We start from the raw sequence: 144179 nt of genomic DNA on the forward strand, positions 1-144179 counted from the left end.
AGCACAGTAAAAAATGTGTTCACGTCTGTCTTATTCACAGGAGCAACTAGAAAGAGACGGGGAACCCCGCGGAAATTGCATATTCCTTGTGCAAGTTCCACTCTTTAGTCACGGTAATGTAAACTATCCTGAGGTAGTTCTGTATAGTTATTTAAATTGAAGTGTACACACACTGTGTATACACATTCGACTTCACTACATAACTGGCATGAACCATCCACTTTCTGAAGCACAGCCTGTGACTTGGGAAGACAAAAGAACACTAAATGAGTTCAAATGATTCATGCCTTTCTATCAAATCTATTCTAAAATGATTCTACCTGTTGCATAATATTGCAGTGTTTACATTCTTGCAATGGACACTGTAGACAATCACATAAAGGGGAGTGCAACAGTGATCGGACTAGTCAATATTCATCAAAAACAAAACAGTGATGATCTTTTTGTGCCAGGCACCTACAGTGCGTTCCACTGACGGCTCAGCAGTACAGATTGCCTTCATCAGGACAAGCTGACCTGAAGCAGTAATTCTGTTTTTTATTCCACGGATTCTGCCTGGCCTGCTCATTATTTCCAGCGTAATTCTTTTTTGGACACTTCAGATTTCCAGTATTTGCAATTTTTCCACCTTTTGTGGATCGTAGATTAGGGTCTACCACATAATCTCAGCCTCTTCCTAATCCTCTATATCAAGTGGCTACAAATGTCTCAGGATTGTTATCTGTATCTTGTGCTTACTTAGAAAAGAAAAGCTTGGACCACAACTCTTGAGAAACTGATCAGTTCTACATCCTACTTTCTAACTGATTTCTTATTCCACAGGCCTTAGCTTTTATCTGATACATCACAGTAAGTTCCACATTCTGTAGCTAGATTCCCAACAGGATTTGAACCTATCTGTGTGTTACCTCCTCCAAGAGGACCACAACCTTGTCATAGGGTTTGGAGGTCGGTGTGCCTCAATGACCCAGAGAGCTACATTGGCTTTATGCTTTGGTTCTTGGTAGGGTCACCCACGCCAAACAGGTCAACGGGTAGAAGCCAGACTAAGAGTGGTCCACCAGTCCTCCAGGTCGGAGGCTCAGCTCAGGGCTAACAAACTCTGTCTGGTCAAACAAACCCATTATGGAAACAGCAATGAAGAACCCTTCTACATCTGAGTGTGCCAGTAATTCTGAGTCTCCACCCGGGGATTTGCACGACTGACGGGAGTGAAAACCGACAGGAAGTTACTGACGTGATGAAGAAAGTCCTGAACACCACCAGCGTAATGGGCGGTAGGTGTGTGTTACCTAGATCCTATTTGGCCTTCTACGTCCACTCATGTTCATGGCCAATAATGCAAGCTGCCCAAAGTTATTTCACCTCGAATCTTTAAAAGCAATAAAAACCCTATCAAACCATCTTAGCCGCATTCAACCCATCATATGTTGAAATAAGAGGGAATACATTTGTAGGGGGTTCTACTATGAATGGATACATAGAGACTGCTTTGCCTGGTAGAATATTAGAAGGGGAAAGTATTAGTCCACTGCGAATCAACATTGAGGTTCCTTCCCTTACAGCAGTAGTTCCCATACTTTTTTTAGGCCATGATCCAATATCACTGTGGACTCCAGGGTAGGAACCCCTGACTTAGAGCAATGTCACCATCTACAACTCTCTGCCTGAGCACTATGGATCATTGAGGCCAGCCAGGTCAGATCAGATCTATGAGGTTTCTGCTCACTTAGATAATCTATGAATAAGGGGAAATGGAATTGAGGTAAAGGCTCAGCAATTGGCTTGATCAGTAGGCCACAGTCATCCAACAAGCCAAATATCAAACGAAGAATCATGGGATTGTACAGTGGGATCCTCAATGCTTCGACTCTTTAAGGAGCAACAGAATTGAATATTTCAAATCTAAAATATATGCAGGAGCTATTATTTCCTCCTAATAGGCAACAATTGAGAAGATTAAGGAATTTTAAACATGAGGCAATCAACTAATGAAATACAGTCCCAACTTGATTTTATACTCATCGCTTTTCAAATTTGGTATTTAGCTAAACTTTCACTTGAAACTTAAAATCAGTCAGCTTGCAGGAGACTGGAAATCTGATGAATTGTGTTTGATACAGAAGTTGGGGGGTGGGGATTGACAATAAATCATTTCCCATTTACTCCCCATTCATTAACATCGGACATCCCAAGCTGTTGCACTCCCAGTAAAAGCCACTGGACACAGTGAGATCAACATTATTATTAAACATGGTCATTAATCACTTCTTATAAATCACCAGACAGGCATAGAAAAATGTCTGGTCTGAAAGACTATCAAAAAACTACCATCATACAAAAAAAATATTGAGAGGTAGATCAAAGGTAATATCAGAATTGTACCATTGCAGTTTGATTATGCATCAAAACACTACACTACCAAAATGAAATAGCTTCATACAGTCCCTGAGTAGAGCTTTTCATCCTGAGTTAGTTGATTGCAGTTATACATTACAATATATAAAAATACAGAAATAATATATTAAAACACAGCCTGCAAGCACTGTATGAGAACATACTGTTATCTGCATTCAGACCTTACACATTACTTAAAAAAAGAAATCAATTTCAGCAGAGCTAGTTAATTTGGATCAAAGAAATTTTCCAGTTATCACAGTGTTGGCTCCATACTCCCCAGCCTTTCTCAGCCTCAACTAACCGGCCTGTCCGTGATAGTCTGCAGAATTTCAGATGCCGAGAATCAGGGTCTTCGATTATGAGTTTGTGCTGTTCCATGTTTTCTTTTGCCTTGCTTAGCACTGATGTTGTCAGCAGTTTGGAAAGTAGGAGAGGTAATGCAGCATTCTCAGGCCCTCATTCCTTCCCTGGTGTCAAACCATAAATCGGAGAAAGGAATCAGCAGGTTTTGACTTCATTACTGATTTTAACAGTTCTGAAGTTTCCATTTGATAGTGTGGCACGGGGTTCCATGGGCACAAAAGAAATCACTGATCTTTCGTATTGTGTTCTATTGCTGCTGGCATTGTATTGTGGAAACATCACCCACTGATATCACATTCCATCGGTACAGTATTGCTATCGTCTTTCGTTGGCCAGAGTTCAATAAGGACGCTGGCAAAGCTGGCCACTCCTTTGGTAAGGAGCCTCTTGCTGCATGAGGTAGCCACGAGGTTGAGATGGTCTGGGTGAGATGGATATTTTATTGGGTTTGGGTAGAATTAATCGAGTGGAAAGGAAGGGTGAGAGTTTGTCAGGCTGGGCACTGGCCAGAAATCATTGTTGAGTGTGTCATGATGCACTTTCTGTCCAGTGTGGGTCTACATTCATTCTTCTCAACAAATCCCACCTTTAAACTGAAGAGCTCTATACTGTATAGGCAAGATAGAGGGGTGGGGTGGGGTGGGGTGGGGGGGGGAAGCGTCCATTTATAATTTTGCATTAGGTATCAAGGGAGATTTGAGCAACAAAATGATATGCTGGTTGTGATTCCACTATTCTGTCCAAGTTTAAAGTAGAACTTAACACAGACTGACGATTGGAGTCCTTCATTCATGACTGTTTCCAACCGTCTGTACTTTGTAAACTTTTCTTTGCCAGTGTTACTGAATACTTCCCAGTGATATGCTAAATCTCTTTACTCACAATCGTTTACTTGAAAAAAAAATACAAATATCGACCCGGTTCAAAATATCTTGCAACTGAACAACGCTTCCACAGTGCAGATTTCACTCGCAGAAGGGCGTACCTCCGAGTGTCAACACTCCGATGAGCTGTCAGTTGTCTCAGGTGCAGATCGAGCAAGACGTTCTTGAGTTTAGACAAACCCGAAAGATGGGTGAAAGCTTCTCAGAGATGGTGTGCAAAGGAATGAGATGCACCAACCAGCATTCTTGGGTTAAAGGTAGACTTGCGTTCAGTAGCTGACAGTCGGCAGACACTATGAGCGATAAAATACTTTTAAGATCAGGAAAAATACCTTGCATCCTCCCAAACATGTCAGTGAGCTACTGACCCCTTATCTCTGGAAATGGTACCCTCAGTGTTGCTCTCGTAAGGCCATTTCAAATCTAGTCATTTGCTCAGTGATTGCTAAAAATACCTGAGATCAACATTTCTTTAGTAAGAGTGAGGCAGCATGAAGCTGATTTAAATTGCCCTCCAAATCATAGATGTAGAGATAAAGTTCGAGCGCCTCATTGAAACTTACTCAGAAGAGAGCAAGTAGAATCACAGTGTCAAGGGGAGCTCTCGTGAGATTTAGAAATGGAAATGGCCAAAACTGGGAACAAGATCTGTGGTGTTATCCATGTCTCTAAGAGTATCAGTAAGGTACAGCAATGCATCAAAGGCTGGATGAATCTCTGGCTTGCTGTCAGTCTCTCCTGGATACTCTCCAAAATCAGCAGCTTCCAATGATGGAATCTGTAGGACCATTGGTATCAAAGGAGATGGAAATGTGAGTGGGCAAGAACCTCCCTACTCCAGCAGTTTCTGCAGTCTGATACAGAGCTTGGTGTGTGTTCTGGACCACAAAAAAGCCCAAGTGGCAGAAAAATGAGGTAGAGGGTTGAGCAGGGAAACAGAATTCCACATGATGACTGAGGTCCAAACCGAGAGGAAAGGAATCTCTGAGTAGTGGGACCTAGACTCATCTCCCTTGATATCCCAATGATGTAGAAGCACCTTTGGGACCTCCAATCCTTTGGGACAGAAGCGGACTGGAAACTAACCCCAAAATGCCTTGCATGCTCTAATCTCTATAAATCAATGACCCCACAATCCCCCAAAGGGTCAACAAAGAAGGGCACAACCTCAAGCTGGTTCCTGGAATCTTGGCCCCTGGATCTGCAGAGTATTTCTCTTCTTGCGCTATGTTTAAGTAATGATGGGGATTGGATCCATCATCTCACTATCTTGCAAAACTCCAAGAAGCAGAAATCTCCCAAAGAACTAATTCTGTCTGGAATTAAGTGATAGCAGGAATTTCCCCTTCATCATTCAGGCCATCGATTAGTTGAGGCACCAATTATGCTTCGGGCAAGCTGTCCGATCAAATCCCAGTATGAGATTTTGATTTCAATCAAACTTTTTTTTTTAAAAGCTGCTATTGGAAAAGTGGCCTTGAAGTTGTTGGATTGTCATTTTAAAAAGCAAGGTGGTAAACTAACGTCCATCTCGATGATGGGAAACCACCCATCATCGTACAGTTTTGACCCTGACAACACCCATCATCTTGCTCAATTCAACCACCCTCCGAAACTGCCCCAGATGGTCACCGCCAGGGGAGCTGGAGATAGACGACAGACGTCAGCCTCAACAGCACTGAGTGAATGGGATAAATAACTAAATGTGAGACATCCGCAATCCTGTCAATTGATGGTTGCAAGTGATCAGCACAGGGTGGGGATTCATTTTACAACTTATGGAGCCATAATATTAAGCACGCTGATTAAATTCATCGTTCGGTCAGAACAATCTGTCATTCACTGCTGGAACCAACAGTAAAAAAAGGAATTCAGTTATTAAAAAAGTTACAATAAACAAGACTGAAATAACGCTGCAGTATGGAGAACTGGGCAGTCTTCTCCTGGGTCTGCATGAAAATTCTCTCTCTGCCACTAAACACTCCTAGTAAAAGCCCTGTAACAACACCATCACACATCTCACTGCGTGATAGGAATCAAAGTTTGGGAATATGGAAAAATTGCTTTCTTGTTGCTTACTGGCCAATCAACTGACTACGAGTGAAATTTCAGCCCACACTGCACCACTGACCACCCCAGCAGTGAGCAGCAGGTAAGTGTATCCCTGCTTGCTCTGTAACAGGCCATTCACCAGAGCCCCCTCTGCACTGATCTTCTCATCTCACATAGCCTTGCTTGCTTATGGGGAGCACGAGGAGAGGAGGAGTGAAGTTGAATGCATGCGTGGTGGGGAGGGGAAGAGAGGAGAGAGAAAGAAAAATGCACAAGGGAGCTCAGTTCATAGCTCAGCCAGTTCAAGGGAGGTTCAATGGGCAAACAGCTTCAAAGTGACATGGGGCAAATACTTCAAAAAGCATTATGCTACTGGTTACAATTACTCAAAAGAATCTCACAGCCTCATCCCCGGCTTTGAGATGTTCTGTATTCCCGTGTAAAGGTAACCCAGCACTGAACGCAGTTGCAGATCCACGGACTCAGAAAACCTGAGAAACATGGATGAGAAATTATCCAAATCCATCATGGTCTGGTCTATAAGTACTGGTATTTCATTACCATCTTGTGCTCCTGGGGGCTTCGCTTTATGTTGTTACCCTGTTCACCTGCCAGTGGTTTAAAGTGAGATCTTCTAGATGTGGAGCACATCATAACTTGCCCGCCTAAGAAGAAGGGAAAACTTCCATTTAAATCAAAAATTCACCACTCCAGGCAATGAGGACTGAGAGTCATCTGGGTGTACGTCCTTGTGTATTCAAAGTCCTTACGGGCAGATCAGTTATCTTCATGGTGATATTGTGTTTGGTGAAGCCAAGTCTGATGCTGTGTCGTGGGAGAATGGCTATAGGGCTGGGGTGAAGGAACCATTGCTGGATTGTCAATAGTCAGAATCCTATGCCTGCTGGCCTCAAAAGGGTGAATAAAATGATCAGCTAGTCCGACCATTATTGATAAAACTTAAGAGAAAGTGAAAAACTGTAAAATGGATGAAGAAAAAAGAAAATGAGCCTCTCACTCTTGAAAAATGGACATAAAATAAGATCTCAACATAAAGTGAATCTCCAGAAATACCTGTGGTGTGGGATAGCATGAGAGTGGAATTGGTGAGGGGAAGGGGTGGGATGGAATAGGGACTACTGAGGAATGATGTCTAAAAAGGTTTCGTTTAGGAGAATATCTATCCAAATCCTATTCATGGTCACAATGAGTAGAAGTTGGATTCATGATCAAGTCTTTAGATTGTTTTGGAGATCTGCTGGGTTTAGGACTCAGCAGAGGAGGTGAACCTGAGGTAGTTTTAAGATCCTGAAGTGGTTCCCAGCACTGACGGTATGTCAGGTCTTTTTCCTTTTCTGTAAACATGAGCCTTGCCTGCTCGGCTCCTCGGCAGATTCTTGCAGGGCACTCTCTGCACATTCAGGAAGTAGCTTCTCCAAGTGCTTGCCCGTCTCCTCCAGAAGCAGGGCAGTGCTGTACTCCCCTCCCGTCTCCTGTGGGGTGGTAGGCGAGGGGGAGGATGTTAACGGCCCTGTCATTGGTTTGTTTTCCTGCCTTCCCTGAGAACTGACAGATTGCTGTTGCTGCGCTGCTTTCACTGTGCAATTGGCCACCATGTGGCCAATACTTTGGCAATAATGGCATTTCTTGGGCTGGGGAGCAAGCTTACATTCCTTTGCATGGTGATCCAAACCTCCACAATTGTAGCATCTAAAGAAAATCAAAAAGCACAAGAATTAATACACTTCATCCAGGGATCACCATTGTTCTACACCACTACACCTCAACACAATTTGTCCAAGATTACCCAAGCAATCAAAGAATTTCAAATTATAACCTTTGTCACCCAAGTTTACATGATCTTTCGTGCAAGTTTACAAACCATGGTGGAGCTCTGCATAAAACCAACCATGTCTCCACCAAGCTGGGATTCTTTTTATTGTCCTAGGCAGCAGAACTTAAGAGTAGGTTCTTAAAACTAAACCACAATACTCCTTTTCACCAAGATATACTATAACTAATAAATCAGCTTGTATTGTTTTAGAAGCCAGACTTCTTGCACAGAACTTCTCCTTTCACTTGTGTACAGGAAATGACATTAAACAACTTTGAAGCTTCTTGAGTGAAACCGATTGAGAAAGTTTACATAAGTGAGAAGCAAAATTTGAATTGTACCAATCAAACTATATAGTTTTAAATGTCCTGAGGAATATTCTCAAAGCAATTTGTCCATCACAGATAAGCCCTCCCCTCCACTGAGCACATCTACATGTAACACCGTCACAGGAAAATATCCATCCTCAGGGACCGCCAACCCCCAGGGCATGTTCTCTTCTCGCTGCTGCCATCAGCAAAAAGGCACAGGAGCCTCAGGACTCACGCCACCAGGTTCAGGAACAGTTACTACCCCTCAAACATCAGGCCCTTGAACCAAAGAGGATAACTTCACTTAGCATCACTTGACCCATTATTGAAATGTTCCCACAATCAATAATAGACGCACTTTCAAGAACTCATCATACCCTGTTCTTAATTTTTTTTTTAATTTGCTCGGTTTGTTGTTTTTTACACGCTAATTGAACATCCAAGTTGGGCCGTCTTTCACTGATTCTGTTATGGTTATTACTCTATAGAGTTATTGAGTATGCCCACTTCAAAGGAAACCACTTCAGGGTTGCATATTGTGACAGATACGTATTTTGATAATAGATTTACTTTGAACTTTAGGATGTTTTGCTGCTTTATGGCAGATTTTCCTATTCTTGGTAATAACGGACATGGTGGGAATGCAGAAGCATCTTGACCTGAGAAGGTAAGTGAGCTTCTGGTTTAATGACAAACAAGAGAAAGTCTGCAGAGGCAGGGAATCAAAGCAACACACACACACACACACACAAAATGCTGGAGGAATTCAGCAGGCCAGGCAGCATTAGTGGAAAAGAGTAAACAGTCGATGTTTCAAGGCTGAGACCTTTCATCAGGACTCTCGGCTTAATATCCCTCTCCAACAGAGCTCACCATCGGCACTGTCCTTTTGCTTAGAATTCCAGCGAGCACAGCCCCATCTGCCTGTTCAGCACCCTCTCAGTAAAGCTGATAGTACAATGACCACAGCTCCCTGCTGCAGGGGCATGATGTTAATGGTCATATCACTGCTTCATTTTCCTGTCTTCCCCGACAACCGTCGGGGAAATATTACAGCCACCAGTTTCTAATGAGTTTCCAACAATACTCTCAGTCCTTCATTTAAAACTCTAATTTTTAGAATAAAAGATACTTTACAGCAGGGGTGGACAGCCTTTTGCATTCCATGCATCAATTTTTTCACGCACGAGTTTTATATTAACATAATTTTACAAGAACTGAATGGGGGTACAAGAGTTGTATGGCGCATCTGAACTCGTGAGTGAAAAAATTGATGCATGGAATGTAAAAGGTTGGCCAACCCTGCTTTACTGACATATAAATCTAATTACAAACAAGACATGTTAATTCAGCTGGTGGTGAATGCAGCAGGCCAGGCAGCATCTCTAGGAAGAGGTACAGTCGACATTTCAGGCCGAGACCCTTCGTCAGGACTAACTGAAGGAAGAGTGAGTAAGGGATTTGAAAGTTGGAGAGGGAGGGGGAGATCCAAAATGATAGGAGAAGACAGGAGGGGGAGGGATAGAGCCAAGAGCTGGACAGGTGATAGGCAAAAGGGATACGAGAGGATCATGGGACAGGAGGTCCAGGAAGAAAGACAAGGGGGTGGGGGGACCCAGAGAATGGGCAAGGGGTATATTCAGAGGGACAGAGGGAGAAAAAGGAGAGTGAGAGAAAGAATGTAGTAAAAATAAGTAACAGATGGGGTACGAGGGGGAGGTGGGGCCTTAGCGGAAGTTAGAGAAGTAGATGTTCATGCCATCAGGTTGGAGGCTACCCAGACGGAATATAAGGTGTTGTTCCTCCAACCTGAGTGTGGCTTCATCTTTACAGTAGAGGAGGCCGTGGATAGACATGTCAGAATGGGAATGGGATGTGGAATTAAAATGTGTGGCCACTGGGAGATCCTGCTTTCTCTGGCGGACAGAGCGTAGATGTTCAGCAAAGCGGTTTCCCAGTCTGCGTCGGGTCTCGCCAATATATACAAGGCCACATCGGGAGCACCGGATGCAGTATATCACCCCAGCCGACTCACAGGTGAAGTGTTGCCTCACCTGGAAGGACTGTTTGGGGCCCTGAATGGTGGTAAGGGAGGAAGTGTAAGGGCATGTGTAGCACTTGTTCCGCTTACACGGATAAGTGCCAGGAGGGAGATCAGTGGGGAGGGATGGGGGGGACGAATGGACAAAGGAGTTGCGTAGGGAGCGATCCCTGCGGAATGCGGGGGGGGGGGAGGGAAAGATGTGCTTAGTGGTGGGATCCCGTTGGAGGTGGCGGAAGTTACGGAGAATAATATGTTGGACCCAGAGGCTGGTGGGGTGGTAGGTGAGGACCAGGGGAACCCTATTCCTAGTGGGGTGGCGGGAGGATGGAGTGAGAGCAGATATACGTGAAATGGGGGAGATGCGTTTAAGAGCAGAGTTGATAGTGGAGGAAGGGAAGCCCCTTTCTTTAAAAAAGGAAGACATCTCCCTGATCCTAGAATGAAAAGCCTCATCCTGAGAGCAGATGCGGCGGAGACGGAGGATTTGCAAGAAGGGGATGGCGTTTTTGCAAGAGACAGGGTGAGAAGAGGAATAGTCCAGATAGCTGTGAGAGTCAGTAGGCTTATAGTAGACATCAGTGGATAGGCTGTCTCCAGAGACAGAGACAGAAAGATCTAGAAAGGGGAGGGAGGTGTCGGAAATGGACCAGGTAAACTTGAGGGCAGAGTGAAAGTTGGAGGCAAAGTTAATAAAGTCAATGAGTTCTGCATGCGTGCAGGAAGCAGCGCCAATGCAGTCGTCGATGTAGCGAAGGAAAAGTGGGGGACAGATACCAGAACAGGCACGGAACATAGATTGTTCCACAAACCCAACAAAAAGGCAGGCATAGCTAGGACCCATACGGGTGCCCATAGCTACACCTTTAGTTTGGAGGAAGTGGGGGGAGCCAAAGGAGAAATTATTAAGAGTAAGGACTAATTCCGCTAGACGGAGCAGAGTGGTGGTAGAGGGGAACTGATTAGGTCTGGAATCCAAAAAGAAGCTTAGAGCTTTGAGACCTTCCTGATGGGGGATGGAAGTATATAAGGACTGGACATCCATGGTGAAAATAAAGCGGTGGGGGCCAGGGAACTTAAAATCATCGAAAAGTTTAAGAGCGTGAGAAGTGCCACGAACATAGGTCGGAAGGGATTGAACAAGGGGTGATAAAACCGTGTCGAGGTATGCAGAAACGAGTTCGGTGGGGCAGGAGCAAGCTGAGACAATAGGTCGGCCAGGACAGGCAGGTTTGTGGACCTTGGGTAGGAGGTAGAAACGGGAAGTGCGGGGTGTGGGAACTATAAGATTGGTAGCAGTGGATGGGAGATCCCCTGAGCGGATAAAGTCAGTGATGGTGTGGGAGACAATGGCCTGGTGCTCCTTAGTGGGGTCACGATCGAGGGGTAAATAAGAGGAGGTATCCGCGAGTTGTCGCTGTGCCTCGGCAAGGTAGAGGTCAGTACGCCAGACTACAACAGCACCCCCCTTATCGGCGGGTTTAATAATAAGGTTAGGATTAGTGCGGAGGGAGTGGAGAGCAGAGCGTTCCGAAGGAGTAAGGTTGGAATGGGGACAAGGTGCGGTGAAGTCGAGACGGTTGATGTCCCGTCAGCAATTAGCGATAAAGAGATCCAGAGCAGGCAGAAGACCAGAGCGGGGACACATTCGAAGTGATTGCACAACCACCAACTGCGACGCCAGCCTTGAACTCCAGGCTGGGTCTTTATGTGCTGCTGTTGTGACTCCAGTCTCCCCTTCCCCCACCACTACTCCGCAGCCCCATCTTCCTCAGATCCCACCGTCAACTCCTGGGCCCTCAGAGGCTTCATCTTCCTCTCACCCCAACCCACCCCTCTCCACTGACACCCCCAGCCTCCCCCCTCACCCCTTTGATCCCAGCTCTCATCCATGCCGGGTCTTTACCATCCCCTCCGACCTTCAACTGTCGGAGGCAGAACGCTCTGTCCTCAGTAAGAGCCTCACGTTTGTCCCCCTTCGCCCACACCTCAGCAAGTTCCGTGTGTTCGCCATGATGTGGAACTTTTCTTCCGCCGTCTCCGTCTCCGAGCCTACTTCTTCGGCAAGGACTCTTCCACCCCCACCGATGACCCCTTCTCCCGTCTTCAACCCTCCTCTTCTTCATGGACACCCCACTCTGGTCTTCTGCCTGCTCTGGATCTCTTTATCGCTAATTGCCGACGGGACATCAACCGCCTCAACTTCACCGCACCTTGTCCCCATTCCAACCTCACTCCTTCGGAACGCTCTACTCTCCACTCCCTCCGCACTAATCCTAACCTTATTATTAAACCCGCCGATAAAGGGGGTGCTGTTGTAGTCTGGCGTACTGACCTCTACCTTGCCGAGGCACAGCGACAACTCGCGGATACCTCCTCTTACTTACCCCTCGATCGTGACCCCACTAAGGAGCACCAGGCCATTGTCTCCCACACCATCACCGACTTTATCCGCTCAAGGGATCTCCCATCCACTGCTACCAACCTTATAGTTCCCACACCCCGCACTTCCCGTTTCTACCTCCCACCCAAGATCCACAAACCTGCCTGTTCTGGCCGACCTATTGTCTCAGCTTGCTCCTGCCCCACCGAACTCGTTTCTGCATACCTCGACACTGTTTTATCACCCCTTGTTCAATCCCTTCCGACCTATGTTCGTGACACTTCTCACGCTCTTAAACCTTTCGATGATTTTAAGTTCCCTGGCCCCCACCGCTTTATTTTCACCATGGATGTCTAGTCCTTATATACTTCAATCCCCCATCAGGAAGGTCTTAAAGCTCTACACTTCTTTTTGGATTCCAGACCTAATCAGTTCCCCTCTACCACCACTCTGCTCCGTCTAGCGGAATTAGTCCTTACTCTTAATAATTTCTGCTTTGGCTCCTCCCACTTCCTCCAAACTAAAGGTGTAACTATGGGCACCCGTGTGGGTCCTAGCTATGCCTGTCTTTTTGTTGGGTTTGTGGAACAATCTATGTTCCGTGCCTGTTCTGGTATCTGTCCCCCACTTTTCCTTCGCTACATCGACGACTGCATTGGCGCTGCTTCCTGCACGCATGCAGAACTCATTGACTTTATTAACTTTGCCTCCAACTTTCACTCTGCCCTCAAGTTTACCTGGTCCATTTCCGACACCTCCCTCCCCTTTCTAGATCTTTCTGTCTCTGTCTCTGGAGACAGCTTATCCACTGATGTCTACTATAAGCCTACTTACTCTCACAGCTATCTGGACTATTCCTCTTCTCACCCTGGCTCTTGCAAAAATGCCATCCCCTTCTCGCAATTCCTCCGTCTCCGCCGCATCTGCTCTCAGGATGAGGCTTTTCATTCTAGGACGAGGGAGATGTCTTCCTTTTTTAAAGAAAGGGGCTTCCCTTCCTCCACTATCAACTCTGCTCTTAAATGCATCTCCCCCATTTCACGTGCATCTGCTCTCACTCCATCCTCCCGCAACCCCACTAGGAATAGGGTTCCCCTGGTCCTCACCTACCACCCCACCAGCCTCTGGGTCCAACATATTATTCTCCGTAACTTCCGCCACCTCCAACGGGATCCCACCACTAAGCACATCTTTCCCTCCCCCCTCTCTCTGCATTCCGCAGGGATCGCTCCCTACGCAACTCCCTTGTCCATTCGTCCCCCCCCATCCCTCTCCACTGATCTCCCTCCTGGCACTTATCCGTGTAAGCGGAACAAGTGCTACACATGCCCTTACACTTCCTCCCTTACCACCATTCAGGGCCCCAAACAGTCCTTCCAGGTGAGGCAACACTTCACCTGTGAGTCGGCTGGGGTGATATGCTGCGTCCGGTACTCCCGATGTGGCCTTGTATATATTGGCAAGACCCGACGCAGACTGGGAGACCGCTTTGCTGAACATCTACGCTCTGTCCGCCAGAGAAAGCAGGATCTCCCAGTGGCCACGCATTTTAATTCCACATCCCATTCCCATTCTGACATGTCTATCCACGGCCTCCTCTACCATAAAGATGAAGCCACACTCAGGTTGGAGGAACAACACCTTATATTCCGTCTGGGTAGCCTCCAACCTGATGGCATGAACATCGACTTCTCTAACTTCCGCTAAGGCCCCACCTCCCCCTCGTACCCCATCTGTTACTTATTTTTATGCACACATTCTTTCTCTCACTCTCCTTTTTCTCCCTCTGTCCCTCTGAATATACCCCTTGCCCATCCTCCACCCTTGTCTTTCCCCGAACCCCCCCCACCCTTGTCTTTCTTCCCGGACCTCCTGTCCCATGATCCTCTCATATCCCTTTTGCCTATCACCTGTCCAGCTCTTGGCTCCATCCCTCCCCCTCCTGTCTTCTCCTATCATTTTGGATCTCCCCCTCCCCCTCCCACTTTCAAATCTCTTACTAACTCTTCCTTCAGTTAGTCCTGACGAAGGGTCTCGGCCTGAAACGTCGACTGTACCTCCTCCTAGAGATGCTGCCTGGCCTGCTGCGCTCACCAGCAACTTTGATGTGTGTTGCTTGAATTTCCAGCATCTGCAGAATTCCTGTTGTTTTAATTCAGCTGGCATTTACGCCAGCTTCTTTGGATACAAACAGTAGGGGGCAGTGTCACACCATTAAAACAGCAGGGCACCATCATGCCGTAAAATAGTAAAGTGTTCAAGTTAACATTTGCCCAAAAACCTATCTCATGCATCTACTTGGTCTTAGTACCAATATCTGTGGCTACTTCTGCCACTGACAAGAGTGTTGTAATTAATTTATAACATAAGATTCAAGATTGTTTGTTATTTCCTGTACATAAGTGTAAGAATGAAATAATTGTTACTCCACAAACAACAGGAATTCTGCAGATGCTGGAAATTCAAGCAACACACATCAAAGTTGCTGGTGAACGCAGCAGGCCAGGCAGCATCTCTAGGAAGAGGTGCAGTCGACGTTTCAGGCCGAGACCCTTCGTCAGGACTAACTGAAGGAAGAGTGAGTAAGGGATTTGAAAGTTGGAGGGGGAGGGGGAGATCCAAAATGATAGGAGAAGACAGGAGGGGAAGGGATGGAGCCAAGAGCTGGACAGGTGATTGGCAAAAGGGATACGAGAGGATCATGGGACAGGAGGTCCGGGAAGAAAGACAAGGGGGGGGGGAACCCAGAGGATGGGATGAAACACAAAAGATAAAGTAAATTGTCCCGTGATTAGGCGAGGATTGAATCGGGGGGTTGCTGGGTGTCACGGCTCGAAGGGTTGGGAGGACCTATTCTGCCCTGTATCACAATAAATTATTAAACTAATTTCTTATCACTTTACTCCTAGACAAACTAGTCTGTTCTGAAACTGTGGGCCCTAGTCCTAAATTCTTTCCCTGCATCCACCTTGTTGTGCGTGTTTTGGTGGGATCTAGCACCAGTCTACTCAGTACAGCAACCCACCATCTCTCACCTAGTAAACTTTTGCTGGCAAGCCTCTGTAGTTGCATCTTGCCTAAGCAGCCTAGAACTTTACTTCACACCAAGGCCCAATGTGCTCAAGACAGACTTCCTGACACCTGATTTCAAACTGTTTCTTAATAAAGGTTAACACAAAATTTGCCCTCATCACAGGCCCTCAGCAACATCTTGGCCTTGAAGCACACCTCGATAAGTTCGAACATCAACACCATCTACCAAATACTCCACACCTTGGTTATGTGCACCAAGGTGAATGACTGCATGTTTTTCTATTCCCCATTCTCTTCTTCTCACCTGCCTATCATCTCCCTCCTCCTTCCCTTTCTCCCATGGTCCACTCTCCTCTCCTATCAGATTCCTTCTTCTTCAGTCCTTTACCTTTTCATCAAGCATCTGACACACAAAACAAGGACAAATCGTGCAAACAGCAAAAGCAAACAAATAATACACAGAATATTAAACATCGAACTGCGGAGTCACCGATACAGTCCAGGAGTGACAGCCGTTCAGTCGGTTCAGTTTGGTGCTGTGTAGGCCTCAGCCACAGAGACTGTTTGGCTCTGAAGCGCCTTGATTGACTTGCACAAATGGCAGAAAAAGAGTAACATGGAACATGAATCACAGAGTCCTCCAAAAAAAAAACCGAGTCCACAAGGAATTCCAGCAGATTCAAACTCATTAATTTATCTGGCATGATTTTTTGACAAACATTTAGTTCTTCAGTTTCTCATTCTCTCTGGACGCTTGATTCTTTAATATGCTCCACAAGTTTTCGATTTGTTTCAATGAAGATGGATCCAACATTTTCATCTATTTCCTCTATAATTTCCTTATTCCAAATCCTGTCAGATCTTGCGTTGTTATCAGAGCACTTTTATCCTCACTAGTCTTTTTCCTTTTAGGTACCTACAAAGGTTCTTAGTCCATTTTTATGTCTTATTGTCATTTTCTATCCTGCCTTTATCAGTTTCTTGTTCCTCCTTTGCCAAGTTCTAATATTGTCCTAGTCTTCATGGCTACTGCAGGCAAGTGCACAGATGGGGCAGGTATAGGTTTATCTACTCTCACAAATCAGAGTCTGTTTCCACATCATGAGATTTGGCTGAGGCATCGTAAATGCAGGTTAATACAGAGGAACAGAAGGCCATTCGTCCCATTGAGCCTGTTCTTCCATTCAAATAGATTACAAGACCATAAGACATAGGAGCAGAATTAGGCCATTTGGCCCATTGAGTCTGCACTGCCATTTCATCATGGCTGATCCATTTTACCCTCTCGGCCCCAATCTCCTGTCTTCTCCCTGTATTGTTTCATGCCCTGTCTAATCAAGAATCTATCAACCTCCTCAATACCCATATACATATCTAATGACTTAGCCTCCACACCCACCTGTGGCAATGAATTCTAGAGATTCACCAATCTCTGGCAAAATAAATCCTTCTTCATCTCTGTTCTAAATGGATGCCCCTCTATTCTGAGGCTGTGTCCTCTAGTCTTAGACTCCTCCACCATAGGAAGCATCCTCTCACATCCACTCTTATCAAGCCCTTTCAACATTCGATCGGTTTCAAAGAGGTCAGCCCTCATCCTTCTGAATTCCGGTGAGTAGAGGCCCAGAGCCATACACTCCTCATACGATAACCTTTTCAATCCCGTATCATTTTCGTGAACCTCCTTTGAACCCTCCCCAATGTCAGAACATAAATTTCATTTCATACTTCATTTACCTACCTTTTTTTTTTGCTTATCCCTTAATCCTGTATGCAAAATAAAATCTCATAAACTTATTCTTAACAGATCCCATTGAAACCCAGGATCTACCGTTTTGGAGAGAAATTTCCAGTTTTCCATCTTATAGAAAATTGCTTTCAGATTTCACCTTGAATGGTTTGGTTCTAATTGAGATGATATCTGATCGAACTTTACTTCTCCAATGTAGCTTCTCCATTCTCAACCAAACCTTGATCATATAAGTATCTCCTTCAGCTCGCCCTTCAAACCTGAGCATAATTTCAAGCCTGGCATTTTGATATTGGGAAGTGCTTCCTACTTTCACCTAAGAACTATAAGGTAAGTTTGCAGGGGATTTAGCAGCACATGATAAAATAGGCCAAAATCAGCATGGTTTCTTTGAGGGGAAATCTAGCCTGATAAGTCTGTTGGAATTCTTTGAGCAAATAATAGGCGAGATGGACGAAGAAAAGACAGTAGAAGTTATTTATTTGGAATTTCAGAAGGCGTTTGACAAGGTGCTGCACGTGAGGCTGCTGAACGAGATAGTGGCCATGGTATTACAGGAAAGATACTAGCATGGACAGAGCATTGGCTAATTGACCAGTGGGAAAGATTGGGAATAAAAGGGCATTTTCTGGTTGGCTGCTGGTGTCTAGTGATGTTACACAGGTTCCACAACTTTGCACGATATATGCTAATGACCTTAATGATAGAATTGATGGCTTTGTAGCCAAGTTTGCAGGTGATGCATAGATAAGTGGAGGGGCAGGTAGTGTTGAGAAAGCATAGTGTCTACACATGGACTTGGACAGATTAGGAGGATGAGCAAAGTGTCAAATGGAATATAGTGTCGGGAATTGCATGGTCATGCACTTTGGTAGAAGGAATAATGGCAAAGACTATTTTCTAAACACGGGGTAAATTCAAAGCTGCAATGGGACTTGGGAGTCCTCGTGCAAGATTCCATAAAGCTTATCTTGCAGCTTGAGTCAGTGGTGAGGAAGGTAAATGCAATGTCAGCATTCATTTTGAGAGGACTAGAATATAGAAGCAAGAATGCAATGTGAATGTTTTATAGGGCATTGGTTAGACCACATTTGAAACATCGTGAGCAGTTCTGGGCCCCATATTTGAGGAAGGATGTGCTGGTGTTGGAGAAGGATCCAGGTGGAGTTTTGAGATTTATCCCAGAATGGAAGGGTTAATGTATGAGGAGCATTTGATAGCTCTGGGCCTGGGCGGGGTTCTCACTGAAAATTACCGAATAGAGTAGATGTGGAGAGGATGTTTCCGTTTGTGGGAGACTAGGAGAGAATAGGACATCCCTTTAGGACAAAGATTAAGATCTCTTTTAGCCAGAGGGTTGAGAGTTTATACAACTCATTGCAGCAGACACAAGTCATTTAAAATGGAGATTGATGGGTTCTTTATTAGTAAGGGCGTCAAAATTTATGGAGAGTAGACAAGAAGAATGGGGTTGAGAGGGAAAATAAATCAGCCGTGATCATACAGCGGAGCAAACTTGATGGGCTAGTTCTACCACTATGTCTTATGGTCTTATGACAACCCATTATTGTTAGTCCAAAGGATCTCAGTAATTACAAATTAACCTGGGCAACGCTACAAGCAAATCGGAATAAGTCATTGGGGCATTTTGATAGTAAAAAATCTTTGGAATATTTCCTATTGCTATTCTGGCCCAGCTAAAAAAAACATCAAGGCAATTATGTTCCCAGTGTGGAGTATTGACCATCAACATACACATTTTGATAAAATTAAATGTAGGACTGAGTAAACTTCTGCAAATCGTTGCTGCCCAACAATGCCTTGGGAATACCCTCACCAAGAAGGACTGCAGAGATTCAAGCAGTCAGCTCACCCTGAGAGCCATTTGCAATAGACAGTCCACCCAGGACGTTCCCTCTTCTCATTGCTATTGTCAGGGAGGAGGTACAGGAGCCTGAAGGCACACACTCAGCGATTCAGAACAGCTCCTTCCCCTCTGCCATCTGATTTCTAAATGCACACCCAACCCAAAGCACTTCCCTTCCTCTAATACCCTGATCGTGAACCTCAGTATGATTTGTTTTAAATCTCCAATGTATTACCAAGGAAATGCATCATACTTAGAGATCCATCTGTCAAGCCCCATTCAACTTAGAAGATGGATGTCAAAGATATCTGCACTATTTCAGAAAAGATCAGAATCAGGATCAGGTTTAATATCACTGGCATATGTTGTGAAATTCACTGCCTTTGTGGCAGCAGTACAATGTAATACATAATAATAACTGTAAATTACAGCAAGTATATGTAAAAGTTAAATCAGTAGTGCATAAAAAGAGAAAAAGAAGTAGAGAGGTAATGTTCACGGGTTCATTGTCCATTCAGAAATCGGATGGCAGAGGGGAAGAAGCTGTTCCTGAGTCACTGGGTGTGTGCCTTCAGGCTCCTGGTGGCAGCAATGAGCGGGGGGCATGTCCTGAGTGATGGGGGTCTTTAATGATGGATGCCGCCTTTTTGAGGCATCGCCCCTTGAGCGTCCTGGATGCTGGGGAGGCTGGTGCCCAGGACAGAGAGTTCAAACTTTCTGCAGCTACTTTGATCCTTTGTAGAGCCACCACCCCACTCCCCCACCCCCACCACCCCCATAACAGCCAGTCATGCAGTCGGCCCGAACGCTCTCCACAGCAATGACCCGCTCTCGCCCAAAGTTGATCCACTAACGAACGTCAGCAGATTATGTGATCATCCTCAGATTATAACTGGCTGCTACGTTTCCTGCTTTACAACAGTGAGTACACTTCAAAGAACCACTCTGGCACTAAAGTGCTTTAGGGTGCCTTGAAATTCCCTTTGCATTTCCATGATGATCGACAGGTCAAGGAGTGTATGCCCTGAGGCAGGGGAGGGCAACTGGAGTGGGAGGTCTGAGTACAGAGTCTCTAATGATGGCTGTTGGTACATCAAGGCCGGAACACCAGGAATTAGCAACTTTCCCGGAAGTGATCGGAAATCAGGCAGGAAAATTTCCTTCTCCATTAAGTTCAGCGATGGCATCACTTCAGTTGCATAAAACTCAGGGAAAATTGGAAATTAGAACGAAGCTCAGGGCAGACCGCAAGGTATTGGAGAGCTGACATCCCCAAACGGGCATCCTACTTTAATCATCGCCTCTTGACCTTTGAAGGCAACTAAATAAGTGATGCAAAATAAATAATTCATGAGATTCAATTGGTAAATAAACACAAAGGAGACTGGGGGCTCAATTAATCAATGACATCAGTCTCAGTCGCCATGGAAATATTAAATGAAAATCAATCACATTGATAAGAGGGGGGGATTAAGGTCACGAGGGCACTTCCCAAACAAACTACATACCCTCAGGGAGTTAACCATCCTCACCAGTCCCTACCCTATTTTTCATCCTCTCAAACAATTGAAAGCCCTCCAAGTCCAACTGTATGAGTATTACATGGAGTTCTGGTGTCCCCACTATACGATGGATGTTGAGGCTTTGGAGAGGGTGCAGAAGATGTTTACCAGGATGCTGCCTGGTTTAGAGAGTATGTGCTATCATGAGAGGCTGGACAAACTTGGGTTGTTTTCTCTGGAGAGTCAGAAGCTGAGGGGAGATCTGATAGAGGTTTACAAGATTATCAGAGGCATAGATAGAGTAAACAAGGAGTATCTGTTTCCCAGGGTCGAGATATCTAATACCAGAGGGAATGCATTGAAGGTGAGAGGGGGTGGGTTCAAGGGGAACGTGAGGGGTTAAGTTTTTTACTTCAGAGAGTCATTGATGCCTGGAATGTGCTGCCTGGTATGGTGGTAGAGGCAAATACATTAAAGGCTTTTAAGAGACATTTGGATAGGCACATGGGTATAAGGAAGATGGAGGGATATGGACATGGTGTAGGTAGGAGGGATTAGTGTTTGGGTGTTTTTGATTTGCTTTTTAGCTGGTTCAGCACAACAATGTGGGCCGAATGGCCTGTTCCTGTGCTATACAGCTCTAGGTTCCATGTTCTATGTTCCGACTAGCGCCAGAGTAGCGTTGCAGTTAGCGCGACACTATTCCGTCTCAGGGTGCAGAGTTTTCAGTTCAATTCTGACGTCATCTGCAAGGAGGTCCGTACAACCTCCCCTTGGAATGCATGGGTTTTCTCCGGGTGTGCCGGTTTCCTCTCACAGTCCAAAGACATACGGGTTGGTAGGTTAATTGGTCATTGTAAGTTACTCCATGATTAGGCTGTGGTTAAATCAGGGGTTGCTGGATGACGCAGCTCGAAGGGCCGCAAGAGCCTATTCTGTGCTGTATCTCAATAAATAAATAAATGACAAACTTTCCCATCACACTCTCTATATCATTTCCCTCTTACTTTCCCTCCTTTTAATCCCCTACCTCTGTCCCATTCTGTACTTCTGCGTCTCATTGTCAAAAGTCGTTAGCAGTATGACACCCAGCGCATGAAAACAGGGCTTTTTGAAATCAAAAAATATTTGACTCCAAGCTACCAAAAATGATAATAGGCATATTATTGAGGACAGTGGTTTTAAAGTGCATCCTAGAGGTTAAAAGGGAGGTAGAGGGGCATAGGAGGTAAACACTGCTCCTGATGGTGAAACAATTAAACTGGAGATGCACAGGAGGCCTGCATGTAATGCAGGGTCGAGAGCGCGTTACACTGGTAGAAATGAATGAGATTTTCTTTTTATTTTAAATTGGTGCTCTGTTAAATCAGGGAGCACAGTGGTCAGGGGAGAATGGGATGATGCGAGTTAAGATTCAGGCAACAAAGTAGTTTAATAGTAAAAGATTGGAGACTTACCATTAGTGTGAGGTTACAACAGTGGTAACAAAAGCAGAGCATAAAGTTTTCTGTAGCAGACGAACTGGGCCAGGGGACAAGCCCATAAAGGCACTAAGTGGAAATAATCATGGTGAGAATGTGCCTGGGTGCAGGTGATGGCTGGGGATTTTTCTTCAGACAGCAATTACAGAAATTGGATTTAGATTTTCCTATTTTAGAAACATACACAATACAGGCCCCTTCAGCCCACAAAGTTGTGCCAAACATGTCCCTACCTTAGAAGTTACTAGGCTTACCCACAGCCCTCTATTTTTCTAAGCTCCATGTACCTATCCAAAAGTCTCTTAAAAGACCCTAACGTATCCACCTCTGTTGAGGCAGCCCATTCCACGCACTCATCACTCTGTGCGTAAAAAACATCTCCTCTGTACCTACTCCCCAGCACCTTAAACCTGTGTCCTCTTGTGGCAGCCATTTCAGCCCCGGGGAAAAAGCCTCTGACTATCCACACGACCAACGCCTCTCATCATCTTATGCACCTCTATCAGGTCACCTCTCATCCTCCGTCGCTCCAAGGAAAAAAGGCCAAGTTCACTCAACCTATTCTCATAAGGCATGCTCCCCAATCCAGGCAACATCCTCGTAAATCTCCTCTGCACCCTTTCTATGGTTTGCACATCCTTCCTGTAGTAGGGCAACCAGAACTGAGCACAGTACTCCAAGTGGGGTCTGACCAGGGTCCTATATAGCTGCAACATTACCTCTCGGCTCCTAAATTCAATTCCAAGATTGATGAGGGCCAATACACCGTACGCCATCTTAACCACAGCGTCAACCTGCACAGCTGCTTTGAGCGTCCTGTGGACTCGGACCCCAAGATCCCACTGATCCTCCACACTGCCAAGAGTCTTACCATTAATACTATATCCTGCCATCATACTTGACCTACCAAAATGAACCACTTCACACTTATCTGGGTTGAACTCCATCTGCCACTTCGCAGCCCAGTTTTGCACCCTATCGATGTCCCGCTGTAACCTCTGACAGCCCTCCACACTATCCACAACACCTCCAACCTCCATGTCTGCCCGTTTTTTTTTCTCTCTCTCTCTATCTCTCTACTGCTATCGCTGTCCCTTTCTGCCTCAGTTGGTTTTCTTCTCTAGTCGTTCCAATTCGCACTTGCCTATCCAGACATTTCTATATAAAGAAGGTGAACATCTGGTTTCACTGCTGAAACAATGGCTGGATCATTGCTGTCTAGCCTGTTCTTCACACTCGCACTCCTCTGCCTCGGCTAGACCCCAAAACCGCACTAACGTCTGGTAACCCCTTAGCGCAGGAGTTCCCAACCTGGGGTCTTCAGACCACTTGCTTAATGTTCTTGGTCCATGATATAAAAAAGGTTGGGACCCCCTGACTTAGAGGCTTCCTTCAGCTTGGGCCTCAATCCTATCCCCTGATTTCAGGCAGCAGAACCCCAAAATGCTCAAAAGGTCTCATAAATTAACTCATAAAAGTAGTTTTTAAAAAAACTTTTATATATCTTTTCTTACACTTACCTCTCTGACAAGCTCAGCAACCCATGAGATGGAGCAGAAACAAGTACACCAGTCACGTCCGACGTGAGGGACATGGCGTGGGCAGGCGGCAGATATAAAATGCGACATGTCCCCCCAGCTCAGCTGCTAAGCAGGAGCCCAGACAAAGTGCAGTACAGCAGGGGACAGGCTCCTTGTCCCACAGTGCTGTGCCAGACTAATTAAACTAGTAATTAAATGCCTCGCTACACTATTCCCTTCTGCCTACCCAGATTCAGTTCCATTCTCTGCATTCACATGCCCAAGGGCCTCTTGGAGGGAAGGAGGATGAGAGGAGACATGATAGAGGTGTACAAGATAATAAGAGGAATAGATAGAGTGGATAGCCAGCGGCTCTTCCCCAGGGCACCACTGCTCAATACGAGGGGACATGGCTTTAAGGTAAGGGGTGGGAAGTTCAAGGGGGATATTAGAGGAAGATTTTTTTACTCAGAGAGTGGTTGGTGCGTGGAATACACTGCCTGAGTCAGTGGTGGAGGCAGATACACTAGTGAAGTTTAAAAGACTACTAGACAGGTATATGGAGGAATTTAAGGTGGGGGATTATATGGGAGGCAGGGTTTGAAGGTCAGCACAACAATGTGGGCCGAAGAGCCTGTACTGTGCTGTACTGTTCTATGTTCTATGTTTCTAACTACATCTATCGTGCCTGCCTCCACTGCCACTTCGCATTCTAGATGGCCACCATCTTGTGAAAAGGACCCACGGGATGCCCCCAGCACATCCCTAGGTGTGTTGGTTGTTCATGTAAAAGATAGTTTCGATGTAAGAAATTGTAATCTAAACCTGCGCCACACATTTCTTTTCAACTTGCCGCCTCTCACCTTAAATTAGACTCTTTCCTGGGTTAAAGATACCAGCTGTCTACCAAACCTCTTATAAACTTTTACCAGGTCTCCCCTCAAACTCTGTTGCTCCAGAGAAAACAAGCCAAGTTTGTCCTACTTCTCCTTATAGGTCATACCCTCTAATCCAGGCAGCATGCTGGTAAGCCCCTTCCACGCCCTCTCCAATGGCTCCACTTCCTTCCTATAATGGAGCAACCAGAACTGAATACAACACTCCAGAGGTGGTCTAACAACAGTTTTAATAAGCTACAACATACCTTCCTGACTCTAGAACACAATGCCTCAACCAGTAATCACAACCATGCCCCCAAGTGACATTTAGGTGTGTTCTGTACGTCTTGTTTTCCGGTGCGGGCCACGAACCTGCTCGGCACCTCACCAGTGGTTCTCCTCAGGCCGCCAGTGAAAGGTTAAGTACATTTCAGCTCATTAACTGCCGCTTCATGAAAGCTCACTGACTCAAACCTGACTCACTGCTTGACATCATTACAGCTCCCCAGTGTCTTAATCGCAAACCTGCCCAATGCTCTGCGTCTAACTCAGTAACACCCTCCCACCCATTTCTTTCTGAGTGCAATAGGAACCAAACCTTAGAATACTGTGCTTCTGAGCCATTGTTCTCACTTCAGGTGGATTTATTTATTTACTGAGATACAGGGCCTTCCGAGCCCTTTGAGCCACACTGCCTAACAATCCCCTAATTTAACCCTAGCCTAATCACAGGAAAATTTACAATGACCAAATAACCTACCAACCGGTACGTCTTTGGACTGTGGGAGGAAACCGGAGCACCCGGAGGAAACCCACACGGTCATGGGGAGAACGTACAAACTCCTGACAGGCAGCAGCGGGAAATGCACCGCGAAGCGTCGTGCTAGCCACTATGCCACCTTGCAGAAGCTTGAAACCACATCACCTCAGGTGAAGCTGGATGACTCCAGCATCCTTGGGAGGTAGAGTTTTGCCGTACCGCAGTGATGACAAATTTATCTTCACTTCACACCTCATCTCCCCCTCCCTGTTTCCTCCCATTCTGTATTTGGGGATGCAACGATGCACAAGCCGCTGGCTCTGACACAAGGCTTTACGAGGACTGGGATCGCACGCTGCTCGGACAGCTCTGCCCACTACCCCCCTCACCACCTCACCTGTCCCCCTTGGGTCTTCGCTTTTGCATATTCTTCCCTTTAGGCCTCCTTTCACTCCCGATGCAGGAGGTGCCGCCTGGACCTGTTACCCGTATCGATTCCAAACCCTTGGACGATTTCTTGAATGTAAACTCCACTGGCTCTCCTTCTTTCAGACTGCGGAAGCCTTCCATGTGCAGCTTGCTCTGAAATAAAACAGCACTCAGTGGTAAGGGAATTGATACTGCTGAGAATTGACTCAAAATGTAATAAGTCTTTCCAAAAGAATTTCCCAAATCACCTCGAACAAACGAAATAAGGAAAGCAATTCAGGTCAAAGTGTAACATAGCCATCACAAGCCCAGTGTCACTTGGTCATTAGAATTCAAAGTTTCACCAAAGACTCTAGCAAACTTCCACAGCTGTACTATGGAGAGCTAAGTTCAAAGCTAAATTATCAAAATATTTATATGGCACCATAATCATTCTGTTGCAGGCATTTACAGGTAAGCAGAACATAGAACACAAAATAGTACAGCACATTACAGGCCCTTCGGCCCACAAAGTTGTGCCAACCCTCAAACCCTGCCTCCCATATAAGCCCCCACCTTAAATTCCTCCATATACCTGTCTAGTAGCCTCTTAAACTTCACTAGTGTATCTGCCTCCACCATTGACTCAGGCAGTGCACTCCACGCACCAACCACTCTCTGAGTAAAAAACCTTCCTCTAATATCCCCCTTGAACTTCCCACCCCTTACCTTAAAGCCATGTCCTCTTGTATTGATCAGTGGTACCCTGGGGAAGAGGCGCTGGCTATCCACTCTATCTATTCCTCTTATTATCTTGTACACCTCTATCATGTCTCCTCTCATTCTCCTTCTCTCTAAAGAGTAAAGCCCTAGCTCCCTTAATCTCTGATCATAATGCATACTCTCTAAACCAGGCAGCATCCAGGTAAATCTCCTCTGTACCCTTTCCAATGCTTCCACATCCTTCCTATAGTGAGGTGACCAGAACTGGACATGGTACTCAAAGTGCGGCCTAACCAGAGTTTTATAGATCTCCCCCTCCCCCTCCCACTTTTAAATCTCTCACTAGCTCTTTCTTCAGTTAGTCTTGACAAAGGGTCTCGGCCTGAAACGTCGACTGTACCTCTTCCTAGAGATGCTGCCTGGCCTGCTGCGTTCACCAGCAACTTTGATGTGTGTTGCTTGAATTTCCAGCATCTGCAGAATTCCTCGTGTTTGCGTTTTGTAGAGCTGCATCATTACATTGCAATTCTTAAACTCTATCCCTCGACTTATGAAAGCTAACACCCCATAAGCTTTCTTAACTACCCTATCTACCTGTGAGGCAACTTTCAGGGATCTGTGGACATGTACCCCCAGATCCCTCTGCTCCTCCACACTACCAAGTATCCTGCCATTTACTTTGCACTCTGCCTGGAGTTTGTCCTTCCAAAGTGTACCGCCTCACACTTCTCCAGGTTGAACTCCATTTGCCACTTCTCAGCCCACTTCTGCATCCTATCAATGACTCTCTGCAATCTTCGACAACCCTCTACACCATCCACAACACCACCAACCTTTGTGTTGTCTGCAAACTTGCCAACCCACCCTTCTACCCCCACATCCAGGTCATTAATAAAAATCACGAAATAAAGAAATAAATTATGAAAAACCATGCATAATACTAACAAACACTGTGCAAAAGACAAATAAGCAAACAATAAATATAATTTACTATTACAATGGGATAAGCGTCCTTTGTCTAAGATTAAACAGGATTGGGAAAAGGAACTTAATTTGACTTTTATTACAGAGGATTGGATGCGGATATTGAAGTTGGTTAACTCTTCTTCAATTTGTGCTAGCCATTCATTGATTCAATTTAAAATTGTACATCGTTATCATTTGACAAAGGAGAGACTTTCTAAAATCTTTCCTAATGTTGATAGTCATTGTGATAGATGTAAAACTGAGATAGCTACACTGACACATATGCTTTGGTCTTGTTCTATATTGAAACAGTTCTGGAAGTCGGTTTTCTCAACAATTTCTAAAGCACTTAAAATTAATTTACAACCTAATAAATTAACTGTGCTTTTTGGAATAGTTCCTCAAAATATTCATGATATTTCTGTGCCTGACCAACATGTTATTGCATTTGTTACATTAATAGCTAGGAGGGCCATTTTGTTGAAGTGGAAGGATACATCAGCTCCCACTTTGTCACAATGGTTCTCTCAAGTGATGCTATGTCTTAGTTTGGAGAAAATTAGAAGTCTAACCTTTGAACCTTTGATTTTGAGAAAAGATGGGGCTCATTTGCTCGATATTATCATTTGAGTTAATTGATATAATTTTTCCACGATCTAATTGTAAATTCTTTTAGTATATTTTCTTTTCTTGTTGGCGGTTTGATGTTTATTTTTAGAAGCTTTTTATATGACGCCTGACTCCGGGGTTGTACACCTAATGGGTTCTCTTTTTTTTCTCACTTTTTTGCTCAGTAGGTTTTTTTTGTTATCACAAAATTTTGTTTTCAATCTTTAAGATGATGAGTTTTTTTGAGGCATTGTAAGTGTTGTTACTTCGATGTAATCATGTTATTTTTCCTATATATACAACAAAAAGATTTGAAAAGAAAAAAAAGAATGTCAGAGCAGACTTGATGGGCCAAATGGCCTAATTCTGCTCCTATGTCTTATGGTCTAAGTCATCTCTCATCTTTCTCCACTCCAAAGAGAAAAGCCCTAGCTCACTCAACCTTTCCTGATAAGACACGCTCTCTAATCCAGGCAGCATCCTGGTAAATCTCCTCTGCACCCTGTCTAAAGCATCCACATTCTTCCTATAATGAGTTGACCAGAACTGAACTCCAAGTAAATGGAGCATTTACTGGCTTTATGTACAATTTTAAAACTTATTAATTTATTTATCGAGATACAGAGCGGAATAGGCCCTTCCTGCCCTTTGAGCCACGCCACCCAGCAATCTCCCAATTTAATCCTAGGGCAATTTACAATGACCAATTAACCTACCCACCGGCGTGTCTTTAGATTGAGAGAGGAAACCGGAGCACCCAGAGGAAACCCACGTGGGGAGAACGGACAAATTCCTTACAGGCAGCGGTGGGAATTGAACCTGGGTCACCTGTGCTGTGAAGTGCTGTGCTAACCTAGTCCTTGTGCATCAGTACAGAAGAAGCTGGAATTCAACCGTCACAACTTTGTCAGGTTAGCCATCATGTACTCAGACTGATACTGAACAATGGAAAGTCAGATAACCTGCTCAGCCAGGCACACCTATGCAGCTAGCATCTGTCCCAGCTACCGAATAACCAAACAGGTCAGCCTAATCACTCTGAAGTGTTCGCCTTTTTTGCAGACCTGCCAAAATACAGGTTTGTTGAGAGGAATTTATCACAACTTTCCCTGCTGGGCATCAGACCCGAGGGATTCCCAGCACAAATTGACTGCTTTAATGTTACGCTTCACCCGAGCTATCGTCCCAACCCCCCACACTCTCTGCCAACGCAGGCAAATCTGGGACATTCCAGAGCCACTGATACTGCAGGAGGTGAGTTAGTGCTGTAAATAATAGGCTGGTAATGATGGTGGGGCCCACTTTGAAAAGTCAGAAGAGGCCAGTGTGTCCGATCCTCTAATCACAGGAGCCTGTTGAAGTGAGGGGCATGCTGGGAAATACAGGACATCCTACCCATACACATTGCACAAGGCCTTCTCGAGCTCCCTACAGGCCTGTCCACTACATTTACCTCTCTCTCTCTCTCTCTCCCTTCAAAACAATAAAAGCAAAGCAATGGTATTCCAAAAGACTGATGAATTTTACAGCAAAAATGCTCTTTATCTTGTGTCAAGTGTAAATTGCCTCTTCTCTAATCCACCCTGTCTCAGCCTACAACAATCGGCAATCACCGCAGAAGAAAGAATAAACAAAAAAACAAAGGGGCAGCCTTGCGGAGCCACCAGAAGCTGCAACTTCTCAACGTCTTAACCCCTGGGGACATGTCTATTATACAGTGCCTTGAAAAAGTATTCGGCCCCCAACCCTTTGTTCACATAGGTAAGTATAACAACTGGGGACTTCCATCAATTTAACTGTAAATTTCCATCCGGGAATCACATGTCCCCAGAGTACAGCCCAAAAAGACAATGAAAATTGAAAAGCCTAGAAAACTAAAAATTCAGAAACTGGAATGCCAGCAGTTCAGAGTATCCAGCCCCCTTCGTTCAGTACTTAGTTGAACCACCTCTCGCAGCTAGTAGCCTTTTTGGATAAGTCTCTATTAGCTCTGCACAATCTGATGGAGCAAGATTTGCCAATTTCTTCTTAGGTATGTTCATTGCCTTTGAGATGGTCTAGTATATTTCCCCAGATATTTGCTTCTCTATAATCATTTCCCTGACTTATCTTGAATGCTTTTTTCGTCTTCATTTGGTTTGGTCTGTTGAAAATCTACCATACTGTTCGACCTTAGAGAGAGGGGGTAATTATTGAAAACAGGTGATCCTCTAATTTTCTACATCCAAAAACTGGGCGAGTTGGTAAAGTAATATACAGTATTGCACCTGAGGAAAGATAGCATAGTCTTTACAAAGGCCTATTCAGCCTCACAATTTTGTTTTTTTTAATTTTTAGTAAACTTAACAAATTTAGAATTTTTCTTTTGATTTGACATGAGGCACAATATTTTCTAGATTAGCTCAAAAATCCTACTTCAATCCATTTTAAATTTAGAAAATGAGACAGTAAAATGTGAAAATAGTTGTGAGTGCTGAATACTTTTTCAAGGCACTGTATACATATCACATGTCCACACATAGCTCTCCACCTGCCTACTGCCCACAACAAACCCCACCCTACAAATTCAGGAATTTTTCTGACTTTAACAAAAAAATTGCCAATTCTGTGGGCAATCAGGGTGAGATTCAAAGTATATTTATTACCAAAGAATGTAGGAATTATACAACCTTGAGATTTGTTTGCTTACAGGCAGCTGCAAAGCAAGGAACCCGAAAGAACGTAATTTTTAAAAAATAAGACCAACCCCCAATACGCACAGAGAAAGAGAAGGGAAAAAAAAACATGCAAAGAATAGAAGCGAGCAACAACAGCAGCATTCCAAGCCAAATTGAATCCTTAGATCCAAATCCCTGGAACAGCCCGGAGTAGGCCTCAAGCCTCGGTATTCAGTCTATATTAGCGGGGCAAATCACCACAAAGCTCACAGACACAGAGCACAGCAGCCAGGGGCAGTCACACAGCCTTAGAGTCGCAGAGAGGGGAGCCCCAGTCTATGTAGGCTGGTGTTTAAATTGTCCGAACAGAGGATCACAACTCACACTAGGACCTGGATTTTGCTGCCAAAGGAGCCATACTCGACCTCTCCAAATCAGCTTGGCACTTAAGAGTGACCCACTCTCATACCCGGGCCTGCTGGACGGGCACCAAAAAAGCAGCAATCAGGTAACGACTATTGTGGAATAAATATTGCCCTGTACTCCATGATAAAGGTTCTGGTCTTGTCCAGTATAAATGTGATTGATCCCACTGCCCCCTCCCAGGGCCATGTGCAGATGTGAGTTCCCTTGTCAGAAGTGACTGACCCTGTGACTTCACCCAGATGTGATTGGCTCCAATGCTGAACACAGATAAGTGACCCTCAGACTCTGTTCAGCTATGATAGAGTCCAGGTCTGATAGGAATGATCACAGGTCTTCATCGTTCACAATCCACACTTAGGAGGGAGGATGATGTGAAAGGGCAGGGGAGGTGTAGATGCAAGAGTAACACACACAAAATGCTGTAGGGTCTCAGCAGGACAGGCAGCATCTATGGATGTGAACAAACAGTCGATGTTTCGGGCCGAGAGCCTTTGTCGGGACTGGAAAGGAAGGCGAAAGATGCCAGAATAAAAATGTGGAGGGAGGGGAGAGGAGGGCAAACCAGAAGGGAAGTCGAGTGGGTGGGATTGGAAAAGGGCTGGAGAAGAAGGAATCTGATAGGATTAGGATGTAATTATGTGGGCTGTGGGAAAATTATCCCTCTTGTGTTTCTTGATCCCGTTACTGGAGATTCAGGGTTGCTTGACCTTGCCAATTTTATCTGCTCCATGCAGAGAGAAATTAAATTGGGGGATTGCTGTTTTTTGAAGGGCCAGAAGAGCCTGTTCCTCACTGTATCTTAATGAAATAAACTGGATTCACACAAGGAAACTGAAATTTAGTCATTTCATATCAGTAAGGTTGGCAGCATTAACATTAGCTTACTTCTTATTTAAATAGTTTCAGCACAGCAGCATAGCAGTTCGCACAATGCTACGTTTACAGCACAAAGGGTCAGCAGTGTCAAGGACCTGTGAGTCAATATCTCTGAGGATCTAACCTGGTCCCAACATATCAATGCAGCTACAAAGGCAGCACGACAGCGGCTATGTTTCATTAGGAGCTTGAGGAGATTTGGTGTGTCACCAAAAACACTCCTAAATTTATGCAGATATCCTGTAGAGAGCATTCTAACTGGCTGCATCACCGTCTGGTGGGTGGGGGGGAGGCAGGCTACCAACAGGATCGAAATAAGCTTCAGAGAGTCGTAAACTCAGTCGGCTCCATCATGGACACCAGCCTTCATAGTATCCAGGACATCTTCATGGAGCAATGCCTTAAAAAGATGGTGTGTGCGCATGTGTGTATACATGCACACATATATACACAGACCGTGTATATTTCTATATACAGTGTGTATGTATATATTTAAATACTTAATATAATTCACATTCTTTTCTTCTCAATTATTATATATTGCATTGTACTGCTGCTGCAAACACAACAAATTTCACGACATATGCCGGTGATAATTAAACCTGATTCTGATCTGTAAGGGCTTTGTACGTTCTCCCCGTGACCGCATGGGTTTCCTCAACGTGCTCTAGTTTCCTGCCGCATTCCAAAGACGTGCGGGTTAAGGTTGCAGGCAGTCTCCGTTGATACCAGCATCATGGTGATTTGATTGACGCACGTGACACATTTCACTGTATGTTTCGATGTACGTGTGACAACTAAAGCTAATCTTTTCTTTAAAAAGCTAGTTTGCTAAGCCATTTGGGGGGTTGGGGGGGGGGTGTTGGCAATTAAGCCACACCGCTGGATCCAATGTCACATACAGGACAGACTGGGTAATAATGTTCGATTTCCTTCCTGAAGGAAATGGTGGAGCACTAAACTTTACAATCAGCACTTATGATTACTTTCAATGATACTAGCTTTTTATTCCAGATAAATTACTTGAATTTAAATTTTGTGGCTTAATAAAGACAATATAGTCAGTTTTGGACTACACACCAATTTTAATCATAAAATAGAAATGTGTTGCTCAGCCCACCGCATCCATAAAATCATAAGATAGCAGTGCTGGATCGTTCGGCCCATCGATTGCTCCACCATTCCATCATGGCTGATTTATTTTCCCTCTCAACCCCATTCTCTTGCCTTCTCCCTGTAACCTTTGACACCATTACTAATCAAGAACCTATCAATCTCTGCTTTAAAAATACCCAATGACTTGGCCTCCACAGCCATCTGTGGCAATGAATTCCTCTAGCTAAAGAGATTTCTCTTCATCCCTATCCTAAAAGGATGTCCTTCTATTCTGAGGCGGTGCCCTCTGGTCCTAGACTCCCCTATTATAGAAAACATCGGCTTCATGTCCTCTCTGTCCAGGCTTTTCAATATTTGGTAGTTTTAATGAGATTCCCCCCTCATTCTTCTAAACTCCAGTGAGTAAAGGCCCAGTGCCATCAAATGGTCCTCATACATTAACACTTTCATTCCTGGATCATTCTTGTAAACCTCCTCTGGACCCTCTCCAATGCCAGCACATCCTTCCTTAGATAAGGGGCCCAAAACTGCTCACAACGTTCCAAGCGAGGCCTCATCAGTGCTTTATAAAGCTTCAGCATTACATCTTTGCTTTTATATTTCAGTCCTCTCACTATGAATGCTAACATTGCATCTGCCTTTCTCAGTACCGACTCAACTTGCAAGCTGCCCTTTTGGTAATCCTGCACTTCAAATACAAGAGCAACACACACAAAATGCTGGAGGAACTCAGCAGGTCAGGTAGCATTTATGGAAATGAATAAATAGTCGAGGTTTCGTACCAAGATTCTTTTTCAAGGCGGGACTCCCAATTCCCTTTGCACCTCTGATTTCTGAATTCGGTCCTCATTTAGAAGACAGTCAGCACCTTCATTTCTTCTAACGAAGTGCAGGACCATACACTTTCCTGCACCCTTTTCCATCTGCTACCTCATTCCTTATTCTCCCAATGGAAGTCCTTCTGTGGACTCCCAGCTTCCTCAATATTATCTGCCCCTCCAGCTATCTTTGTATTATCCACAAGCTTTGCCACAAAGCCATCAATGAACCTATCCAGTAGACATTTCGGACTGTGTGAAGAAACCAGAGGACCCGGAAAAAAACCCCACGCATTTCATGGGGAGGACGTACAGGGTCTCTTTACAGAAAGGCACAGGATTTGAACTCCAAACTCTGGAACGCCCTGAGCTGTAAAAGCATTGCGGTAATCACTACCCTAGCATTAAAATACTCAGATCTTGCCAGCCATAGTTTTGTAGCCCATAACTGGATTGACAAGCATTGTCATTATAATGTACCGAGGAACCAATTAAATTGTTTAATCAAGTTAACAAAAACTAGATTTGATGACATTAAATAGTAAAGTTTAGTAAAGCACAAAGGGATCAAGTAGGAATAGACTTATAACATTTTTTACAGAGCAGAGCAATCAACATCACATCAGCTTTGTAATATTAAAAACATAATGTATAGGAGCATTGACATACCCACCTTTATAGTGAACCACAGCAAAGAAGTATGAATTTATTATGATATCACCTTTCACTAGTTTTATACAAAGACAATAAGGGATAGGAGCAGAATTGGGCCATTTGGCCCATCGAGTCTGCTCCACCATTTCATCATGGATGATCTACTTCCCCACAGCCCCAGTCTCCTGCCTTCTCCCTTCATGCCCTAACTAATCAAAAACCCATCAACCTCTGCCTTAAATATGACTTGGCCTCCACAGCTGCCTGTGGCAATGAATTCCACAGATTCACCACTCTCTGGCTAAAGAAATTCCTCCTAATCTCCGTTCTAAATGGATGCCTCTCTATTCTGAGGCTGTGCCCTCTGGTCCTAGACTCCCCCACCATAGTTAATATCTTCTCCACAACCATTCTATTGAGGGCTTTCAACATTGGATGGGCTCAATAAGATCCACCCTCATTCTTCTGAATTCCAGTGAGTACAGGCCCAGAGCCCTCAACCAGTCTTCATATGGTAACCCTTTCATTCCCGGAACAATTCTTGAGAACCTCCTCCAAACTCTCACACTTCTATTTCTTCTTTTCTATGCTTTTATATAATGTACAACTTGTCAACATATTTACCATTACACTCACATCGACAGCCCAGTTTTATTGTAAACTGGAAGAACAACACATCACAGGTCCGTAATGTACAGAGGGATCAATATATTCAACCGAGCAACCGGCAGAAGCCTACAAAGGTGCAGGGAGAATGTGCAAACTCCTTGCAGACAGTGGCAGGAATTGAACCCAGGTCTCTGGTGTTGTAATAGCAATACGCTAACATGCTGCCAAATACCAGCCTTAAATTGTACTGGCAATCAACACGCAGTAAGGCTGATAAACACCTCCACCCCTACAACTCACACCACCACCCTCACTACCATTACTTTATCATGAGTCACCTTATGTCCAGGTATCCCTGCACCAAGCATCACTTTATGCACAGACTATAGAAGCCAATCATGTATTTGTGGATATTGCTTCTTTAATTGTGTTTTTCACAAGAACATAGGAAATAGGCGCAGGAGTCAGCTATCTGGCCCGTCCAGCCTGCTCCACCATTCAATAAGATCATGGCTGATCTGGCCATGGACTCATCTCTACCTACTTGTCTTTTCCCCATAACCCGTAATTCTCTGTCTATGCAATTAGTAGAGCTACTAGGACTTGATGTTTCAATCCCTATGGTAAATTGGCACTCTCGATGTTGGCAGTGGGTTTGGGGTGGTGACAAGGAGGGAGGGTAGGTACATCATCGGGGTCATCAGGTGGGCACCCTCCTTCTTTGACGTTTCGTTGATAAGCCCACGACGTCTCCAGAGGGCTCAACGGTGCTACCTGGCGTCCCAGATACACCCCCCTCAGTTCCATACCCTCCTGTCTTATCTAATATGTTCCAGAGTAACAATCATTTTGTTCTCCTTTACACTCGTCTACTGACATGATAATACACAATCTTGCATACAAGAAGGTGGACGTACACCATCTGAAGGGTGGATTAAGTACCAGCTTTGCACTGGGCTAGCCCACACTAACAGCTAGTCAGCAGTCCCATATATAACAAATGCTTAGGAGTCCAGTGGCAGTTACTATTGTAAGGAGCTGAGGGCCAGATGCAATTTAGATCAGGACCTGCAACTTTGCACCAGCTATGGTTTCCACATAAATAGCGACCTGTTTGAATGAGCTCACTGACCTTCATCACAAACACAAGGGAGGATTTTGGTGTTTCCCTCCCTTAATTTATGAGAATGTAGAACAGTAAAGCATAGGAACAGGTCCATCGGACCATGATGTTTTGGTGACTAAACTAACGCCAAAGTAAACGAATCCTTTCTACCAAAACAATAGCTCTCCATCCTCCACCCATTCCTGTGCCTCTTTAACAGACTCTTAAATGCCTCTATTGTTTTTGTCTCCACCACCACTCCTGGCAGTGGATCCCAGGCACCCATTGCTCCCTGTGTGAACTTACCCCTCATCTTAAATGCATGCTCTCTAATATTAAACATTTCAACCCTGGGAAAAGGGTACTGGCTGTCTGAGCCTCTCATAATCCGATAAAGTTCTAACAGGTCAACTTCAACCACTGCAGCTCCTGAGAAGACAACCCAAGTTTGTCCAACTTCCGCTTGTAACACATGAAATCCAGATAACATCCTAGTAAACCTCTTTTGAACCACTCCAAGCCTACACATATATTAACATTCTTTGTTAATATTATTTTATATATATTGGAGGGCGGGAACTGGGCAGGAAAAGTTCAAAAGTAAATTTTGTTATCACAGTACACACTGTATGTCACCATATACAACCAGAAGAATCATTTTCTTGTGGGCATATTCAATTAATCTATGGAACAGTAAACAAATCAATGAAAGACCACCCAACCTGGATGTTCCACCAGAGTGCAGAAGACAAGCTGTGCAAATACAAAAGAAATAATAATAATAATAAATAAATAAGCAATAAATATTGGGAACATGAGATGGAGTCCATCGGTTGTAGGAACATTTCAATGATGGGCAAGTGAAGTCAAGTGAAGTTATCCCTTTGGCTCAAGAGCATGATAGTTGAGGGGTAGTAACTGCCTCTGAACCTGGTGGTCTGAATCCTGAGGCTCTTCTACCCTCTGATGGAGACAGTGAGAAGAGAGCATGTCCTGGGTAGCAGGGGCCCCTGATAATGGATACTGTCTACCTGCAAGTGGAAAGACAAAGACTTATTATCCATCCTTAATCCACCTGAGATGGTGCTGAGCTGCCCCTTGAAATGCATACATTTCTTGGTGAAGATACCAGTGGTGCTGTTCATTAGGAGGTGAATTAGATTCAGCACTCATGGAAAAAACTGTAATATACTTCCAAGTACAGGTGATGTGAGACTAGAAACAGAACCTGCAGATGTTTGGGCTCTTGAATCACTTGTCTCCTTTAGTGTCATGGTTACTACAGATGGGAAGTTCTCAGGGCTGGTAGACTCTGCTGTTTCTAGTGGTTGCAGTCATTTCTTGTTGTCACAGGAAATGAATTGGCTTCTCTTATTTTCTTTTTGGCCTTTTCTTCAGTTCATGTGCTGGGACCCATCAAGGATGGTAATTCTCTTGAAGCTTCCTCCTCCCATTATGTCAGGGGCTCCCAGCCTGGGTTCCACAGGCTCCTTGCTTGATGGTGTTGTTCCGTGGTGGAAAAAGGTTGGGATCTCCTGCATTAGGTAATTATTATTCACCATTATTCACAACTGGGTGTGATATGACTTCAGAGCTCCGATCTTGTCCTTTGACTACGAGATAACCTAGTTCCATCTGTTGCTACCTGACAAATGAAGCTGCGTTGCAGTTTTGTAGGAATGCCAATGCTCCTCTTGACAGAATCAGAATCCGGTCTATAGCCATTGACAGAAGTTGTGGAATTTGTTCTGTTGAGGCAGTAGTATGGTGCAAATCATAAAAATTACTGCAAATTACAAACATACATGGTGCAAAAGACGAATAATGAGATAGTGTTCATGGAAGTTTCAAAAATCTGCTGAAAGAGAGAAAGAGGCTTCCCTTAAAACATTGAATCTGGATCTTTAGACTCCTGAACACCTTCCGCATTGAGTAAACATGAAGAGGGGGATGTCCTCGATGGTGAGGGTCTTTAGTGAGGGATGTGCCTTCTTGAGGCACTACCTTTTAAAGATGTCCTTGATGGTGCGGAGGGTTGCACACATGATGGAACTGACTCTGCAGCCTTTCAATCTTGCACGTTGTAGACTCCATGTCAGACTGCGATGCAACCAGTTAGGATGCTTTCCACTGTACGCCTGTAGATATTTGCAAAAGTCTTTGGTGACAGACCGAATCGCCTCAAATTCACAACAAAGTAGTTGCCTTGCCTTCATGTTGAATGCATCATTATGTTAGGCTCAGGATAGATTCTCTGAGATGCTGACGCCCCTGGTAAACTTGAAGTTGCTTGCCTTTTCCACAGCTGACCCCTCAATAAGGACTGGAATATGTCTTCCTTCCTAAAATCTACAATGAATTCCTTGGTCTTGCTGACAGAATGTCGTTGCAACCAACCGATCTATCTCACTTCTGCCCGCTTCTTCATTGCCACCTGAGATTCTGCCAGCAACAGTGTTGTCATTGGGAAGTTTATAGATGGTGTTTAAGCTATGCCTAACCACACTGTTGTGCGTGTAGAGTACAGCGGTGACCTAAGCCTGCATCCTTGAGTTGTACCTGTGATTAGGGTTGCCAACTTTGTCACTCCCAAATAAGGGACAAAAGTAGCAGTTAAATACGGGACACTTGTGTTTACCCCGAGAAAGACTATCATGACCACGAAGCCTTGCGCGGGCACCTGTGTGCGCATACATGTACGTGCCAATTTTTTTTCTACAAATCGGTTTTGGCTTAATCTTCCCCATTCTGATACACTGTACATACATTATTTCTACTTTATATGGGCTGTGTATTTATCATATCATTCCTGCTTTCACTATATGTTAGTGTTATTTTAGGTTTTATGTGTTATTGGTATGATTTGGTAGGTTATTTTTTGGGTCTGGTACGTTCAAAAATTTTTCCCATATAAATTAATGGTAATTGCTTCTGCACTTTACGACATTCCGGCTTACCAAATGTTTCATAGGAACGCTCTATCTTATCGGGGGAAATACGGGACAAGGGCGGTCCCATATGGTACAAACCAATTTAGCCCAATATATGGGATGTCCCGGCTAATACGGGACAGTTGGCAACCCTACCTGTGATGACTGTCAGCGAAGAGGAGATGTTAAGAGGCATCTGCACAGCCGGTTGTCTCCCATGTGGAAGATGAGAATCCAGTTGCAGAGGCTCTGGCTTTAAAGCTTTTTGATTAATAGTTTGACAAAGATAGTTAAAAACTAAGCTGCAGTTGATAAACAGCAAGCTGATATATGTTCTGCTGTTGTCTAGGTGCTCCAAAGCCACGTAAAGAGCTAGTGAGATTGCACCTGCTCTATACCTGTTGTGGCGGTAGACGAATTGTAGCACGTCAAAGTCCTTGCTCTTCTTAAGCCCGTCACCCCTACTGGGTCGCCAAAAGCAGCTCGTCAGAGGCCTCTGTCCTGGGCCAGTCTTTCAAGTTGTCCCCAGGTGTAGCCCATCTTCGAATATCCTGCTTCTTCCAGGGATGAGGTCTTTGGAGCTTCTGGTGCCAGTTCAGTAGCACCAGGGTTTTATGGGACGGGTGAGGTTGCCAGCTACAGTCCCAAACCTCCTCCTTTCACAGCCAGGTTTGGGACGTCCATGGCAGAGTTAAGTAGATGGAGTTAATTCATTCTGCACTCTTCATTGAGCAATGGTTGACAGCCTGACCAAATAGAGGAGCAGGCTGGATGGGCTGAATGCCTCAATTCTGCTCCCTTCTTTAATGGTTTTACATGTTTCTTGTGCTTCTTATTTCTAGATGCAAATTAGTCAGGTTTGGTGTTTATTTTTACAATCCATTAAATATTCTTTGACAAAATAAAGACACTGTAAGCAAAAACAGTCCACTTATTTATTGGTGATTAGAGCACAAACCACTCGGTATTAATTTTACACTGAAACATAACAACTAATACTTTTACATAGGAGGCATCTCTGTAAGAGGCAAAAATACTGAAGAGCATCATGGGTAATACCAGGTAAGGCTTATCAGAGAAACATATGAAGAAATGCAACATTGGAAGCCACCCTTTCAGTTGAAAGAAACAGAACCCTTTCTTGCAAAGACTTTGAATTACAGGCCAGGCATGGCGCAGCCGCAGAAGGGTAGTGACGTCACCACAGCATGCCGGAATGGCCAGCCAGCCTGATGCTCGCCCAATCAGTACAGCTGTTGGCGGAAATGAAAACTACAGAATTAGAATCTCAGGTGCTAAATGAAGTGAAAGCTCTGGTAAGGGAAGAACGACACATATGAACTTGGTTACATAAAGGAGAGCTGTGACTATATTAGAGTGAGCAAACAGACCCCTTCATGGGATGACTGGCAATGTTGAGGCAGCAGCAAGAGTTCTGTCACACGTGCATCGGCCTTATTGCAGGTATGGGGCGGGGGGATTACAACACTGCAAAGATGGTGAGCAACAAAAAGCAGCATCACCTTTGACGGCATCTCTGAGATTCACCATGATCAGACCATAAGGATCCTATTTCCTTTCCACAGAATGATAAGAGGAACATTATCACCAAGTTGAAAACAGAGCGACGTTGTGATCTCTCTCTGTGCCAGATTTGCTCAGGCATGTTTAACACATCGACATACAGAATCTAAAACAGAACTAAAGTTGTGGAACACACACGAAGTGCTGGAGGAACTCAGCAGGCCAGGCAGCATTTATGGAAAAGAGTACAGTCGACATTTCGGGCTGAGACCCTTCCTCAGAATAGGTCCTCCCAGTGGCACCACCCAGCAACCCCCGATATAACCCCAGCTTAATCACGGGACAATTTACAATGACCAATTAATCTACCAACTGGTACGTCTTTGGACTATGAAAGGAAACTGGAGCACCCGGAGGAAACACACTTCGGTCACGGAGAGAACGTCCAAACTCCTTACAGGCAGCGTTGGGGATTGAACCTGAGTTACCGGCGTTGTACTAACGCTACCACGCTGTCCTATTTTAATTTTAATTTTGCTGTGCATGTTGACAATGTACCTTATCGACTGAAATTTTCATTCTGTAATAATAAATAGCCCAGGTTTGTCAAACACTAAAATCTATGTTCGAAACATGCCCAAAAATGAACCAAAAAAACTTAAATATATGACGAATACAACCTTGAGATTTGTCTCCTAACAGGCAGCCATAAAACAAAGAAATCCAAACGAACCCATTAAGACCATCAAACACCCCAATGTGCAGAAAAAAAAAATTACAAGGCAATAGCATTCTGAACTGAAGTCCACAAAGAGTTTGTCCATGGACACTTAGTTCAGTGCAGATTGGAGCAGCGTGCTGAACTGGCCCAACTCGAAACCCTGAGCTTTTCAATCCCGCCCGGCGCCTAAATCATTGTCCAAACGTCAGGTTCCATCTATTGGAACCCTCTGGGGCTTGGGCCCTGCTGCCACAATTCAGCTTGTACACAACCTTTCCAATTCAGCAACGTACTTAAATCGATTGAACCTTGGTTCTGCGACATCGAATTGTCTCCAAGAGCAAAGGGAAATTACAGACTATTGCTTGCGATGATCATTTACCAGAAAAGAGTGATTAGCAAAAAATTTAGTTGTTTTCCTTCCTTGTTTCATCGGCCACCAGCGCCATCTTAAACCGAAAAAGTATCATGTACAGGAGATTGGATGGAAACTAAATTTACAGAACACAGGAAAATTGATTTGCATCACATTTATAATTTATAGGAACGTCCATGAAATAACTCTGCGATGAACATAACCACTCCCCCACAGCAGCTCTGTAAACTGCTCTACTAAGCTCATCCATTAGTTTTATAATGCCCAGGTATGTAAACCCACATCAGCAATCTAATGTCAAATGTTGCAGTGCACTGAGATTCCACTGAAGTATTCCAAAAACTCATATTCATACGAGCATACTTAGTCTCCAATTTTATAATTAAGGCTATCGATAATAAACCCAATGATCCTCATGTACAGGGATATATGCATCACTGGCCAGCCAGTGTTTACTGAACATCTCTCATTTCCCCTTGTTCTGGGTGACTCAATGATGCATTACATTGTATACATCGTTAACCACCCCGTTAGGTCTGTAGTTACATACAGGCCAGATTTCTTTTGTTAAAAGGATATTAGTGAACCAAATGAACCAATACAACATAAACAAGATGCTGCCTGGCCTGCTGAGTGCCTCCAGCACTTTGAGAGTGTAACTTGAACCAATCCAACAAGTCACTTCTTCTGATAAAACTCTTTTATTCAAGCTTCATTTAGCCTTACTTGAATCTACACTGCTCAGCTCCCTCATGAAACTCAAACTGTTATTTATTTATTGAGATACAGTGCAGAATAGGCCCTTCCCGTGCCCAGCAGCCCCTGATTTAAAGGTTCAAATGTTCAGTTTATTGTCAAAGTATGCACACCCAATTCAACTCTGATATTTGTCTTATCCAGATAGCCATGAAATACAGAAAGACCACGGAAGTTGTTGGAAAAAAAAACATCAACCAACTCCCCTCCTTCTTCCTATTACAGGAAGATTGAGAAATAGATTTTCATGTCATCAGTTTGGAGGCTGCCCAGACGAAATATGAGGTGTTGTTCCTCTAACCTGAGTGTGGCCTCATTACGACAGTAGAGGAGGCCATGGATTGACATGTCGGAATGGGTTTGGGAGGTGAATTAAAATAGGTGACCTATGGGAGATCCCGCTTTATCTGGCAGACAGAGTGTAGATGCTCGGAGAAGCAGTCTCCCAATGTGCGAAGGGTCTCACCAATATACAGGAAGGGTCATCTACTGTATCCGGCGCTCCCAGTGTGACCTCCAGTAGTGCCCCCCCCCCACTTTCACCATTCCCATTTCCCTCTCTCACCTCATCTCCTTATCTGCCCATCACCTCCCTCTGGTGCCTAACCCTAATCCTTTTCTTTCTTCCATGGCCTTCTGTCCTCTCCTGACAGTTTCCCTTCTCCAGGCATGTATCTCTTTCACCAATCAACTTCCCAGCACTTCACTTCACCTCCCGGTTTCACCTATCACCCGATGGTTCTTCCTTTCCTCCCCCCCACCTTCTGAGTCCTCAATGATTCCTCATCTTTTTTCCCGGTCCTGATTAAGGGTCTCAGCCCGAAACGTCAACTATACTCTACTCCATAGATGCTGCCTGGCCTGCTGAGTTTCTCCAGCATTTTGTGTGTTGCTTGGATTTCCAGCATCTGCAGATTTTCTCTTGCTTGTGATTCGATTCTTTAGTAAACCACTAGCAAAACAAACAATCTAGAAGTGACAAAACTAATGAAACTAAAACTAGCAATATTAAATGTAACTCAGCAAAATTAAGTGGAATTAAGCATACTTAAGGATGTAATTTTGAGGCTTTATAAAACACCAGTGAGGCCTCACTTGGGAGTATCGTGAGCAGATTTGGGCCCTCATCTTAGAAAGGTTGTGCTGACACTGGAGGGGGTTCAAGGGAGGTTCACGAAAATGATTCCAGGATTGAAAGGCTTGTCATATGAAGAGTGTTTGATGGCTCTGGGCCTCTACTCACTGGAATTCAGAAGACTGAGAGGGTTCTCATTGAAATCTATTGAATGTTGAAAGGGCTCAATAAAATGGATATGGAGAGCATGTTTCCTATGGTGAGGGACTCTAGGACCAGGGGACACAGCTTCAGAATAGAGGGGCATCCATTTAGAATGGAGATGAAGAGGAATTTCTTTAGCCACAGTGGTCAATCTGTGGATTTCATTACCACAGATGGCAGTGGAAGCCAAGTCATTGGGTATATTTAAGGTTGCACCAGATGAAAGTCAGCGTAGTAATTACAAATGCAAATGCTTTTTCCAGCTTACAATTTTGGGTTTTAACTTTCAGTAAATTGTTGACAGGTTTTGGAATCCTTCTCATGATTTGACATGATGCACAATGTTTTGAATATTAGCTCAAAGAATCCTACTTCAATATATATTAAATTTATAAAATGAGGTTGTAAATGTGAAAATAGTTGTGAGGTTGAATACTTTTTCAAGGCATTGTACAACAGCTGATTCTGATACATTACTGAGTATAGGAATAGATCAGATGAAGTTGAGGGAAAGGGCTTGTTTCTGGAGCAGGTAGTTCCTGTACAAGCAGGACAGGTTGCACCTGGACTAGAATGGGTCTAATATCCTTGCTGAGAGATTTGTTTGTGCTATTGGAGGGGTTTTCAACTAACTGAGCATGGATGGGACATAGAGGAAGTGAGATTGGGGTGAGTTTCAGTCAGGAAGAAGGTACAGGAGCCTCAGGACCCACACCTCCAAGTTCAGGAACAGTTATTATCCCTCAAATATCAGGCTCTTAAAGCAAAAAGGTTGATTTCACTCAACTTCGCTTAGCCCATCATTAAAATGTTCCCACATCGTAAGGACTCACTTTCAAAGACTCTTCCTCTCATATTTTTGATATTTATTGCTTATTCATTTATTATTATTACTTCTTTTTTTCCTCTTTGTTTGTATTTGCAGGTTGTTATCTTTTGACCATAGGTTGTCTGTCTGTTCTGTTGGGTGCAGTCTTTCCTTGATTCTATTGTGTTTCTTGTATTTACTGTAAATGCCTGCAAGAAAATGAATCTCAAGATTGTATACGGTGACATATATGGACGTTGATAATAAACTTAATTTGAAATTTGAGAGAGAGAAAATAAATTAAGTCAGTCTAGTAGGAAGTACTGATGTAGTCATGACAAGGGACTTGGGAGAAGTACAAGGCTAAAAATGAGTGTGTTTTCATGCAAATAGCCTGACTGCTAAGGCAGATGAACTCGAAGTACTGAACAACACATGGCATTGTCATATTGTTGCAATCACCAAGAGATGGAGGAAAGGAGGGCCATACTGGCCTTCAGACATGAAAGGGTGGAATGTAAAAGAGGAAGGGGCATTGCATCATTAATCAAATCAAGGGTAGTAATGAGGGAAAAGTATCTCAGAAAGCTCTTCAAATGAGGCTGAGCATGTAATAAATCGGGGCAATCGCATTGTTGAGAAGCTTTCCAATAAATAGCCAAAGACAGAAAAGCAGATTGGTGCTTGAGGAATAAAGTTAAACGAGTCAGACATTTCCACTTCCAGTGATGAGGGAAGTTTAAGGCTACAGAATATTAATTAAATGATAAATGGTGGATGGAATTTAATCCTGATTAAGTGCAAGGGGACATATTTTTGTTTTTGGGCAGAGCCCATATCAGATATATACCATGAGAGACGGGGCCCTCTGAGGAACAAAGCGAACTTGGTGTTCAAGTCCAGCGAGCTCCTGAAGGTAAACAGCACAGGTTGACAGAACGGAGGGAAAAGGATTGCCTTCATTAACCGGGAAAAGAGCAGCAAAATCTTGGCACAATTTCATAAGACACCGCCTAGGCCACAGCTGGAATACTGAGTGCATTTCCAATCACCACACTTCAGGAAGGACATCATTGCACTGACGTCATTGAGGATTTATCAGGAGTGGAACATTTCAGTTATGGGGTCATTGTTTCTTGGAGAGAGGCTAAGGAGGGTCCCGTATGAGGTGTATAAAATTACGAGAGGCATAGGTAGAGTAAGTTTATCCATGGCACAGGTGTTCGAAATCAGAGAGAACAGGGTCTAGGGAGAGGAAGGAGAGATTAAGAAAGGAACATTGAATTTTATCACCCAGAGAGTGATCTTCAGTGTGGGCGCAGATACGTCTCTACCGAAGGAGCTGTAAGGTGCTCCTTCCCTCCGCTAGCCTGCAGGTCACCCTTGGGTAACATGTAGCCCCTGTTTAGCACCCCTGATCAGGGTCATGAGGAGCAGTAGAAACAGGATGGGGATGGTCGTATGAGCAGCTGGTGCATATCACAAGCCCTGGTTATGCCAGGCAGACAATCTCTGAAGAGTATTGATAATGGCTGGGGTCACCAGTCACTGCCCAGAAGAAGGCAGCAGCAAACCACTTCCGCAGAAAAATTTGCCAAAAAGAATCCTGGTCGTGAAAAGACCATGATCACCCACGTCATACGACACGGCACATCACGATGATGAAGAGAGTGGTCCCTATCTGGAATTCACTTCCTGGGAAGGTGGTGGAGTCAGGTACACAGGAGCAACATGACAAGCATTTCAAGCACCAAGGATTAGTCGGTCAAGGGCAAATAAATAGGATCAGAATTGGTCAGCATCTGTATGACCTGGGCCAAAGCAATTGTTTCTATGTTGCATGACTCTATGACTCTAGATAAAATGTCTCACATGGGATACAGTTTGATCCCCATACACCAATTCCACAATGTTTAAGGTCACTTTATAACACACAGACACAGACTCCCATCATACAGGTGACTCTGGAGATATCTGTATTCCAATACCAAGTCTCACAAGTGGTAATGACCATAACACCATAGGATATAGGCACACAGTTAGGCCATTTGGCCCATCGAGTCTGCTCCGCCATTTCATCATGACTGATCCAGTTTCCCTCTCAGCACCAGTCTCCTGCCTTCATGCCCTGACCAATCAGGTGTAAGAGATGCACTTGAGCCTTCGCCACATCAACGACCAGTTTATATCACATACTTTACTACTGTTTATTGCGTATTGAGATACCTGCATCGGGCATTTTCGTGCCTTACAAGGTGCAGATTGGAAGTCTGTGTGAGACGCCACTCCTCGCACAGACACTAGAGCAACGTGTGGTTAAGTGCCTTGCTCAAGGACACAAACGCTGCCACAGCCGAGGCTCGAACTAGCGACCTTCAGATCACTAGACGAACGCCTTAACCACTTGGCCACGTGCCCAACACAATGGTCTGAGTTGACGTTCCCTTGAGATACAGCGCAGAGTAGGCCCTTCTGGCCCTGCGGGCTGTGTCACCCAGCAACCCCCAATTTAACCCTGGCCTAACCACTGGACAGTTTACCCAACCAGCTGGTACACCTTTGGGAGGAAACTGGAACACCCGGAGGAAACCCACGCATTCCACGTACACAGATGACGTTGGGAGCTGAACTCCTAACTCCGTCGCGGGCTGTAATTTAGTGGCGCTAACCACCACACTACCATGGCACCCACTTGAAGTAGCACTATCCCACGGTGCTTGAGAGGAATGTTGTCAAAGGAAAAGCCAGTTCTTCACCATACAAAACTTGGACAAACAGGGTTTAAGCAGTAAAGAGGTGAAGGGGTAGTGGGAGGGACTCCAGAGAAAGCAAATTTTCCAAATGAGCCACAGTAGCATAGTGGTTAGTGTGACACTGTCACAGCTTTGGGTGTCAAGAGTTCAGAGTTCAATTCTGGTGTCCTTTCCAAGACATTTGTACATCCCTCCCGTGAGTGTGTGCATGAGTATGTACGCTTTATTCATCTCCTTACGGGCAGCCACAAAACAAAGAGTAAATAAATCGTGTCACAATTAATTCAATGAAGCCAGAATTGAAGGAGTACAGACATTTGTCCATCAGTAACTACGAAGCGAAAGAGGACCTGTTCAACCCATCCATTTCCCAGCTCTTGCTGTATAACACAGGCTACACCGTGCTTTGGATTCTGACCCAGACATATCTTAAATGTGCTGAGGGTCTCTACCTCCGCTGCCCTGATAAGACGGTTAACTTCAGCCTCCCAACAATCCCGACGCTGCCGTAAGGAGTTTGCATGTTCTCCCCGTGACTGCGCAGGTTCCTCCGGGTGCTCCCACAATCCAAAGATGTACCAGTTTGTAGGCTAATTGGTCATCGTAACTTGTCCTGTTACAAGCTTCCAATTAAATCGGGGGGTTGCTAGGCGGCCAGATGGGCCTATTCCGTGCTGTGTCTCCATAAATAAATAACGTGGTGGAAAGTATACTCGACCCTCTTGTAACCCTTCCGCATTTTGTTTTAAATCCGTGGCCTGGTTATTGGCCTCTCTGCGCAGGAAAATAGCCACTTATCCAAACTTCTCAATTTTATGAACAGTTAATCTCCCCTCAACCTCCAGTGTTACAAAGTAAATGAACCCTGCCTAGCTGATCTTACCTCATAATTAAACCTCTCCTATCCTAGCAACGTCCTCGTAAATTTTCCTTGTACTCTCGCTGGTGTCACCACATCCTTCCTGTAATGTGGTGACCCCCGAACAGTATGCAGTCCTTTCGCTATGGCTTAAGTAGTATTTGACACAGTTGTAGCGTGACCTTTCTGTACCTCAGTCAATAAAAGCCAGCATGTTATTCTTTCCTAATCTACCTGCTCCTGCCACCTTCTGCAGTCTGTGCACATCAAATCAATTTGCTCGTGCTTTTTCAGGTCTCCTGTTCTCTTAATCTACACATGCTTCATTGGATCATCATCCGAGTACCATCTACAATATTTTGCCCGTCTGGCCAGATGGCTGACATAGTTAGTAGGTCAACTGGTCATTGAAGATTGTCCCATGATTAGCTGAGGGGTAAATCGGGGGATCACTGGGAGGCACGACTCAAAGGGCCGGAAGTGCTTATTCCACATGGGTATCTCTAAGTAATAAATAAATGAACAAACAACTGGGCCAGAGGGCACAGCCTCAGAATAGAAGAATATCTCTCTAGAACAGAGATAAGGTGGAATTTCTTTAGCCAGAGTTCAAAGTAAATTTATATCAAAATACACACAAGTCACAATATACAACCCTGGGGTTCATTTTCTTGTGGGCATACTCAATAAATCCATAATCAAATAGTAACCGCAGTAGAATCAATGGAAGACTGTACCAACGTGGGCATTCAACCAGTGTGTAAACGACAACAAACGGTGCAAATACAAAAAGAAAAGAATGTAGTAATAAACAAGTAGGCAATAAATGTCTAGAATATGAGATAAGGAATCCTTGAAAGCGAATCCATAGATTGTAGGAGCATTTCAATGACGGGGCAAGTGAAGTTGAGTGAAGTTATCTTCTTTGGTTCAAGAGCCTGACGGCTGAGGTGTAGTAAAGCCTGATTTATACTTGTGCGTCAACTTGACGCCGTAACCTACACAAGTGGCCTACACGCGTTGTGAGCATTTATACTTGCGCGTCGGTGTGTCTGCGTCGCTCTGCAATTCGGGCACGTCGCGCGTGCACACACACCTGCCCGCGCAAGGCTTCATGGTCATGGTAGTCTTTCTCGGGGTAAACAAGTTTAAAGTGAACGTCTTTTTTTCGTAAAAGTGAAATGTGTCCTCCATAATTTCGGAGGTCTGTAAAGCTTTATGGAAAGCATCGCAGCCAGAGTTCCTTCCCTGTCCTTGGCCAATGGGAAGCTATTGCAGCGTAGGAGGAAATGCGATGCTACCAGGCGGACCAATCACAGTTGTTGCAGTCTGCGTTGCTGTGACGCATAGTTACATTTTGGGAGAGGTGCGCATCAGGCTCTGGCGTAGGGATCCGCAACGGCTCTGTGTAGGGTTTGCGGCGACGCAGTACTTACAGCGTCGAGTTGACGCAGAAGTATAAATTAGGCTTAACTCTTCCTGACCCTGGTGGGAATGAGTCTGTGGACCAAGTCACTGGTACATTTAAAGTGGAAGTTGACAGGTTCTTGATTAGGAAAAGTGTTAAAGGTTACAGGGAAAAGGCAGGAGAATGTGGTTGAGAAGGAAAATAATTCAGCCATAACTCACTTGAGGAGCAGGCTCGATGGGCCAAATGGCCTAATTCTGCTCCTTAGATAATAGTTTTTAAATAGTCGCCACATTTAAAACTTTGTTAAAAGACTGTGACAGCCAGCAGCTAGCTGTGGAGGATTAGTCCTATCTTTCCTTCTGCATCAAGATCAAGTGTCTATTGTAAAGCCTGCACGTGGAGCTCTGCGATTATGCACCTTGTGTGTTGGAAAGTTTTTCATATGTTGCGGATGTTAAACAAAATCAAATTCCCTCCAGCAAGTCTGTCTTTGAGTCAATGACATTATGCCAGCCAGCATTATCCAGTCACTAAAGGGCCACACAAAATGGCTGAGAGAGAATTGATGAAGTGCTGTGGGAAGTCCATCATGTAGTCATGCAACATGAAATTGAGCCCTCCGGCTCATGTCAGGCACTTCAGTACGAAGCAACATCAGTATTCCAATCTCTCTCCACCCTGCCCACATTCAGATGGTAATATCTGATTGGAGGATAAACACTAAACATACCACACTCAGGGGAATCGGCAATATGTTGTAAAATTTGTTAAGCTGGTTTCAAAGCTCTCATTTAGTAATTACGAGTCCGACAGGATGAGCCCTTTGGAAAGTGGTGATGCTGGGCACTGGAGGTCCACAATATGGCAACCTCTGCTGTTTAGTGTCTTGCCCACCACCATCCACTCCCCATCTCATTCTCCATGAATCAATCCCTCTCCCTCTCCCCTGCTCACAAGAATTCTGCCGCCATCTGCTCGTACATTCTCCCCGTGATCGTTGCCTGGGTTTCCTCTGGGTGCTCCAGTTTCCTCTCAAGGTTCAAAAATGTACCAGTTGGTAGGTTAATTGTAAATTGCCCCGGGTTAGGCTGGGGTTAAATTGGGGGATTGCAGGGCAGCATGGTGCTTGAAGGGCCGAAAGGCCAATTCGGCACTATATCTCAATAAATAAATAATAAAAATAAGCAGCTGAGACTTTCAGACTGCCCAATTCAATATCAAGGATCCCTTTGCACTGGGTTTCACTGATGAAGCTGGCTTCTGATGGTGGCAGTAGACCAAAATTCATCCACCTGTTTTTGTATTTTGGTTATGGCGTGAAAACTGGGAAATAATTTACCCTCGCACATCTTTGTGCTACTGCGCTGCAAGCTGATTGCAACCTTCCCTCTACCCTGTAATGACCAGTGCGCGCAAAAATCTTGTGCCGTGCAATTTTTTGCCCAGCGTGCGCGTAATTTTTTATAAGTGGAAGTAAACGCGAAGCCATTCTCAGGATAATAAACTACCAGGGCCGGTTTGTTTAAAAGAAATAAAACAATGCGCCTGAATGAGACTTATCTCTCATACACGGTACAACAGCATGTCATAATATCAAAAGGAAATGTGATTGTGTAGGATCATGAAATATACCTAACATGCCAATGAGTTAGAGGGTGACAATGCTTTGTGCACTAGTAGCAAAAGATGTGTCCCTACGCACACCTCAGAGGGAACGCTGCTGCCCTCTATGACCGGCGACACTGTACAACTGGTAAAACGATCCACGCAGAGCCTTCCAGCCGGTTGCATCACTTGGAGCATCGTTGCTTCTCACACAGGATTGGAAAGTTGTAAACTCACCCGGCTCCACCGTGAGCTCCAGCCTCTCCAGCATCCAGGACATCTTCATAAGACAATGCCTCAGAAAAGGGAGCATCCATCATTGAGGAATCCCCTCCCCCCCACCCCCATCACCACTAAATCACCCAGGATATGCCCTCTTCTCATTGCTACTATTAAGGCAGGAGGTACAGGAGTCTGAAGGCACACACTCAATCTTTCAGTAACAGCATCTTAGTCACAGTCATACTTTATTGATCCCAGGGGAAACTGGTTTTCGTTACAGTTGCACCATAAATAATAAATAGTAATAAAACCATAAATAGTTAAATAGTAATATGTAAATTATGCCAGGAAATAAGTCCAGGACCAGCCTATTGGCTCAGGGTGTCTGACCCTCCAAGGGAGGAGTTGTAAAGTTTGATGGCCACAGGCAGGAATGACTTCCTGTGACGCTCCGTGTTGCATAACGGTGGAATGAGTCTCTGGTTGAATGTACTCCTGTGCCCAACCAGTACATTATGTAGTGGATGGGAGACATTGTCCAAGATGGCATGCAATTTGGACAGCATCCTCTTTTCAGACACCACCATCAGAGAGTCCAGTTCCATCCCCACAACATCACTGGCCTTACGAATGAGTTTGTTGATTCTGTTGGTGTCTGCTACCCTCAGCCTGCTGCCCCAGCACACAACAGCAAACATGATCGCACTGGCCACCACAGACTCGTAGAACATCCTCAGCATCTTCCGGCGGATGTTAAAGGACCTCAGTCTCCTCAGAAAATAGAGATGGCTCTGACCCTTCTTGTAGACAGCCTCAGTGTTCTTTGACCAGCCCAGTTTATTGTCAATTCATATCCCCAAGTATTTGTAATCTTCCCCTCTGCCATCAGATTTCTGAATGGGCAATAAACCCACAAACTCTTCCTCAGTAGTGTAACCCTCTCTTGTTTAATTTAATTGTTTATATATACTTCTAATTGTAATTTACAGTTTTTATTGTGTATTGTGATGTACTGCTGTTGCAAAACAGCAAATTTCACAACATATGTCAGTGATATTAAACCTGATTCTGAGTTTCATCAGCAACCCTCCCACACACAAATCTGCCTATATTGTTCCAATTTAAATTTTCCCTTTGCAGCAAAATTATTTCTCACATGTCACTATTCTGCATGGAAAATTTCCCTTCTGCTTCAAAAAGAGTCACCGCTCAACATTTGAGAGTGGTGACAGGGGGTGCTGGATAACAGAATAAAAACACACACTCACAAAAGGCAGCAACAATCCCAACCCAATTAACAAGCTTTAAGCAATCTCACATCTAATTACCAATCATTGAAAAATCCTGCCTCAGGTTGCACATGTTTTTAAAATTGTGGGCGGGGATTTGAACACTCTGAGCCCAAGTTAAGTGTCAGTGAATGGAAGACAGCCAGAGTGATCAGCCTAACTATTATCAATGGGGGCCTCCCATCACCGGGAGTGAAACCCACTGAACACTGCACCTCCCCCAACACGAACCCGCCTTCCCCCACCATTCTCATCCCATTCAAAGTCTGCAAATGCGTTTCCCAGGCCGAGGATGTTCCCCTTTGGATAAATAGGGGTATCCAGTGACCAAGGTGATGGGTGGTCTGGCAGAGGCCACCCTCAGTCAGCTCTGTGTTTGGGCACACAAGATAAGAACAAAGTGGTGGTCAGTCCCTGCTGGTCACTGCTGCCACATTCTTGAAGTGCCTGCACCATCAGGTCAGATTAGAAGTGGGCGATCAGGGAGCCTGGGAACGGAAGACTGAGATAATTAAACTGATGCAAGCTTCCCCAACACTCATTGTATTTTTGTTTTGGGGCCTGGGCCGTTCAAAAGCCTGTGATTTCTAAATACTTGGATGTGGGAAGTGAAAAATCAAAAAAATAAAAATAAAAATTTTTTTTTTTAAAAATAAACCTCGATGAAATAAATGAAGAAAATGGGATTCCAGAGACAGGAGGCCAGTAACTAAAGGCTTAAGGTAATCGCAAGGCACCGGAAAGTACATAAGGAACTGTTTCTTAACAAGGTGAATTATACGCTCAGGAATGTATTGCCTGAAAGGGTGATGAAAACAGACTCAGCACAAACTTGAATAGATAAATAACCAGAGGAAAAAAATGCAGCGTTATGCAAAGAAAAAGGAATTGAAAGTAAACCAGTAATTTTGTTAAAATGTACCAACCAGGACATTAAAGGCTAAATTATATTCCTGTGAAATTTAATGTACCAGGTTTAATCCTGACTCAACAACATCTGTCCACGTACGACAGTCTGACAGGACTCCACATGGAGAAATTTCACTCAGTTGCCTTGCTGGCTAAAATCCATCTCAGTTCACCTGTTCCCCCTCCTCGAAGTACACTTCTGACCCCGTAACAACCAAGAGTATTGCACCTCTTCCCCACGTTACACCTCAGGGAGTATATGGTGCAGAAAATCAAACGCACCAGAATAACTAAATCAATATAGGTAACGCTGAAATAGCCGGTAGATCAGGCAGTATCTGTGAAGGAGGAGAGATGGTTAACGTTTCAGTTTGCTAACCAATCAAACTCAAAAGGCCGGAATATTTTAATTTGAAGGGAAGGTGGGGGGAAGAGTAGGTTAGAAAGCAAACATGAACTAATTTTCAGGGAATAGTGAGAGGGGGGATGTGAAGAAAATCAAACGGAACACATTAGAGTAAGTTCCAAGAGAAGCTGAATGACGGTGGTGCCGGTCGAGAGATGGTGCTGAAGGTTTGGCAGCTGAACTGTCTGAAGTTAAATGAAACGGGGGGGGGGGGGGGGGTGGAGGGAACAAATAGATATGATTCTGAGGTAGAAAACAATGCGGTTGATAGAAATCTGAAATAAGACAGTGCTGGGAATGTTCTGCAAGTCAGGCAGTAGAGGATGTTTCTAGAAATGAAAGGGTTAACATATGAGGGTTTCTTTGAAGGCTCTAGGCCTGTACTCGCTGGAGTTTAGAAGAATGGGGGGGGGGGGAGAGAATCTCACTGAAAATGATCAAATATTGAAAGGCACAGAGGGGGTGTGGAGAGGATGTTTCCTATAGTCTAGGACCAGAGGGCACTACCTCAGAATAGAGTGACACCCATTTAGAACAGAGTTGAGGAAGGGTTTCTTTAGCCAGAGGGTGATGAATCTGTGGAATTCACTGCACAGATGGCGGTGAAGGTCAAGTCACTGGACATATTTAAAGCGGAGGTTTGATAGGTTCTTGATTAGTCAGGGTTTCAAAGCTTACAGGGAAAAGACAGGAGAATGAGGTTGAGATGCATAACAAATCAGCTATGATAGAACGGTGGAGCAGACTCAAAGGGTTGAGTGGCCTAATCCTACTCCTACTCCTACTCCTAAAACGTCTGGTTTTATGGCAAAAAAGGTGAACGTTCCAGGATGGTGGCATTTCGCTGGAACACGATGCATACTGGAAAGGCTGAGACTTCAGTGTTAAAGTTCTATGGTCAACATCTTGTTGGAAGATCATCTGAACATGATCCAGTGTAAAGCCCAAGAATACAAAGTCAATATTGGGGTGGGAAGGTGATTTACAGTGACAGGCAACTGGAAGCTCAAGGTCACCCTTACAGACTGGACAGAAGTGTTCCCCAGTGTTGAGGAGACCCACACTGTGAGCACAGAACGCAGCAAATCAAACTGCCAAAGCTAGCTTTCAAATAGCCCCTCAGTTTGTTGGGGTCAGCCATGGGGTTAGCTGGGGGCCAGTACGAAAGCCTGGGCAGGACACTATGGAGAGCAGGCTGTTGCCCCTGCAGCAGGCTCCCTACCCCCCCACCCCCGCAGAGTTGATGAATCCAGAGGGACGGCAGAGACTGAGACAGTTTGGCGCCAGTCAGATTTGAACACAATACGGGACTGCCTTCGGGACAGGACGAAGGTGAGGGACAGTTGCAGTGTGGCATGCATGGACCGAATTGAGGTAGCCAGGCCCTGGCTCGAGGATGGGAAATGAGCCAATGTCTGGCCAATCCTGGAAGGGTCTTGGAGGTGATTCTAAACGACAGAATCTGGGCAAGGCAAAGTCGAAGCAGCAAGTCCAAGCCCAAGAGCAAGGAACAACCCACTTTTTGGTTGATTTAAGTGCTGGGCCAGATCGTTAAGGTCGAGTATGGGCCGAATCAAAGCGGCAGGTCCCAGTGGTTAAAGTGTATCAAAGTGATAGGGCACAGGTCCGAAAATGAGCAACAACCCACTTTTTGGCTGATCTAAGCACTGGGCCAGATTGAAAATGTCAAGGTGTTTGCATGATTTGTTTTTTATTATGTGCATTGGGTGTTTGACAGTCTTTTTTTTTAATGGGTTTTGTTGTTTTGTGGCTGTCTGTAAGGAGACAAATTTCAAAATTGTATATAGTATACATACTTCAATTATAAATGTACTTTGAACTTGACTACGGCTCCAGATTTTTCCTTGGGGTTTACTCCCGAAGCCTTCCCCATGAGTTGGTACAGCCACAAGGCAGCAGAGGTTTGAAATCAGAGTTTTTCTTCTCCTAGATGAGCTGCCAACCATGGCTAACGAGCCCCATCTGCCCAAAGTGACTGATTTTTTAGGAGCCAGTAACCCATCTTTGCCTCTTCTGTCAGTAGAAGCAGATCAGCCAGGCTTAGTAGCTAAGCCACACATGAAGGCCAGGAGCTGGACTTGGTTGTCAGAGGCTATTGGGAGCATTTAATAGATAGTGGGAGCTTATCACCTCTACCACCACCGGCTATGAAAACTTTAAGGGACTTTGTCCCAAGTTGTACCAGAACTGAGACCAAGCAGGCTGATGCAATATCATCAACCTTTTTTTTAATTCTTCTCTACAAACTGTGCCTGGCAAACAGAGTATTTGCAGCAAACTCTTTAATTTCAGACTTGTAGCAACTGCAGAATTTTATCTGCCACATTTCTGGCATTCTTCTTGCACTCATTCACAAATCATAGTTGCCTCAGTTACAGACAGATTGGCTCCAATTCAGAGGCCAGAGTCATTTAGTCTCTCTTGCCCTCCACATTATCAAAGACATTTGATGTTATCTCCACCCTTCTCCTTCACTTCCAAAACACTTTTACTTCTCACTTTTCCCAGTTCCAAGACATTGACTTTCTTCCTCCACAGATGCCTGACCCGTTGAGTTCATTTTCTCTTCGGTGGGATAATTCCCTAAGTGGGTACACTTAGGGGAAAAAAAATTCCTGCAGGTCTTGAATATTTAAAGGTGATCTAACTGATAAAGTGGGTGGAACAAAATGAGTTTGTCATGAGGAAGTTGTTAGAGATCTTCTGAATGAGGAGTTAAACCAGGATCCTATGTGGAATACCAAAAACCTAAACCCCATGAACTTTAAGGAACAGCCTCCAAGAACAGTAAAGCCCCGTGCCTCATGAAAGAAGATTTACTATCAGTAATCTCACGACAGTTTGTGGGGCCATATTATATATTAATTAATGTCTTCCCAGAAATATGACAGTGACAATAGTTTACTCAAACAATCAGATTATATGTAACCAAGTGACCGTTGAATATCCTTTTTTTATTGTTAAAGTCTCTTGTGTATTCGCCCTGGTAATGCTAAGATAGCTGCCTGTGCCTTTTAAGAGAAAACAGCGGCATCATTATGCACGTGTGGAGTAGGGAGAAGAGTTACAAGGTTTGCTAGTCATATGGTGAAGAAATGGGAATAATATTTGATAAAATATCCATGTAAATTTGCTCACACTTGTTTGTAAATCTAGAATAACGGTAATTTGACATGTTTTACATGTGGAGGCTTTAGATTTTCGCAAGTGAGATATCAGCGCTGGATAGTGTGGTTTGCGCGAAGTTCCTCATTGGCCCAGTAGGTTAGTCTTTTTTTAGTAATTTAAACTCCAAGGCAATATATTGTCAAAGTTTATATTTGTCTTTCTTTATTGTTTCATGACCGAATCTGAATGTAATGGAATAATATGAATGTATTAATCTCTGTTTACGTAGCGTAAGCAAGGAGAACTCGTTTCAAGGTCTAGCCCATATGTGTTTGGACGTTAAGCACGTGTGTGCCAAAGTGAGTATATCTCCTAGTTAAGATGAGATGTATTTAGTCATATTGTTGATGCTGTGTACAGGGTACAGGGTTGGTGGGATTCTAATGTTGTTTGTGTTTTTTTTACACTTCATTTTGTCATTTTTATTTTGATACCCACTTTCTGCATTAAAACAGCTGAAGAAGATAAAGGAATTACAGACCTGAAAAAGTATTTGTTGTTCTGCTTGTGTGTTTTTCCCCAGGCTACAAAATACAAGTAGCACAAGTATGAAATAGACACTATTCAAATAAACTCAAGCACGAAAAAGTCTGCAGATACTGAAAATCCAAGGAAACACACACACACACACACAGAATGCTGGAGGAACTCAGCAAGTCAGGCAGCATCCACGGAAGTGAACAAGGAGTCAGCATTTCAGGCGAAGACGCTTCTTTCAGGGCAGGAAAGGAAGGGGGGAGATGCCGGGGGGAAGGGGAAGGAGGATAGCTGGAAGGTGATAGGGGAAGCCAGGTGGGTGGGAAAGGTAAAGGGCTGGAGAGGAAGGAATCTGATGAGAGGAGAGTGGACCATAGGAGAAAGAGAAGGAGGAGGGGACCTAGGAGAGGAATTGGGCAGGTGAGAAAAGATAATATGCCAGGGCAGTAGAAGAAGAGGGCCGGGGGGAGGGGGGAATTTTCTTTTACCGGAAGAGATCGATATTCCTGTCACCAGGTTGGAGGCTTCCCAACTGGACTACAAGGTGTTACTTCTTCACCCTGAGGGTTGCCTCATCTTGGCACAATGGACTGACATGTCCGAACAGGAACAGAAACTGGATTTAAAATGTTTGGCCACCGGGAAGTTCCATTTTTGGCAAATGGAGCAGAGGTGCCCGACAAAGCGGTTTCCCAAATTACAATGGGTCTCACCGTTGTAGAGGAGGTCACGTCGGGAGCTCTGGGCTCAACAGATGACCCCAGTAGACTCACAGGTTGCCTCACCTGGAAGGACTGTGAGGGCCCCGGAATGGGGGTGAGAGAAGAGGTGTAGAAATTTGACCGCTTGCAAGGTTAAGCACTGGGAGGGAGATCAGTAGGGATATGTGAACCCACCTGTTGCAACAGAAAGGAGTATGGTGGTATGCCCTGGAATCACTGAAACATGAAACTAATTCATGCATTAGTCTTACCATTTGCATTATAATGTACTTTAACAGAACTCCTCAACAGGCATGTACGTAAGCAAACCCCAAAAGCAACGTCCAGTTGAACATGGAAGCAACTAGACCAGATTTTTCAGACCAATTGTACGCTGGCTACCACTTTGCTGAACAGTCAGTAAAAACAAAGCAACATGCACAAGGGTGGGGGGGGGGCAGAATGTTTAGCCTATGTATCAATATTGACTACACCCTTAATTATAACCCGACAATTTCCTGTACAAGAATTTCTACATCTTATTTTATATAGAAATACAGCCCAGCCACCCACCAATTTAACCCAAAGGTAAGCACAGGACCATTTACAATGACTAATTAACCTACTAACCAGCACATCTTTGGACCGAGTGAGGAAACCAGAGCACCCAGAGCAAACCCACACAGTCACAAAGGACACCAGAACTGAACTCAGTTGCTCTGAGCTGTAATAGTGTCACACTAACTGTTACGCTATCGAGGACACCTATGTAATAGGCTGTACTTCATTTACCATGTGTGACATTCTAAATTGTGTAAAATATAATCATAAATAATATAATTACCCTATAATCTCATTTAAGTTGTACAATTATATAATCTATCAATACATAAAGTATTGCTATCTGTATATTGTATATTCAATATTATCCATAAATATACAATACTTATATTTCCTATATCGAACCAAAACACTTGATTCTACTCAGAGGATTTCAGTGAACAGGCTAAGTAAGTTTTCATTCCTAATACCAGTCTCCCGAAGAGAACACTAGATTTTCAACATGGCAAGGGATTCCCAGGCGGACAGAGGAAATGATGCAGGTTAGAGAACGTCCCTTTCCTCGAGAAAGCACATTTAACATGCCATCAGTTTGTGAGGTTCGCTGGCCCATGAACACTCAAAACGGGGGAGAAGGTACATTCAGCCTGGCTTTGGGAACTACTCATTGGGAGCAGAAAGAATCAGGGTCTGGTTTAATATCGCTGGCGTATGTCATGAAATTTGTTGATCTGCCGCAGCAGTACGTTGCAATATATTTTAATAGCAAACTAATTTACAGTAAAGATATACACATTTTAAAAGTTAAAATTAAATAATTAGTGCAAAAAGAGAGAGAAAAAATGCAGTGAGGTGGTGTTCATGGATTCAATGTCCATTTAGAAACCCGATGGCAGAGGGGAAGAAGGAAGCTATTCCTGAATTGTTGAGTGTGTGCCTTTAGGCTCCTGTACCTCCTCCCTAATGGTAGCAATGAGAAGAGGGCATGTCCTGGGTGATGGGTGTCCTTAATGATGGATGCCACCTTTTTGAGGCATCGCTCCTTGAAGATGTCCCGGATGCTGGCAAGTCTAGTGCTCAAGATGGAGTTCACAACTTTCTGCAGCTTATTACGATCCTGCCCCCACCCCCAGTGCCAGACAGAGAAGCCGTGACTTAGAATGCTCTCCACCGTACATCTGTACAATCCTGCATGTGCTTGGTGACATACAAAATCTCCACAAACTCCTCATGAAATATAGCTGCTGTCATGCTCTCTCTGTAACTGCATTGATATATCGGGGCCAGGACAGATCCTCAGAGAGATTGACACCCAGGAACTTGAATTTGCTCACCCTTTCCACTACTGATCCCATAAATGATCATCCTAAGTGTCAGAAGGAATTCAAACCACCAACCCATCTGCCCCATCATACACATCCTGTCCCACCAACCACCTAAGAACTCAAAAAAAAAACTGGAATTGAAGCAACTCATTTCAAATCTCAAAGTACTGTCTTGAAAATACACTTTACACAAAAGTGTATTATGTGTATTAAATTTATTATGTTCGATGACTTATTATGTCCATAACTCAGATTAGTTTAGGATTGGAACTGAAGGGCCAGACTATTCCCATCAGTACTGTGTGCTTGTCCTCTGGGTGTACACAGGGACATCAAACTGATTCAGTGCTTGGAGTTATTATCACACGTGTATGCTGTTCCTACTGATCAGATCCTTACACAGTGCATTGAGGCATAACGACTATCTTAGAAGTAACAAGTAGATCTGCAGGGAGCCACACTCCACCATCATCAGATGCCAACATCTGACATCAAATGCAAAATGTCTACCATGCATAGAACACTCCAGCAGATCTTAACTGGAGTTCTGAGGTCTGCTCGAGATAGAGATTCCAAAAGTGTCTATTTTTGTCCATCAATGCTTATCACTTGTCTTTGCCCTTCCTACAACTGTCACCAATCATCTGCCCAACTTGGCCACCATTATTCACCCAAAAGCCAGCTCTCAAAATCTGCAAACCTTGATTTCACTCAATCTGATTTCACAAAATCCACAAATCTCCAACACCTTCCCTGCACATTCTCTATAACGGCAGGACGCCGCAGACGAAAGACCCGTTCTACCACCAGACATCATCTTAAACTTTTTCATCTTCTTCATCCCCATCAGTAGGCCCAAAGCAAGGGATGCCACAGGTTAAGGCTTGGGGGTCCCTGCAGTACACACAGTACACCATATTCCATGTATAACTTTGAATATCAAGAGTCAAGATTGTTTTTTGTCATTTCCTATACACAAGTGTAAGGCGAACAAAACAATTGTTACTTTATCATTTGTTATTTAATGTTACACACAATAATACTTAATTATAAATGTAGATTGTTTGTACGTCCATAAAGTGACACCAGGCTATACATAAGATGACTACTGGGAACTAATGAAGTAGTGGTGGAGTTAGTGGATGGAGGTGTTGATCGACCTTACTGCTTGGGGAAATTGTTTTTCAGTCTGGTGGCCATGGTGTCGATGCTAAGTAGCCTCCCTCATGATGGGAGTGGGACGAACAGTCCTTGAGCAGGGTGGATGGGATCCTCAATGATCGTTTTCCAGCATGTCTCTGTATACATGTCTGTGATGGCAGGTAGGCTGGTGCCAGTGATGCGTTGGCCAGTTTTGCCAATATAATCAATAAACCGTTTGAACTATTTGTTACATTGTATCCAGTTCAAAGAGCTAGAGCATCTGATCTGGACTTTCACAGACAAGTTGGTTCAGCACTCCACAACAGAAATCCTCCTTAACTTTTCATTCTCTCTCCTTTCACTTATTTCCCTCAAGTCTCTTCTTTTTTGAGTCTTCCCCGATAACAGATTGAAATATTTCCCCACGCCTTTGAGGGCACAAAGATATTTAACTTTTTTCTAATTATATACTTACATTTATATTTACATCTAACTTTCTTTTCTCATCACTGATAAGCACTGCGTGCTTGACAGTCAGCTTGTCTTTGTGGATCCAAGGTACTGTTCCCCACTCTTTCATTCTACAGGTCTAAGATGCTACAACTTTCCAATGCAATGCCAGCTGCACGTATCAGGAAACTGGACTCGGGCAGCTGCTTTCATAGAGTCAGTCCAAAAGATAGTCTGTGTAATTCAGGCTAATCAAAGTCATGTCTATATGCAGACTTCCGGCTCAGATCCATGTGGTCACTATTTGTGTTCATTCTCATAGAGTCTATCTGTTATAGAAATGTTATATAACTTCAGTCACCCCAACGCAGAATTGATTCCACAACCTATGGATTTACTTTTAAGGACTCTACAGCTCATGTTCTTGATATTTATTGCTTATTATTCTTTTCTTATTGTATTTGCACAGTTTCTTGCCTTTTGCAAATTGGTCACTGTCCATCTCTGTTGTGTGCAATCTTTCATTGATTCTACTTTGTTTCTTTCTACTTACTGTGAATGCCCGCTAGAAAATGAATCTCAGGGTGACATATATGTTCTTGATAATGAACTTGTTTTGAATGTCGAACTTTTTGAAGCTGTTAATGTAAAGTTCTCTGACAGCGGCTGCAGGTAACAATATACATGCAAGCTCCAACCATCTGTTGAGAAGTGGGGATAGTTCCTGTCCTAATTTTGTTGCCATCTTATAAAAGAGGATCTAAATTCCCATGAATGAAGGGGTTAATGTATGAGGAGCATTTGACTGCCTTGGGGCTATACTTACTAGAGTTTAGAAGAATGAGGAGGGGATCCAAATATTAAAAAGCCGAGAGTGGGTGAGTCTAGGGCCAGAGGACACAGCCTCGGAATAAAGGGACTTCAATTTAGAACAGAGATGAGAAGGAATTTCTTTAATCAGAGTGTCGTGAATCTGTGGAATTCATTGCCACAAAGGCTGTGGAGGCCAAGTCATTGGGTATATTTAAAGCAGGGGTTGATAAGATTTTAATTAGTAAAGGTGCCAAAGGTTACGGGGAGAAAGCAGGAGAATGGGGTTGAGAGGGATAATAAATCAGCCATAATGGAATGGGGGAGCACACTCAATGGGCCAAATTGTCTAATTTTGCTCCTACTTTATGGTCTAAATTAATCAATCAAATCAGAAGTTCATGAGTTCATGTCCCACTCCGAAGTCAGGAACACAAACTATACACTGATACGAATAGTAAAGCATGAGAGGGGTACTGTACCAACCACTGTCATTGCTTTTCAAATGAGACATCAGAGGAAAGCTCAATCTGCTATTTCAGTTGGGTATGTTAGGTGTTTCATAGACGAACTCCTGCTGGCTGAACCAATATTGATCCAACAAACATTACTGAATTAGATTAGCTTGCAATTTATAACGTGGAGGTTGCTGTTAATTGCCTGAAAGCACCCTACATTTATCTCTGAGAGTATAGTTGCTGGTCGAGAGTATCTACGTCCTGTTTGGCAAGAACCCTATATGGAACGAGGTCCAAAATAAATCCTGTCCACAAAACAAATGAGAAAACCCACAGTTGCCTTCAAATCCACACCTCAAGCTTGGCCAACTGATAAGACTATCAATTCAAAAACCATTATCAATTTTTAAAAAATTATTATAAATATTTGAACCAATTTGAAAGATTGATTCTTTCAATCGTCTCTCAAAGCTCTAAAAAGAGTGGTCTTACAAATCTATCCCTGGACTAATCTGGTGCACCATCAGCAGGAAGGTCCAACAAGTCAGTGGTCCACCTCTGAAATCCAGCCAGCAAGGTTAACACGTCTAGGTTCATATGGGAGTGAAATTAACCGTAAGACTATAAGATATAGGAGCAGGACCCCATGTAAGTTATTTGCTTACACTTACACTGATTTAAAAAAAAATTTTTGAGATACATGACAGTAACAGATCTTTCTGGCCCAACAGGCCAATGCCTCCCAATTATACCCATGAGACCCATTAAGCTACAATCCCATAACACCATTGGAATGTGGGAGGGAACCAGAGCATCTGGAGGAAACCCACATGTCATGGGGAGAATTGAAAAATTCCTTGCAGAGTGCAGCAGAATTGAATCCAGGTCACTGGGACTGTAATAGGGTAACGTTCACCACTACGCTACTATGCTACCCATAATTCCAACACAATTGTACTCTCCATGACATTGCATGCATTTCTCAGCTGATTCTGCCCCATTATCCACCCATTATTACACTTACCTTTGTAGAGTTTTGTTTTGTCTGAGCTGGTTGCTATGTTTGCAATGCTACAACAGTTCAAAAGGATGTTATTGACTGAAGAATAATTTAGAATGCCTGGAGGCCCTAAAAGCCATTCAATAAAACAACACTTTTTCTAGCCGTTCACTGAAAGATTGTCAGCCCTTATGTCTGTACATTATCCAACATACTCCAATAATATAGAATTATAGATTTTTATAGTACAGGTTTCATTGCATCCACATAAATGTAGACAATTAGATTTTTCCTATTCCTATCATAGTCTTAAAGCTCTTTAAGTGATCATCCCAGTTCTTTTGAAATAAGGAGGGGATTTACATCCATGGCCATTTCATCAGTGAATTCCAGACCCCCAATATACTTTAGATGAAAAGTAATTTGCTGAACTCCCCTTGAATCCTACGACCAATTGAAGTCCACACCCTCTGTAACACCATTTAATCACCCATTGGTTTCTTATGCCCGGAAGAAACCAAGCTGAGGAGTCAGTCTCCTCTCTCTATATTGAAAATTAGTCATATCTCCCCAGAGAAACACCTTCATCGAGTAACCGTCAGCTTGTATGGTCATACAGACGAGAGATTCCACAAATGTCACATTTTGCTCATGATGATCAGTACTGATGACCAAGTTATCCATTTTATAGTATCAATCAACCCAGTGACAAAGGAACATTACTACAAGGAAATCGATCTTGAAAGGCTCAAGGGCCCTGCAGAGACACCTCTACTTCCCCAATGCTCATAGACAATCTTCAGACTCCCCTGATGTTCAAAATTAGCACCTGTGGAGCAGACTTTATTAGTTTGTCTGCCAGGAAGAACTGGGACCATCTTGATGAGATGGACCAGGATATCAAGGATTCATTAAGTACTCACACTAAGATGCTCCTTGATTGGAGTCTCAACTATGACTCAAAGGGAGTAGAAACTGCTCTATTGAGAACTGAAGGCAAAGCTCCAACAGAAAATCCCCAAGACATAAGGCAAGACATGAAAAATTGAGAACTGACTGATAACAATGATGTGCTTGAATTCTCCTGCCATGGTCATCTACAGCTCAAGCACCAAGAGGCTCCAACATCCTGATGCCAAAAATGGAAATAAACTGTTGCTATTTCATGTAGTACCGTGATCGTAAGTAATGGGTCTACAGTGTGTCCAACCTCAGAGCAAACTAGCATCACGTATGCCAGTGGCATCGCCTTAACAACACTGCACCCATAAACTGGACTGAAGCTTTTCCAAGTCTTTAATGGGAAAGAATTCAAACTACTCCCTCTCCAATCGAGAACCAGACTCAACAATCGAACAGCATTTAATGGCATTTCCTACACACAGTATAAGCAACTAAATAATTGTTACTCTGGATCTGATGCAGCACAAAATAACACATAGGATAAAGAATACAATGATAATAAAAAAAAAACACACAATAAGTATAAATACACAATACATCTTATATACAGAGATTGATTTTCTGTCCATAAAATGACACTAGTACATAACCTTCTCCTTGATGTTGATACTTATGTATGTACTTATGTACGTCCAAGCTCCAAGTCATTGTCAAATCATCGATTACTGAATAGGGAGAATGGCCTGCAAATCAACCACAACCTTGTTATGGTTAGGAGTCTTGAATGCTTCAATGATCCAGACAGTTATGTTGACTAAGAGTCAGGGCCTTCTGCTTTGGCTGTTGGTAGGGTCATTCATACCAAACAGGTCAAAGGGTAGAGGCCAGATGAAGAGGGGTCCACCGGTCCTCCAGGTTCAGGGGTTCAGCTCAAGGCAAACAACTCTGACTGGTTTTTAAAAATTGTTACAGAAACAGCAATGATAAATCCTCCTATGTGTGTGTGACAGTACGGACAGACAAAGATGGAGTACCTTCATTGCTGCCCTTAACACCAGTGATGTAATGGGCAGTAAGTGAAGACAGGCTCGACAGTAAGCATCTGGAACACAGAGGTCGTCTAACAACCCCTCCCACCTCCAAAGCTGTACGACATCACCTCCCTGGCAACAAAGGTCCTCAATGAAACACTGGAAAAGTTGAACCTTTTTCATTATCTCAGCTTTCTTAGACGATATCACGGATGATATCTTCACAGTCTTTGGTCATCAGAGGAAGAGGCTTTGAAGATCAAGACCTCAAAATCACCACGAAGCACATGGACTGGTGGGCAGCAGTGATCCCTAACCTCTGAGTTAAGAACGTCAAAACAATGAAGTAACCACCAAGTTTGTCTCCTCGAAATCCATAAACAATGCTGTTAATTGTGCTTAGTCAGGTCTGATGGGCAGAGCACATTACTCACATATCTGGTATCAGATTCACTCTCAGGCTCAGTTACAGCTGGATGATTACAGAAGTAAGAATCCAAAAGATGTTCTCAAAGCCTCCTTGAAACTGTAACATTTCTACTGTCTCCTGGAAATCTAGTCATTGCTGATTCATTCCCTGAAGTATACGAGAGATTTGGCCTTTTGCTAAAGGTCTGACATTCCTCCAACATCACCCTTTACCAATAAAGAATGGTGGCAGGACTCCATGGAACATGAACCACGCAGGATACCACTCAGTATCTCAGCAGCTAGCTCCATATCACTCAAAATTAGACAGGGAGTATTCCAGATGGCACCAAGAACCTGGATTCCATTTGTTGGGACTACAGGAACCCAGAAGCTTGAAAGCTACCCATTGGCAGGATCCACCAAGCTTTCGCTTGAACGAGGAGAGAGTCCATGCTCCATATTGGCTTCATTAGCCTCCTCAGAACCCACCAAAATAGAGTAGAAGAAAATCGCAAATTTGTCCAAGAAGGTCTCAAGACTAAATTTTTTTTCTCTTTCTATCTGGTAACCTTTTTACAGGACAGATTGCCTTTTTGGAGTATCATGTGTTCAGCTTGCAAACATGACCTACCAATTGGTTCCCACTAGGAGAAGACTTTGAGCCACAATGCTAGCTACTGGCACATTGAGTGATAATAAATTTCAACCTCAATACCTCCCTTTGGGTGAAAGGTAGCTCCTGAGATATGAGAAGTGGTTCATATTCCAGGGGGACCTGCCACTATACTTTATTGGTAAACAATGGTGTTGGAGGAGATGGTGGAGGTACGTCATTTTTCAGATCTTTTCTGAAAGGCCAATTCTCTTACATACTTTGGTGAATGAGTTAACAATGTCTAGGAGATGGTCCTCAGAACATATGGGTAAGCAAGCATTAACAGCAGATTACATCTTGATTGAAACAAATTACATACTGTGAGAGAGACGATCCTAATTTAAATGGTTTCTCATTCATTAGTTCCACTCTAGTAGGAAGTTTTTGGAGAAAAAGTGTAGAAATAAAAGAACATAAGATATAGGAGCAGAATTAGGCCCTTTGGCCCATCGAGTTTACTCCACCATTTCATCATGGCTGATCCATTTTCCCTCTCAGCCCCAATCTCCTGCCTTCTCCCCGTATCACTTCATGTCCTGACTAATCAAGAATCTTATCAACCTCTGTCTTAAATATGCCCAGTGACTTGGTCTCCACAGTCACCTGTGGCAATGAATTCCACTCTCTGGCTGAAGAAATTCCTCCTCATCTCTATTTGAAATGGTCATCCCTCCATTTTGAGGCTGTGCTCCCTGGTCTTAGACAACCCACCACAGGAAACATAAGACCTGGGAAATGTGATAGGGGTTGGGACTACCATGCTTGACACAATTTGCACCGGGATTGGGTGCCTTTTGCCGCTACCTATCATGGTACAGAGTTTAAACATCTCTATCATTGCTGCTGCATGCAACCCAAATGATAATTAATTGCCAAAAAAATGGAACCTTGTGAATCTCCACTACTATAGCCCCCCAATCACTAAAACACTATCTGAAAACTTCCCTTCACTTTTTTTCCTGGTGAGTCATTTTATTTTTGACATCCAACTTGTCTCTGCTCTTGAATCCCATGTTCTTCATTTTGTCTTCCTTTTGTCAATTTCTTCATTTTGTCAATTGCAGCTTTGTCAATTACCTTGCTAAAACTGACGTAGATGCATTGATCCTCCTTGTCACCTTCTCACATGATTCAATTCAGCTAGAGTCATACAGTCGAAGAGTATTAGAACACAGAAGCAGATCCTTCAGCCCATCCATGCTGAACTGTTGTTCTGCCCAGTCCCATTAATCAGCACCTGGATTACAGCCCTCCATATACAGTCGGCCCTCCTTATCCACGGGGGATTGGTTCCGGGACCCCCACAGATACCAAAAAACGCAGATGCTCAAGTCCCTTATTTAACTGGTCCAGTGTGGTGGTCTTTAGGACCCAGCAGCACCCCGGACCATATTTAACCAGTCTCAGTGCGGTGGACGTTAGGACCCAGTGCAGCTCTGAATCCACAGTGTTTCTGTTCATGAAAATAATCACGATCACGATTGAAAATAAAGTGGAAGCAATAAAGTGATCGGAAAGAGGTGAAATGCCATGGGTCATTGGAAAAGCGTTAGGCTACAGTCAGTCAACGATCGGAACAATTTTAATGGAGCATGTGAAAGGCCGATGAAAGTTACAATTATTACTAAGCAATGCAGTGGTTTAATTATTGAAATACTGAAGCACCTTCAATTACTCCAAAAGACTGAGGTTTGGTAAAATACTGAAAGGCTTTTATTCGCTGTACAATACGACCTCCACAGTGAGTGTCTGCCCCCGGACTGATGGGGAGGGGCAAGGCGAACACCTTTATACAGGATTCTGTGGGAGGAGCCACAGGGGCAGTCAGCAGAGGGGTGTGTCCAGACAGGTAACCGAGTTACAACATATATACATGGTTTCCCACAAATACATACGTTCCTTAAGTGTTTTATACACATAGAAAGGTAAATACTAAGACAAACGTTTGACTAACTGACGCTAAATAATACCAGATGTACCTGTTCCAACTTCAAATCCGACTTAAAGACAGACTCAGGAACGGAACTCGTTCATAACCCGGGGAATGCCCTTACTTTTAAACCACCTCTAGATTACTTATAATACCTAATACAATGTAAATGCAATGTAAATAGTTGTTATACTGAATTGTTTAGGGAATAATAACAAGAAAAAAATAATCTGTACAAGCTCAAACAACGAGTGCTGGAGAGAAAACTTCCGGGTTTTCCCGATCCACAGTTGGTTGAATCCGCGCATGCGGAACCCGCGGATAAGGAGGGCCGACTGTATGTATACAAATTTCTCTTAAGTGTGGACATCGAACCTCATCCTGCACTTTGGTTGGCAGTTCATTCGACACTCGCACCACATGAGTGAAGAAGTTCCTCAAGTTCCCCTTAAATATTTCAAAGATTCAAAGCATCAAAACACATTTGTTATCAACCCTGTTGTATACAACCCTGAGATTCGTCTTCCCACAAACAACCATGAAACAAAGAAAACCACTGAACCAGTTTAAAGAAAAACATCAAAACCCAACAAGCAAAGAACACAAAATACCAAACATCAAATCGCAAAGAAATAGTAAGAGACCAGGAATATTCAGCTCAGCTCAGCTCAGTTCAGTCCAGAGCCACTCACTCACTATCTGCAGGTCACAGCGTTAGTCCACCCCAATCAAAATCACACAAAACAGCAACAAAAAGAGAAGCAACCCAGAAACTGGAAACACATAACGTGAACTATAGTCTAATCTACAAATTGCGTCGATTAAACCTTGGCCAAAACTCATGGGCTCTGGCACAGAATAACCACCTGCCTTCCACTCTCATCATTATTTATTTCAATCTCCCTCGATGCTTTAATCAATGGGACCAGTGAGAAATGGAGTTGATCAGGAGCTCATGACCTCTCTCCAGGCTTCTTGGCCTCCAGCCCTAAGCTTCGATCAAAACCTCGCTGAATTCCCTCAAAGATAGCAAAGCACCGGGTCATTCAATATGCCCGAAGGCGCACCACCAAAATGTAAATCACAGACTCCAACCACAGCAGAACCACATTTGGAAAAAAAAAAGTTTAAATAAATGAAATGAAGTTGTTTCGTGAAGCTCCTGAAGGACGTCGCCCTTGATTGTATATTGCATCCATCCTTTGAATGAATGAAACTCCTTCATGTCTTGTGTCTCAGTTCATCATCTTTATCTCCAAGCCTCCTTGTATTAGCAACTGAGCAATGCCAAACTGCACAGCTTCCTTTCTCCCCATTCTTCACTGCCTCATCCTTCCATACTCATTTTCACAGTAGTGTAGTGGTTTGCATAAGGCTAATAGTCTGCCAGCGACCAGTTTCAAATCCCGCCACCGTCTGTAAGTTTGTACATTCACCCCCATTATCGCATGTGTTTCTTCTGGGTGCTCTGGTTCACCCCCTCCAGATTCCAAAGGTGTAGAGGTTAGTAGGTTAATTGGTCACGTGGGAGTAATTGGACAGCACAGCCTTGTTGGGCAGAAGGGTCCACACTCAGCTCTCACCTGTGCCTCCAAGTAACTGTTGGCATGCGACTGTGGTCACACCCCAGTACACTGCTTCATCAGGCAGGCTAAACCAGGTCAGTGTTGCCAGTGGGCCTCATACCCCAGTGAGAGAGGAACACACCTGTCCTATCTTGTGAAAGCAGCTCCAGTGGACTGGGCAGTTGAGAGCAATGTGAGATCCAACGGCCAGGAAGGCAGTTCTGCAATGCTTTGTAGGGAGCAAGGGGCATGAAAAGGCACAGAAATAGTTGTGGGCCTCCACGACAACCAAGGAAGACCCCAGTTGCGATGATTACTCGTACCACTGGACTCGAACTTCGGAGGTCAAGAGTGGAAATGCCCCTGTGCAACGATTTTTCCACTTTAAGAACTCTCCCCGCACAGGTCCTTTTGCGCTGTTCATATCATCTACTGTCGTTGTCAGATACAATGGACAACCTAGTCATCAAATCATCTCTAAGTAAAAATTGATACAATCCCTTCTTCCAATTTTGTCTCATTCCTTTGAGAAGGAAGGCTCTCAAGTTGGGGGAACCTGAATAAGCGAGGCAGCAGATGGTAACATCAAAACAGCAAGATGTTGGTCTTTCCCCTCATCTGTTGCAGGAGCGATCTCTCTCTCTCTCTCTCTCTCTCTCTCTCTCAAGAGAGAGAGAGAGAGAGAGAGAGAGAGGGAGAGAGAGAGAGAGAGAGAAAGAGAGGGAGAGAGAGAGAGAGAGAGAAAGAGAGACGCTGTCTGAGATGTCAAAGTGTTGGATAGACAGTAATTTTTGATCATGGTCTACTTCATGGTCTTTGGGGGCTTTGCTACTGCTTGCATGGAGGGTGGTGGTGGTGGGGGGTTCAATGCTTTTTCCTGGACTAAGTGGGTGAAGGGGAGGGGGAGGGTTGATACTTCTGTGCTTATGGCTTTAGGGTTCTATTGTTTTCTGTCAGTTTATTCTTTCAGGTTTTTTTTCTTGTTTCGTGGATGTCTGTGAAGGGTAAGGATCTCAGGTTGCATTCTGATATTAAACTGAACTACTGAACCACTGAATTCAGATCCCATCCCCTTGCCAAATCTCCCCCCAGTGGCACAAGCAAACCTTACCTGAAAGGAATCATGCAAGTTACTGAATCTACAATGCACAATTAAAGTAGAGGAACTAGACCAAAGTTTGTTTACACTTAAAGAGCAACTTCATATAAAATATTACAAAGCACTTCTCGATGGTATTCTGAAAGAAACCTTCCCGTCTGATCATCCAGTTTGGGTAGGCCATTACTATTCCAGGTCCTGGCGTTCATTTCTGTCACAATAATGCAATATAATGTTCTGATTTATGATTCTGATTCCCTTCAGCTGCACTCTGAGTCTACAGACCTATGAAATTATATATCAACAAATCTCACTAGTGGATTAAAGCCTGTGGTCATAGCCAATTAAACCCAGGAGCCTGAAACTAGGTTTTTTCACGCTCACAGTCTGTAAGCCAGGGACTGACACCCAAAAACTACTGTTATAGAATGTGCCTGCTAATTCACTTGCCTGCAATAAAATCCACTCTTTGAAACACCCTATTTTAAAATTCATTATTATCGGTTCTCAGTTATAAAATCTGCACCGTACTGAAACCATTCCTCATGGAACAAAACCATGATAGAACAAGAAGCTTCTCAACCCTCTCGAAATTAAATAAAATCCCTTAAAGACTACCTAGAAAGCTACCTAGGGGCTGCTAAAATATAGGAGCTGTTGCCTACTCAAACCACAGGTGAAACCAACTTGGAGGTTGAATGCCTGGGGGAATTTGAACCAACCAGATTAACAAATTCAAGAAAAAGGGTGGGTGGGTGTGTGTGTGTGTGTGTGTGTGTGTGTGTGTGTGTGTGTGTGTGTGTGTGTGTGTGTGTAAGGGCCTTCATGCATGCACTGATGCTCTGGTATGGCTCCACCTATATGGAGATAATCCCCCTCCCCTTCCTCAAGACAAAGGCTTAAAAGTGGCGGTGAGAGCATGGGAGAGGATGGGGGAGGGATGTTGTAGTGCAGGTTCCCAGGTGAAGTTGATGCCTGATTAAACTGGAAGACTGGGGTCAGGATTCAGTCCGGCTCCGCTCGGGCTGCTGGTTGGGAGGTCAATCTTAATGTAGCTTCATCACGTGACACGTTGTGTCAGGCAAACATAATGAACTCTCTCTCACAGAATATTAGACCAGGCAACCCTAACCCTGCTATTTACAGAGTTCATTAATTATAAAAGTAGTCCCACACCAGAAACACTTCTTTAAAACGCCATCCCATTTACGACATGATTTCTACTGAATCCATGCCTTATAAAACATATTATGTATCTACCTATTATGACCCATTTGTCAATACAGAAACTGCTCCTTAAAAGAACATGCCAATTAAAGTTCCCAGATGTTGGAGAAGTTAATGGATTTAAGATGGGATGAAGTTGTTGCCCATGTGTTTAAAGCATTTCAAAGTAATTTATCTTAATAACTTGATATAAAATTACACACTCAAACAGAAACCAATTGATATATTCACTCACAGATCCGTACATTGATATACATAGATACACTGACACACACTAAAACAGACGACTGACTAGAGCCACAAGAGCCCATACGGTGAAAAGGAACACAACTTCCTAGAAATAGTCAGAATCCCCTATACTCTAAAACACAGCTCAAATCAAGACACTGACAGATAGACTCACATTAACACACACTCACATAGCCACGCTAACACAATCTGATGTACCCTCACTCTTAACAAGCACTCAAACTGATGAATACATTCACACTCACTCACGTACACAGGAACTCTTCCAAGAATACACAAAGATACAGCTCTTTCCTGTAGCATGGCAGGGTCAGAGGTTAAAGACGGGAATTCGATGTGGGGCAGTGCAACATTCTTTCAAAGGAAAGGTCGCAGAAATCACTAAGAAAGCTTTCCGCTCCTGTTCCTCCTCGCGCTACAACTCAGCTTCAGGCTATTGTGAGCAGCTCTGGGGCAGCATTGATGCCAGTGGATCGGCTATCCTGGTTATTTACTCTAATCTGTTCTTAAAGTGACACCACACCCTCTGGGAGTGTGATGAACCAGCAGATTTTTAAAACTTGTTCTGATCAACTGGATTTAACTCCTACCACTCTCCAGAGAACTGAGTCTCATAATCTAAACAGACTCCCCCAAGGCAGCTAATGAGGACATGTTCTACCAGTGAGCCAGTGTTTACCACCTCCTCGTAACATAAACGAGCGTGTGAAACCATGTGAAAGAAAAGCAGGAGCATTCGCTTAATAAGGGTAACATGGGACCATGGGGGGGTGGGGGGTGATAGCATGGTAGCATAATGGTTAGCACGACCCTTTACAATGCCAGCGACTCAGGTTCCATTCCCGCCAACGCCTGTAAGGAGCTGGACCGGTTCTCCCCCGTGACCGCGTGCGGTTTCCTCCAAGTGCTCTGGTTTCCTCCCACATGCTCAACACTTAGGGGTTCGGGTCAGTTGTGGGCGTGATATGCTGCCACCAGAAAGCTGGTGACGCTTGCGGGCTGCTCTTGGACTGTGCTGATCGTTGACTCAAATGAAGAATTTCACTGTACGTTTTGATGTATATGAAGCTAATCTGTAATCTCTACCTCTTAAACCAGGGGTTCTCCAATCTGGTTTTGGGCCAAGGCAGGACCCCTGCCTTAAGCCAACATCACCCTAAGATAATTCTATCGTCATCATGTTGTTGTTTGTGGAACATTCATGGCTCAAAATCTACCTTTCCATTCCTTATGTTATAGCAAGACTTTTTTTTAGTTATCAAGTATTTTGTTACATCTCATGGTTGTGGAAATGATTGAATGCATAACATTCCTATTCATATTTTCGAGCTCACTCCAATCTATCATTCACTTAAGTCGTATGGCTCAGGATTCTTTCTAGCACACGTGCCACAAGACTCCTCAATACAGCCCAACATAAGACCATAGGACGTAGGATCAGAATTATGACAGTTGGCCCATCCCGTTCTCCTGCTTTCTCCCTGTAACCTTTGACACTCTCACTAAGCAAAAAACAATCGATTTTCACTTTAAATATACCCAAAGACTCGGCCTCCATGGCCGTTTGTGCCAATGAATTCCACAGATTCACCATCCTCTGGCTTAAAAAAAATCCTCCACATCCCCAACCTGAAGGAACGTCCTGCTATACTAAGGCTTTGTGCTCTGGTCCAAGACTATAGGAAACATCCTCTCCACATCCACCCTATCTTTCAATAAAATCCCCTTCATTCTTTAAGTTCCAGCAAGTGCAAGCCCAGAGCCATTCAACTCTCCTCGTACATTAACCATTTCATTCCTGGAATCTTTCTCGTGAACCTCCTCTGGACCCTCTCCAATACCAGCACATCCTTTCTCAGATAAGGCCCACCCCCCTCTCAACCCTCGTGACTTCCACCCTTCACCCACTGAAACTCTTATCCCCCTAATTAATTAATACATTCAGACAAATTGTGAAATGCTGCTGTTCTAAATGTGTGTCAGCCACACAGAGGCATCAGCTAACAAGAAATAGAAGTGGGGGATGGAGTAATCCCAGCTCTTCTACAGGATGACTGCTATCACTTCAAGCATTTACATAAACTAATTGTATCAGAGGGAAGTCTCTGATGAGTTTACAACAGGAACAGTTCTGAACGGGCTGAAAGCAGGGGAAGTAGGCAATCATTCTGCTCCCATTCAGTACGGGATTCTCGGCAGATTGCTAAAATAAGCATGCCCTACTTGTGGAGGAGGTTCCAGCACTGTGGCCACAAGCCATTCTGAAAACAACAGCAATATATAGGCACCAAACAGCACAACAAAAAGTTATCCAGCTCCATTTCACAGTCAACCCCACTGGAAGATATGGGGCAGGTGATTAAAACATGGTCAAAGGGGCGAGTTGTAAAGAGAGCTGTGAGAGGGAGAGAGATAGAGAGCAGCAGTTTTGTTCGGGGAGGAAGATTTTACTGCCTAAGCAGCCGAAGGCACAGTTTTATGTATTATTTTGTTTCTTTGAAACAGCCATCTTCTCATTGCTACCATGAACAATGTGGTACAAGGGAACCTGAAGACTCACATTCAATGTTTCAGCAACCACTTCTTCCCCTCTGCCATCAGCTTTCGGAATGGACAATGAACCCACGAACACTACCTCACTGCTTTATCCCCCTCTCATTTTGCACTCTTTAATTTATTTTTAATATACTGTATACTTCGTATTGTAACTTAGCGTTTTTATTATGTATCACATGTACTTCTACTGAAAAACATATGCCAGAGATACTAAACTTGATTCAGATTCAATTAGTCCCACTCCCTGGTAATTTTCCCCATAGCTGCAACATTTTCCTTGTAAGTGTAAGAGTTTATTCAATTCCCTTTAGAAAGCTACTATCAATTTGTACCTCTCCAAGTAATACAAATAACATCACAATTTATTCCATTTTTTTAATCCCAATTGCCTGCTCTTCCCCTGCCCATGACTTTCCATTGGTAATTCTCAAATCTGTCTCGCGTAGTCACCAATGCCTCCTCGCTGAAAATACTTCACAAAAACCCTCAAGAATTTGAACACATTTTGTTCAGCTACTATCTTCACCTGTGCTCATCTCCTCACTACAAGAATCACCAGGCCTGATCGCCCGCAGAAGAATTACATTTATTACAGTTGGTTAGCACTGCCTCAAGGTAACAGTGTGCGACCATGTGCTGTTTTGTAACACACACTGAATACAATAAGTTCGTAACCATCCTGACAGCTACTTTTCATCTCTTTGAAAACAGGATAACGTTTGCCTGTGAAGGGTCCATTCCTGAGGGATATTAATAAAGCCATACCGAATGCGGACAACACCCAAAAAAATTGCCCCAAACCGCCCCCCCCCGGATAAATTATCCACCACTTGGTTCCACTGAACCCATTCAAAAATTAAACAGAAGTTTTCACAAGCAAGACAAATAAAATCTGCTTGTTTAAATACAAGATTTGTTTTAGTTTCTCCTAAGATAAGAAAATAGATTTACACATTTTAATAATTTACTTAAGGTGTAGGATTGATACTGCAATTCAGGATGATTGGTTTATTTCAGATAACCTTTTTAATAGGATTGGTCAAACTTCACCCAGTAACTACTTAAATATATAAAGGAAAACTAATGTATTTAAAGAACAGGATCAGTTCAGACTTTGTATTTGACTGTGTGAAAAGAAGTTTGAGCAGAATCTTGGGAGAAAATCTCATCAAAACCTCACTTTAGATCAGCGGTCCCCAACCACCGGGCCGCAAAGCATGTGCTACCGGGCCGTGAGGAAACAATATGAGTCAGCTGCACCTTTCCTCATTCCCTGTCATGTACTGTTGAACTTGAACATAGGGTTGCCATCTGTCCCGTATTTGCCCGGACATCCCGTATATTGGACTAAATTGGTTTGTCCCATACAGGACCGCCCTTGTCCCGTATTTCCCCTGCTAAGATAGAGCGTTCCTATGAAACATTTCGTACGCCGAAATGGGGTAAAGCAAAGAAGCAATTACCATTGATTTATATGGGAAAAATTTTGAGCGTTCCCAGACCCAGAAAATAACCTACCAAATCATACGAAATAACACATAGAACCTAAAATAACACCAACATATAGTAAAAGCAGGAATGATATGATAAATACACAGCCTATGTAAAGTAGAAATAATGTATGTACAGCGTAGTCGGGAAGATTAAGCCAAAACCGATCTGTGGGAAAAAAAATCGGCACGCATGTGCACACAGGTGCCCGCGCAAGGCTTCATGGTCATGGTAGTCCTTCTCGGGGTAAACACAAGTGTCCCGTCAACACACACAAAAATTGCTGGTGAACGCAGCAGGCCAGGCAGCATATCTATAGGAAGAGGTACAGTCGATGTTTCGGGCCAGGACCCTTTGACAGGATTTGACTGCTACTTTTGTCCCTTATTTGGGAGTGAGGAAGTTGGCAAACCTAACTGTAAAAGACATGCTGAGGTGAGTTTAACCCTACTTGAACACCCCCCCGCCACCCCCGGTCAGCTGGTCCGCAAGAATATTGTCAATATTAAACTGGTCCGCGGTGCAAAAAAGGTTGGGGACCCCGCTTTAGATCATTCCTGTCTGAATCATTAAATGCGGTGGATCAGTTAATACCAGATAAATTCAGTGTGCAATTCAGGAGAAATATCTTCATTCAGCAAATAATGGAATATCACTAAATGAATTAGCACCCAGAACCCTGTACTGATGATGTCTCCTTGTCCACAAAATGTAGGCAAATTCTTTACCAAGATCAGAGAACAACTCAATCCAACCACTGTCGGTCCAGTGAAATGATTTTGAGAAAATTCAGCAGATGTGCAAACTTAAATTAAAGCAACAACAAGACCATAGCTGAATTAGGCCATTTGGCCCATTGAGTCAGCTCCACCATTCCATCATGGCTGATTTATTATCCCTCTTAATTCCATTTACCTGCCTTTGACATCCAGACTATTCAAGAAACTATCAACCTCTGCTTTAAATATACCCAGTCTCTTGGTCTCCACAGCCATCTGTGGCAACGAATTCCACAGATTCACCACTGTCTGGCTAAAGACATTCCCCCTAATCTCTGCAGTAAATGGATGTCCTTCAATGCTGAGTGAGCAATGGTCACCACAAAATTACAAGCTGTTGTCAAAAACCCAATGGTTTCATCAATAATTTTTCAGGAAGGAAATCTGCCTTCCTATCTGGTCTGTCATATTTGTATCTCCAGACCCACCACAGCCAGCCAGCAAGCTGCTCAGTCCAGGTAGCCATTCGGAATGGACAATGAATGTGGGCATTGCCAGCATGTCCGTGTCCTGTGAAGGACAAACTTTAAACAAACATGGAGCTTGCTTCCACAAGCAGCATATCACTCAGATGCATGTAAGGGGAAGCTCGATAGGAAAGAAGTCAGGAAGAAGTTACAACAGCCTTAGGACAGGACCCATACCAACTTCGGGAACAGGTACTACCCCTCAATCGTCAGCTCTTGAACTCAACTTCACTCACCCCATCACTGAACAGTTCCCACAACCTATGGACTCACTTTCAAGGACTCTTCATCTCGTATTCTCAATATTTATTGTTTATTTATTATTATTTTATTTTTTCTCTTACTTTTTGTATTTGCAGTGTGTTGTCTTTTACACTTTGGTCATATGTCAATCCTGTTGGGGGTGATCTTTGATCGATTCTATTGTGTTTCTTGTACTTACTGTGAATGCCCACAAGAAAGTGAATCTCAGGGTTACATGGGGCGGCACGGTAGCGTAGTGATTAGCATAGTGCTTTACAGTACCAGTGACTCAGGTTCAATTCCCGCCACTGCCTGTAAGAGAACGTTTATACATTCTCCCCACGACCACGTGGGTTTCCTCCGGGTGCTCCAGTTTCCTCCCACGTTCCAAAGAATTAGTAGGTTAGTAGGTTAATTGGTCATTGTAAATTGTCCTGGGAATAGGCTAGGATTAAATCGGTGGGGTCGGGGGGGGGGGGGAGTTGAGTTACTGGGCAGCACAGCTCGAAGGGCCCATTCTGCGCTGTATCTCAATAAATAAAAAAGCAAATCTGATGATAAAAATGTACTTTGATAATAAATTACTTTGAACTCCGAGCATGATAAAGTTAAATGGAGAAGACACGTGTGGAACATTAACGCCAGCACGGATCACTTGAAACAACTGTAAACACAGTGTGCTTCCCAGGTCACAGTGCTCCTTTATATCAATTACAGCCATTCCCACTTCCTGGTCCCAAGATACTGGGTGTGAACCCCACTCCCGAGAACCATGCTCGGGAGTTCCCGTCTGGCGCCTAACGGGCACTTCTCCATCACAATTTGAAGTGTGCGAGCCCATAAAACGCTTCAGCTGCATCAGGCAACCTCTTCCACCACCACCGATCATGACGTAGTAGCATGTCAGACTATTAATCAGCCTGTGAATCTGTTCGACGCTTCACACCATACTCCAAAGGGGAAGAGTGTGAAGGTATGAAAACAACTCTAATCTTTCAGGTTAATGAAGGAGCCTGGGGAAAAAAAAGCTTTAAATTTTTAATATCCACAGTTCTCATTCCTCTTTAGTGTGTTGAACACATCCCAGGTGAAATGTGCTGTGAGGATCGTTTGCCCAGTTCGGTGGTGGAGACCTCACTGTCTGATAACAAATCCTTCTCTAGGGTCTCTATTAGTTCCCCTCCCCCAGTGCAAACTGAGCAGGAATTGGGGGAAGGGAATCAAACATGCAATCCTTTCCTTCCCTTATCTTTCTGCAATGTGCCCCTATCCTTTTGTTCAGCTTTTGATCACATTCCATTCTGCATGCTCCTTTCTCTCCCGTTACTCTCACAAACGCTGCGTCCCTCGCAGTTATCTTTTTTTTCCATTCTTCCTTCCCAATTAGCTTCTAATTGTTCACTCATTTCCTGCTATCCCCACAACCTGAGCTAAAGTTACAGCAGGAAGCGACGCAGCCCTCTGCCCCTTTGCTGGGCGCTCACTGCCCAGCAGATTTCTTTCTTTGCTCCAGTCACACCTTGTTGCTTTTTAAAATTGGCTCTCGTGCCTCCTCGGACTCTGCCGCCGCACTCGAGCTGGAGTTGTGCCTGCAGAGAAGAGAGCCCAAGGAAGCTGGCTGACTTCTCTTCGTTGCGTCCTCAAACGCTGCCCAGAGATCATAGAAGCAAAGACTGTTTGTGTGTCTCAACTCTCTGAACTAAACTCATCTGCAAGGAGCCCATATTCTGTCCAGCATCAATAACACCTAATTTCATTTTGTTTGTTTATTTATTTATTTGTTTATTGAGATACAGCATGCAATAGGCCCTTCCAGCCCTTCGAGTCGAGCCACACCACCCAGAAGCCCCCGATTTAACCATTAAGGCTGATTTATACTTGTGCGTCAAATGTACACCGTAAGTATGGCATAGCTGCGCACCCTACACCGTACTCTACGCAAACCCTACGCAAAGCCTAACGCACACCTCTCCCAAAATGCAACTACACGTCGCAGCGACGCAGACGGCAACAACTGTGATTGGTAGCATCACATTTCCTCCTACGCTGCAATAGTTTCCATTTGGGTGACTGAAGGGCAGGGAAGGAACTCCGGCTGCAATGCTTTCCATAAAGCTTTACAGACCTCCGAAATTATGGAGGACCCTGTGCTTGATGCCAGTTTGTAGCTAGCTGCTACAGCCTGTTGACTTCCACCTGCAGCTAAAACTCAAATGGTGATTGCCAGTCTCTGAGTATACTGTGCGTACACTGATGCGATATTAATGGTTGGAGACAATGAACCAAATCGTCAAATCTACCCCCCGACATCTGAAAATTTTTGAAATGCATTTCCTCGTCCATGTCTCTCAGTGGCCGGACAAGCACAGAGAATTCATGCTCCTTCAGTTTCGGTCGCCACTGTTTGAAGTTTGAGTTTCTTCGTGTTGAGTTACAGCACAAGCTAGTACACACAAGTATAAATCAGCCTTTAGCCTAATCACGGGACACTTTACAATGACCAATTAACCTACCACGGAGGAAGAGACCGGAGCACCCGGAGGAAACTCATGCATGCGGTCACGGGGACAATGTACAAACTCCTTACAGACCCTGGTGGGAATTGAACCTGGGCTGCTGGTACGGTAAAGCATTGTGCTAACCATTATGCTACCAATACATGGATGATCATTTGTCCTTTCCCTGCTTTAGAAACCTTCACCCTTGCCTTTGTTACCTCTAAATTCAATTATCCCACTGCTTTGACCTCCTGTCCGTTACCAACCTCATCTGAGCTAAAAACCTGGCACTTGTATCACAGTCCACACATTTCATTTGTACTCATGTACATGTCATGCAGCAGCTTGGCACTACCTCCATGTTACAATTCATTTCCTTATATTTAAATCCTTTTATAGATCATCGTTTCCACTTGCCGGGATCTCCAGTGTTACAGCTCTCCTAGATCTAGATCAAGGATTCCCAACCTGTGGTGCATGGACCCCTTGCATAATGACATTAAAAAGGTTGGGAGCCCCCTTTATTGATTCTAGATCCTCTCTAGGCCTATTGGCAGCTGTGCTTTCAATTTCTACATGTCTCTCACTAAATCTCTCTATATCAAAGCACATGGCCCGTTTATCGAATTAACATACTGAGGTAAACAGCAACACAAGCACTGGTCCCTCTAAGCGGCGCGGGTGCGTTGCCTCGCAGTAACTGAAATCCTCCCGCACACATAGCCATCGTTGCTGCGCAGCTGGACTTTTCTTTTATACAATTCTAATGTTAACACTTAAAGTGCCACGCAGTTCACAGGCTGTGTAAAATTTGATTGGTCCGCAGCTGGAAACAAAATTGGATGGAACGTTGAACAGGGAGTTATGTGATTGTAACCATGATCTTATTTAATGGCAGAACTTTGTGGTTCACTTCTGCTCCTAACATCTATAATTTTCTTTTGAATGCTAAACTATTGAAAAACAAATTATTGTTAAATGTTTGATTTAAAAGACTCCATCCACAGATCCTCCCCTGAACTCCAGAATTTGCTAACAATATTCCCCAATTTTTCAGCCTTAAATTAAATTTAACAAAGCGACGCTTCAAAATGAATGAAAAGATACACAACTACGCATATTGCTCGGTAGCTTTTTCCCTCAGCAGGAGTAGAGCCTGCCTGACGTTCTGATAAAATAAGAGATTTCTGCTGAGGGTTTCAGCATTAAAGGGCAAGCACTAAGGGAATTGTTCCATGGAAGAGTCAGTTCTGATGCAGTGCTAGTTGGCCAATACTAAAAAAAAGCTGCAATGTCAGAGGAGCCGTCATTCGGATGTGACATTAAAATCAAAGCTCCATGTGCTCTCTAAACCACTTGTAACAGGCTAAGTGGTCTCTATTTGAGTACAACACTAGGCTCACGATGACGGGTCTCGGCCTGAAAAGTCAACTGTATACTCCCCCCCCCATAGATGCTGCTTGACCTGCTGAGTTCCTCCAGCAATTTTTGCGTAGTGGATCCCCTCACCCACGATATCCTGGCATATATTTCACAACACCGTTAACTAAATCATCTGTGCATATTCATGGCTGTATCTGGCAGCTTGCTGTACACTGATTGGCTGTCACATTTGATATTAAACAACAGAGATTACATTAAGGACCAGAATCAGGTTTGGCACATGTCATGAAATTTGTGTCGCCTTTCCGGCAGCAGTACAGTGCAATAATCTAAGAAAATAAACTCTGAGTTACACTTAGTAAATGAGTAGTGCTGAAAACAGAAATAAAGAAGTGGCGGGGTAGTGCTCTTGGGTTCAATGTCCATTAAGAAATTGGATGGCAGAGGGGAAGAAGCTGTTCCTGAGAGAATGTGAGTGTGAGTGTGTGTGCACGAGTGTGCGCCTTCAGGATCCTGTACCTCCTTCCTGATGGTAGCAATGAGAACAAGGCATGACTTGGGTGATGGGGATCCTTAATGACGGAAGCCAACTTTCTGAGGCACTGCTCCATGAAGATGTCCCGGATACTATGGAGGCTGGTGCCCATGATGGAGCTGGCTGAGTTTACAACTCTCTGCAGCTTATTTCAATCCTGTTCTGGGGACACCCCCACCCCCATACCAAACAGTGACGCAGCCAGTTAGAATGCTCTCTACGGTACATCTGTACAAAATTGTGAGTGTTTTTGATGACATACTCAAACTCCTAATGAAATATAGCTGCTGTTATGTTGTAACAGGCAAATTTTAGAAGGTATTAAAAACACTTTTGGACCCCCCAATACAAAAACAGGCCCTTGGCTCTGTATTCTTCTGCAGCAAGAGTCGGCGGGGGGGGGGGGGGGAGAAGATAGGACAGAAGAATGGAACTAGATTGACAAGGGGAAACGCTCAGGGCAGATCCAACTTTAGCAAACATCTTCAAAGCTAAACAAATGGGAGCTGGCATGTTAGTGTTGCCGTTTGATGTTATAGACCAGAGCATTTGGAACAATAAATAAACCATTTGGGGCCTTCCTGGGAGAAACATTTGCAATGAAACTGACACCAAATGGTATGTTTAGCAGTGAACAAGACCATGCTGTTAACAAGATGATGACTTTTGTAGAAAAGCTGTTTGTAATTGCTTGAATTCCCCTGATCACCTTTTGATGTTAATGTGTAAAATTGCCAAATCCAGGGCAACATATTCCTGAAGAGTTTGTTGCACGAACATATAAAACACGTTTACTCTGCTTTCATTGCACTCATTCTGCTCTGCCTCCTCTTGCCCACACACAATCCCAACACACACACCTCCAACTTTCTTAGAAGCTAAGAAACCGAAGTATTCACAGAAAATGATGAAAACATTCTAATGATTTTTCAGAGAGTTCTCAATTCTTGGAAATGCTGGGGATCCCTAGGATTTGGCATCCTTATTGGAGGGACAACGCACAGAAATTGTGGAACAAGAAGGCATGACAGCAGCTATATTTCATTAGGAGTTTTTGAGATTTGGTATGTAGTGTGGTGAGCATTCTAACTGGCTGCATCACTGTCTGGTATGGGAGGAGGGTGGGGGGGCTACGGCACAGGATCAAAATAAGCTGCGAGTTATAAACTTCGCCAGCTCGATCATGGGCACTAGCCCCCGTAGTATCCAGGACATCTTCAAGGAGTGATGCCTCAAAAAGGTGGCATCCATCATTAAGTACCCCCATCACCCAGTCACGCCTCGTTCTCATTGCTACCATCAGGAAGGAGCTACAGGAGCCCGAAGGCACACTCTCAACAATTTAGGAACAACTTCTTTCCCTCCACCATGAGACTTCTGAATGGATATCGAACCCATTAACACTACCTTACTACTTTTTTATTTCTATTTTTGCACTACTTATTTAACTATTTTATATATATATATATATTTATATTTACTGTAATTCGCAGGTTTTCTTTCTATTATCATGTTTTGCAATGCGCTGCTGCCACAAAAACAACAAATTGCACGACGTAGGCCGATGATATTAAACCCAATTCTGATTTATTGCCACAAACGGTTGTGGAGGCCAAGTTATTGCAAATAAAGCTGAGCTTGATAGGTTCTTGATTAATAAGGGTGTCATGGAGACGGCAGGAGAATGGGGTTGAGAGGGATAACAGTTCAGCCACGATGGAATGGCGGAGCAGACTCGATGGGCCAAGTGGCCTAATTCTGTTTATATGTCTTATGGTTTTGTAGTCACTGAGACAACATTCCTGTGTTGGAAATAGTTCATTGAGGTCCTAACTTCAACTCTGATAGTGAGGCTAGCACATCCTCTGGAGCAGGGATACCCGGCCTATTTTTATGCCATGGACCCCTTTGGCAGTCTGGTGAAGCCCATGGACCCTTCTCCGAATAATATATTTAAATATATAAAATAAAATACATAGGATTACAAAATAAACCAACTATATTGAAATATACTTATCAAAATATGTGATATGTGCTTCTTTATTAACGCATTAACAAGACTACACATTTAAAGTATAGGCAAGTTAAAATTAAATTTTTTTTTAAAGCAATTGGTGTGAAACTGTTGTTGCTTAGCTTGAATAAGAACGTCAAACTGTGGGGTAGTCTTTGGTAAGTCAATGCACATGATGTTGGACATTTAAACGATTTAGGTTTTTTGTTTTGGTATTTACAAGTGTTGACGATCCTGACTCGCTAAGACATGTTGTTGAAAGTGGAATCAGGTGCTTCTAATACTACTGTAGTTTGTTGCCTACATTCATAAATGAAGAAAATACTGTATTTCAGTTAGAGGTTCATGAAAATAAAGATGCAAATTATTTCCCATCCAAGCTCACGGATCCCCTGGAATCTAGACACACGCCCATGGACCCCAGGTTAAGAACCACTGCTCGAGTATATTCTGTAACTCCAGTGTGCTACCGAAGGAAAGAGAGGATATTTAAACTGGTAGATGGAACACTGATCAGGTAGATGGCTTTATCCCGAATGGTGTCAAAACTCCTAAATAGAGTAATGATTCCTGAGGGCTGCTCCATCCAAGTAAAACAGGAGAGCATTCGTCACAGTCTGGGTTTGTAGCTTCAAGGGAAGCCACTCACATCACAAGCCAAACCCAACACATCCACAACCACATGGAACTGGGACACCATGGTAGCGCAGTGGTTAGCGTGATGCTATTACAGCTCGAGGCATTGGGAATTCAATCCCGGTGTCCTCCCTGTGGAATGTGTGAGTTTTCTCCAAGTGCTCTGGTTTCCTCCCACAATCTAAAGACCTACTGGATAGGTTAATTGGTCATTGTAAACTGTCCTGTGATTGAGTTAGGGTTAAATTGGAGTTTTTGTTGGTTGCTGGGCAGTGTGGCTCAAAGGGCTAGAAGGGCCCATTCTGTGCTGTGTCTCTAAATATATAAATATCGTCATCTGCAAGTCCTCTTCCAAGATGTAAACATCCTACTCAACAAAATACCATTGCTTCCTCTCTGTAAGAGCAACAGCCCACATTTCTACTTTGCCACCCCAATTACAGCAGAGGTCCTGCCATTATCTTCTCAAGGACAAATATGAAACAACTTCAGCTTGCATAAGCAACATTCATAACAAACCGCAAAAGTCAAGAGCAAACAGCAACTTGCTGTACAATCTCTTCAACAAAGTGCCAGCAAGAGTCTTTACAATAATTGAAAGCCATCCTTTGGCAGATGAAAGAAAATCTATTCAGTTTGATTGCACGGTGTCAGTTGTCCCCAAGAGTTCTCCCATAACCAGTCCGATAGTCAGCTCAATTCAGTTCCTCCTTCAAAAACTTCAAATGTTCCAGGCTGACATTCGGACAGCATTAACACAGATTAGAAAAGTGTCAACACTCAGAATAGTACCACATTAGCTGGGAAGTCCTCTGGGACATCTTGAGGATACCATATAAATGCAGGTCTTTCAGTAAAAATACACAGAATGCTGGAGGGACTCAGGAGGTCAGTCAGGCAGCATCTATGAAGGGGAAAAAAAAAGAGTCAACATTTCAGACCAAGACTTCGTCAATACTTATGAAGGTCTCAGACTGAAACATCAGCTGTTATTTCCCTCCAAGGACTCTGCCTGACCTGCTCAGTTCCTCCAGCATTTTGTGCATTGCTTAAGATTTCCAGCATCTGCAGAATCATTTGTGTCTTACAAACCTTTCAGTGTTGGACAATGCCTTTTTTTTAAAAAGATAATTCCTGTTTGCCCTCCCAGTTGCATATCAAAGATCTCACAGTATTAAATCTGGTGACCCTCCCTACTGTGGTGGTCAATGTGATGCTTTGGGGGCTTCTGACATCACGAAGGACATGCTTAAAATGTCGTCCTAATGCACATTTGGTCTCTTTTCACAGGTACAGGCTGAACTGATGTTTAAAGTATTTCTGCTTTTTTAAAAATATATATGCTCTCAGCCCCCCTCCAACCTCAAACATGAATGTCATGCATCCTCTATAAAACTCAGTTTCAACTCCTTATCTGGAGCAAGTGCTCTTGTCATGCCTTCCTTATCACTGTACAGTCTTGCTACTGGTTTCAGAATTGTACATCTTTTTGTAAAACATTAAACCAAACTCTGCAAAGTTCAAAGTAAATTTATTATAACATATATCACCATATACAACCCTGAGATTTAGTTTCCTTGCGGGCATTCACAGTACATGCAAGAAACACCATGGAATCAGTGAATGACCGCAGCCAACAAGACAAACAACCATTGTGCAAAAGACAAACTGTTGCAAATACAAAAAGAAAAAAAATGAAACAACAATAATAAATAAATAAGCAATAAATATCGAGAACATGAGATGAAGAGTCCTTGAAAGTGAGCCAATAGGTTGTGGGAACAGTTCAGTGATGGGGTGAGTGAAGTTGTCCCCATGGGTTCAAGAGCATTAGGTCTCAGTTTTGGAAGTTTCGGTTCCTTCCTCAGCACGAGCAATTGCTTTGGTAGAGTTCGAAACTTCCGTGATCCTTTGTCTAAATGCGTTTCCTGGCATCGCCCCCCGCCCCCTTGCAATAACTTACCAAGTCATCAGCGCTGAACCTTCCACTAAACATCTCCACCTACAACCCCAACCGGAACCAACGTGAAAAAATTGCACCGACAATGTATAAGAAAAAGACCAACTCTTAAATGGTGATTGTTACCATCAAAGTAGATTAAAAACTGCAAACTTATAAAAATCTCATTGGAACGCTTTTTTTTTCCCCAACTGACTTAACGAAGTGAGGTTTCTGGTTATCAATCGAATTACAAAATATTGCTTCCTTTTTGCAGGAACTAACACGGGAGTGCGTCAATGAAACATTCACGATGGCATCAGCACAAGAAAAGGTCCATTTTTCAAAGCGTTCCAAACCCAGTGTTTTAAAGGCGGAAAACAAGTAAACTGAGAATTTCTTAACAAGTAATCATTCACTTTATTCCAGTTGACTTATTTCTGGAATCTCGCTTTACAGAGTCAGGAGATTTTTATGAATTGAGCTGTGACGTCACTGCGCTATTAACACCAGCGGAAGAACCGAAAAGTTTCTTTTAATACTTCCCACTAGACCCCCATCAATCTGTGCGATCCCTGCCTCGAGTTTGGGACTCCTACCTCTCCTTCTCATACATATATATAAAAAAAACCACCAGCAGCAAACAGACCGAGCATCCCCCGATCTCCTCCCGAACCTCCAGCGGAACAAGGGTCAAACAGCTGGAAAACAGGCTCCGGGGAAGAATCAGAGAGCGCGCGACAGAGAGAGAGAGAGAGAGAGCAAGAAAGAGAACGAGAGTGAGAGAGCGGGAGAGAGAGAAGGAAAGAGTCGGGGAGAGAGAGAGAGAGAGAAAGAGAGCGTACACAGAAACTCTTTCAATGTACTCTATTAGATGCGACGCTCAAATTCCTAGAAAAGGAAATTGATATCGATTTGGGGACATTCCCAGCCTGTGTAGCTGATTTAATTCTGAATTAACCCCCTGATAAAAAACGTAGCAATGATCTGGAAAAAAAACCTGAATTGCTCCCACTCGCAAACCCTATCATGAGAGGAGCTACATTCTTCCCATTAAACCAACGTGTGTCCAAGTTATCCTGCTAAATAACGCGAACAACTCCGGCAATTAGGTTCTTCCTCTACCCACGACCCAAGCCATGGTAATTCCAAAACCATCGCTCATTAATTAAAATTTACCCAGCCTTGTTTTATTTACTCCGATCTCCCGATAACACAAGGATATACATATATATTTTTTAAGAACGAGTCCAAATATACCAGATACAGCGAGGCCAGGTGGTTAGAGATCAGATACAAGCAGAACAGGTACAAGGAGGGCAGGTACAGGCAGAGAAGATACAACATAATCAGGCAAAAAGAAAGATCAGGTACAGTGAAACCAAATCTGTGGAAGCCGGGAATTAGGAGACGACGGAGTAAGATTCAGAGAGTTCATCAACCACAACAGACTGCTCAAAGTGAGTAGGCGCGAATCTAAAGATCTGCTATTAGATGTACCTGGTGGACAAAGACATCGATGGGAGATTCCAGTGGGGTTCCGTCCCGGCCGGTCATGGAAAGGAAGCCAAATCCCATCCGAACGTTGAACCATTTACACTGACCAGTCCCGAATGAGACCGCCGCTTTGGGAGAGTCGCCGAGCTCCTGGTCACCGCCTCGCCCGGAACCTGCAAGAGAACGCGAAATAAAGGATAAAAACCTAATCTTCTGATATACATACATACATACATACATACATATATACACACACACACATACACGATCGTTCACAGTCACAATTCTTCACTCGAACACCTTAACGCACACGGCGGCACAATCTCACACACACAGACCCATTTACAAGCATTTGAACAAATTATAAAGGTTGTTTTTTGATAATCGATACAGAACCTCCAAACTGCTGGTTAGAAACGGATCCCATTCCGGTGCCGGGGCCACCACCTCCGCTCCTTGCAAATGGGCTGATTTCTTAATCCCTCCTGCCTCCCTCACTTTTTCCTAGCTCTCCCCCCCCAACCCAACCGCTCGCCTGCTCTCTCCAACAGATCTCCCGTTTTCAGTTGTAAACCATCAGCAAGACAAAACGTGGAATTTGCGGCAGGTCCCAGGAGCTGCTTAAAGCGAAAGGAAAGGAGATGAGCTGGATGGGCGCTTTACAAAACATGGTCCTTTTCAATGAAGGTGGGCGGTGCGTGAGGCTGAAGAATAGGAACCGATAAACAATGGGCAGTGAGTCCGAGCTCCCTCCCCCTCACCACACACACACACACACACACATACACACACATACATAAAAGCAACCATTCGAAAGAGGGCAACAAAATGACCACCCCCTCCCAAAAAAAATAAACCTTCGGCCATTTTGGCAACGGTGTTAATCCCGGGATAACTCCGGTGTGTCCCGTTTGGAAGTGGCTGGCAGCTGACCAGATTCGAGGAAAAGGCGAATTGTAGATACACCCCCTCCCGCCTTTGGGAAGTTTCACACAGAAATCAGTCACTTGCAGGTAACTAGTCTTCCCCCCCCCACCCCACCCCACCCCACCCCAGTTGCTCAGTCCACCTTGTGCCTTTTTGACTCCATTCCATGTGCAAAGAATTCCAAATTAAAACCTTCCCCGGATCGATCACAAATCACCCACTTCGATCCATCCATGTTCTCAAGCAGTAAATATAAAATGTACCGTTGATATATTCGAAACTCGCACCGAACATGTTTACAGAGAATCGGGGGTTGCATTGTAACTAATCTTAAAACTACTTCTGTTTAGTTTTCTCCAGAGGCCAACAGCAAAGTTCTTGATATTCTAAACTGCGAAAAGTTGTAAAAAGCTTGGGGGAAGATCCGCGGAGCCTTCACTAATCGGTCATTTAACCCCGCTACACAACCAGCTCACGGGTTAGATATAACCAGGGAAAATTACCTCGCCTGTCTCGGGTTACAGGCGCACACACATTCCCCCTCACAGACAACAACACGCGTGCACACTTGTACTCAAAACACCCGAGTCACAGACAACTGGCATAAACAAAACTCACAGCCACACACACAAATTCTCAGGGACACAAGTTATTCCTGTTGCCACGATCACATTGTTACACGCGCACAAAACAGACGCACTAAGTCATATGCACTCTCAAATGCATACATATATATTTTTAAAAATCAAAATCGGGTTTGATATCGCCGACATTTGCCGCGAAATTTGTTCTGCGACAGTAGTGCATTGCAGTCCGTAGAAATAAAAACTGTAAATTACAGTAAGACCTTAAATTAAATAAGTGCAAGAGGAGCGGGGAAATTATGAGGTAGTGTACATGGCCCATACAGCACCCAGATAAAACACACACTCCGCTCTCACATCACACAAACACACCCCAGCAAACATCATCGATTGAACTTTTCACTGATAATCTGTGAATCGTGGATACACTGAGTATCATTGCCCATTGATCACTGTCCCCGAAGTTAACTCGGTGCTTTGATGATATTAAGATCTTGAACTAACATTGAATGGATGGGGGTGGGGAGGCAGAGAAAGGTTTAGCATAGCTGTTGTTGACAATGCCTTGAGACCAGATCTCCGCCGATAACCCACACGCCAAACCCAGCCTAACCCAGAGTTTCGTCTCTTTCAAGATGGCGGCGCGTCCAGCTCGGATGGCCGCTCCGGCTCCAACTAATAAACTTGTCAGCCGCCGGCTGCCAGAAACAGCCCGTCATGAAAAACACATGAAGCTGAAGGGTGGGCGGGCAGGGAGATTTTCAAAGCAAATCACACAAAAATGCTGGAGGAACTCAGCAGGCCAGGCAAATCTATGCAAAGGAATAAACAGTCGACGTTTCGAGCCGAGAACCTACTTCAGAGAGCTTTTCAGCCCGGTTACGCGGCTTGCAAGGTGGTGAACTGAACGGTTTGCTCAGGCCTAGGTTATTTGCAATTATGACCCCTTCGCGGCACATTCCTTTTACTTTTTAGGACCTCCCAAGCGCCGAAATAATGCCTCAGACTCTGAAATTCCAGATCTACTTCAAATGCATCATGGACAAAATTAAAATCCGCGGGTGGGGGGGGAGGGAGACCTACAAAACGTAGAAATGTTGTTTGTCAGTCAGTGCAATTCGCATGACCTGGAGGTCTTTGTATGGCCGTGTGGTGTTGCGTGTGCAGAGAGTTTGTGTAACCGAGAGCGCCAAGGAAGATAGCACAGTGCAGAAACGGGCCACTCGGCCCACCATGGCGCCAAATTTAAATCGCACATCTGCCCGCACATGGCCGGCCCGTTGCACGTGTCTAAACGCCTTTCAAACGCGAGAGTGTGTGTGTGTGTGTTAGCGAACGCATGGCTCAGAGTGTGCAAACGCGCGTGGCAGTTTTTGTTCGGAAATGCGCGTGGAAGTGTGTGTGCGCGCGCGCTGGGGAGGTGCGGGTGCGGGACGATGGGGGTGGTGGTGGTGGTGTTGAGAAAGGCTGTGTAATAGTTTACTTACCTTAACAATGGAAATAAAGGTCTCTTGAGAGAGAGGGGGAAAAAAAGATTAGGTAGAATTGTAAAATCGTGATCCAACTTCAGAGAGACAATGACTTCATTACTTTAAAGATCCGGTGAAAGGAATTGCGAAGGTTAGAGAGGGATAGTTTCAAAAATCTTTTCCTCTGTGGTGTTACAATCTAAATTGTCAGTTTCCTTTTGGGGGAGGGATCTTTTGATGGAATTAGTTAAAGTTTCCCTGTCCACAGTGCTTTTAAGACGGCTTAATGCTGTTTGGGGGACACAAGCGGGTGGCGTTTACTGGACAGTGGGGTTTCTGTGAGCACCCTGCCCAGTTTCGGACTATGAACTCAGGGCCTTAAACTCGTGTCTCAACTCGGGGTCACTTAGTGAAATGTGTAAAAGGGCTGAATATCTCGTGTGTATAACATATTTAAAAATAAATATATCCCGGAACAAATCGTCAGAGGAAGCATTTTCAAAAGAAAAAAGAGAAACATTTTAAAATAAATGATGTGTATTTAAATAACTACAGATTGCATTCTGACCCCTAGTGACTCTGGAGATATTGTAATGTTAATATCACCGAGCGGGAGTCAGAGCAGGTTAAGTGAGTTTAAAATTAGAAGTTAAACTGGTCCATTGGCGCCGAGTTATTTCGCTGATGAATTCGATCCTCTGAATAAAATAAATAGTTTTAATATATCTCTAAAATAAAAACATGAGTTTTTCTTTCTTGATTACAAAATTCCTCCTGGGCACTGATCCGCGAAGGGCCCTGAGGTCGGTCAATTTAAGAGTGTTGTCGGATTATCCAGGCTCTGTCCCTACCCTATCTGACGAACTCAACCAATGGAAACGGGATTTAATATCTCTCATTATAAAAATTGATTTGTTTTCAAATCAATGCACAAAACGATCGAAATAATGACAATCCACGATCGCAATCGATCCGCGTCCCTCTCCCCACATCGATTGTTCGTGTTGCCTCATCCCCAGGAGCCGGAGGGCGCGGGATATTTAAAGGTTCCGACCAAAGACCGATCTCTGCAGGTCAAATCTTATCGGCTCGTTCATTTCCTGTGGGTCGGAGGGTTGGACAATGGCAGGAATTCGGGTTGTGCGGTTACTGGACGGACACTGAGACCCACTGTACACAGGCTGCGGCAAGCAGCAAACAAGCAGCGTATTCACAGCCGCTTAATAACAAACAGACCACGGGCAGCCGGAGAGCTGACCACAACACCCCCACCCACTGAAACACTGACCACAACACCCCCACCCACCGAAACACTGACCACCACACCCCCACCCACCGAAACACTGACCACAACACCCCCACCCACCGAAACACTGACCACCACACCCCCACCCACCGAAACACTGACCACAACACCCCCACCCACCGAAACACTGACCACCACACCCCCACCCACCGAAACACTGACCACAACACCCCCACCCACCGAAACACTGACCACCACACCCCCACCCACCGAAACACTGACCACCACACCCTCACCCACCGAAACACTGACCACACCCCCACCCACCGAAACACTGACCACACCCCCACCCACCGAAACACTGACCACCACACCCCCACCCACCGAAACACTGACCACCACACCCTCACCCACCGAAACACTGACCATAACACCCTCACCCACCGAAACACTGACCACAACACCCTCACCCACCGAAACACTGACCACCACACCCCCACCCACCGAAACACTGACCACAACACCCTCACCCACCGAAACACTGACCACAACACCCCCACCCACCGAAACACTGACCACCACACCCTCACCCACCGAAACACTGACCACAACATCCTCACCCACCGAAACACTGACCACCACACCCCCACCCACCGAAACACTGACCACAACATCCTCACCCACCGAAACACTGACCACCACACCCCCACCCACCGAAACACTGACCACCACACCCCCCCACCCACCGAAACACTGACCACCACACCCCCCCACCCACCGAAACACTGACCACGACACGCCCACCCACCGAAACACTGACCACGACACGCCCACCCACCGAAACACTGACCACGACATCCTCACCCACCGAAACACTGACCACAACACCCCCACCCACCGAAACACTGACCATAACACCCTCACCCACCGAAACACTGACCACAACACCCCCACCCACCGAAACACTGACCACCACACCCTCACCCACCGAAACACTGACCACAACATCCTCACCCACCGAAACACTGACCACCACACCCCCACCCACCGAAACACTGACCACAACATCCTCACCCACCGAAACACTGACCACCACACCCCCACCCACCGAAACACTGACCACCACACCCCCACCCACCGAAACACTGACCACGACACCCCCCCACCCACCGAAACACTGACCACGACACCCCCCCACCCACCGAAACACTGACCACGACACGCCCACCCACCGAAACACTGACCACGACACCCTCACCCACCGAAACACTGACCACGACACCCCCACCCACCGAAACACTGACCACCACACCCCCATCCACCGAAACACTGACCACCACACGCCCACCCACCGAAACACTGACCACAACACCCCCACCCACCGAAACACTGACCACAACATCCTCACCCACCGAAACACTGACCACCACACCCTCACCCACCGAAACACTGACCACCACACCCCCACCCACCGAAACACTGACCACAACACCCCCAAACACTGACCACAACACCCCCACCCACCGAAACACTGACCACCACACCCTCACCCACCGAAACACTGACCACAACATCCTCACCCACCGAAACACTGACCACCACACCCCCACCCACCGAAACACTGACCACAACACGCCCACCCACCGAAACACTGACCACAACACCCCCACCCACCGAAACACTGACCACAACATCCTCACCCACCGAAACACTGACCACAACACCCCCACCCACCGAAACACTGACCACAACACCCCCAAACACTGACCACAACACCCCCACCCACCGAAACACTGACCACCACACCCTCACCCACCGAAACACTGACCACAACATCCTGACCCACCGAAACACTGACCACCACACCCCCACCCACCAAAACACTGACCACAACACGCCCACCCACCGAAACACTGACCACAACACCCCCACCCACCGAAACACTGACCACAACATCCTCACCCACCGAAACACTGACCACAACACCCCCACCCACCGAAACACTGACCACAACACCCCCATCCACCGAAACACTGACCACCACACCCCCACCCACCGAAACACTGACCACCACACCCTCACCCACCGAAACACTGACCATAACACCCCCACCCACCGAAACACTGACCACCACACCCCCACCCACCGAAACACTGACCACCACACCCCCACCCACCGCAACACTGACCACCACACCCTCACCCACCGCAACACTGACCACGACACCCCCACCCACCGAAACACTGACCACGACACCCCCACCCACCGAAACACTGACCACACCCCCACCCACCGAAACACTGACCACCACACTCTCACCCACCGAAACACTGACCACAACATCCCCACCCACCGAAACACTGACCACAACATCCCCACCCACCGAAACACTGACCACCACACCCTCACCCACCGAAACACTGACCACAACACCCCCACCCACCGAAACACTGACCACCACACCCTCACCCACCGAAACACTGACCACAACACCCCCACCCACCGAAACACTGACCACCACACCCCCACCCACCGCAACACTGACCACAACACCCCCACCCACCGAAACACTGACCACCACACCCTCACCCACCGAAACACTGACCACAACACCCTCACCCACCGAAACACTGACCACCACACCCCCACCCACCGAAACACTGACCATAACACCCTCACCCACCGAAACACTGACCACCACACCCCCACCCACCGAAACACTGACCACCACACCCTCACCCACCGAAACACTGACCACAACATCCTCACCCACCGAAACACTGACCACCACACCCCCACCCACCGAAACACTGACCACAACATCCTCACCCACCGAAACACTGACCACCACACCCTCACCCACCGAAACACTGACCACCACACCCCCACCCACCGAAACACTGACCACGACACCCCCCCACCCACCGAAACACTGACCACGACACCCCCCCACCCACTGAAACACTGACCACGACACGCCCGCCCACCGAAACACTGACCACAACATCCTCACCCACCGAAACACTGACCACAACACCCCCACCCACCGAAACACTGACCACAACACCCCCACCCACCGAAACACTGACCACCACACCCCCATCCACCGAAACACTGACCACCACACGCCCACCCACCGAAACACTGACCACAACACCCCCACCCACCGAAACACTGACCACAACATCCTCACCCACCGAAACACTGACCACCACACCCTCACCCACCGAAACACTGACCACCACACCCCCACCCACCGAAACACTGACCACCACACCCTCACCCACCGAAACACTGACCACAACACCCCCACCCACCGAAACACTGACCATAACACCCCCCCATCCACTGAAACACTGACCACCAGTTCCTGTTCAAACAAAGTCCACATATGATCATGTGCAACATTCATACCCAAAGCCAGGAATATCCACAACAGCCACAACACCCACCACCTGGAGCACCGACCACAGGTCCATTGTCCTCAGAAACATTGACCATAACCATCTCTGAAGAGGAGAGCATGATTCCCTTTCAGACATATGGACAACTACCACCAGAACACTGACCACTTCCCCCAACGTCCTCAAACACAGTAATGTCCTGTACAATAACCACTGGCAGCATCCAAACAAAGTGCCCTCGATGAGTACAGACCACAACTCGCCAACCGAAACAAAGACCACAACCACTTACAGACACACTTATGACAACCCTCCACTCTCTGACTAAAGGTTACTACAACCCCCCCCCCCCGCTGAGAAAGATAACTCAAACCATAAACTGCACACCAGTGGTATTCAACAAAATCTCATGGGAGAAAGGCACATACAATTCCCAGCTAAAACAAATCCTATACCCTCGAAACACTGTTCACCACACCACACAGACACCACCATTCCACCAGTACACACATTTCACTCACACTGACCACTGTGTGTCCAGTCACACTGACCACAATGCCACAGAACTACTGATCATAATACCCCCTAGAACCCTCAGAAGCCTGATCACAACCTTCCACTCCATAAGCAATCTTACCAAACTTTTGCAGACATTGAGCACGAAGTCCACACTGACTGCAGTCAATGCAACGCATACCCATCATCTCCCCAGAAGAAACAGTCCAGAAATCTGCAATCAAGAAACAATGACCACACCCAGCTTAACACAGACAACAACTTATCTGAGACACATTGGCCATAAACAAATGAGGAACATTGACTACAACAACCCCTGCAATTATTGAACACAACCCTATCAGAAAGTGACCTCAACATTCTTCAGACACACAAACCTGAACAGATTAGATATACAAAGTTATTTCCCATGGTAGGGGAGTCTAGGACAAGAGGGCACGACTTCAGGATTGAAGGATGTCCATTTAGAACAGAGATGCGGAGAAATTACTTTAGTCAGGGGGTGGTAAATCTGTGGAATTAGTTGCCACAAGTGGCTGTGGAGGCCAAGCCATTGGGTATATTTAAGGCAGAGATAGATAGGTTCCTGATTAGCCAGGGCATCTAAAGGTATGGGAGAAGGCAGGGGAGTGGGGATGACTGGAAGAATTGGATCGACCCATGATTGAATGGCAGAGCAGACTCAGTGGGTCAAATGGCCTACTTCTGCTCTTATAGCTTATGGTCTAAACCACACTTTGGAAACACTGACCACAACACCACTATCACAAGCGTCCAGTAATCACATCACAACAAAAATAGTGACCATCCAAATACCGTACAAGTAAAAAAAACTTAGAATAGCCTCCTGCTACAAATACCAAACACAACACCATAGTAACCATAATCTATCCCATCTCTCACCCTGGAAACATTAAACACAAGACCCCCAATACTGTTTGCAGAGCCTTCATCCAAGGACATTGACTGGAAAATAACGGACTGAAGTACTGACCAAAAACTCTCACACCAGATGAACAAGCCAAGAGTTCCATAATTTATTCATTTGTTAGAGATACAGTGTAGAACAGACCTTTCCACCCAGTAACTCCTGACAAATGCAATTAAGAGCCAGGACATGCTGTCATCTTGCTGCTGTCAGGAAGAAGGTACAAGAGCCTCAGGACAAGGGTCAGGAACAGCTATTACCCCTCAACCATCAGGCTCTTGAACCAAAAAGGAGAACTTCACTCAACTTCACTTGTCCCATCATTAAACTGATCCCACAACCAATGGATTCACTTTCAAGGAAGACCTGTTTATCTCATGTCCTTGATATTTATTGCTTAATGATTTATTATTATATCTTCTTTTGGCATTTTCACATGTTGTTGTCTTCTGCACTCTGTTGAATGCCCTAGTTGGGCAGTCTTTCATTGATTAGTTATGGTTATTAGTCTAGCAATTTATGGAATATGCCGTATTGGCTGCTGCGTTACCGTGGTGCCCAGAAGAATCACTCACCACAATACCCAGCACGAACAACCCAACTCAACTCCAGAAATACGGGCTACAAACCCCATGGCCATAAACAATGACCATGATCAGCTCGATGGCCTCTTGAACAAAGACAGCAATCAAATCATCTCAAACGTCATTAGCCACAAAACCCTGAAGAAATATTGACCACTAAGCTTCATCACCAATAACTGAGTACAACCACAACTCACACCCCAAAGCCACTGCCGTTAACAATAATCGTAAACCCATCCCCAGCAGGAATCAATGTCGACATCGCCACAAAAAGCACAGAAGCATAACCCCCGTCTAACAATCTGACCGAGACAGGCCACCAATGCAGAAATGCTGACCACAAGATCTGCCAGAAGTTCAAATCATAACCTCCCCTTCTCTCAATAATCCTGACCACAGGAATACATCACTGAAAGAATTCAGGGGGGTGATGCAGCATCAGTGGAGACAAACGCAACATTTCTGGATAAAACTCTGTGTCCGGACTGAGAGGGAAGAGGAAAGTTTGCTCGTAACTAGCAGTATGTATATCGTCGGTTGGTATTCTGGCTGGTAGGTGGTGCGGAAGCAGACAGAGAGACTGAACCAGGTGGAGGAAGGGAGGAATTAACAAAAGAAGAAAACTAGATGTGCAGATGAGTCACCTGACACTGGAATACGAAATAGGAGGAATTTCTTTCGACAATGGGTGGTGAATCGGTGGAATTCATTGCCACAGGAGGCCAAGTCATTCGGTGTATTTAAAGCAAAGGTTGGTAGATTTTTGACAAGTCAGGGCGTGAAAGGTTACGGGGGAGAAGGTAGGAGAATGGGGTTGAGAGGGAAATTGATCAGCTATGATCAAATGGTGGAGCAGACACGATGGGCTGAATGGCCTAATTCTGCTCCAATGTCTAATGGAATGTTCATAGAACTGAGTTGTAAGCTAATGAAGTGGAATGTGAAATGTTCTTCAGCCTCAGTAAAAGAGCTCCTGAGATCACCAGGTTGGTAAGGAGAGAGATGATGCAAGGGAACTGTCACACCTCCTATAAGCTGCGAGGCAATGTGCCAAACAACATGGGGATTCGGGTGGCTGGAGAGTGAGGAGGAGTAAGCATGGAGATTGAGGAGCATTGCACTGCAGTAGGTGGAAATGTTAACTGAGAAAACCAGCAGGTTCCAAAGAGCGTAGCCCCACAAAAACCAGCAAGGCATTTAAGAGATTCGTAGACAGGGACATTAAATTAAAGATTAAAGTCTGTCACGAGCCTTGTGGCCCGTCAGGCCAGTGCTTATGCCGGTTCCCGTGACGTGAAGCGACTGAGAGTATGACACGCCCCCACCCCCCGCAGATAGGACGCCGGTCTATCACAAGGTTAACCCCCAGCATTTTTGCCAGTACCCATTCTCAGCTGGATAGACTGGAGCATTGTGTGGTTAAGTGCCTTGCTCAAAGACACAAACGCCGCCTCGGCCGAGTCTTGAACCCACGACCTTCAGATCAATAGTCCAACGCCCTAGCCACTTGGCCATGTGCTACAGATACTGACATGGATTTTTTTCCCCGTGACAGTATTATATATTGCTTTGTAATGCTGCTACAAAATTAACACATTTCATGAGAAATGCCAATGATATTAAACCTGATTCTGACTGTGATGTTGGGGAGGGATGGTTAGATCTATCTTAGAATAGTTTAAAAGGTTGGCACAACACCAACCTTGGCGGGGAGGGGGGAAGAACAGAGCCAAGAATGTTTGACAGGTGGTGGGATTGGACTGGAGCGAGTGGAGGTGGTGAAGTAAAAAGTGTTGGATGAAAAGGCAGGTAGGATCAAGTTGAAACAGCCATGTGTGAAGCACAGATTAGATTAAATAAAGGTCAGTTTTATTTTCTCAGTTATGTTAAAACATCAGAAATTACAGTGAGATGTTTCAGGCTGAGACCCATCTTCAATACAGAAGAAGTGTCTCGGCCAAACATCAGCTGTTTACTCTTTTCCATAAACGCTGCCTGACCTGCTGAGTTCCTCCAGCATTGTGCGAGATGTTTAATTTGCATCAACGACCAACACAATCTGAAGATGTGTTTGGGAGGTGGGGGGGCAGCTCGCAAGAGTTGCCATGCTTTTCAACATAGCATGACCACAAATCACTCACCCTAAGCCATACGTCTGGGAATGTGAGAGAAAACCAGAGCAGTTGGAGAGAGCCCAGGTGGTCACCGGGAGAACGTACACACTCCGTACAGACACTGGCAGGAATCCTGGTGCTGTAAAGCGTTCACGCTAACTACTACAGTACCATGCTGCTAATCACTACCAAGCTCACCACCAGAAACAAGGAAATGCCACCACCACCCTCTTACGCCTCATCCACCCAAGCATCATCGGCTACAGTCCCCACCATAAACTTGATTACAACTACCACCCACTGGAAACACTAACCATAAATCCCAGAAACTAACAGTGACCAGATCATCTACCTCCTGCCAAAGCTCCTCCTGCAAGAATCACCAACTTCAACCCCCAGCAGAGAAGCTGACCACAAATCTAGTACAGAAACACTAAGTGCCAAAAGACCAAAAGAAGCCCCACCCCACTGATCTCACATCTCACAACAAACCTCTCACCAGCATACCTAGTGACCAAGAAACTACTTCTAACCACACGTGCTACCAACCAAGATGGCGACAGACGCCACCATAAAAAAAACTATCACAAACCACTCATTAGATCAGGGGTCTGTGGACCCCCTGCTTAACGGTATTGGTCCATGGCATAAAAAAGGTTGGGAAACCCTTCACTAGAACAATTGAGTATTCCAATCCAAACCTCCAATGACAATGATGACAAATTCCCATTCTAGAAGCAATGATTACTAAACCACAGCATAAAACACTGACCAGAAACTCTCCGCCACTAAAGATGATCAAACATGAGCTTAAACTGCCCCAACAAGAATTGTTGACATAGACAGAGAATAGTACAGCACAGTATAGGCCCTTCGGCCCAGAATGTTGTGCCGACCCTCAAACCCTGCCTCCCATATAGCCCCCCACCTTAAATTCCTCCATATACCTGTCTAGTAGTCTCTTAAATTTCACCAGTATATCTGCCTCCACCACTGACTCAGGCAGTGCATTCCACGCACCAACCACTCTCTGAGCAAAAGAACCTTCCTCTGATATCCCCCTTGAACTTCCCACCCCTTACCTTAAAGCCATGTCCTCTTGTATTGAGCAGTGGTGCCCTGGGGAAGAGGCGCTGGCTATCAACTCTATCTATTCCTCTTAATATTTTGTATACCTCCATCATGTCTCCTCTCATCCTCCTTCTCTCCAAAGAGTAAAGCTCTAGCTCCCTTAATCTCTGATCATAATGCATACTCTAAACTAGGCAGCATCCTGGTAAATCTCCTCTGTACTATTTCCAATGCTTCCACATCCTTCCTGTAGTGAGGTGACCAGAACTGGACACAGTACTCCAAGTGTGGCCTAACCAGAGTTTTATAGAGCTGCATCACTACCTCGAGACTCTTAAACTCTATCCCTCGACTTATGAAAGCTAACACCCCATAAACTTTCTTAACTACCCTATCTACCTGTGAGGCAACTTTCAGGGATCTGTGGACATGTACCCCAGATCCCTCTGCTCCTCCACACTACCAAGTATCCTGCCATTTACTTTGTACTCTGCCTTGGAGTTTGTCCTTCCACCTCACACTTCTCCAGGTTGAATGCCATCTGCCACTTCTCAGACCACTTCTGCATTCTATCAATGTCTCTTTGCAATCTTTGACAATTCTCTACCGTATCTACAACACCACCAACCTTTGTGTTGTCTGCAAACTTGCCAACCCACCCTTCTACCCCCACATCCAGGTCGTTAATAAAAATCACAAAAAGTAGAGGTCCCAGAACCGATCCTTGTGGAACACCACTAGTCACAACCCTCCAATCCGAATGTACTCCCTCCACCACGACCCTTTGACTTCTGCAGGCAAGCCAATTCTGAATCTACCTGGCCAAACTTCCCTGAATCCCATGCCTTCTGACTTTCTGAATGTGGAACCTTGACAAATGCCTTACTAAAATCCATATAGATCACATCTACTGCACTACCCTCATCTATGCCTGGTCACCTCCTCAAAGAACTCTATCAGGCTTGTTAGACATGATCTGCCCTTTACAAAGCTATGCTGACTGTCCCTGATCAGACCATGATTCTCTAGACGCATATAGATCCTATCTCTAAGAATTTTTTCCAACAGCTTTCCCACTACAGACACTACTACCTTTTTTGAACAAGGGGACAACATTCGTCTCCCTCCAATCCTCTGGTACCATTCCCGTGGACAATAAGGATATAAAGATCCTAGCCAGAAGCTCAGCAATCTCTTCCCTCACCTCGTGGAGCAGCCTGGGGAATATCCCATCAGGTCCCGAAGATTTATCCGTCCTAATGTATTTTAACAACTCCAACACCTCCTCTTCCTTAATATCAACATGCTCCAGAACATCAACCTCACTCATATTGTCCTCACCGTCATCAAGTTCCCTCTCATTGGTGAATACCGAAGAGAAGTATTCATTGAGGACCTCGCTCACTTCCACAGCCTCCAGGCACATCTTCCCACCTTTATCTCTAATCGGTCCTACCTTCACTCCTGTCATCCTTTTGTTCTTCACATAATTGAAGAATGCCTTGGGGTTTTCCTTTACACTACTCGCCAAGGCCTTCTCATGCCCCTTTCTTGCTCTTCTCAGCCCCTTCTTAAGCTCCTTTCTTGCTATCCTATATCCCTCAATAGACCCATCTGATCCTTGCTTCCTAAACCTCATGTATGCTGCCTTCTTCCACCTGACTAGATTTTCCACCTCACTTGTCACCCATGGTTCCTTCACCCTACCATTCTTTATCTTCCTCACCGGGACAAATTTATCCCTAACATCCCGCAAGAGATCTCTAAACATCGACCACATGTCCATAGTACATTTCCCTGCAAAAACATCATCCCAATTCACAGCCGTAAGTTCTAGCCTTATAGCCTCATAATTTGCCTTTCCCCAATTAAAAATTTTCCTGTCCTCTCTGATTCTATCCTTTTCCATGATAATGGTAAAGGCCATGGAGTGGTGGTCACTGTCCCCCAGATGCTCACCCACTGAGAGATCTGTGACCTGACCCGGTTCGTTACCTAATATAGATGTAGTATGGCCTGTCAACATACTGTGACAGGAATCCGTCCTGGACACACTTAACAAACTCTGCCCCATCCAAACCCTTGGAACTAATCAGGAGCCAATCAATATTAGGGAAGTTAAAGTCACCCATGATAACAACCCTGTTATTTTTGCACCTTTCCAAAATCTGCCTCCCAATCTGCTCCTCAGTATCTCTGCTGCTGCCAGGGGGCCTATAGAATACGCCCAATAGAGTAACTGCTCCCTTCCTGTTCCTGACTTCCACCCATATTGACTCAAAAGAGGATCCTGCTACATTACCTACACTTTCTGTAGCTGTAATAGCATCCCTGACCAGTAATGCCACCCCTCCTCCCTTTCTCCCCCCTCTCTATCCCTTTTAAAGTACTGAAATCCAGGAATATTGAGAATCCATTCCTGCCCTGGTGCCAGCCAAGTCTCTGTAATGGCCACTACATCATAATTCCATGTATGTATCCAAACTCTCAGTTCATCACCTTTGTTCCTGATGCTTCTTGCATTGAGGTACACACACTTCAGCCCTTCTACCTTACTACCTTTACACCCTTTATTCTGCTTCTCTTTCCTCAAAGCCTCTCTATATGTTAGATCTGGCTTTACTCCATGCACTTCTTACTCTGCTCTATCGCTCCAGGTCCCATACCCCTTGCAAATTAGTTTAAACCCTCCCGAACCATGCTAGCAAACCTACCTGCAAGGATATTGCTCCCCCTCGAGTTCAGGTGCAACCCATCCAATCTGTACAGGTCCCACTGATCCAAAAATCTAAAACCCTGCCCCCTGCACCAACTCCTCAGCCATGCATTCAACTGCCATCTCCTCCAATTCTTACCATCACTGTCACGTAGCACTGGCAGCGATCCTGAGAATGCCACCCTTGAGGTCCTGTTCTTCAGCCTTCTGCCTAGTTCCCGAAACTCACACTTCAGGACCTTATCCCTCTGACTATAATCTCTGTCATATACTATCGACCAGTAACACTGACCACAATTCCAGTCCATAAAAATACAAATCACAGACCTTCGGACAAAACTAGAGACCAGAACTCCCAACCCCAAGGTCACAGTTCACTTGTGCAAAAGTTTGATCACAAGTCACCACTCAGTAACGCTGAACAACAAATCCTCAACCCCAGCAGTACTAACCAGAGACTTTGACCATGAAATAATCCCCGCAGAAACATCGATCACAACCTCACCACAAGAGAAAATGAACTAACGTCCCATCAAAGAATTACTGCCTTTAATCCACTCATAGAAATACACAACATAAAACCTTTTTGGCAACTATGATCACCAAATGCATCACAGAATCACCAGCTAGAAACTATCCAAACAGAAATACTGGCCAGCCACCACACCTAAACTCGAAAGAAAATACTGACCACTGTCAGAAACACAGATCCATCAGAGTACCGAATATAATCCCCAAAACCAATCACACATCTCTTCTTGAACTAATGATTCTCACAAACACTGAAGAAAAACCTGCACCCCAGCAACAATAACCAAAACCACCCGCCCCCACCAAGACAAAGACCTACCACAAAACCTATCCGGAAATACTGACCACTAAGCCCCACCACCTAAACACTAATAAAACCCTCAACCAGAAGCATAGATCAAAGAACTCTAGCCCAAAACACGGAGAACACTTTCAAGCACCTGTTGGGAATATTGAAAACTTCACTCATCCATCACTGAGTTGTTCCCACTGAACGAGGCACACTTTTAAGGACTAAGCATCTCATGTTCTCAATATTTATTGCTTATTGTTATTGTTTATTTATGTATTTGCGCAGTTTATAGGTCTTTTTTTGCATTTTGGTTTTCATCCGTCCTATTTGATGTGGACTTTCGTTGATTCTATTGTGTTTCTTGTATTTACTGTGAATGCCCACAAGAAAATGAATCTTAGGGTTGTATATGGTGACATATCTGTAACTTGATAATAGATTTACTATGAACTTTGACCATAGATCTCTCAATAGAAACATTCAGGACAAATCCCACCCCAGAAGATTGATCACAAAACTTCACATTGGAAATACATCTCACAAATCCCCACCCATGGAAAAAGGGGCACAGTCCCTCAGCTCATAAACATCTTCACATTAGAAAAACTAACTACAAAACCCCACTCCAGATGCACTGACCACAAGGTCCCATCTGGAAACAATGACCACAAACATTAGAAACAAGGGTAGCAACCCCTAACCCAGCAGCACAGACTACACACCTGCCTCCAGCAGAAACTACGAACACGAACCACCCACCCCCTGAGATGCTGACCACAAATCTTTCACCTGGAAATACTCGATACAAATCCCCATTCCAGAACAATGACCACAAACCCTCCCTTAACCACCTCGACCGCAACACTCTTCTCTGGAATACGCAGAAATCCCCTTGACAGAAGCACAGATCACAAACCATCTACCAGAAGTAATAGTGACCCCAAAGCTCGTGAGCCAGAAGTGATGCTTCAGAAAGGTGGCATTCATCATTACAGACCCCCGTCATTCAGGACATGCCCCCTTTTCATTGCTGCCAGCAAGGAGAAGACCCACACTTAACATTTTAATGAACAGCTTTTTCCCTCCATTTCTGAATGGACAATGTACCCATGAACACTACCTCTCTTTTGCACTACTTAATTAAATTTTTAATTATTTTAGATAGTATTGCATTGTACTGCAACAAATTCCATGACATATGTCAGTGGTATTAAAATTGATTCTCATCCCGATTCTATCCACATTCCACAAACATTGAGCAGGATAGATGTGGGCCATTTAGATAGATAGATATACTTTATTGATCCCGAGGGAAATTGGGTTTCATTACAGCTGCACCAACCAAGAATAGAGTATAAGTATAGCAATATAAAACCATAAATAATTAAATAATAATGTCAATTATGCCAGATGGAAATAAGTCCAGGACCAGCCTATTGGCTCAGGGTGTCTGACCCTGCAAGGGAGGAGTTGTAAAGTTTGATGGCCACAGGCAGGAATGACTTCCTATGACACTCAGTGTTGCATCTCGGTGGAATGAGTCTCTGGCTGAATGTACTCCTGCACCCAACCAGTACATTATGTAGTGGATGGGAGACATTGTCCAAGATGGCATGCAACTTGGACAGCATCCTCTTTTCAGACACCACCGTCAGAGAGTCCAGTTCCATCCCCACAACATCACTGGCCTTACGAATGAGTTTGTTGATTCTGTTGGTGTCTGCTACCCTCAGCCTGCTGCCCCAGCACACAACAGCAAACATGATAGCACTGGCCACCACAGACTCGTAGAACATCCTCATCATTGTCCGGCAGATGTTAAAGGACCTCAGTCTCCTCAGGAAATAGGGATGGCTCTGACCCTTCTTGTAGACCTATTTCTGCCTATGGCCAGTGCTCCAAGTGTGGATATGTGGTCTTTTGGGTGTGGGCTCCACACTTTGACTCTGATGTTGTACATTATGGTCAGTGTTATCAGTGCTTTTGAAGTCACTATTGTTAGATACATGGTTAAGCAGTTAAAGACCTTGGTTTAAAGACGGTGTCACCTGGGGTGGGATAGGGGCCGAGATTGGTCAGTGCACCATCCACGGAGTTGAGACCTGCCATGGACAGTCCCAAGCCCGGCTGCAAAGGCACAGGGTTCGGGCATGAGGTGAGCAACACCATCCCATCAAAACCCAGAAATGCCAACAGAAGCTCCAAAGACCTCATCTCTGTGAGAGGAAGGATCTTCAATGAGCTACGCCTTGAAGGACTGTAAGACTGGCTCAGGACAGCACACTCTGGCGAGCTGCTGTTGGTGGTCTGTGCCCCAGTAGGGGTGATGGGCTTGAGTAGAAGGTGTTATGGTCAGGCTTTGCAAGATCCTCAAAAAAAAATGGTGCCAGTCTTGCTGAGCAGAGCAAAATGAAATCTATTCCCCCAATTGATCCCGAATCTTTGGAATTCTGCAAGAGTTAAGATGCTCAAGTCATTGAGGATGGTGGAGAGAAGCCAGGGATGCAGAATTTATGCAAGACATAATGCCTCCACACCAGAGATACTGACCACAGATCCCCACACCAGAAGCACTGAGCTCAAAAGGCCATCCTATAAAAACACTGACCACTACATCTGCACCAGAAATCAATTCATAGCTACATCAGTGAAAACTCCAGATACACTGACCAACCCTTATACTGCACCTTCCCAGGACACTACCCTCAGACTGTCCACTGGAGGTATTAATTACGTACCTCGGAACACTGACTACAACTCCTCACCCAAACTCCCGACAAAACACTGACCATAGCACACAGCATCAGAATGAGAGGCCAGAAACCCCTGCCCTGTCCTGCACACACACTGGCCATTTGAGAAGCTTTGTCCAATAGCCCTGGCTCTAAAGCATTGATCACAGTTACTGAAACACAGACCGCACACACCTCCCCACCCTGGAACAGTGACCAGCACACATACCCCTACCTCTAACACCAACTGTTGACACCCCCTCCACAAAACACTGCCCGCAGATGTTACCCTGTAAAATACGGCCACGCATACACATGAACACACCCGCCCACAAATACGGGCCGGAGGCTCACCCTCCACCAACATAACGCTGGCCAGAGGCTCTTGCCCCCACATGACACCGGCCAGGGATACTCCCCTCCCCCCACGTCACACCGGTCAGAGACACTCCCCCTGCTACACAAAACACCAGCTCTGGACAAAAGCCCAGCTGTGGACCCCCCCCCCACAAAACATCAGTACTCCCCCACCCCTACCCGCATCTGACACTCCCCAACCCTACCAGTCACCAACACCCCCCCACCCCTATTGGTCACCGACACCCCCCCAACCCTACCGGTCACCGACACCCCCCACCCCCTACCGGTCACCGACTCCCTCACCCCCACCGGTCTCTGACATCCCTCACCCTACTGGTCTGACACCCCACCCCTACCGGTCACCGACACCCCCCACCCCCTACCGGTCACCGACTCCCTCACCCCCACCGGTCTCTGACATCCCTCACCCTACTGGTCTGACACCCCACCCCTACCGGTCACCGACACCCCCCACCCCCTACCGGTCACCGACTCCCTCACCCCCACCGGTCTCTGACATCCCTCACCCTACTGGTCTGACACCCCACCCCTACTGGTCACCGACACCCCCCACCCCCTACCGGTCACCGACTCCCTCACCCCTACCGGTCTCTGACATCCCTCACCCCTACTGGTCTGACACCCCCACCCCTACCTGTCACCAACTCTCCCCACCCCCACCGGTCACAAACTACCCTCACCCCCACCGGTCACCGACTCCCCCAACCCTACCGGTCACCAACACCCTCACCCCTACCGGTCTCCGACACCCCCATCCCTACCGGTCACTGACACCCTCACCCCTACCAGTCTGACACCCCTCACCCCTACCAGTCACCGACACCCCCACCCCTACCAGTCACTGACACCCCCACCCCTACCAGTCACTGACACCCTCACCCCTACCAGTCTGACACCCCTCACCCCTACCAGTCACCGACACCCCCACCCCTACCAGTCTGACACCCCTCACCCCTACCAGTCTGACACCCCTCATCCCTACCGGTCACCGACACCCCCACCCCTACCAGTCACTGACTTCCTCACCCCTACCAGTCTGACACCCCTCACCCCTACCAGCCTGACACCCCTCACCCCTACCGGTCACCGACACCCCCACCCCTACCAGTCACTGACTTCCTCAACCCTACCAGTCTGACACCCCTCACCCCTACCAGTCTGACACCCCTCATCCCTACCGGTCACCAACACCCCTCACCCCCTACCAGCCTGACACCCCTCACCCCTACCGGTCACCGACACCCCCACCCCTACCAGTCACTGACTTCCTCACCCCTACCAGTCTGACACCCCTCACCCCTACCAGTCTGACATCCCTCATCCCTACCGGTCACCAACACCCCTCACCCCCTACCAGTCTGACACCCCTCACCCCTACCGGTCACCGACACCCCCACCCCTACCAGTCACTGACTCCCTCACCCCCTACCAGCCTGACACCCCTCACCCCTACCAGTCTGACACCCACCATCCCTACCGGTCACCAACACCCCTCACCCCTACCAGTCTGACACCCCCCATCCCTACCGGTCACCAACACCCCTCACCCCCTACCAGTCTGACACCCCTCACCTCTACCGGTCACCGACACCCCCATCCCTACCAGTCACTGACTCCCTCACCTCAGAGAAGTCATCCTATAACCCCATCCTTCAAAACCCAGTTAGCGCAATTCCTCCTTTTGGGAGAGTGAAAACGCTCCCTCTCCTCCACAAGTCCGAACATCAGCATCTTCCACCATGACTCCAGCCCCGAAAATAGACAGGATAATGTCTGTACTTTCCTCTCTGGCCGGTTGTTTCTCCCTCCCCGTTGCTTTACCAATGACCAATCTCCATAGCGACATCAGTTTCACAGATCCATTCCCTCCCCATCTTAAAACCCCCCTTTCTCCCAGTTCCCAAAGTCTCCAAACTGAAACATTAACAGTGATTCTCCCTCCACAGATGCTACCTGACCTACTGGGTGATTCACCATTATAAACACAGATGTTGGAGACCCAAAGCAACACACACAGACACACACAAAATGCTGGAGGATCTCAGCAGGTCAGGCAGCATCTATAGAAAAGAGTAAACAGTCGACGTTTCAGGCTTCAGGACCGAGAAGAGCCATCATCTGTTTTCATTTCAGATCACCAGAAGTTTGAGTTTAAATATCACTTACTGATGACGAACACACCCTGTTAGAATCTGACTATAACCCCCATTAAAAAAGTCTCCTCTCCCAGAAAATAACGTGAACTTACTCCGCCCTCGGGAAAAGTGATACCAAAACTCTCTCCCTTTAAAGTAATCACCCCAACTCTCTTCTTCGGGAAAAGTGCCCATTTTCTCTTAGTTGCAGTCCGGAGAACGGGCGGGTGTGAAGTTGTTGACAGAGGTAAAGTAATACTGAAAATAACTGCAGATCCGTTAGGGAGGGTGGGGTAACGCGAGCAGAGACTGGTGTTACTAAGTAGATACCTTTCCAATTAATTAGGCAATTCGAAAGAATTTATTTTTTCCCCTAAATATGCCTGTTTCTTCCGTTAGTTTATTAATTTTGTTTCTTTATGGGGGTGAGGATTATTATTAAAATAACCCTTTCTGAGCAAGGATGATCAGCTGATGCTAACACGCAAAGGACTCGGAATGCACAGCAGTTGTAAACCTCGGGAGTGTAGGGAGGGTCGTGAGCTCCGCCTGGCGAGTCATTTCATATTGCATGACAATATGGACTTGTTAGTTGTTTCACGCCGGCGGTTCTCGTCCCTCAGATCGGCATGTGTTTTGCAACGCGGTTACATTTGCTTCATCTTTGGGGGTCTTAAGCACTGGATGGCTGGTATGTATTTATATACCCACGAGGGGACGTCATTTTAAGGTGTCTGGAGGAAAGTAAAGGACAGGATGTCAGAGGTAATTCTTTTTTACACGGAGTAGGACACGCTGCCAGTACGTAGATATACATTGGCATGTATGGAACTCCTGAAAGAAAACTGGAGGGCTGTGGGAGAGGGATAGATTAACATCGTGGGCCGAAGAGCCTGTATGTTCTACATAGTGATGTGAGAGTGTCTGCAAGTAAAATACAGATAACCTAATCATCGCATTCTTATTGAACAGATATGCACACGCTACAAAAAGGCAATTGTTACACAGGCAAGTTTTGCTTTAATAATGTTCTGTTGTTAATATTAGCCAGTGGAATGCATCGGATTTTGGACGGGAGACCCAGCGTGTTTAAAGTTCAAACACGGCTACCATCTAAAGCCCAAGCTTGGAGCTGCTACCTCCTGCCCAATTTGCTGTTTCATTATTGCTCGCTGCTTTGCCCTGGCGTGAGGGCCACTGGTGCTCACGGGACGTGCGGGAGTCTCTGTGTCCACACGCGCTTCTCCAGCGGAAACAGCCAGTGTACAGACCCATCTCCTAACACCTCTTGCACTTTTTCATCAAAGAAAGAGTGCGTGTTAAACACTGGTAGAAAGTTCAAAGAATCACAGAAAGGCCATTAGAGCAATCGAGCAGATCCGCTGACAAGAGTCTGTAGTACAGAGACTAAAGATTTAAAGACGAGCTTTATTTCTCACGCGTACATCAAAACATACAATGAAGTACGTCGTTAGCACCAACCACCAATCTAGACTGAGGATATGCTGGGGGGAGGGGGGCGCAAGTGTCGGTTCCAACATAGCATGCCCACAATTTACTGTCTCTAACCCGTGCACGTGGAATGTGGGAGGAAACCAGAGCACACAGAGGAAATCTAGGCAGGGAGAACATACAGACAGAGCAACAGGATTGAACCCCGCACACTGGCACTGTAAGCGATTACACTACCCCTGAACAACTGTGCCAGCCCTTTTGGGTCATTTGGCCCATTACCTTCATTCTAACCTTCTTGCCTATTTACACCAATCCCATCTGCCCTCATTATTTGTCCTTTCATCAGTTCCTTTTCCTCATTATGAGTTTGTGATTCCATTCCCCTTTGAAACCTTCAGTTTAATCTTCCTTCATCACTCTCCCCACCCCTTGCTGGCAATGTACTCCTCATCATACCAACTCAACATGCTAAAACAAAATCACCCTAGGATTTTATTTTTGCTAATGTAGACCCTCAGGTTAATGATCTTTCTATTAATCAACTACAACCGTACTGCCACAATAATCACCCACCCCACAATCAAATCCCTTTATAAAGTGCTCAGCTCCCTCTGGCACCGTCCCAGCAGGTACTTTTATGGGTCAGGAAATGTAGAGGACATTTAACTCAGTGGAGACTATTGTAGCAGTAAGCAATATTTTACTAATAAACTGCAAAATAACAAGCCACAAGGGGCCACAAAACAAGAGAGAACAGATACTTAACATGACAAAGAACAACTGGTGAGGCTGGCTGTTTTGATGGGTGAACAAAGGATTGTGGGCTAGAGCTGGGTTTAAATAGGCTGCAGATGAAGAGTTGGAAATGAGTGGCAAGTGACTCTCGTGAGCTGGGTAGAGACTGGGAGGTGCCTGCCTCTGCAGACCTGACAGTTGTGCAGGAACAATACTGTAGATACAGAGGAAAAACTCCTTAATAAAGACTGAACATGCCAGAAATGCTCAGCATGTCAGAAAGCAGGTGTAGAAGGAGAAACTGATTAACTGTGAGAGTGAGAAATCAAATTAGTTTTCAGTTGCAGAGAAGATGGGGATGGCTGGGTAGAGCAAAGGGAATATCACTGATAGGGTGAGACCACATGGGGAGGTTGGTGTAGAACAAAGGAAATATCACTGACAGGGTGAGACCACATGAATCAAATTGTCCGACAAAGAGTTTTGGAATTCCTGAACATCACTGACACCTGCGAGCTGATCATTTCGAGGAACAGGCCTCTGAAGTGACTCAGGTGTGACAGGAACATAGCACTTAGTGCAACAATATTACAGCTTGGGGCGTCAGAGTTTGGAGTTCAATTCCAACGTCATCTGTAAGGAATTTGTATGACCTCCCCATGGAATGCATGAGTTTTCTCAGGGTGCTCCAGTTTTGTTCCATAGTCCAAACACATACTATGTGTTAGTAGGTTCAAAAACGCAGTTAGTCCTGACATAGCTCTTCTTTCAGTTAGTCCTAACGAAGGGTCTCGGCCCGAAACGTCGACTGTACCTCTTCCTAGAGATGCTGCCTGGCCTGCTGCGTTCACCAGCAACTTTGATGTGTGTTGCCGGTTAGTAGAATAGTTAGTGATTTTAAGTTGTCATGTGATTAGTTTAGGGTTAATCGGAGGGTTGTCAGGGGTGGTTGTATGGCATGCCTCGAAGGGCTGGAGCGGCCTGTTCTGCACTATATCTCTCAATTATGTTGGGCCAACCTTAAAAACTAAAAAGTGGAAAACAAAAAAAATAAAAAAAATCTGACTGAAAGCCAAAGATCAACCACTGAGCAAATCCACCTCAAAAGGAACAATTCAGAACGAAAATGAAAGTTGCAGAAAATCCAGCGCCGCAGAATGTTGCACAACAAGATCAAGCGCTTTGACATGGAACTGCTCCCTCAGTTCAGATCAAACTCATTCACAATCACTTTAGCTCCTAAGCCAACAATGCCGTTGTTATAACATTGTGTCCATACCTGTTGAAACTTTCATCAGCTTTACAATCCACTGAAATCTCAGTGCCTCCCCAGTAGGGCTTCAAGCTAGTTCCCATTCTCATCAACACAATATTGACACAATACCTTCTGTTGCCTAAAATTCCAGTATCACCTAACTGTCTCTCTGTTCCAAAATGTATCTCCTTAAAGCCTTTGCCTTCACCAATTTTTTGGATACCCTTTCTAAACTGTCTTCATGTGGTTCAATATCAACTTTGTTCAACAATCCATCAAACACTCCTGGACAATTTACAGTGTTAAAGGCAAGACATTATTGTTACAGTTCTGTCATACATTCTGCAATTACTGCTTGGTCAATTAACATACAGGGCTGATTTCAAAAGCCAAGAAGCAATTCCGGGAGAGGTTAGAGGCGATATTGGATACACATCAACTCTGGCGGGGTTTGCAGGCCATTACTTCCTCCAAAGCAAAACCCAACATTATGAATGACATCTAGACGAGCTCAACGCCTTTTATGCTTGCTTTGGAGGGGAGAATAAAACCACGGTTATGAGGATCCCTGCAGCATCCGATGACCCTGTGATCTCTGTCCAGGAGGTCGAAGTCAGGCTGTCTTTCAAGAGGGTGAACTCTCACAGGGCAGCAGGACCCAATGAAGTACCTTGTAAGGCTCTGAAAACCTCTGCCAACCAACTGGAAGGTGTATTCAAAGACATTTTCAATCTCTCATTGCTACAATTGTAAGTTCCCACCTGCTTCAAAAGGGCAACAATTATACCAGTGCCCAAGAAGAGCAGCGTGAGCTGCCTCAATGAGTATTGTCCAGCAGCGCTCACATCTATGGCGATGAAATGCTTCGAGAGGTTGGTCATGGCTAGAATCAACATCTGCCTCAGGAAGTATCTGGACCCACTGCAATTTGCCTGTCGCCATAATAGGTCTACAGCAGACGCAATCTCAATGGCTCTCCACGCAGCCTTAGATCACCTGAACAATGCAAATACCTATGTCAGGATGCTGCTTATTGACGATAGCTTAGCATTTAGCATCATCATTCCTAATGTCCTGATCGAAAAGCTACAGAACCTGGGCCTCTGTACCTCCCTCTGGATCCTCAACTTCCTAACCAGACCACAATCTGCGCGGATTGGAAGTAACACCTCCACCTCACTGGCAATTAACTCTGGTACTCCACAGGGATGTGTGTTTAGCCCACTGCTGTACTCTCTCTACACCCACAACTGTGTGGCTAGGTACAGCTCAAATGCCATCTACAAATTTGCTAGTGATACAACCTTTGTTGGCAGAATTCAGATGGTGACTAAAGGGCGTACAGGAGGTGAGATATACCAGTTAGTGGAGTGGTCTCGCAGCAACAACATTGCACTCAACGTCAGCAAGGCCAAAGAGCTGATTGTGGTCGTCAGGGAGGGTAAGACAAGGGAACACAAATCAATCCTCATAAAGGGATCAGAAATAGAGAGAGTGAGAAAGTTCCTGGGTATCAGTCCCTCTGAGGACTTAACCTAGATGCAACTTATTGATGCAGCAAAAAAGAAGTCAAGACAGCGGCTATATTTCATTCGGAGTTGAGGAGATTTGGCTTGTCAACAAAAACACTCGGAAACTTCTACAACTGTACTGTGGGGAGCATTCTGAAAGGCGGCATCACTATCTGGTATGGGGGAGGGGGCTACTACACAGGATTGAAGTAAGTTGCAGAAACTTATAAAATTAGTCAGCTCCATCATGGGTACCAGCTCCATAGTACCCAAGACACCTTCAAAGAGCAGTGCTTTAGGAGGGCAGCGTCCCCCATTAAGGACCCCCAACACCCAGGACATGTCCTCTTCACACTCTCACCGTCGGGAAGGAGGTACAGAAGCCTGAAGGCACACACTCAGCGATTCAGGAACAGCTTCTTCCCCTCCGCCATCCGATTTCTAAATGGACTTTGAACCCATGAACACTACCTCACTACCCTTTTTATTTCTGTTATTTTACACTATTTATTTTAACTGAACTATTTAATAGACATATATATATACTTAATGCAACTCAGTTTTTTCTCTATTTATTTATCATGTGTTTCATTGTACTGCTGCTGTAAAGCTAACAAATTTCACGACATATGCTGGTGATATTCTGATTCTGATCGGGTTTAAATATTTCATTGTGTTTACTTCCTTGTCTCTGCCTCATCTCTATAATTTCCTCCCAGCCAGCAAACTTTTCAATCCTCTTTTGTAATCCTCAGCCTCCTCTCAAGTCTCTTTCGCATTCCTCAACCTGCCCACTCCATCATTGCAGCCTCGACTACAGCTCTCTCAGCCTCTCGTTGGGAATTTTTCTTCCTGTTATTCCTATGCAGCGTCATTGAAACCACGTTCAGTAAGGTCTGTTTTAAAACCCACCTCTTTGACCAAAGCCATGGTCAACCTTTCCCTGCAGACTGCTCATCTGTTTGTTTTCACTGACGTGAAGCCCGCCCCCCCTGGATGTAGCTTATAGTTACGAGTTGTTGTCGCAGTGATTTATGAGAAATCCAAGCCAACCTAGAAAAGTGCACAACAAGGTTAGAACCAAGAGAAACAAGAAATGCTTCACTTATATAGCCCCAACATATATATTGCCGACTGATCTTGAGCTATGTCGACCCTGAACAAAACAAGAGTTGGAGGCCACAGTAACTCCCATTACAGTGGGACAGAAAGTGGCTAACACAGAGCTGATCACCTACCTACAGTTCTCTCAGATTATTTTTGTAATGCGCATCATGATGTCCTGAAGTTGTGAGAAGTACTGTATAAATGATTCATTCAGTTCTTTTATACATGCTTCCTAGTTTCTGAAACTGCCTGGTATCTACTAGATGGAGGATGTGATCCTTCAGTGGATAGAAACAAGTTATTAAGAATTTTGGATTCCTATTTTTCCTCCAGGAGGACCACAACCTTGACGTGGTTTGGAGGCTTGCATGCCTCAGTGACCTGGAGAGCTACGTTGGCTGGAGTCAGGGCTTTATGCGTTGGCTGTTGGTCGGGTCACCTGTGCCGAACAGGTCAAAAGGTAGAGGTCAGACTAAGAGTGGTCCTCTGGTTCTCCAGGTTCGGGGGTTCCGCTCAGGGCTAACAACCCTGACTGGTCAAGCAAAACAGTGACAGAAGAATCCTTCTACATCTGTGCGCGACCATATTCCTGAGTCTCCACCGGGACCTGGATATCTGACGGTAGTGAAAACCGAGAGGAAGCTACTGGCACAATGAAGGAAGTCCTAAACACGGTTAAGACCAGGAGGACAGACAGAGATGGAGGAACTTCATTGCTGCTCTAAACACCAGTCGGCGTAACGGGAGGTATGTAAGTACATTACGTATGGTTATACATGGGACAGAAGTTCCTGGAGAATCCCTACTGCCTACATTAAAATTGCAACATAGAAGCAGTGTGCCTTTTCATCTAATCATGAATGCCTCAGAGTCCCACCAGCTGCTCCTGGCATCCGAGCTATCTGTTGATCAAAGACTTGAGGGTCGAGCGGGAATGACTAATTGGGTTATAGTGCTGGTCCCTTGAGGAAATACCCCATGTTCCAATATCAGTCATCAAGCAGCATAAGGTACATTGACAGAACAAAGCAAATGAACAGTTATATTCTGGAGGAGAAATTTGTTGGTGAATATGAAATGCTTTTTCAGAGTACCAATCAAGGTACAGATTATTTTCGATGTAGTGTAATGAGAAAGGATTAATTGATGTTCTGGTCATCAAGCAGCCTTTAGGGAACAGAGATCATAAAATGATTTTATATAATGTATTCAGGGTGCTATAGTTCAATCTGAATGAGACTTGAGAACCTTACACTCAGTGGCCACTTTATTAGGTACACCTGTGCACCTGCTTGTTAATGCAAATATCTAATTAGCCCATTGTAAAGCAGCAACTCAATGCATGAAAGCATGCAGGCATGGTCAGGAGGTTCAGTTGTTGAGACTGACATCACAATGGGGAAGAAGTGTGACCTGAGTTACTTTTACCGTGAAATGATTGTTGGTGCCTGATGGGGTGGTCTATCTCAGTAAATGTTGATCTCCTGTGTTCCAACCTTTTTCATGCCAAGGACCCCTACCATTAACCGAGAGGTCTGTGGATCCCAGGTTGGGAACCCCTGCTCTGGATTTTAGAGGGAATGGTATGAAAAATAAAAAATAAATCCTGTGAGCCGCAGTTCTGTGGGCAAAAACACCTTGTTAATGGGAGAGGTTAGAGGAGAATGGCCAGACTGGCTCGAACTGACAGGAAGACGACAGTAACTCAAATAATCTCAAGTTACAACAGTGGTGTGCCTAACAGCAACTCTAATCACTCTATACGTCAAACCCTGGAGTGGATGTGGTACCAGGTAAAGTGGCCATGGAGTGTACGTTAAATGGAGAATGCAATTGGAAAACCTGCAAATACTGGAAATAGGAAGTAAAAGCAGAAAATGCTGAAAATACTCAGCAAGTCAGTTGGCATCTATAGAGAGAGAAATAGAGTTAACGGTTCAGCTGAAAGTTTCTTCATCAGAACTGGGAAAGAGAGAAAACTGTTTGAAGGATCAGAGATGATGAATGATAGATGAATAGGATAAAGTATTATCTCTGATAGAGTGAGGCTTCAGTATGTTTTTATTTCGTTTATTTAGTGATACACCCTTCATGCCAAGCTTCCCCAGCGACTCCACAACCCTGATTGACCCTAATCTAATCACGGGCATTTTTTACAATGACCAATTAAGCTACTCGGTACGACCTTGGACTGTGGGGGAAAACCAGAGTCCAAAGGTTTTGGACGGGGTGGGAACCCACGTATTCCATGGGAAGGACATACAGAGACTCCTTACGGAACGATGCCGGAATGAACTCTGAACTGCGGAACACCCCAAGCTGTAATAGCCTCGCGCTAACCGCTACACTCCCATTTCACCCAGGAGTTGAGACAAGTTGTAGAAAACATCCAGTCAATGGGAATAATGGGGGGGGGGGCGGTTTGCAGTTTGAGAGAGGAAACATGAGCAGAAGCTAGGAGAGCAAAAGCATAATGAAAATGTACGCAGATAAAAGAAAGTGTCTCTCAAAGTCCAACCCTACATCCCCGGTGCGAGCAGTAGAAACGAACTCCAACCGCACCATCGACTTTGGACATTGGAGACGGAAGGTCATCGATGGCCTATTCCCCACTGGGAACTAAGGTCCCAAGAAGAAGAAGAAGAAAAGAAAGTGAAAAGCTGTGAAATTCAGGGCTCTGATTCACACCCAGCAGGTCAAACCGCGCTGATGAAGGGAGAGTTCCTGCACCAATAATGACAATAATATGCACCAATATTTGTATCGTAAGTGGATTAAGTAACAGAAGAGGTGTCTTCCAATACAGACAATGGATTAAACTGACGTTAAAGACTGTAATTCAATATTGCATCCAGGAAGCTGCAACATGACGAGGAACAGTTACACAGGCATCATTATAACAGTATAGGAGGCACATGGGATGATAGTAAAGGAGGACGGATAATAGTTAAAAAATTAATACATTACTTACTTGAAATATATATGCCCTCAAGGCAATGAAGTAAAGCAGGGAGAGTGCTCTGGCCAAGATGCTCAAGAGAAATTAAAGGTATTATTAAATGAAAGTGCATATAATATTACCAAAAAAGCAGGAAGACTGAGGTCTGAGAAGATTTCGGAACTCAGTGTATGAGGATCAAGGTATTGTAAAAGAATAATAAATGAGAAATCCTGCAAGAAATATAAAAATCTGACAGCTTTAATAAATATGTAAAAACTCATCTCAACTCTGAATCGAATCCAAAAGCCAACAGGTTCCTCCTGAACCTGTGTGGGTAACTTCACTCACCTCAACTCTGAACTCATCTCACCGACTACAGACGCACTTTCACGGACTCTGCAACTCACATTCTCAGTATTATTTATTTTTTTCTGCACAGTTTGAAGGAGGTACAGGAGCCTGAAGGCACACACTCACGATTCAGGAACAGCTTCATCCCCTCTGCCATCCAATTTCTGAATGGACATTGAACCCATGAACACTACCTCACTACTTTTTATTTCTATTTTTGCACTACTTGTTTAACTATTTTATACATATATATTCACAACTGTGAATTACAATAAGTATCAAAAATGATAATAATACTAATAATAAGTAGTTTATTGATCCCGAGTGGGAAACTATTTTGTTATAGCAACAACATTTAAAAACACACTTAGCAATAATAATAAATATAATAATAACTGATAATAAAGTTCTGTATAATAATATACACAATAATTTACCAATGTGCAATACTGTGCAATAATGATGTACAAAATAATAATACAGACTACTGTACTATGATGTGTGTTCCCCTGTCGCACAGAGATGAATTGTTGTGTATGTTTATTGCATTTGGTAGGAAAGATTTTCTGTAACAATCCTGATGACAGCGGAGCTGAATGAGTCTGTTCAAAAGGGTGCTCCGCTGCTTATTCAGTTGGACATGAAGGGGATGTGCCTGATTGTCCATAATGGATAACAGTGACCTCCACTCCACCACTAACTCAAAGAGTACGGGTTGTAACCAAGGTCGGATCCAGCCTTTTTGGTGAGTTCTATTCAGTCCTTTTGCATCACCAGCACCGATGCTGCTCCCCCAACATAAAGCCACAAGGAAGACTGCACTTGCTACACCAGACTGGTAAAAGATCTCCAACATCCTGCTGCACACATTGCCTATAAAAAGTATTCAACCTCCACCCCCCCCCCCCCCAGAAGTTTTCATGTTTTATTGTTTTACAGCAGTGAATCAAAGTGGGTTTAGTTCGGCATTTTTTAACACTGATCAACAGAAAAAGACTCCCTCATGTCAAACAGATCTCTACAAAGTGATCTAAGTTAATTACAAATATAAAATACATAATAATTGTTTGCATAAGTATTCACCCCCTTTAATATGACATACCAAATCATCACTGGTGCAGCCATTTGGTTTTAGAAATCACATAATTAGTTAAATGGACATCACTGTGTTTCATCAGTCAAGGTGTTTCAATTGACTGTTGTAAAAGTACACCTGTATCTGGAAATTCTAACTGCTGGTGAGTCAGTAGCCTGGCAAAAACTACACCATGAAGACAAAAGAACACTCCAAGCAACTCTGTGAAAAGGTTATTGAAAAGCGCAGATAAGGAGATGGATACAAGAAAATTTCCAAGTCACTGAATAACCCTCGGAGTACAGTTAAGTCAATCATCACGAAATGGAAAGAATATGGCACAGCTGTTTATTTGCCTAAAGTAGGCCGTCCTCAAAAACTGCGTGACCATGCAGAAGGGGGCTAGTGAGGGAGGCCACCAAGAGACCTGTGACAACTCTGGAGGAGTTACAAGCTTCAGTGGTTGAGACGAGAGAGACTGCGCATACAACAACTGTTGCCTGGGTGCTTCACCAGTCGCAGCTTTTTGGGAGAATGGCAAAGAGAAAGCCACTGTTGAAAAAAAACTGACATGAAATCTCAGCTGGAGTTTGCCAGAAGGCATGTGGGAGACTCTGAAGTCAGCTGGAAGAAGGTTCTATGATCTGATGAAACCAAAAGTGAGCTTTTTGGCCATCAGACTAAACATTATGTTTGGCTGCGCATCATCAAAAACACAACATCCCTACCGTAAAGCGTGGTGGTGGTTGCATCATGTTCTGGGGATGCATCACTGCTGCAGGCCCTGGATGGTTTGTGAAGGTGGAGGGTAAAATGAATGCAGCAACATACAGGGAAATCCTGGAGGAAAACCTGATGCAATCTCCAAGAGAACTGCGACTTGGGAGAAGATTTGTGTTCCAACAAGACAATGACCCCAAGCATAAAGCCAAAGCTACACAGGAATGGCTTAAAATCAACAATAATGTCCTGGAGTGACCAAGTCAGAGTCCAGACCGCAATCCAATTGAGAATTTGTGGCTGGACTTAAAAAGGGCTGTTCACTCACAATCTCAATCTCCATGCAATCTGATAGAGCTCGAGCAGTTTTGGGCAGAAAAATTGCAGTGTCCAGATGTGCAAAGCTGATAGAGACCTATCCACACAGACTCAAGGCTGTAATTGCTGCCAAAGGTGCATCTACTAAATACTGACTTGAAGAGGGTGAGTAATTATGCAATCAATTATTTTGTGTTTAATAATTGTAATAAATTTAGACCAATCTGTAGAAACTTGCTTTCATGTTGACACGAAAGAGTCTTTTCTGTTGATCAGTGTCAAAAAAGCCAAATTAAATGCACTGTGACTCAATGTTGTAAGTCAATTAGACATGAAAACTCCCAAGGGGTGGCAAATACTTTTTATAGGCACTGGATATACTTACTGTAATTCACAGTTATTTTTCTATGATTATGTATTGTAATGTACTGATACCACAAAGACAACAAACTTCATGACTTATGCCAGCGATATTAAATCTGATTCTGATTCTGAAATGAATCTCAGGGTGATACATGGTGAGATATACATACTTCAACAATAAACTTAACTTGGCTTTGACAATAAACTTACCTTGACTTTGACATGAAAAAGTAAAGGATTAGCTTAAGTTAATATTAGTTCTTTACAGATTGAGTAATATAGAATTAATTGTCCCAGTTTGTGGGGGAGTCCAGAAGAGGGAATAACATTACATCTAAACACAGATAGTAGGACAGTCAAAATTTCCAATTTCTTTAGGTCTGTACAACACTGAAGGAGGGCATTTGGTCGGATGGCTGATCACAGAGCTATCCCAACCCCTGTCCACACACACACACACACACACACACACACACACACACACACACACACACACACACACACACAGAAATTTGACCTGAAATCTACTTCCCTCACATTCCCATCAAACCACTAGGCTCAAACACCCACCCACACCAGGTAATTTACTGTAGCCACTATCACCCCTCAAAATTACGCAGATTCTGGGGAGTCAATTAGAAAGACTGAGGACGTGAGATACTTGTTCAGTAAAGATGGGGTTTAAGTCAGGTAAATAGGATTGAAGTGTGGCCCTGGGGCTTTGGTATAAATGAGAGAAGCTGCAGTAGAGGCGATCAGGACCAGTTTTGGCTCTTTGATCTTTGGAAGTAGAGACATCTAACTGTTTTATGCTTGTTCAGACACCAGCCTGCAGCCTAGCTGTGGCGTTGGCAGGCTACTCTGTCCCAGACCAACAGAACCCATCTAGAGGTGGCATGGTAGCCGAGCAGTTGGCATGATGCTATCACAGCTCAGGGCATTCTGGAGTTCGGAGTTCGATTCCAGTGTCCTCTGTTTGATAGATAGATATACTTTATTGATCCCGAGGGAAATTGGGTTTCGTTACAGCTGCACCAACCAAGAATAGAGCATAAATATAGCAATATAAAAACCACAAACAATCAAACAACAAAATGCAAACTATGCCAGATTGTACATTCTCCCTGTGACTGTGTGGATCTCCTCCAGGCGCTCTGATTTCCTCACACTGTCCAAAGAATGTGCCGGCTAATTGGTCATTGTAAATTGTCCTGATGAGGCGAGGGTTAAATAGCTGGGTTACTGGGTGGTGTGGCTCATTGGGCCAGAGGGCTCACTGTGCGTGTCTCTGAATAAACTCCGGCCCTGGCCTGATCTGAGACCCCAGCATTGCAGACTAAAACTTGGATGCCTCCTCTAAAACCGAGAGGTCCCGAGCTCAGCCTCTCCGCCTCATACTGATCCAATTACAAGCTGTTGCAATCCAGCAATTCCATTGCCAGATTTCCTCACCGCAGTGTTTGGGTTGAGAACCACGAGCACCTGTCTTGTTGATTCTGCGGTTACTTTTAAAACAATTTCTGAACCAGTAACACTCCCAAAGTAAAACCTTTGTGTCACTGGTTATAAAATTCTGGGGGACTGTAGTTCCTGCTCCTCGTGGATATTAAGAATTTAACAGGATGAGGGGCAGCAATGAACAGATCCTTTCATTTCTGACCAGTTCCGGAGTCGGGAAAACACTCACCTCTCTCCTCCCAGAATCGATACGGGACTACTTCTCGACTGATACCTCGAGCTGCAGAGTATTGACGGTGGGTGAAATGGAAATAGTTAGCGCTCAGCTTGCGAGCAGACACTGTCGATGATGTCTCACCCAGTCCCAGTAAGATCTCTACATGCAGGACTCTGCTTGAAAGGAACATTGCAATGTCCAGCACGTCTCAGAAAGGATGGAAGGAATTCTATTTATAGATGGCAACTAAAGACATAAAATAGCCTTCATAAGGCCGCTATAAAAGTTTAATTAAATAATTGTAACTAGAGATCTCTTTCATTCTCTGTATGAATCATTTGGAGTGTAAGGTCAGAGGGCTGCTCATAAAACAGGTGTCTGCCCATATTTAATAACGATTTCCACATTCTTGTGATACTCAGTGATATTCTGGCGGCATCTGTTCGGGATAGGAGAGAGTAGGGTAATGTTTCCAAGGGGCTGTTAGTGAGATGTGTGGTTTACGAACTCACCTGTTGATCAAGGAAAATAGATCCTGTGTCTGCCTCAGCTCATCCTCTGATTCATCTCTGAGTCGGTAACCCAAGGTGCTCCAGGTTAACACCAAATACCACATCACAGTACGCCCAGAAACCTCTTGAGCATCTGGTGGATAACAACCACATACTCCGGCTGGCCAAGACCAGTGTAATTCTGACTGCTACCGGATTGGTATTGTGTTACTGATCCCTGCTAGGTGTACTTGCCTGATATAATTATCTCTGGCCCTTCAATGGATTAACTGGCACGGGTTCAAAGCAAAGTTAATAGGTTTCTGTTTACACTCATATACCGGGAAGCAACTCTCAATGAGGGCAGGCACCCATGATTAATTTCTTGAGTACCCTCGCATGGCTTTCCACCCAGTGAGGAAAAAGGGAGTCAAGACCCCAACTCATGATCCACTGGGCAGCAGTGATCCTGAGTGCTTCTGAGATTTTGGACCTCAAAAGCCTGAAGATAGTACACCATCAAAAACACTCAGTGGCCACTTTATTAGGTACAGCTAAAGAACCCAGAGTGGCCTTCAGCTGCCGTCGCACGTCCACTTCAGGGTTCAATGTGTTGTGTGTTCAGAGATGCTCTTCTGAACGCCACCATTGTAACACATGGTCATTTGAGTTACTGTTGCCTTCCTGTCTGCTTGAGCCTGTCCGGCCACTCTCCTCTGATCTCTCTCATTAACAAAAACAACAGGAATTCTGCAGATGCTGGAAATTCAAGCAACACACATCAAAGTTGCTGGTGAACGCAGCAGGCCAGGCAGCATCCGTAGGAAGAGGTGCAGTCGACGTTTCAGGCCGAGACCCTTCGTCAGGACTAACTGAAGGAAGAGTGAGTAAGCTCTTCCTTCAGTTAGTCCTGACGAAGGGTCTCGGCCTGAAACGTCGACTGCACCTCATCCTACAGATGCTGCCTGTCTCTCATTAACAAGGCATTTTTACCCACAGAAATCGCATTCACTGGATGTTTTTTTATTTGTTTCTGTTTTGCACTATTCTCTATAAGCTTTTAGAGACTGTTGTGCATGAAAATCCCAGGAGATCGACAGTTTCTGAACTACTCAAACCACCCCATCTGGCGCCAACAATCATTCCACAGTGGGAGTCACTTAGATTACGTTTCTTCACCATTTTGATGTTTGGTTTGAACACCATCTGAACCTCTTGACCATGTCTGCATGCTTTTGTGCATTGAGTTGCTGCCACATGATTGGCTGATTTGATATTTGCATTAACGAGGTGTATCTAATAAAGCGGCCACTGAGTGTACAGCCCTGCAAAATACTTCAGGTCCACATGAAGGATAAGCAAACTGAACTTCGTTCACCCCTCCTCCCAAGCTAGTATTCCTCACAAAGAGCCTAATTCCAGCCAGTCAGCTCTGGTGACCAGACCATATCGTTCCATGTTTTACATCTGGCTTCCAGAATCAGAATCAGATTTAACATCACCCGCAGACGTTGTGAAATTCATTGACTTTGCGGCAGAAGTACAATGCAGTACATAATAACAGTAAAAGAACTGAGAATTTACTGTAAGTGTATCTATATTAAATAGTTAAATAAATAGTGCAAAAATAGAAACAAAGAAGTAGTGTGGTAGTGTTCATGAGTTCAATGTCCATTCAGAAATTAGATAGCAGAGGGGAAGAAGCTGTTCCTGAATTGTTGAGTGTGTGCCTTCAGGCTCCTGTACCTCCTTCTTGATGGTAACAATGAGAACAAGGCATGACCGAGGAACGTGTTTGCAGACTGGATACTGAACTTTTTACTGTTGGACTTCAGCCACATTCCACCGTGATACAACACTTGGCGGCACGGGAGGTCGTTCCTGCCTGTGGCCATCGAACGTGCAGCTCCTCCCATGGAGGGTCAGACACCCTGAGCCAATAGACTGGTCCTGGACTTATTTTCCATCTGGCATAGTTTGCATTTTGTTGTTTGATTGTTTGTGGTTTTTGTATTGCTATATTTACGCTCTATTCGTGGTTGGTGCGGCTGTAACGAAAACAAATTTCCCTCGGGATTAATAAAGTATATCTATCTATCTATGACCTGGGTGAGGAGGGTCCTTAATGATGGATGCCACTTTCTGAAATTGGGAAGGTGCTGGAATCCATTATTAAGGGGTTAAAACAATCAAGCGCTGGTTTTTATGAAAGGAAATTCACATTGCACCCATTTTATGGAGTTCTTCGAGGGTATGACAAGTAGGTGGACGAAAGAGAACTAGCTGGTGGGTTGTATTTGATTTTATAGAAGGTGTCTAACAGACTGCCATGTAAAATGTTACTGCACTAGTTAAAAGGCCTTCAGAGGACCACAACCTTGTTGTAAAGTTTGGAGACTTGCGTGTCTCAGTAACTAGAGAGCTGTGTTGTCTAGAGTCAGGGCCTTGTGCTTAGGTTCTTGATACGGTCACCCATGCCAAACAGGTCAACGGGTAGAGGCTCAAAGAGTGGTTCACCAGACATCCAGGTTTTGGGGGTTCAGCTCAGGGCCAACAACCCTGGCCACCAGCTGAGCAATGAGCAGTAAGTAAGTAAGATGGATAAAAATGCTTGGAAATATTTTTTAATCTGCAGGTGCTGGAACTTTGAAATAAAAAAAGGCAAGAATATTCGGAAGGTCAGAAAGCATCTTTGGAAAGGGAAACAATGAAAGTTTCACTACTGGGAAACTTCATCAGACTGAGAAAGAGAGAAACATGTTAGCCCTGGTAGCAGGGAGGTGGGGGAGAGCAATGGTTCTAACAAGAGGAACCATTGATACTTCATGGATGTACAATCTCTCTATTCCTCATTCCACCCTCAGAAGGGTTTGAGACTTTCTTCATTATTTCGGACTTCAATTCCTGATATTTGTTGGCTGGATAAACTGAAGAACACAACTTCACTATTTTTGTCCTTGTAAATAAAATCACATCACAACCTGGAGGATAATGGGCACTACTCTCTTAACACTACATTTGTAGAATGCGAAAACTATTTAATCTTCACAAGTGTATTAAATGAGGATTCTCATCTGAGTACCAGTTGTCTCCATGTTACCCAAGTGTGGAAGCCCTGTGTCTTCTTAATCCTGAAGACATTCCAAGTGGTATCTTGGCAAGGCCACAGTAATTGAATACTTGACCTTGGTGACTAATGTGAATCAACAACCAGTGTATGAGTAATTACCTTTTGTTCGTTCATTATGTGTTATGATCTGTGACATGGGCGATCATGGTCTTTCCATGACCATGAATGTTCTTGGCAAATTTTCCTACAGAAGTGGTTTTCCATTGCCTTCTCCTGCGCAGTGTCTTTACAAGATGGGTGACCCCAACCATTATCAATACTCTTCAGAGACTGTCTACCGGTTGTCAGTGGTCGCATAACCAGGACTTGTGATGTGCACCAGCTGCTCAAATGACCATTGACCACCTGCTCCCATGGCTTCATGTGACTCTGATTGGGAGGCTCAGCAGGTTTAATATCTTGCTCAAATGTGACCTTCACGATAGTGGAGGGCAGGAGCACCTTAAACCTACTTTGGTAGAGACGTAAACAACAGGAATTCTGCAGATGCTGGAAATTCAAGCAACACACATCAAAGTTGCTGGTGAACGCAGCAGGCCAGGCAGCATCTGTAGGAAGAGGTGCAGTCGACGTTTCAGGCCGAGACCCTTCGTCAGGACTAACTGAAGGAAGAGTGAGTAAGGGATTTGAAAGTTGGAGAGAGAGGGGGAGATCCAAAATGATAGGAGAAGACAGGAGGGGGAGGGATGGAGCCAAGAGCTGGACAGGTGATTGGCAAAAGGGGATACGAGAGGATCATGGGACAGGAGGTCCGGGAAGAAAGACAAGGGGGGAGTACCCAGAGGATGGACAAGAGGTATATTCAGAGGGACAGAGGGAGAAAAAGGAGAGTGAGAGAAAGAACGTGTGCATAAAAATGAGTAACAGATGGGATACGAGGGGGAGTTGGGGCCTTAGCAGAAGTTAGAGAAGTCGATGTTCATGCCATCAGGTTGGAGGCTACCCAGACGGAATATAAGGTGTTGTTCCTCCAACCTGAGTGTGGCTTCATCTTTACAGTAGAGGAGACCGTGGATGGACATGTCAGAATGGGAATGGGATGTGGAATTAAAATGTGTGGCCACTGGGAGATCCTGCTTTCTCTGGCGGACAGAGCGTAGATGTTCAGCAAAGCGGTCTCCCAGTCTGCGTCGGGTCTCGCCAATATATAAAAGGCCACATCGGGAGCACCGGACGCAGTATATCACCCCAGTCGACTCACAGGTGAAGTGTTGCCTCACCTGGAAGGACTGTTTGGGGCCCTGAATGGTGGTAAGGGAGGAAGTGTAAGGGCATGTGTAGCACTTGTTCCGCTTACACGGATAAGTGCCAGGAGGGAGATCAGTGGGGAGGGATGGGGGGGACGAATGGACAAGGGAGTTGTGTAGGGAGCGATCCCTGCGGAATGCGGAACTGTTCGATGATTTTAAGTTCCCTGGCCCCCACCGCTTTATTTTCACCGTGGATGTCCAGTCCTTATATACTTCCATCCCCCATCAGGAAGGTCTTAAAGCTCTACGTTTCTTTTTGGATTCCAGACCTAATCAGTTCCCCTCTACCACCACTCTGCTCCGTCTAGCGGAATTAGTCCTTACTCTTAATAATTTCTGCTTTGGCTCCTCCCACTTCCTCCAAACTAAAGGTGTAACTATGGGCACCCGTGTGGGTCCTAGCTATGCCTGCCTTTTTGTTGGGTTTGTGGAACAATCTATGTTCCGTGCCTATTCTGGTATCTGTCCCCCACTTTTCCTTTGCTACATCGATGACTGCATTGGCGCTGCTTCCTGCACGCATGCAGAACTCGTTGACTTTATTAACTTTGCCTCCAACTTTCACCCTGCCCTCAAGTTTACCTGGTCCATTTCCGACACCTCCCTCCCCTTTCTAGATCTTTCTGTCTCTGTCTCTGGAGACAGCTTATCCACTGATGTCTACTATAAGCCTACTGACTCTCACAGCTATCTGGACTATTCCTCTTCTCACCCTGTCTCTTGCAAAAACGCCATCCCCTTCTTGCAATTCCTCCGTCTCCGCCGCATCTGCTGTCAGGATGAGGCTTTTCATTCTAGGACGAGGGAGATGTCTTCATTTTTTAAAGAAAGGGGCTTCCCTTCCTCCACTATCAACTCTGCTCTTAAACGCATCTCCCCCATTTCACGTACATCTGCTCTCACTCCATCCTCCCGCCACCCCACTAGGAATAGGGTTCCTCTGGTCCTTACCTACCACCCCACCAGCCTCCGGGTCCAACATATTATTATCCGTAACTTCCGCCACCTCCAACGGGATCCCACCACTGAGCACATCTTTCCCTCCCCCCCTCTCTCTGCATTCCACAGGGATCGCTCCCTACACAACTCCCTTGTCCATTCGTCCCCCCCATCCCTCCCCACTGATCTCCCTCCTGGCAGTTATCCGTGTAAGCGGAACAAGTGCTACACATGCCCTTACACTTCCTCCCTTACCACCATTCAGGGCCCCAAACAGTCCTTCCAGGTGAGGCAACACTTCACCTGTGAGTCAACTGGGGTGATATACTGCGTCCGGTGCTCCCGATGTGGCCTTTTATATATTGGCGAGACCCGACGCAGACTGGGAGACCGCTTTGCTGAACATCTACGCTTTGTCCGCCAGAGAAAGCAAGATCTCCCAGTGGCCACACATCTTAATTCCACGTCCCATTCCCATTCTGACATGTCCATCCACGGCCTCCTCTACTGTAAAGATGAAGCCACACTCAGGTTGGAGGAACAACACCTTATATTCCGTCTGGGTAGCCTCCAACCTGATGGCATGAACATCGACTTCTCTAACTTCTGCTAAGGCCCCACCTCCCCCTCGTATCCCATCTGTTACTCATTTTTATGCACACGTTCTTTCTCTCACTCTCCTTTTTCTCCCTCTGTCCCTCTGAATATACCTCTTGCCCATCCTCTGGGTCCCCCCCCTGTCTTTCTTCCCGGACCTCCTGTCCCATGATCCTCTCGTATCCCCTTTTGCCTATCACCTGTCCAGCTCTTGGCTCCATCCCTCCCCCTCCTGTCTTCTCCTATCATTTTGGATCTCCCCCTCCCCCTCCAACTTTCAAATCCCTTACTCACTCTTCCTTCAGTTAGTCCTGACAAAGGGTCTCGGCCTGAAACGTTGACTGCACCTCTTCCTACAGATGCTGCCTGGCCTGCTGCGTTCACCAGCAACTTTGATGTGTGTTGCTTGGTAGAGACGTATCTCCACCCCACCAGCCAAGTATTTTACTAATGAAGTCATCCCTATCACCTTCTGTTTTGATTGCTCAGAAACAGTAAGGAAATCCACTTGGATCTCTTGTAAGAACATTTCTTGGGCAGCACCGGGAGCCTGACTAGAGGAACAACAACAGCTGTAACTCATTCAGGGCTTGAAAGGAGGTGCTCAATGTCAAGACTTCATACATCTCGTTTCCCTGTAGTGCTGACAGCTACTAGAGCTCATTTGCCGTTGCTATCATATCTTCATTGATAGTATGAATGAGCTACTTAGTTGTCATGGGTCCAAGCCTAGTCATGCCTTCACTCAACATTCAGACATGGGCACCTGCCAATAAGGCTGCCAGTGCTGAGAATAAGCAGAAGCCAGCACTATTTTCCCTCTATGTAGGATCCCACATTTGGTGAGTTGGTTGGGTGGGCCCTACTCAATTCTTTGCAGTGTCTGGATCACAGAAATACACGAATGAACAAAACCTTTGCCGGCCAGTGGTGCAGTGGCATCTGCACCGGGTTTCGAGGCGAGCGGTCGCAGGACCGAATCTGGCCAGCTCCTTGCGCGTTTTCCATCCGTGCTGGGTTGAGCGTCAAGCTGGCAACTCGGCCTCATTAAAAACGCGGACAAATGCTAAAGAAACGGCAAGGTTGCCCCCCCCCAATACGCCACGAAGCGCAGAAAGAAACTAACTAACAAAAAATATTACAACAATCTCCGGTTCATTTCATTTTAGAGCAAAGGGGCAGTTCCATTTAAAGTATATCACACTCTTGTTTATGTACTGTCGGTATATGGCAAAGGTTTGCAGACATTGACGCCATGCATTGACCAACTGCTAGGGCCAAAATAGTTAAAGGCAAGACCGAGACAGACAGACACTTGGCAGAGACGTAGAAAGTTATACTCATTTATAGAGTACTTTCCTCATCCCTTCCAAGACATTCCAAAGTTTGTAGCAAGTGATTAAGCGTGGCTTAAATTTAGTGACTACTGTATTGTGAGAAACATGGTTCAAGGATCAAAGTACATTTACCACCTAAGTGTGTATACAGTATACAACCTTGAGATTCGTCTTCTTGGTGGCAGCCACAAAACAATGAAACACCATAGAACCTGTTTAAGGCAAAAGCCCCACACATCAAGACCATCAAACACGCGGAAAAAAAGAACAAATCATACAAAGTGAAGAAACAACACACCGAACGTTAAACATCAAGCCGCAAAGCCCTCAAGAGTGTGTCCACAGCCACAAGCCAGTGAGGCGAGTGAAGCCGGTCGAGGAGCTGATGCCTGCGGCCACAGCCACCAAGGCAGCGCCGTGTCGATGGCTGCAGGCCACAGCGGCAAATCCATTTCCGCGCCAAAGCACCACATTCAAATCGCACATCTTACCATCTTGCTGGAACTAATTAGCACAAAGGAAGCTCCCACGAACATCAATGCAATAATGAGCAAGTAATTAGTTTTAATAATCTTGAGTGAGTGACGAATATTGGCCAGGATCCCATTGATAATTAATCCAATTTCTTCTGAAATAGTCCACTTCAGAGAGGGACTCGGTTCACTGCCAGTACTGCACCTTGTGTATCAACTTGAATATGAAGTCAGGTCTCCTGGCAGAGGTTTAAACCACAGTTTGGTTTGGAGGCAAGAACATTACGCTGAAGTTTTTTTTTAAACTGTAGGTGCTGGGAATCTCAAACAAGAATGCAGCAAGTGCTGGAAATATTCAGCAGGCCTTGCATACTATTCATACAGATCACATCGTTATAGCGTGTATTGAGGTGGTTGTCCGGTCTGCTCCTGCTGACACCTCCCAGCCTGCACACGCAGGTACCTCCCAGTCTCCACTCAACTAAAATGATTCGCCTGCCCCTTGTTCCATCACCTGCAGCCTATTTAACCCCACTTCTCATCCACAGTCCTCGTTTGAGTTCAGTTGAGAGGTAGATGCGAGACCTGGTCGGCTGGTTTGAAATGGGCACCACGGAGGGTGTGATACGTTGTTTAAAGTGAGTGGCAGAGACTGGGTGAATGACATGGGCTGTTGGCTAAAGCTGGCTTCCAACGCATCAGGATATTCACTTGGAGTCTTAACCCTGCATTGTTTAACCTCTTCACTTGGATTCTCTTGATCCTGAGTTGCAGCAAATGACCCAGCCAGGAACTCAATCTTCCCTATTTCAGTGAGTTGTTTTGCCCTTATCAATGAATGCTGGAGTATCGTTGTCCCTCCGAGACTCCCCCACACCCACACTATTTTCTTCATCATGAAAAGGATTTGGAGTCCAGGTGCTAGCTAACTGGGTGCCCCGTGATCCCCAAAGTAACTGCAGTTTGCACATGGGAGCGTGGTCCGTGAGTTCTAGAGGCTGGAGAGAAGGAGACAGCACTCCAACCGTTGGTGTTCTCGGGCTGGCAAAGTTCTTGGAGCATTTAATGACACTGGATTCAATTTTATGTTTGGAAGATGCCATTAGGAAAGCTCAGTCCAGTTTGTGGGTAATGCATATGAGGAACGTTGGTCCGCTCTTGGACTGTATTCCTTGGAGTTTAGAAGAATGAGGGGAGACCTCATAGAAACATTTCGAATGTTAAAAGGCATGGACAGAGGGATGTGGCAAAGTTGTTTCCCATGATGGGGGAGTCTAGTACGAGAGGGCATGACTTAAGGATTGAAGGGCGCCCTTTCAGAACAGAAATGCGAAGAAATTTTTTAGTCAGAGGGTGGTGAATCTATGGAATTTGTTGCCACGGGCAGCAGTGGAGGCCAAGTCATTGGGTGTATTTAAGGCAGAGATTGATAGGTATCTGAGTAGCCAGGGCATCAAAGGATATGGTGAGAAGGCAGGGTAGTGGGACTAAATAGGAGAAAATGGATCAGCTCATGATAAAATGGCAGAGCAGACTCGATGGGCTGAATGGCCTACTTCTGCTCCTTTGTCTTATGGTCTTATGGTCTTATGGTCTAATGCACCTTTCAGTTGGACTGCCAACCGCCATCAACGGGCAGAAGAAGAACACTAATTGAGCCAGCTGCTCTCAACCAATTGCTCCAAGCTTTTACTCTTCCTGCTTAAAGTTTACCTTGTTACCTGTTGTGATTAGTTTCTGTTCTCTCTTGCCCAGTGGCCCCTTGTGGCTTATTACTTTGCGTTCGATTATTAAAGTTATCGTTTGCTGCTGAATCGTCTCCGCTGCTGTCCTTTTGGGTTGAGCCTGACAGTGGTACAAGGAAAAGTATAACAGAATGCAGAATAAAGTGTAACAGCTACAGAGAAAGTTGCAGCACAGTTACAGAGAAAGACGTGCGGTCATAACCGGGTAAATTGTGAGGTGAAGAGTCCATCTTATCATAATGGTGATTATCTGAAATAGCTGAATTTGATATTGGGTCTCAAAGGTTTCAATGTGCAAGATGGAAGTTAGGGTCTTATTCTGTGAGCTTACACTGAGCTGCATCACCGTCTGGTAAAGTGGGGAGGGGGAGGCATTGCACAGGATTGAAATAAACTGCAGGAAGTTGTAAACTCAGCCAGCTCCAGCATGGGCACTCGCTCCCCAGCATCCCGGACACCTTCAAGGAATGATGCCTCAAAAAGGCAGCAACCATCATGAAGGACCCCATCACCCAGGATGTGCCCTCTTCTCATTGCTACCATCAGGGAGGAGATACACAGTCAGTGATTCAGGTACAGCTTCTTCCCCTCTGCCATCAGAACTTGGAATGGACATTGAACCCATGAACACTACATTCAGTACTTTTTTTTCTTTTTTTGCACTACTTTAATAAAATTAAAACATGCACACACACACTCACATGTGTGTATGTGTGTGTGTGTGTATCTATTTACTGTAATTTACATTTTTTATTATGTATTGCTACAACAAAACAACAAATTTCATGACATGTGCCTGATATTAAACCTGATTCTGGAACATTATATGGCAGCATTTTATCGTAGTGGTTAGCACAATGCTTTACTGCACCAGCGACTGACCCGAGATCAATTCCCACCGCTGTCTGTAAGGAGTTTGCATGTTCTCCCCGTGACCGCGTTTGTTTCCGTCAGGTGCTGTGGTTTCCTACCGCGTTCCAAGGATGTATGGGTTAGTATGCTGTTTGGGCACATGGGTGTGAGTGGGCAGCAAAGGCTTGCTGGGCCAGAAGGCCCTGTTATACTTTATACTTTATTGTCGCCAAACAATTGATACTAGAACGTATAATCATCACAGCGATATTTGATTCTGCGCTTCCCGCTCCCTGGATTACAAATCGATAGTAAATATTAAAAATTTAAATTATAAATCCTAAATAGAAAATAGAAAAATGGAAAGTAAGGTTGTGCAAAAAAACCGAGAGGCAGGTCTGGATATTTGGAGGGTATGGCCCGGATCCGGGTCAGGATCCGTTCAGCAGTCTTATCACAGTTGGAAAGAAGCTTTTCCCAAATCTGGCCGTACGAGTCTTCAAGCTCCTGAGCCTTCTCCCGGAGGGAAGAGGGACGAAAAGGTGGGTCGTGTCCTTGATTATCCTGGCAGCACTGCTCCGACAGCATGCGGTGTAAAGTGAGTCCAAGGATGGAAGATTGGTTTGTGTGATGTGCTGCGCCGTGTTCACGATCTTCTGCAGCTTCTTTTGGTCTTGGACAGGACTGTGTTACTATGCTGTATTTCGAAATAACAAAAAGTCAAAGTACATTTTTAAAAAATGAGGCCAAAGGTTGAGGGATCAGAGTGGGAGAGGTGTGGAGAATGGAGAATTGCAGGCGACCAACATCTCAGAGTTGCCCTTATGGACTGAACGGACGTGCATTTCACAGTGGTCACCCAATCTGTGTTTCCTTGCTCCACTTACAGTAAATACAAGAAACACAATAGAATTAATAAAAGACTGCCCCCAACAGGATGGACAAACAACCAACGTGCAAAGGACAACAAATCGTGCAGATACAAAAAGAAAAAAGGTAGCATTAATAAATAACAAATAAAAATCGAGAATATGAGATGAGGAGCCCTTGAAAGTGAGATCATAGGCTGTGGGAATAGCTCAGTGAGTTTTGCCCATAAGTTAGAAAACTGAGAAAATCATTTGATATTATAACCATACTCCACCGTGTCATAACAAGTGGCATCAAAAACTCTTACAACTGATAAGAGGGAAACAGAGAGAGAAGAAAAATCTAGTTCTGGTGTTCATATGAATAACCTTATATAGATATAAGAGAATTTGAATTGAGTCTATTAGTCAGGTATTTGTAACCCATGGGTAGCCTGTAGTCTAGGCTGAAAATCAGAGGTTGTGTTAACTCACTGTTGAATATTAAGTATCACTCCCCTTCATTTGCAGCCTTAAGCATCAACTCAGTGAGCTCATTATTGGTTTTATTTAGAGATACAGTGTGGAATAGGTCCTTCCGAGCTTCTGAGCCCAGCAAACCCCAATCTAACTCTAACCTAATCACTGGACTATATACAATGACCAATTAACCTACTAACTGGTACACCTTTGGACTGTGGGAGGAAACCAGAGCACCCAGAGGAAACCCACGCATTCCACAGGGAGGACGTATCTGCTCCGAACTCCGATCCCTCGAGTTGTAATAGCTTTGCACTAACTACTACGCTACTGTGGCGCCCAAGTTAGTATCACGGCTCCCATGGCTCTATTTGAACAGAGTTCGCCCAGTAACTGAGGCAACTTTAGTCCCTAAACAGGTCAGAATCAGAAACAGGTTTAATCTCATTGGCGTATGTCGTGAAATTTGTTTTATTTGTGGCAGCAGTGCAATGCAATACATGATAATATAGGGGAAAAACTGTTAATTACAGTAAGTCTATATTTGTACATAAAATATTTAAATTGAATAAGTATTGCAAAAACATAAATAAAGAAGTAGTGAGGTAATGATCATGGGTTCAATGTCCATTCAGGAATCTGATGGCAGAGAGAAAGAAGCTGTTCCTGAATCACTGAGTGTGTGTCTTCAGGCTCCTGTACCTCCTTCCTGATGGTAGCAATGAGAAGAGGGCACATTCTGTGTGATGGGGGTCCTTAATGATGGACACCATCTTTTTGAGGCAAAACTCCTTGAAGATGTCCTGGATACTACGGAGGCCAGTGCCCATGATGGAGCTGACTAAGTTTACAACTCTCTGCAGCTCACTTTGATCCTGTGCAGTAGCCCCCCACCCCCATACCAGACAGGGATGCAGCCCACCTGAATGCTTTCCATAGTCCAAGGAGAAATTTTCGACTGCATTAGAAGTATAACCTCTGACTTGCCTTCTTTGTAGCTGTATCGATATGTTGGGACCAGGTTGGTTCCTCGGAGATATTGACACCCAGGAATTTGAAATTGATCACTCTCTCCTCTTCTACTCCCTCTATAAGGACTGGTGCATGTTCCCTCATCCTACCCTCTCAGTTTTGTCCTCTCTCACTCTTTTCCTGACATTTAGTGCAACATCGCTGTCCTCTTCAGGAAAATGCAATTGTCATTGAGGTAAAAATTAAATGGGGGCTCTCTCCATTTCCCACCTAACATTAACCAGAGATCTGTAACAATCATTTTTTCAGGGTGAATACGTCAAATAGCGTCACCAAAAATGAGGGAAAGTTTAAAGGATATTGACAAGGCATCTGTTTTTTTACAAGAGAGTGATAAGTGGTGCCAGGGAAAGTTGTGGACGCAGTTACACAAGCAATGTTTTGGAGGCATTTCGACAAGTACATGAATACTTTGTGAATGAAGCTACACGGTCAATGAGCAGGCAGATGGGTCTCATTTAAATTTCCCTCATGGTCAGCACAGACATAGGGGGCTGAAAAACCCGTCCTTGAGCTGCGAGACCATACGACATAGGAGCATAATTAGGCCACTCCATCCTGGCTGATTTATTACCCCAGTCTTCTCCTCATAACCTTTGACACCGCGATCAATCAAGAACCTATCAACCTCTGCTTTACATATGCTCAATGATTTGGTCTCCACAACCGTCCGTGGCGAAAAATACTTCATATTCACTACCCTCCGGCTAACGAAATTCCGCCTCATCTCTGTTCTAAATGGACGCCTTCCTATTCTGAAACTGTGCCCTCTTGTCCTGAACTCACCCGCTATTGGAAACATCCTCCCCACATCCACTCTGTCCAGACTTTTCAATATTCGGTAGGTTTCGATGGGAACTCATGCCCCTTATTCCTCTAAACTTCAGCAAGTACAGGCTCAGAGCCATCAAACACTCCTCATACATTAACCCTTTCATTGTCGGAATCATTCTCATGAATCTTAGTCATAGTCATACTTTATTGATCCCGGGGGAAATTGCTTTTCGTTACAGTTGCACCATAAATAATTAAATAGTAATAAAACCATAAATAGTTAAATAGTAATATGTAAATTATGCCAGTAAATTATGAAATAAGTCCAGGACCAGCCTATTGGCTCGGGGTGTCTGACCCTCCAAGGGAGGAGTTGTAAAGTTTGATGGCCACAGGCAGGAATGACTTCCTATGATGCTTTGTGTTGTATCTCAGTGGAATGAGTCTCTGGCTGAATGTACTCCTGTGCCCAACCAGTACATTATGTAGTGGATGGGAGACATTGTCCAAGATGGTATGCAACTTGGACAGCATCCTGTTTTCAGACACCACCGTCAGAGAGTCCAGTTCCATCCCCAAAACATCACTGGCCCTACGAATGAGTTTGTTGATTCTGTTGGTGTCTGCTACCCTCAGCCTGCTGCCCCAGCACACAACAGCAAACATGATCGCACTGGCCACCACAGACTCGTAGAACATTCTCAGCACCTTCCGGCAGATGTTAAAGGACCTCAGTCTCCTCAGGAAATAGAGACGGCTCTGACCCTTCTTGTAGACAGCCTCAGTGTTCTTAGACCAGTCCAGTTTATTGTCAATTCATATCCCCTGGTATTTGTAATCCTCCACCATGTCCACACTGACCCCCTGGGTGGAAACAGGGGTCACCGGTACCTTAGCTCTCCTCAGGTCTACCACCAGCTCCTTAGTCTTTTTCACATTAAGCTGCAGATAATTCTGCTCACTCCATGTGACAAAGTTTCCTACCGTAGCCCTGTACTCAGCCTCATCTCCCTTGCTGATGCATCCAACTATGGCAGATTCATCAGAAAACTTCTGAAGATGGCAAGACTCTGTGCAGTAGTTGAAGTCCAAGGTGTAAATGGTGAAGAGAAAGGGAGACAAGACAGTCCCCTGTGGAGCCCCAGTGCTGCTGATCATTCTGTCGGACACACAGTGTTGCAAGCACATGTTTGGACTCTCTCCAATGCCAGCTCATCTTTTCTCAGGTAAGGGGCCCAAAACTGCTCACAATATTCCAAGTGCAGGCTGACCAATGCCTTATAAAGTCTCAGCATTACATCCTTGCTGTTATATTCTAATCCACTCAAAATGAATGCTAACATTGCATTTGTCTTCCTTACTACCGATTCAACCTGCAAGTAAGACTTTAGAGAATTCTGCAAAAGGACTGTTCTGTGTTTTATGTTTTCTGTAAGTAATGCATATTCAGAGGGAGAATGAGGAGAAGTATTCCAAAATAAACCAAACGGAGTCATATTAAAGGGGATGATAAAATTGGTAAGTGGAACAGTGGCAAGGATTGTATTTATCAAATGGTAGACGGAAAAGTTTAATATTCAGTAAATCATATTACCAGACAGCTAAGATGTACTTGTGACTCCAAGTTACAAATGAGGGAAAATTTGCAGATGCTGGAAACCCAAGCAACACACACAGAATGCTGGAGGAACTCAACATTTTGTGTGTGTGTGTTGCTTGTGACTCCAAGCAGCTGTTTGCATGTGACAGTGGCCGCACCCTGGTCAATGCTTTGGCAGGTGGGTTAAACCAGGTGAGGGTAGCCAGTGGCTTCATACTCCAGTGAGAAAGGGATATACCTGTCCTAGCAGGTGAAGTCAGCTCTGGCAGACTGGGCGGATGGGATTAACAGTGAGATCCATTGGCCAGGAAGATGGCACTGCTACGCTTCATGGAGAGTGACGGGCATGACAAGGCAGAGAAGGCATCATGGTCATTCACTGCAACCAAGGAAGACCACAGTTTGTGCCACTAATTGTAACACCTGACCCGGACTTCCGAGGTCAAAAGAGTGGAACCGCCTTAGTGTATCAGCTTTTCCACTTTAAAAATTCTCCAGCACTGATTTTCTCTCATTGTTGGAGACAGTGGACAATCAATCAAAGAGGGTCAGTTACCCCTCAGAGGTTCTTGTGCACTGGGTTTTGATGCATTGACAAGCTGTCAAAAGAAGTAACTGTCCTATACTGGATTATTGCCTATTTATAGAGGTCCAGAATACAGAGTTAAAGCTTCATGGTGCAAAGCTTGGGGTCCAGCTAAATATTGGCCACCAAAATTTAAAAGAAAGTCAAAGTTTTATTGTTTGTTAATGCCCAAGTGTCCTTGGAAAGGGAGTATACGGTCACCATGGACACAGTGGGGTGTTCCTGGGAATGGTGACCCCCTCCCAGAGAACTGACTGTTTTGTAGACAGTAAAAATCATATTTTAATTTGAATTTATTCACTGTCTTGTAAATACTTGATGTTTGTATTCCATGTATTCTTGTGTGAATAAACATTTGTAGTATTGTAAAAGAAGTATTATTGCTTATTTTTGTTGTGATTATCATTTTTCTTTTTAGTATTTGTGCAGTATGCTGTCTTTTGCACATTGCTTTTTGTCCGTCCTGTTGGATGCGGCGTTTCATGGATTCTATCGTGTTTCTTGGATTTATTGTGTGTGCCTGCAAGAAAAGGGATTTCAGGGTTGTTTCTGGTTGCAGATACGTAGTTTGATAATAAATTTACTTTGAACTTTGAAAGCCTTGGGTAAAATTTACCAAACTGGTGATGGGCGAGCAGTTTCTATTTATGTGGAGAGGTTGGTATAGAGAAGGGTCCTTTTGGGGGAGAAAATGTCAAGAAACTTGAGAAAGTCTGCAGATGCTGGAAATCCAAGGCACACATACAAAATACTGGAGGAACTCAGCAGGCCAGGCAGCATCTATGGAAATGAATGAACAGTCGATGTTTCAGGCTGAGAGCCTTCTTCAGGGCTGAAGAATGTTAAGAAAGATTTGATAAAGCTGTACCAACTTGTGAGCAGTTTTGTTTGAGAAAGGGATTAGTTATCAAAGGTTTTTCTTTTGCGAAGGAACCAGAGGGGAAATGAGGAGGTACATTTCCACACTGAGTTTTTTTTCCAAATCTGGAACGCACTGTCTGAAAGAATAAAGGAAGCAAATTCAACAGAATGCTTCAGAACAGAACCAGACAATCACTTTTCGGGAACAAATGTGAAGAGCAATGGGGAAAGTGTAAAGGAAATTTGAGCAGTTGTCTTGCCAGAACAGGCACAACAGATTAAACAACTCTTCCAGTATTTTGTACTGTATATGTCATCGATTCTAAATGCTATCATCAACGTTAATGCCACTTTTCTGTGTTGACAGCATTGGGAAAGCACACGAAGAAATGGATACCAATGAAGTGCAGATGCCTTTTCAAGTAACCATGGACAGATAAAAAGAAAAAAGCATGAATGTCGACTCTGCCAATCTAAGCATTTCTTCCAAATAGGTCTTTCTGCCCACATTGCCAAGACCTTCTTGTGCTGACCAAAAGAAACATCTAACAACTTCAGAAGAGTGTGGATTAAAACACTTACTTCCAAGCAACATCTCCAGGTGAGTTGCCACCGCTCACTGAGGGGATTGTGCTCTGTCTGTTTTCGGGCAGTCTTCTGTGTAGGGCAAAGTTCAGTCTTGTTTTTACAGCTGCGTGGACGAACCATGGGTCTGAACAAGAAAATTTTACACTGCCTGAAAACTGTGCAGTACTCTTTAAAAAATACACCATGGCCCGGCAGTTTATTGACAATGAGCTACTGACTTCCATTCTGTGTTTATTGTTACAATTTGTAACAGTGATGTAACTTGAAACACTGACGATGTAATTACATTGAAGTTCTAAAATATTTCAAAGTAAAGTCTGTATAATATGTTTATTAGTTAGAAAATTTATGGATTATATTCATTGTCACATCATTAATTACAGGATATTTCACAATTATATTAACATTATATAAAAGAAAATCCAGCTGCACGACAACCAAGGCTATGTGCGCGGGAGCATTTCAGTCACGGCGCAGCCACACAGCCATGTACCCGCGCAGCTTAGAGGGAACAGTGGTGGAGGGGACGGGGAACAAGTCTTTCCCATACATGCTTGTACTTAAGAAAAAGATTCTGGAAGCGGAAATTGGAGGTCATTGTAATCGGGAAATGGGTGTACCTGCTGAGAAAGGGTAGGACTGAAGTCTGAAGGAGGAAGTTGTACAATAGATTCTATGAGGGAAATGGAACATGGATAGTATAGAAAGAGTTCAAATTTTTTTATTTTAAGAACAAATGTATGCTCCTTGAAGCATCTATAGGAAGAGGTACAGTCGATGTTTTGGGCCGAGACCCTTCGCCAGGTTTCAGTTAGTCCTGACAAAGGGTCTCGGCCCAAAACGTCGACTGTACCTCCTCCTAGAGATGCTGCCTGGCCTGCCGCGTTCACCAGCAACTTTTAGGTGTGTTGCTTGAAATTCCAGCATCTGCAGATTTCCTCGTGTTTGCGTATGCTCCTTAAATCCTGGTTTCTACAGAGAACAATTTCAATAGCAGTGAGCACTCAGTTCTCCTATGGGTTACTCTTGCTCTCCCCCAGAAAGAGTAATCCCTTCCCTTTCCCTTGGAACAGGCACTAAAGTAGCATAGCGGTCAGCATGATGTTATCACAGCTCGGGGCATCAGAGTTCAGAGTTCAACAATAGCATTCTCTGTAAGGAAGTTTGTACATTCTTCTCTTGTGCACAAGGGCCCTCCGGATGCTCTGGGTTCCTCCCACAGTCCAAAGGCCTATTGGTTGATAGGTTAATTGGTGATAGTAAATTATCCTGTGATTAGGCTAGGTGGGCCAGAAGGGCCTGTTCTGTATCTCTAAATTAAAAATTAAAATTTATCTCCTGGAATTTTCTCCCTTCTGCTCGGAGGGTTTTGATGCAGGAGTAAAATCAGGTGAGAAGATAATTAATGTGTCCTTCAATAAACGTCCCTGCCAACATCTAGCTGGGTCAACATCCTGAATTACCTGACCTTGCTGCTCTGATTTTTTGTTCTATTACCTTGCTTTTCTCCCTAATATATTGGAACAGTTGCTGCTATTATTAACCTGAAAAATAGCTCCTCTAATTTCGGTTACACATGCGATCAGTTCCATTCTTGACAGGAAGGGAGCAACCAGGGTTGCTACTGAACAGACGACCCTGAATACAGCTCCCTTAATTTTAATTCAGAACTTGCACTGAGGCCTCAGCTTCAGAAATTCATAGTGCAATGGCAGATTTCTTCTTTGTCTTTTGCCGACAAACTGGTCTTTTGTGCATCTCTGATTACACTCTTACAGCTCAGGGCATCGGAGTTCGGAGTGTAATTCAGGCGTCTGCAGTAGGGAGCCTGTACGTTATCCTCGTGGAATGCCTGGGTTTTCTCTGGGTGCTCCGGTTTCCCCCCACATTCCAAAGACGTACCAGGTAGGTTAATTGGTCATCGTAAATTGTCCCACAATTAAGTTAGGGCTAAATCAGGGTTGTCGGGCGTTGCTGGGGTGATGTGGCAGATGAACTTAATGGGTACTTTGCATCAGTCTTCACTGTGGAAGGCACTAGCAGTGCGCCAGAGATCTGTGAGTGTCAGGGAGCGGGAGTGAGTACCAGTGATACGACAAAGGAAAAAGTGCTAGGCAGGCTTAAAGATCTTAAGGAGAATAAGTCACCTGCACCGCATGGACTACATCCCAGAGTCCTGAGAGAGGTTGCTGCAAAGATAAACGGATGCATTGGTCATGATCCTTCAAGAATCACTTGATTCTGGCATGGTCCCGGAGGATTGGAAAATTGCAAATGTCACTCCACTCTTTAAGAAGGGAGGAAGGCAAAAGATAGGAAATTATGGTCAGTTAGCCTAACTTCTGTAGTCGGGAAGTGTTAGTG

General features: G+C 44.8%; 1 protein-coding gene across 1 annotated transcript; it reads right to left on the bottom strand.

Annotated features, from left to right (window-relative positions):
* Positions 1-7036: 7036 nt before the first annotated feature.
* LOC140190462 (protein lin-28 homolog A-like) lies at positions 7037-89578 on the bottom strand. The gene is made up of 4 exons (XM_072247076.1): positions 89493-89578; positions 89100-89269; positions 25457-25641; positions 7037-7409 (listed from the first exon to the last, which is right to left on the bottom strand). The coding sequence occupies exons 1-4, from the start codon at positions 89521-89523 to the stop codon at positions 7037-7039; spliced, it is 759 nt and encodes a 252-aa protein (XP_072103177.1). The 5' UTR covers positions 89524-89578.
* Between the last annotated feature and the right edge of the window lie 54601 nt (positions 89579-144179).

Source organism: Mobula birostris, chromosome 30 (genome assembly GCF_030028105.1).
Source record: "Mobula birostris isolate sMobBir1 chromosome 30, sMobBir1.hap1, whole genome shotgun sequence".
Taxonomy (NCBI): Eukaryota; Metazoa; Chordata; class Chondrichthyes; order Myliobatiformes; family Myliobatidae; genus Mobula; species Mobula birostris.

What these genes read in the sequence shown, in the direction of transcription:
- LOC140190462 (XM_072247076.1), bottom strand. Translation starts at nt 89,523, where the DNA reads ATGGGATCCGTTTCTAACCAGCAGTTTGGAG. An exon ending in TTCTAACCAGCAGTTTGGAG is followed by an intron (nt 89,270 to 89,492) that starts GTTCTGTATCGA and finishes GTTCTCTTGCAG; the next exon opens with GTTCCGGGCGAGGCGGTGAC. An exon ending in TCGATGTCTTTGTCCACCAG is followed by an intron (nt 25,642 to 89,099) that starts GTACATCTAATA and finishes GTTTTATTTCAG; the next exon opens with AGCAAGCTGCACATGGAAGG.